Source organism: Pinus tabuliformis, chromosome 9 (assembly GCF_031772625.1).
Source record: "Pinus tabuliformis cultivar Carrire ecotype Pingquan chromosome 9, CPIR1, whole genome shotgun sequence".
Classification (NCBI taxonomy): domain Eukaryota; kingdom Viridiplantae; phylum Streptophyta; class Pinopsida; order Pinales; family Pinaceae; genus Pinus; species Pinus tabuliformis.
The window spans coordinates 736,553,457-736,697,635 of record NC_142307.1 but is presented as its reverse complement, the minus strand read 5'-3'; the positions used below and the strand labels follow the sequence as shown (position 1 = coordinate 736,697,635).

Here is a 144,179-nt window from a genome sequence, read left to right as displayed (position 1 = left end):
CTTTGAAAGTTGTCCATGTCATAGGGAGTATTAGGTTTTATAGAGCATCTTCTAGGATAAGTTTGATTAACCCATGATGAGCTAGTTGTTGATGTTTTCCCTCCCACACTTTGATGCTCATATCTATCATTGATTTAAGAATAAAGTAGGGTGTACTTAGTCTATTTTGAGGAGGTGTTTCTTCTCCAAATCTCAATTCTTGGAGAAGTCTGAAATGGTATCCATACACCACACTATATCTCCCTTCACATGATATATATTTAATGAGGTGGTAACTAACTTCATTCCAAGGGTATGGAAGGCTTTCTCTTTTGACCCCATTTTTGTCCTCCATTTCCTCCTCCCCTTCCAAAAAGAATTTCTTATTTGTAAGGGTGTTGTCACCCTCATCTTATTTTCTCCAAGGTAACCCTAAAGGGAGTGTGGTGACACTTCTTATAACTTTAGGGGTGATTTCTACTGATAGGCCTTTCACCACAGTAGTGGCATGGGTCCTAGTGAGGGGTATGAGTGAGAGAGAAAAGTCTCTGGCCACCTCATCATCGTATCCTCTCATTCTTTCAAAGAAACCCATCCAATTGTGCCTTGTGAAAATTTCTACTACAGGAGGGTGCTGATGAATTCTTACTATGTTTGTGGGTTCGCTCTTGTTAAAACCCCCTGTCATATTCCCTGGTAATTGTGGAGGCTTGTATGGATATAATTCAAGAATCTAGTCGGTTAGATATATTTAAATGATGACTCTACAATATAATTCTCCTAGAATGAAACTTCCTTTAACCAAATGGAGAAATTTTTCCTTTTTTTTTTAACTGGAAAATATGGGAAGGTATAGCTCCTACCTCACTGGTTACTGTCTGATGAGGAAAACCTTTGATATCTCCTCCCTTAGTGCCCACGGATAATCTTGTATAATATTGCTATGTATCCTGTAGGTATTCCTGTAGGATCTTGTAGGTTTTCCTGTAGGATCCTGTAGGTGCCACTGTGCTACAAAATGATCACTGTCTCTTGTAGGTGCCGCTTCAAGAAGGCCAAGGCAATCCTCTTTTTGATGAATTCCTGAGATTGTTAATTCTCTTTTAGCGTGGGAATCAGTGTTTTATTTCCTTATATGGATGATTGTGTGGGATGGTGTGATGGTTTTCTAAGTATGAGCACCTCCTTTTAGACCGTTGGTCCCACTATCAGTCCATCATTTCCCTCACCTTGTAATCATCTCCCACTTCGTTCCTCCATAAGCTAACCATTTTTGGCATTATCTCCATTTTCTTCTGATTTGACTGTTGCCATGTGTGGAGTGGTATAACTATTTTCTCCTCGTCGACTAGCCAAAGGTAGCCAAGTTAACTGGCCACCTTTGCTTATAAAACCAACTCTTACATGATCCTACATTTTTTATCATATCGTGATAACGAGAGAGCATGAGTAAGATGACATACCTGTGGGTAAGATGATTTGATGATGGTGATTGTTGGAGAATGATGTCCCTGTGTTGTGTATTTGCTGCATATTTTTTTTGTATTGGCCTCTTTTGATGCTTGTTTCCTTTGATGTGCATGTACTGGAGAGTGATGCTGATGATCCTGTTGTTGATGCTGAGCTCTAGAGGATCTTCCTTGACCTTGGAATCTCCATGTTGAAGATGGTTGCAACCCTGTGAAATTCCCTTTGTGGCATAGTCTGCTACAGGATTTCCTACAGGAAACCTACAGGATGTCCTATAGCTGCCTCTCCCCTAAACTTTCATTCTTTTTTTTACTTCTAGAGAATGAGGATTGTTGACATGGGTAGAAAAGGTGTCTAGTGATTGGTAGGTGAGAGGTATAGCCTTCACGTGTTGTCCCCTTGTCCTCTATTCTCACCCTCTTCTATTTGTTTTTTTTCTTCTTTGAAAATTGTAATCTTTTTGAATTGAATTATTGGATGGATGTAGGGGTAACATGGTGATGAGGTGGTGGAGTAAAAATTTTATTTTTTGACATAGGATAGTCATCCCCTTGCTATAGGGTTACTTTCCTTGGGATTCTCAAGCCACTGTAATTCCTACAGGAAACTCCTATAGGTTTTCAGGGAATCCTATAGGATTACAGGGAATCTTGTAGAAAACATAGAGCTTGTGTAAATTGAGTTGGAGGAGTTCATAAATGGAGGGATTGATGGAATAATGAAGAATACAGGATGGAGGCATGAAAATATGGATTGTGTAGGTCCTTATGTTCCTCTCAAGTTGCTCTGATCCTCCTCCTGTTGACCTACAAACAACATTTTCAAACTTTTTCTTTTCTCTCTTTTATTATTTTATTATTATTATTATTATTTTGAAAACAACTAGTATGCCTCCAAGAGATTTTCATCCTAGCTGCTTGCCCTGGGTGGCTAAAAAGAGGTTTTCACTCAGAGATCTTTTTATTTTTTCTTTTCTTTTAAACACCATTGGGCCGCCTCAAGAGGTTTTTGACCCAATAGTGGGACTCAGGTGCCTCATGGAGGTTTTCACCTGAGTCTCTTTATTTTTTTTCTTTTTTCTTTTTCCTTTTTTACTTTTTTTTTCAAGGTCTTGATGGGGTAGAAGATGAGACTTGCTCCACCACCATCACTATCTTGTTGATGCCATTGATGAATTCTTGCTTTGACAAGGGCTTCTTGTAGACCTTTAATCTGTACCCATTGACAAGTAAATGGATAGCCTCTGCATCAATGGTTCTTATCTATACTAAACCATTATCATGGAATTTTTCTATGACATAAGGCCCTAACCATCTAGTCCTTAATTTGACTTTAAAATCCTTGTATCTAGAATCATACAACAAAGCCCAATCACCTTCTTGAAACTGTTTGTCCTTTATGTTATTGTCATGCCAAATCTTCCTTTGAACTTGAGTCACCTCTGTGTGTAGGAGAGCATGCATTCTAAATTCATCTAACCCATTCAGCTGGAGTAATATTTCTTGTTATGCCTTGGTGAGATCTAGATCCAGTTGTGCTGCCATTCTTAAGGTGTTGTATTCAAATTCAATCGACAGCAGGGCCTTCTTCCCATAGACCAGCTCATAAGGAGTGAATCCAGTGATTGTCTTCTAGGTGGTATTGTAGGCCCAAGTGGCCTAAACTAATCTATCTGCCCAATCCTTTCTGCTGCTGCTAATCACTTTTGTCAGAGTGCCTTCTAGTGCTCTGTTGGTTACCTCCACTTGCCCATTAGCTTGTGGGTGGTAAGGAGTGGATCTTCTATGCTTGATCTTGTGTTGGATCAACAAATTTTCAATCATGTGAGATGTAAATTGACTGCCTTGATCAGTGATTAGTTCTCTAGGGTACCCAAACTTATAAAATACATTTTCCCTTAAGAACTCGACCACTTTCTCTTTTTTTGTTGCTTTGATGGCCTTGGCTTCAACCCACTTGGTTAAATAGTCAGTGCACACAATGATGTACTGCTTTTGCCTAGATGGAGGGTCAATGGGTCCAATGAAATCCATGCCCCACTTGTCAAATGGCTTGAAAGTCACTTGAGGTTGCAGAGGCATTTCATCCCTTGGGGTAGGTTTCCCCATCCTTTGGCACCGATCACACTGACTAGTATACCTCATCACATCCTGGTGAAGAGTGGGCCAGTAATAACTAGCTTGTAGCACCTTGAATGTTGTCCTTTTGGATGCAAAATGACCTCCACAAGGCCCATCATGACAGGTGAGAAGGATGTCAAAGAATTCCTCCTCCCTGATACATCTTCTCAGAATTTGATCCGGGCCTAGTTTGAAGAGGTTGTCCCCAATCCAAGTGAATGGGGCGCTCTTCCTCACAATCGTTCTCTTTTCCTTGGAGGAAAAATTTGGTGGAAACTATGCAGACACCAAGTAATTTTCTATGTCATCAAACCATAGAGAGAGAACTGAAATGTCGAATAAGTGTTCATCTGGTAACTGATCATCAACCATTCCTTCCTCCCTTGCAGGAAAAGTCAATCTGGATAAAAAAATCTACCACAACATTCTCCCTTCCAGACTTATTAATAATAGTTAAATGAAATTGTTGTAATAAAAGTAACAATCTAATAATTTGGGCATTTACATTAGGTTTATCCATCAAGTATTTAATTGCAGCATGGTGATTATGTACAAATTTTTGGTAACCTATAATGTAATGCCTAGATTTGTTCAATGAATGCACAATATCTAGGAGATCCTTTTCAGTCACTATGTAGTTCAACTCGGCTTTTGGCAAATTCTTATTGATGAAGTAAATGACATAAGGTATCTTATCATCTATCTGGCCTAGAGCTACTCCTATGTCTTTATGAGAGGCATAAACATGCATATGGAAAGGAAGGGCCCAATTTGGGCCTCAAAGAATAGGTGCAATGGTCAACTTGTCCTTTAGGATGTCCAAGGCCTCTTGATAGCTTCCTGACCATAAAAATTCAGAGTCTTTAGCAAATAACTCAAATAAAGGAGAAGTTAACTTGCTGAAGTCTTTTATAAATCTCCTATAGTATCTATCTAAACCTAGAAAACTTCTTACATCCCTCTATTTTTGAGGAGGTCGGACTATTTGGATGATGGCTGTCTTATTTGGGTCCACCTGCAGTCCTTTCTGGGATATTGAATGACCTAGAACAATCCCTGCAGTCATCAAGAAATCACATTTTATGGGACTAAGGGAGAAGTTCATTTCAATGCATTTGTTCAGCACCTTACCCAAGTTGGACGAAGCCTCCTGGAATACACACCCATAGGGTTTAAAATCATCCATATAAATTTCTACTACATCATAGACTAGCTCGACAAATATAGTCAGTACTGCCCTCTAGAAAGTGGCAGGGGCATTGCATAGGAAAAAAAGGAAGGACCCTATAGGAGAAGGTACCTCAAGGATAGGTGAAGGTGGTTTTATCCTGGTCCTCTGGGCTGATTTGGATTTGATTGTACCCACTAAACCCATCTAGGAAAGAGAAAAAAAATTTCCCTGCTAGGCCATCTAACACTTGGTCAATGAAAGATAGAGGGAAATGGTCTTCTTTGTTGCTTTGTTTAACTCTCTGTAATCGACACAAATCCTCCACTTCCCATTTTTCTTTGGAACCAACACCAAAGGAGAAACCCACTCACTGTTCGAGATAGGGTAAATGAATCCTGCATCTAGCAGCTTTTGCAGTTCTTCTTTAACTATATCCTTGAGAGCTGGATTCATTCTCCTTTGGGGTTGTTGGACTGGTTTGCAACCTTCTTTGATATAAATGTGGTGAGTACACACTGAGGGGTGCACTCCCTTCATTTCTTTGTAACTCCAAGAAAAGGCATCCAGATGCTCCCTTAGCATGTTGCACAACTCTTCTTCTTGGTGTACTGAAAGAGAGGTTGATTTTCAAATTTCCCTCAAGGTTGAATTCTATTGTTTTGACACAATTAGGGTTTGAATCAGCTAAGCATAGATCAATATGATGGTTTCTCTTGGTTTCCGTTACTACTTCCTCTAAGGACAAGGTGTTTGGAGTTAGATTTTGGAGTATGTGTTCAATCAAATCATCTTCATTCAGTTGTCCTCCTCCCATGGCAATTTCTAGGGTATAGAGTTGGGTAGAGCAGACTTCATAGTATTCCTCCTCTTCTAGCTATAAAGGTAAATAATGTTCTAAGGATGGCTAAGCAGGAGGGTACAAGACAAATTTCTTGGACAGATGCCCATTTTTTATTATCATATTTCCAACCTTGTAGCTGATGTAGGCTTCAGCAGTGGCTAAGCAGAGTCTCCCAAGTATGAGAGGATAACCTCTAAGCTTGGCCTTAGGCTGGAGAACTTGGAATTCTGCAGGGTACTCCCATGAGTTGATGGAGACCATCACATCCTTAACAATCCCCTTAGGGGCGACTGTGGAACGGTCTGCAAGCTACAAGATTGTTGTGGTCTTTCTCAATGAACCGTGTAGATTGAGCTTGAGCATGGTGTCCTTAGTTATTACATTAATGGCAGCCCCAAGATCAATCAAGGTATGCGGGACAATAGTTCCATTGATGTGCACATCTAATACAGGGCTTCCAAATACTTAGGAAAATTACCTTCCCTAGCATTAAGTCAGATAGTTGTCCAATGACATTAATGGTAGGGGTGTCTCTTTTTTTCCTCCTTGGATCTTTGAAATACTTATATTTAACCAGTTTATTGTAAATATGTACATCCTTAATGGCTTGGAGAAGTGGAATTTTGACACAGATTTTTCAATTCACCCAGAAGTTCATTCTCTTCTGGGGTAGGTTGGACTAGCTGAGTTAATCTTTTAGGAAAGGGTGGTTGATTCACTCTAGGCATACTTTCCTCTCTTTCCTCCTCACTCTCCCTAGGTGGAGATGGAGGTTGGTTTTCGGGGAGTACTCTCCCAAACCTTAGGTTGATTTCTTGAATCTACACAATAGGATGTCTCTCCATTGTATACTTATTGTGCCTATCAATTATTCAGGTTTGGATTTGGCTAGGCAGGCATCTGAGGTTGTTTAGGTGGAGCAGGGTGTAAAAGTTGTGGTTGAGTAGAAGGTGGAGGCAATAAAGCAGGAGCATTATTGTATGGGGGTCTCCACCCCTAGGGTAGTGCATTCCACTAAGGCTGTGGCAGAGTATATGGCTGAAATGACTAGTTGGTCAGTTGGGAATGGTACTGAGGTGCAAAATACCAAGGAGAAGGTATAGACCATGAGGGATGAGCAGGGGAGCCCAAAGAGGGAATGGATGTGTTCTAGTTAGGGTTGTCATATGCATAGGATGACCCTTGCATGCCCTGTTGGTATGGTTGAAGCCCATGAGGTCTCCTTTGATTTATGTAGCAGAGCTGTTCAGTCACCCCTTCAGTTCCCTGATACACAACTTTTGGTCCAGGTAGAGAAGGACACTTGTCTATGGAGTGGTTTTCTTCACAGACCGAATAGATTTCTATGGACATTCATTCCTAGGGTGCCTCCTTGTGCATCTAGGGCAGAAGATGGCTAATGCTCTCTCTACTTCCTCCTGCATCCTCTTGATGTGCATAGTTTCCATCTGTAGGGAAAGGGTTTGCAACAATACACTCTTGAAATCTTCCAGCATATTTCCAATTTCACCTTTTATGGATGTGTTGGAAGAGGATGAGCTTGCCATTGGCTGACTACCCCTACCCTTTTTCCTAGATGCCCTAAAATGGTTCTTAAATACATTCTTGATATCTTCATAGGGTAGTTGGTAGAGCTCCCCTCCTTCTAGCAGGTTTAGGGTATCCAAAAGATCTTCCCTTACCCCCCAGAGCAGGACTAGCTTCAGCGACTCAAGATCAAGTCTGCACCTAGCCCTTTTGTAGCTAAGTTGGAATCTCTCTTAATAATCCTCTAAGGATTCATCATGCCCTAAGGTCATCCTAAAAATTTCCTCTTTAGTGTCTTTGGACTTGTAGTAGTCTCAATACTTGTTTTTCAAGGCTTGTTGCATCTGAGCCTAGGTTGTGATGCTATCCCCAGGTAAACCCATGAACCAGTGCAGAGCTACATCCTTGATAGTGGATGGGAATAATTTCAACTTCTGATCATCGGTGATGTAATCATAAATTCTGCATATTACAACGAACTCAAAACAAGAAAATATATGGATCTTCTGAGGTCAGTCGATGGAAATGAGGAAGAGAAGAGGGGCTTATGCTTTTCATCTTGGTATCCACATTAGTTTCTCTGATGGGACAAAAACCCTCAATTCTTTCTCTATCTCCTTGTTGAGTCCCAAACCTGCATCTTCCCTATATACCCTTTCAGCCTTCTTTTCCATTTATTTGATCCACCAAGCTGTCAAATCATTGCATATTAGTCTAAAAAGAGCTTATGAAATGGTTTCCTAACTATGTTTATGACTGCTTTTTGATTTATATTTTTGTTCAAACAGCTGTGGAAACTTGTCACTTTCCGCAGCCAGCTCAAGTTTCTGCAGCCATTTTGTTAAAGACTATGTTACAGGTGTCCAATGGAGAATCCGACCACATGGGTAAGTTGCAAGTGACATGTACATGGAGCGTGTCCCCTTAGTTCAGCCGAATCACTCACAAATAGCCATGGTCAAAGACGGTCAAATGAGGGGTCAAACCAAGAGTTTTGCGGTGGCACGGCTCTGTTTTGCCCACGTGAAGGTTTGTGTGGCACGATTCTCAATTTCCGGAGGCATTGGCACACTTGTGGATCAACCCGTGAACTGAATCGAGCAGCCACCACTCCATTGATTTAACTGTCATAATTACCATACCGCTAGATCTCAAGCCGTGGAGATTTACGTGTCTGTTTGGCAACGTAGAATCTAGGAATTAGTTGCAGCATTTTCACTTATAAATAACGCATTGGTATACGCTGGATAGTTAGTTTTTCAGATGTAATTTTGACTGTTGTTATAAGCCCACTGTACCGTGCTTTACTTTTGTCTTATTACTGCACTTTAATATATGAGAAGACAACATTCTTGAATTCGATTTGTGACTGAGTATTGACTGGCTGAGGTTGCAGAGGGCCCCTGTACACCAAGGCTCTGTATCTATTGTATAGTTTCTTACTTGCTTTCATTTACTACTTTTATAATCATTAGCTTGTATATATTACGCTGTTCTGATAATCATGTTAACTGCTGTCCATATTTTCTTTTATGTTTTCTCATGACTGTTAGCTGATCAGTGCTTTTCTTACAAGTTTTTGTAGGCAGCCCGAGCAAATTTACATATTTTTAATGACTACTGACATGAGATCATCTTGTCCTTTCTGCTGATTCATTTACTGAGTTTTAATTCCAGCATTGTCATTTCTTTTAGTTTTGCTTTGCTTATTTACTTTTCTGCCACTTAGATATCATATTACTCATCTGTTTATGATTTCCTTCCTATAGCCAAGTGACTCAATTAGTGAGGAATCATAATATTATTTGATGTAGTATGATTTAGTTTGCTTTCCTGCAAGTTAGAGATTAAATTACTTATGTCATTTTCAAGAATTAAAATATGAATGACTAGTTAAATCTTAGTTTCCTTTTATGCAATTTCATTTCCTGCAATTTAGATATCATATTACTCAGCTTGTTTATGATTACTTCCTATAGCCGAAGCGAGTCGAAAGGTGAAGGGTCAGAATGTGGGTTGAAGTAGTGTGATTTAGTTTGCTTTGCTTTCAGTCTTTGAGTTGCTTTGAGTTCAGTTTTTATTTTCTTTTCATACAGCGGCAAGGATACTGGGCCATTGTCACTAGTTCACTGTTTTGGTACATTTATTTCCTTTTGAGAATTGATTTCATCACAATCAGTTTGAAACCTTCTTTTTGAGAACTTTAAAGTTTGGAAAATCATTGTAGAAATCACCATTACAATCCATACTTGAATCATTGTAGAAATCACCATTACCATCCATACTTGACTTTCAATTTTGCCATCTCACACTAGGGAATCCACAGAAGATAAACTCAAAAACGACAAAAGACTAAGAAATCGGTTATCTTGCACATACAGTGCACTTCACTTCAGTAGTTTACGACTCCCGGATTGACATTTTAAATAGCAATTTAGGACACACTAAATTGACCAAACATTTTGGCGTCGTTGCCGGGGAAGTGAAACTAGGTAGCCAATTTCTTAAAAAAAAAAAAAACAAGAAAATTTCAAGGAAGGAAAATTGATAACTTCTCAAAGTATGCTCTCCTCTTGCACTTAGTGTGAACTGGAGGATCAGAAAAGAGAGAGTTATTGGTTTAATAATTTCTTGAGTATGCTCTCTTCTTGCACCTAGAGTGACCTGGAAGATCAGAAAGAGAATTATTAGCCCGACTTGAAGAAAAATAAAAAAATGGCATGCATAGAGCAAGAGATTCTAGGGGAAGGTTTTTAGCTAGGGCCAAGAGTTCGATTTTTACAACTCCATCTACTTCAAGGAATAGATAAGAGACACCTCCATCATCTCCAACTCACACTCCTAGCCTTAGGATTCCTGGAATTCAAGAGGCAGTAGTTGAATTAGGAGACTCTCCCACACCATCCATCGAATCTGAATTAGGAAAAGATCCTTTCTTTCCTTCTACAGGGAGACACATTGTAATTGAAGAAGTAGAATCACCTGAGGAAGAAGAGGGAGAAATTCCTCCTCGTTCGCCATTAGTAGAGGAATCAGAGGACTCTGAAGTCTCTGAGGAAACTATCATGACAGAGGAAGTAGTAAACGGATTTGGTATAGGTAGAGGTAGAGGAGGAGGAGGAGGAAACAATGGAGGAGGTAGAGGTAACAATGGGGGAAATAGGGATGGAGATAATTCATTCGGATTTCCTATAGTTGATGAGGATTCTCGAGCAACAACGAAAAACATCTCACCATCTGTCCTCCCAAACTTTCATGGGTTAAGAAATGAGGATCCTGAAACATTTCTATTTGAGTTTGAGGTCGTGTGTCAAACTTATGATTATCTGGAAGACTCTCAAAAACTCAAATTGTTTCCTTCAACATTGAAAGGAGCTGCTTTGAAATGATTCATGGGATTACTCACTCAATCCATTAGGACTTGGAATGATATGAAACAAACATTTTTGGATAGATACCTAGACTATTGTATGCCCACCAATCACAAGGATGAAGTATTCAAAATGGTGCAAAGAGAAGATGAAAACTTGGAGGATTTACTTGAAATATTTCAATACAACCTGAAAAGAGCAAAAATGAGTAACTTAGATGAGGAAACCTTGAAAGCCCTTCTATTAAAAGCCATTAGAGATGAATGGATAGATATTTTGAACATGATGGGAAAAGGAGATATATCTCAACTTCCACTTCATGATATAGCAGAGCTATGTGTCCATCTCTCAAGGGGAATATCTAAAACTGGAAAAGGGCCTAGAGATCCTTCTCTCATTAGAGCAAACAAATCTACAACTAGATTAGTAAGTAGAGCTGAGATTGGCAACATGCTTGATGAATTCAAAACTGATATCTTAGGGAGTCTTAGTGAGAAACTAGACACCCTTAAAATACAAAACAAGCAGAAAGAAGAAGCTGAAGCTTTGGCCATCTTTTGCCCAAAATGTAGAAAGAAACATGCTCTAAGGGAATGTCCCTTGGATGAAAAATATGTAGAAACATGTGTGATTTGTTCAAAAAACCATGAGACCAAGGATTGTCCTTCAATTCCTGGGCTCAAAGCTGTCTTTCAAGAAGATCCAAATACAATTGAGTCTCTCTGTTTTGTTGCAAGGAGACCTTGGCAGGGGCAACAAAACCAAGGGTTTAATAACTCTATGAACTTTCAACCCCCACCAAATTGGAATCCTTGGCAACAACCTTGGTCCCAACCTCAAAATCCTTTTCAATCATGGGTACAAGGTATGCAAAATCCTTATGGGAGATTTGCTCAATTTTATCAATATCCTCCATCTTTTCAAAACCAACAAGCTCCACAACTTCCAAACCAAAATCCACAACTATCATTTCCATTTCCACAACAACAACAACCTTCTCAACAGAATCCAAATTCTCAACCCTTGCTTCCATTCCAACAGAAGCCAAATCAACTACCTTCCCAGCCATTGCCAAACCCCAACAATAAAAACCTCAAAATGCTTACATGGTATAAGGACAACAATTTCCTACCTATATGATTGTTCCTCTCAATTATGTACAACTCAGATCTGGTAGAGTTTTAGATAAACCTTCTATAGATTCCCAAAAGCAAAGAATTTCTGAAGAAGATTCTCTTGAAGCCAATAAAGGTTCTGAAGCATCTCTTCAAAACCCAAGCACTCAAAAAGAAAAAGAAAAAGAGTCAACCCCCACAACTCCTATATTTGAGCAACCTACATCTTTATCCACACCTCCTTTTCCTGGAATATTACAAATTAACAAAGGGGTGGAAAAACAAATCTTGTTGCCTGACTATGATTTTCTAGATGAATTGAAGAATGTCTGTATCAAGATTCCCTTGTTACAAGCCATTAGAGAGATTCCTATTCTAGCAAAAACAATAAAGGAGTTGAGTCTTAAAAGACCAGGAAGGAAACCAAGAGACACAAGATGAATCCACCTGGTAGGAAAAATTGCATATATCATGATGGGAAAAATTACTATGCAGAAATATGTAGATCCCGGTAGTCCAATTGTCAAAACACATATCAATGGGGTAGAAATTCCAAATACTTTGATTGATTTAGGGGCTGCTATCAACATTATGAGTAGACATACTATGGAACAGCTGAAACTTCCTAATCTTCTTTTTACACCTACTTTACTGCAACTTGCAGATCGATCAATTATCAAACCAGATGGTGTATTAGAAGACATTTCGGTCTCTTTAGATTCTTGGGAATATCCAGTAGATTTCATGATTTTAACTCCCAAGAGTAATTTAGGAGGACACCCTCTCATCTTAGGAAGACCTTGGCTAGCCACATCTGATGCTTTTATCAATTGTAGGTATGGGGATATGTATATTTCTAATGGTAATTCCACAAAGAAATTCAATATGTATCCTCCAGCAAAAGCAATTACAGAAATAGGAGATAATGAGTGGGTTGATGATGAGGATACGATACAACCTGTCTTTACCATTTTTGAAATCAGTGAAGATATTCAAATTTTGAACACATTAGAAAACTTTGAAACATCTTCAGAATATGACCACACACAATTTCAGTTAGATTCTTCCATTGAATATCTATCATCTAGACAACTGTCTCTTTTCTCTATGGAAGAGTTTGGTAGTTCTGCCATTGAGATATTTCCAGGTAAATCATTGAATATCAACAAAAACTTGGAAAGATCACAACAGGGAGAGCTAACCAAAATCTTGCAAAAACATTCTACTGCATTGCATGGGAGTATACCAATAGGAAAGGTATTGACCCTAAAACTTGCATTCATCACATCTACACCGAGGAAAACAGTAGACCAATCAAACAACCTCAGAGAAGGATGAATCCAAACCTTAGGGAGATAGTGAAAGAAGAGCTCCAAAAACTACTCAATGTAAACTTCATTTATCCAATTTGAGATAGCCGATGGGTTTCTCCTTTGGTTATAGTACCTAAAAAGAATGGTAAATTGAGGGTTTGCATTGATTACAGGGAATTGAACAAAGCAACTTTGAAGGATCACTTTCCTTTACCCTTTATCGATCAGGTATTAGATACTTTAGCAGGAAAAAAGTATTTTTCATTTTTTGATGGTTTTAGTGGCTATAATCAGATTCAGGTAGCACCTAAAGATCAATATAAGACCACATTTACCTGTCCATGGGGAACTTTTTCTTACCGAGTACTTCCTTTTGGATTATGTAATGCACCCGCAACATTTCAAAGGGCAGTACTAGGAATCTTTTCCGATCTAATCCATGATTGTGTAGAGGTTTATATGGATGATTTTACAGTTTATGGTAATTCATTTGAAGAGGCATTAGAGAATTTGGAAAAAGTCCTTATAAGGTGTAAAGAAACAAACCTTTCATTGAGTCATGAAAAATGCTTTATGATGTTTACTGAAGGGATTGTTTTAGGACATCATATTTCAGGGGATGGGATTAAAGTTGATAGATCAAAAGTTGAAGTCATCTCCAAGTTGCCTATTCCAAATTGTCAGAAAGATGTTAGAAGTTTTCTTGGATTTACTGGATACTATAGAAGATTTATTGAAAACTTCACCAAGATAGCATCTCCACTCTTCAAATTACTTACAAAAGACTATGAATTCAAATGGATCCTGATTGTCAATCTGCATTTGAAACTTTGAAAACAAAGATATCTGAAGCACCCATTTTGAGAGGGACAAATTGGAAACTTCCTTTCCATATTTCTACAGATGCTTCAGATACAGCTCTAAGAGTTGTGTTGGGTCAAAAGGATTTAGTTCCTTATGCCATTTACTACACCAGTAAAAATTTGACTCCCACCGAGTTAAACTATATTGTGACTGAAAAAGAGTTCTTAGCTGTTGTTCATGCAATCAATAAGTTTAGACATTATATAACAGGCTATGAAACTTTTGTCCATACTGATCATTCTGTAATTAGATATCTAATGAAAAAACCTATTACTAATGGCAGAGTTACAAGATGGCTCTTACTTTTACAAGAATTCAATATTATTGTGTTGGATAGACCAGGGAAACAAAATACAGTAGCTGATTTCTTGTCTAGAATCCAAAATACTAACGAAGATTCTCCTGTAGAGGATAAGTTTCCAGATGAATATTTATTTACAGTAACTACTAAGGCTCCTTGGTATGCAGATATTGCTAACTATTTGGTTACAGGGAAGCTACCTCCACATTTATTTCCTAGTGAAAAAAGAAGAATTATTCAGGAGAGTTCGAATTATTCATGTATTTCTAATGAACTGTTTAAAACAGGGCTAGATTGTTTGATAAGAAGATGTGTTCGGGAAGATGAAATGCCTGAAATTCTTAAGGCATGTCATGATGAACCATGCGGTGGACACTTTGCTGACAAAAGGACGGCCTATAAAATCCTTTCTTTAGGATATTATTGGCCTTACCTCTTCAAAGATGCGAAACAATATGTCAGACGGTGTGACAGCTGCCAAAGAGTTGGGAGACTGACTCTTTCAAATGAAATGCCATTAAAACCACAGGTACTCATCGAACCCTTTGAAAAATGGGCTTTAGATTTCATTGGACCCATTAATCCACCATCTAAACAAAAGAAGTATATATTGGTATGCACTGATTATGTCACTAAATGGGTAGAAGCCAAAGCATTGCCTTCTGCCACTGAAAATTCAGTTGTTCATTTTCTTTATGAGGATATTTTTACTCGTTTTGGTGTCCCAAGAGAAATTGTGACAGATCAGGGAAGTCAATTTACATCTAACTTGATGGAGAAGCTGATGGAAGAATACAAAATCAAGCACAGAAAATATACTCCTTACCATCCGCAAGCAAATGGCCAAGTGGAGTCTACAAACAAAGTTCTTGAGAGCATCATCACCAAAACTATTCATCTACACAGAAGAGATTGGGCAGAGAGGCTTCTTGAAGCCTTGTGGGCCTACAGAACTACATGGAGGAATACAACAGGACATTCTCCCTATGAACTTGTTTATGGGAAAGAAGTCCTGCTCCCCATTGAGTTTCAAGTCAAGACTTTCAAGATGGTAGTTCAATTGGGGATGAATCTATCAGAAGCCCAAAAGCACAGAATGGAGCAGCTGAATGAGCTAGATGAGATCAGATAAGAAGCAATTTTAAGGACTGATCTAGTTCAACATCAAAGAGCTAAGTGGCATGACAAATATATCAAAGAGAAAAAGTTTCAAGAGGGAGATTAGGCGCTACTGTTTGATTCCAAGTTTAAAGACTTCAAAGGTAAATTTCAGACCCATTGGCTTGGGCCATATGAGATTGACAAAGTCTTTAACAATGGAGCGGTAAGAATCAAGACCATTGATGAATTTCAAACTCCTCTTATTGTGAATGGCCACCGATTGAAAATTTATCATAAGCCACTCTCAAAAGAGGAATTTGTCAAAATGTTCCAAGAGAATTCTGCAATAAGGCTGGTGGAGAAGAATCCTTCTTCCCCACCAGCCTAGCCTTTGTTTCTTTCAGTTAAAAAAAAAATAAATAAATAAATAAAAATTGTATAAGCCTGAAAACCAATCACAGATTGGCGGTCTTATGCAGAAAATGTAGAGTGAAAATCAGGGACACCTGACACTATATTTTCCAAAAAAAAAATCTTCTCTCCTTCTTTTTCCATCTTCACTCCACCTCATTTGCCATTCCACTCCATCTCATTCTCATTTTCATTTCACTTCACTTCGCTTCACTTTCACTCCATTCCACTCATTTCATTTTCATTTCATCAATAAAAGTCCCTTTCAGGACTATTTTCACTCAGTTAGTTATTTTCTAACTATCTTTGTTCAGCTAAGTAGGTGTTGTCTCAGTTTCCACAGCTGGAAGCCATTTCCGCAACCAGAAACAGTTTCTGCATCCAGAAACGATTTTCGCTACCACCACCACTCTGTTTTTCAAATTCACAATCAAAATGTTAGCGCAATAATCATGAAAATGCAGGTGTAATTAAGCAAATGCTATGAAGACATGGAGAATCTCCGAGACATCAAGAACGAGCAGTTGGTTAAAAGCTATGAGCAAGAAATGACAAGGTTTCCAAAGGTATGAGCAAAATTTTTTAGTCAAATAGCAATTAAAGTCATGATTATGCATAGTTATCAAACCATAAAAGCTCTACTATGTGCAATGATTCGGTACGATAACTCCATTACCCACTCCCATTCCACGATATTATTCTGCACACCATGCATTCATTTCTTAACGGTCTCATGATTGATTTTCGGGTTTAAACTCAAGTCGATTGCACTTTCATTTAGCACCTGTACTCATGAGATGTGACCTATCCCATTACGGCTTCTCTCCACCGCATTTCCCGCAGCCATCCATCAAAACGTGTAATATTTCATACGCAGCCGTTAATTCAAAAATCTTGACTTCACTCCATTCACTTACCCTTCTATTAAAACCATCTTCTTCACATACATCCTTACTTCATTTTGTGAACTCATTGCGGCTGCTCATTCTCTGTTCCGCCTGTAATCTCGAAGCATTCTCGTTACCTGCTATCCATTTACCGATTGCAGCCACTGCATTTTACCATAAACCCTGCAATTGAGCCACCTTCCCTCTGCTAAACCCTCACACGCAATTGAAATTTCAGTTGAAATTAAAAACAGAGGAAGGAATGGGAAAATTACTAAGGGCAGAACCAGAAGGACCGAAATATTTAGAAGGTTACCCTCAAGCAAAAGATTTGCTGAAGAAAACCAAATGGTTACGCTTCATCCATAAGTTTAAGGGCTATAATAAAGAGGCAACCAAAGTTTTTGCACGGTCTTTCAATGGCCAAATGGTGGAGATTGGAGACTTGAAGCTCACGGTGACTGAAACAACAGTAGCAGCTGCCACAGGCTTACCCCAAGAAGGTGAGCAATGGTTCAAAAACAAAAGCGTGGATGAACAGGCATGGAGAATTATGCTAAGAAACCCAGGTATGGACACCACTGTGTTTACTAAAGGAATTCTTGTTCATGCATTAAAAGAAGAATGGGCCAGTCTGCTATTAGTTATCCAAAAATTTATCACTTGCGAAGGACGTTTTGGTTCAATGTACATGTACCATGCTAGACTGTTGATGAATTTCTTAGAGAGTCAAACTCTTAATTTGCCTTATTTCTTACTGTTGAGTTTGAAGAAGATGAGTATTACAGTCCAAAAACACATAGGCAATATAGAACCTCATCTATATCATCATGGAATTGTAAAAATTCTCATTGAGGACCAACTAAAGAAAAACAAAGATACCTGGGAACAATTCTTGATAAGAAACTACTTTCAAGAGCCATATGAGGCCTCTGAAAGTAGTACACCAAAGATACCAAGAAAGAGTAGGAGAAAAGAAAAGAGTGTCATAATCCAAGACTCTCCTACTACAGAAACTCAAGAAGTTGGTCAACAAGAAAAAGAAAACATAACTAAAGACAAGAAACAGAGAAAAGTGAAAGGCAAAAGAAACATACAAGAAGTCTACCAATCACCTGAGCCATCTATAGAGGAAGATTATCAAACACTATCGGAGAGATTAGTGCATCTTCAAGAACAGGCAGCTATAGCAAAGAAAAAGGAAAAAGGGAAACATAGCATACAAGAAGGGAGTACTAGTCCACCATACTTAAGGAGAAGCACCAGGCTAAGAGGAAAGGGGAGTAAAACACAAGTAAAACGGCCCCACTTCATTGACTTGGGTGGGGAAACACCCGAGAAACCTCCAGCTGGCCGTAGTCCACCTCGTCCTCAGCCAAGTATTGAAACTAGTCCTCCACATGATGAAAGCCCTTCTCGGCCAGAGCTAGAGAGCAGTCCTCCTCCTCCACAAGATTTTGAACTCAGTCCAAGAAAGACACCTGAAATAGATCCCAATCAACAGGAGGTATATGACTACTTGGAATCTTTAGAAAAATCAGCTGCAGGTCCGAGTACCACTCTGCCCCACATGACACCAGATGCACAAGTTCAATCCTTAAAGCAGGAGGTATTTGAATTAGAGGTTCTAAACAGGCATATCAAGCAAGAAAATGAAGCACTCAAGGAGCAGAGAAAAGTAGATAAAATTATTCATGATAACACTATGCTTCATTTGGGAGTATGGCAGAAGAAAAACAAGAAACTGAAGAAAAAGTGCAGAAAGTTGAGCAAAGAGTTGATCAATCTCAAATTCAGATGTCTAATAAGGAAACCCAGGATGGTGGTAGCACCAAAGAAGAAGAAAAGAGGGTTAGATGTCCTAGCAGAGGCCTCAGAACATATGGATTAGAAGGGAATGACTGAATTTTGTTTGCATGAGGACATGCAACACCTTCACAGTGGGGGTATGTTGAGTCCCAAACCTGCATCTTCCCTATATACCTTTTCAGCCTTCTTTTCCATTTATTTGATCCACCAAGATATCAAATCATTGCATATTAGTCTAAAAAGAGCTTATGAAATGGTTTCCTAACTATGTTTATGACTGCTGTTTGATTTAGATTTTTGTTCAAACAACTGTGGAAACTTGTCACTTTCCACAGCCAGCTCAAGTTTCCACAGCCATTTTGTTAAATACTATGTTACAGGTGTCCAATGTAGAATCTGGCCACATGGGAAAGCTACAAGTGACATGTACATGGAGCGTGTCCCCTCAGTTCAGCCGAATCACTCACAAACAGCCATGGTCAAAGACGGTCAAAGGAGGGGTCAAACCAAGAGTTTTGTGGTGGCACGGCTCTGTTTTGCCCATGTGAAGGTTTACGTGGCACGATCCTCAATTTCCGGAGGTATTGGCACACCTATGGATCAACCCGTGAAATGAATCGAGCAGCCACCACTCCATGGATTTAACTGTCATAATTACCATACCGCTAGATCTCAGGCCGTGGAGATTTACGTGTCTGTTTGGCAGCGTAGAATCTAGGAATTAGTTCCAGCATTTTCACTTATAAATAATGTGTTGGTATACGTTGGATAGCTAGTTTTTCAGATGTAATTTTGACTGTTGTTATAAGCCCACTGTACCGTGCTTTACTTTTGTCTTATTACTGCACTTTAATATATGAGAAGACAACATTCTTGAATTCGATTTGTGACTAAGTGTTGACTGGCTGAGGTTGCAGAGGGCCCCTGTACACAAAGGCTCTGTATCTATTGTATATTTTCTTACTTGCTTTCATTTACTGCTTTTATAATCATTAGCTTGTATATAATACGCTGTTTTGATAATCATGTTAACTGTTGTCCATATTTTCTTTTATGTTTTCTCATGACTGTTAGTTGATCAGTGCTTTTCTTACAGGCTTTTGTAGGTAGCCCGGGAAAATTTACATATTTTTAATGACTACTGACATGAGATCATCTTGTCCTTTCTGCTGATTCATTTACTGAGTTTTAATTCCAGCATTGTCATTTCTTTCAGTTTTGCTTTTCTTATTTACTTTTATGCCACTTAGATATCATATTACTCATTTGTTTATGATTTCCTTCGTATAGCCAAGCGACTCAATTAGTGAGGAATCAGAATATTATTTGATGTAGTATGATTTAGTTTGCTTTCCTACAAGTTAGAGATTAAATTACTTATGTCATTTTCAAGAATTAAAATATGAATGAGTAGTTAAATCTTAGTTTCCTTTTATGCAATTTCATTTCCTGCAATTTAGATATCATATTACTCAGCTTGTTTATGATTACTCCCTATAGCCGAAGCGAGTCGAAAGGTGAAGGGTCAAAATGTGGGTTGAAGTAGTGTGATTTAGTTTGCGTTGCTTTCAGTCTTTGAGTTGCTTTGAGTTCAGTTTTTATTTTCTTTTCATACAACAGCAAGGATACTGGGCCATTGTTACTAGTTCACTGTTTTGGTACATTTATTTCCTTTTGAGAATTGACTTCATCACAGTCAGTTTGAAACCTTCTTTTTGAGAACTTTAAAGTTTGGAAAATCATTGTAGAAATCGCCATTACCATCCATACTTGAATCATTGTAGAAATCACCATTACCATCCATACTCGATTTTCAATTTCGACATCTCACACTAGGGAATCCACAGAAGATAAACCCAAAAACAAACTAAAAAACTCAAAAACGACAAAAGACTAAGAAATCGGTTATCTTGCACATACAGTGCACTTCACTTCAACAGTTTACGACTCCTGGATTGACATTTTAAATAGCAATTTAGGACACACTAAATTGACCAAACACTCCTCTGTCATTTCTATTTTCAGCCATTAGGTCAGTTGGAATGGGTTCTCCTTCTTCTTCTCCCCTTGCAAGCTCTTCAAAAATCTCTGGTTGTTAGCCTAAGGGTTCCTCCAATTCACAGCCACCAAAGAAGAGGGAAGGTTGGTTGTTTGAAGTGGTGGGGGTAATTGGTAGAAATTTTTGTAAGTTATCCCTATTCCTACGAGGCATGAAATAAGTGTTTTTGTTTTGTTTTGTGTTTTTTTCAAGCTTTGAGACTAATTACATAATTGAAATAACAAACTGAATGGAAAATAACTGTTGAATGAAATCTCACTTGAAGAATGGAAAAGAAAGCAAACCAATTTACAATTACTTTTGCATAAATGAAGCTAATAGTGGATTGTCAGAGATAAGAAATGGAAGAAAGAAAGTAGAAATCACATCTTACTTAGACACCTCCCCGGTAACGGCACCAAAAAGTGATGAGCACTAGTATTGCAGCAAGAATGCTGCAACTCTTGGAGCTACCAACTTTACTTTATCAACCTAGGGTTCGTACAAACATGGAGGTAACAGTGTTGTATACACAAGCAGATGTGATGGGTCCACTCTTTGTCATTGTTGAGCTAGTGATAGACCACTATGGTTTCTCAAACCAGCCTTCTATTGATTCAGAAGAAACTTGATTACCAATGAGGAAAGGGGAATTTTTCACTAATTGGGAGAACTGAAATATTGTCTAATGCAAAAAGGAAAGACTGAAATCAAATGCTTTAAACAAACAACTAATCTAACTAATTACTAAGAGGTTTTACTTCAAAATAATTCTAAGTTAACATGTGTGTAATCCTAACTGTCCTAGGCATGCAATCTGAAATAACAAAACATTCTACTGTTGTGCTTATGAATCAACACAATAACTCTTTTTCTTTTTGTCCTTTTTTTGTGAAAATGTGAATGCTAAACCCTCCTTGTGATGTGGCAGGTGGGTTAGAGATGGTGGTGAAAGTTCAGATGGCTTGGGAGGAAAGTAGGGGTCTTTTCCTATCCCTCAGAATTCTTTTTCCACAAATCAGCCTCAAAACATGCCACTACAGGTCATCCTACAGGATGTCCTAATGCTCTTATAGGATCCCCTGTATTCCTACAGGATCTGGCCGAGAGCAATAAGAGTGATTTGGAAGGTGGTATAGGGCTTAGGGAAGGTGAATAGTGGAAGAAATAAGGCAAGGGAGTGGCTAGGACTTTTTCAGAGCTCAAAACAGAGTTTGTAAAATGGTTGGATTTTCTCAACAAACCTAGAAAGTTGTTCTTATGGAATGATGAATTGGTTGAGGGACTTAGTGTATTTTGGTGATCATGGATGGGTGAGGTTAGGCTAGGGTTGTTGGTCATGAGATCTTCTTGCACTACATCAATCATTGACATTTATCCATGAATCATGTCAAACAAGAAATATTTTCAATCAACTTAAGAAAACAAAATTTCATTATCTAGTTGCATAGTTCATGCATGGAAATTCTTGCAAAATAATGTGAAACGCTATGAGATCTATTACAAGGCTAAAGATATCATAAATGACAATTGAATCCTATCCTTGAAAACTGAAAAGATGTTGGCCTTAGTAGCAGAAAACCCTAAATTCCATAAGAAATTATAATTCTATCTTTTTGGGGCTGCATAGGAGTTCTTTCCTCTAAACATGGTCCTTGAAGGGGGGAGTGAGGCCAAATCCACCTACTATTTTGGTATTCCTTTATCTTCCTAAGATGCTGCTAAAGAAATGCACAAATGGAAGCAAACTAATCAAGTTCACAACTACTTGTAATGAAACAATGCTAAAACCAATTCAACCATTAATCTATGAAATCACCTAATCATACAATTACAAGAAGAGGAGCCTTTGCTACTAGGGTTGGACCCTAACCCAAGAGCTTCATCCCTTTGAGTCAACTCAGTGCTGGATCAAGGAACTTCTCATTCTCATTATCATATCAGAAAAATTACATAACAATGTTTTTCCACAAAACTTGAACTCGAAAATGCTTAGTGCTTTTACATAAAAAAAATCTGAATCCTAATGAGGCTCTAGGCCTCCTTATTTATACAACTGAAGTCTCCAATGAATTCCTTAAATATAGGGAGGCTTGGCTCCTAAACTCAAGATGAACTAGATCTTAACTATCACTACCTCAGTTGCCCATGATCTCCATGACTCAGCTACTTGCAACTTCGAGCTAGTGTGATTTGATTTAGGAATATTCGAATGAGTGAGGATTAACTGAGGAGGATCTATCTCCTATAATCTCTCCTCCTTGTCTCATTCAATTTTCTACCCTTAATTAGCTAAAATTGACATGATTTGCTGTCAAAAACCTACAATCAATGTACATTAGACCACTAGACATAACATCTTACTTTTACACATCTCATTAAGCAAATTAGAATTAAAATATGTAAGAAATTATGAGAGGAGTTTATTTTAATAATCTTGGAGGTGTATTAAGGTCCATATAGTTACCCAATGATGAGGCTCATCACCTTCATAGAATAAAATTGTTTGCAATCGATTTGATTGAAGCACAAAGAGATTTTGAGTGGGTATTGATCAAGATACATTTTTTTAATTGTTTCTCAAAATGTGAATTGTGAGCATAAAAAGTGAAAAAGTTATTCGTATGTCGAAATCAATTAAGATTTTTTTATTGCATTTGAGCATGCCATTATAATTGAAAGCAGGATACCCATAATAAAATCAAATGTTTTTACCTTTTTTCTAGAATTATGTTATCATAATAAGGGATTCGAAGAATAGTTTATTCCCATGGATGATGGATGATGGATGAATTTTATTTTTTATTTTTTTTAATTTTTTTTCTTTCTGAATGCTTAGTTATGGATATTGTGCCTAATTTTGACACTTGATTTTCAAGTTCACTTAGTCATCAAAACATGATCATTTTACGAGTAAGACATATCTTACACAAAAAATTGCATTATCTCATAAATCAGGTGTCTATTAAATCATTGAAATGTAAAAATTGAAGAAGGGTAAGTTATTTATTTGAGTGCCTCGATTACTAAAAGGGTAGTGTTACAAACCCTTTCAAATATCAAAGTGTATATTGTTATAAATAGTTACTTGAAATTGATTTATAAAGTCATTTTTAATCAAAATAAAAACCATTGTAATCACACTTTGGGGTGCATGATCTGACACCTTAAGGTAGTAATAAGTGTTATCACCCCAAGAAACTCACCTAGGTTGTATATCAGTGATGCTCGGGAACATTAAAAATTCAAAAAAATGTTGGATAAAATGATGGATGAATGAAGCAAATGCTGCATATTCAATCCAGATAACCACTTCTACTATGATTGACCCCAGACATGGGTGAACACCCCGAGACTACAAGGCTTTTAACCACCAATTACTCACAGTTTGAGGATAAGGTGATAATGGAGAATACTGACCACACCAGCAGATGCACAGGACCCTGTGATGGCCGGCTGCAACCAGTTTAAAGGTCTGTAATTCTATTATCTAACACACAGACAGGATGACAGCTCTCTATGCATTAAAACAACAGAAACCTGCATACATGTTCAATGATACAGCTAAATTCTAACACAGAGGTGGGATGACAGCCCCCCTGATGCTAAACATTCACAGCACATGAACAAATGTAAAGTAGGCACAGCCTGGAACAAGAAGAAGAAGTGGAAAGTGAGCAATTGACAACAAAAGAAGCTTGTATTAATTGGAAATGAAGACCAGACGCTGCAGGTTACAAAGTAGTTACAGTCTCCAGAAGTTGAACCTTACAACAGAGTCTCCCTTCATCTAACACTCATCATTCGTTACATCGTGTGTCTGGGTATATATAGAATCTGTTTACAAAATTGCTCTGCTAGGCTATGCATGGAGGGATCAATAAATGACCACCAACCACATTTACAATATGAAATGGGTCTCTGGACAAATCGGCCTGTTTAGATAATCTGATGTCCTTCTCTGGCAACTGAAATGACTTATGGATTGAACTCCATGCCTGATAAATGTTCTTCACCGCTCGAGGTCATCCTGCTCCCTTCTCGTCCATGCTGTTGATTAAATGCGGTTGTTGAAACTTTAACTGTGCAAGTACAGGCAGCTTTCCTTCTTTCTTCTCTGGCAGCAGAGAACAGTCGGGAGTAAATACAGTATGGCGGAGGCGTGTATAGGATGAGAACAAATAATGGTCTTCGGATCCACAGCTGAACGGCGGACATCACCTCGGAAGAAGCTATCGAGAGGTGGCGAGGATGGAGCAGCCAGGGTCGTCGGATCGAATGAATGAACGGTGGAGATTGGTTTGAGGGAGAGGTGATGTGCGATCAGATTGCATCACAATATCGCATCGGGGGACAACAAAAGGCGAAGAAAATATACACATGAGTGCAATTTGTGCTAACGATCATATCGCATCGCAATATCGCATTGTCGGAAGCAGAGGGCGAAACCTTAAAACACATGGATGCGATATGCGATAGTGATCAGATCGCATCGCGATATCGCCGCGGCAGAAAACATAGGGGTGCAACGGGTTAATGTGTGATAGCGATCAAATGGCATCGCAGAGGGAAGAAAATGGAAATAGCGGGGTTATGAGAGTATAATGGACATGAAAGGGAAAGGAAGAGAAGACTGATGTGATCTGTCTTTCTGAGCATAAACGCATGGCCAAGCTGATACTTGGTCCTCCCAAAAGCTGAAGTATGTAGCAGAGCTAACAATAAGAACAAGACAATTTGACATAAGCAAGCACAACTGAGTGTTACAAGTGAAAAACATGAAATGGGTAAAGAAATACACTATTTTCAAAATATCAATCTAGAAATCAAAGAAATGCAAGACTCCTTACATGAATTGGATAATTGGGTTGTTGATATTCACAAGAAAATTTATTTAAAGGATAAATTGATTGAAGAATTTCAATTAAAATTAATATTGTGAACATGGTTGATGAAACATGTGCAAAAAATGACCTAATACAAAAGGATGGTGTTACTTGTAACACAAGTGACTTAATGCAAATGATGAATGCTACTTGTGACATGGATTATCATGATGCTACTTGTGGCACCAAATGATCTAACAAAAATGGTTGATGAAATTGCGAGAAAAGAGATTGTTGATGATTACTTACCAAGTTATGAGATGGAATTATTATTTAGAAATGAATTGATGAAGGAAAGTTTAATTAAATATGAGTCATAAGAATAAATATGGATCTAAAGTTATATATATATATATATATTTCAAATATTATTCTTTAACCTTTGGAATAATTGCAATTCAAAAAGAATTGAAATGACTTCAAATGTGACAAAGGAAACAACTTTCATATTCCACATTAGTCCAAACCAATTTATTTTTTCAGTGTATGATTTCTTGATGGAAATTTGAATACTTTAGAAATTAATGAAGAAGTTGTAAGAATGTTGATGATACAATTAATGTTAAAGAATTAATCAAATTCTTGCTAAATTACAACATTGTCATTTTGTTAGTCACATAGAGAATTAGTGTTTAGATTTCCATCCTTTTATTCATGGTAGGAAGAAAAATCATCAATCACATAAATGTCAAAATAAGAATAAGACTAAAAACCCAATAATTCATTATGGTTGGATATTAATTTCTTGGAAATAAAATCAACAAGTCAAGAAATTGCATGAGATCAATGTATAGTTTAAACATGGGCAAAGACACATTTGCATAGATCAAAATATAGTTCTAACATAGGTAAGTCTTCTAGCCTAAAACTTTCCAACATCGGAAATCTCTTGACACTTCCCCGTGTCCCTATTCCTAGCTCCTTCAAGTTAGTGTAGTTGTCTAATGTCACTGACCTTAAATTTGGCAACCTCTCCAAGGGCAGAAGATCCCTAAGTTGAAAACAATAATGCAAATATAGCCTCTCCAATTGTAAAAACCCGCAAATACAATTGGGTATACTTTTGCCATGGTAATTTTGAAGCCAAAAACGTTGTAGTTTTTTCATGCTTTGCATGTCTCCAGGGAGATCCTCCACCACATCATGGTCTTCCACACCGAATACCAATGTCAGGTCCCTCATCTCCAACCAACTTCCCATTATACCTATTTTAATTCCTGAACGTACTCCCTCGACTTCAATTCCTGCCTTGACATGTATAAAAAGACTCACTAAATTTGAGCAATTTGTGAGATCCTTCAAACTGCAATTTATGATACTCTTCACTTCCTGAACCTCATTATATTGTTTTCAACTTTCTCTGATGTACCTAGTAATAATATATTCAATAATGTAAGTTGAGATATCTCTCGGGGAATCCCTGTTAAGCTACAACAATGGTTTAAATCTAAAGTCATGAGATTTTCAAGCTCTCTTAGCTTAGGAGGCAATGACTCCAAATTTTTATAGTTATTAAGATGAAAAAACTAAAGCTAAGAAAGATTACATATGTCTTTAGGTACAACCTTGATTAATGTCTCACTCAAATTGAGATACTCGAGCTATCTAAGATGCCACAGTGACATGTGCAACGATTCTATTTTGGTGGCTAACAGATCCAAAACCCCGAGAGAGGTGAGATTGACTAAAATCCATCTGGAACCTCTCTTAGACTTTCATTATACTGCAACATCAAAGTGAGGAGGTTGGGGCAGTTGAAATCTGTTGGAAAAATAGAACAATTGTTATTCTTTTGCAATTATGGATCCCTTTTTCAGTGGTTGGAAACTCTTGGAGGTTTTCACGTGTCCTGAAGAAACATTGCTCTTCATTCTCAGTAATATACATTTCCAAGTCATGGACAACATTGTGAACCTGTATCTTCCTATACCCATAATCATCATAAACACTCTGAAACAAGCATCGTTCTACTAATAAATCTGCGTACTTGAGTCCCAAGTCCATTAAATAGCTAGTCTTTCTGCTATTGACCAGCCCCTCCCCTATCCAAATTTCCACCAAGGTGTTTACAGTGATGAGCCAATATTTGGGAATGGTAGCACAATATAAAAAGAAATTCTTGGAGACAGAGTCAGGCAAACAATTGTAACTACATTTAAACCTCCAATAGCGACCTTGATCAATGTTGTTGTATCCTAGAAAACATCGATATTTTTTATCTAACACAAAGCAAGATGTCAATCATTTACACTAGTTTTACCCCTCCTGGTTGCTGCTACAACGTTTATGGCCAACGGAAGACCATTACACTCTTCAACAATTTTTGTGACCACATTCTCTATATCATTGTTTGGGAACTACTAGTTTTGAAAGCTTCTCTGTAGAAAAATTGTCACCCTTCATCCCTGGATAACGGTTGTATTTCTATGGAGAAGTCATTTTCCCCTATTCTTCTCACCACATCAAAGCTGCACGTAGAGATTACTACTATGTTACCTTTATCATTATCCACAGGGATGCCAAATTCTTCGTCTAGTTGAAGTTCCCTCCATAAATCATCTAATATGAGAAGAAATTGATTTTCCCTCAGACATGCAGAGAGCTCCATCTTTGTTATCTCAACACTAGAGCTTCTCCCAAGATTCAAATTCATTTGATTTGCAATATCAGCCTGCAAGCTTGAAATGCTACAATTTTGATAAAAAACAGTCCAAATTACAGCTTCGAACAAGTTACCTTTCTTGTAGGCATTGTGGACGGTTTTGAGGAGAGATGTTTTTCCGATGCCTCCCATCTCGAAAACACCAATTATGTGAAATTGATGATCTTCATTGTCTAGTCATCTCTGCAGTCACATCTGGTTAACTTCGATCCCCGATCCCACAAAGCCCGATCTGGTGCAGAGGAAACGGTTCATTCAACGTTGTCAAGTATTGAAAAATCCCTTTCAAGATCGACAAAGAGTCGATCGAAATTTGTATTCCATTATCTAACTTGTGTTAAGAGTGTTGGTCTACAGAGGAAACATTGTAGACATCATTTCTGTCGCTCGGCACGATCCACGAGACATTTGACATCATCAAGAGAATGGTGGAGCCTCTCCAACCAATTTTTGACAGTGTCGGGCGAATATCTCTGATCGTGTTGAAATTGATTGGCGATATCATGCAAGAGGGTCTTCATACGATTTAACTAAGCTTCGAGAAGCTGAGTATTTTGATCGAAATGAATTACATCATCTACTAGTTGATAGAGCAGAGCAAAAGTAACGCTAACAACGTCGCTAACTGTGTTGGTCGTTGCTCCTGTCAAAATGACCTTCGTGGCTTTTGCAACTTCAGACAAAAGCACAATAGAGAAAAAACGAAACAAAATGAATACTTGGAAATTGTAATTCCTACTTGTCTCAATTGTGATTCTTTCTATCTAGAGGAGTCTGTTCCTATTCCTTAGGGTTGTTATATCTAGATGTTTCTAGGTTGGTGTGTATTTGAGATATTCTCTCAACCAGGTGATTGTGTGTCCAAGAGTATATGTATTTTTATTGGGCATTTTGCCTTTATATTTTCCCATCGGATTAAGTGATTGTGCTGCTGCGGCTATGGAAGGGTCATCAACCCACCTGTTGAAGAAGTTGATTGGTTATGAAAGAGGATATGTTGTTCAGCAATTGGAATGTAGTGCAGAAGCATTATGGGTTGTTTCGATGTGGGAAGAGTTGTCTTCAATATGAGGGCGTATAAGTACGTTGAGGAGCTATGGAAGAAGAATTAGTGGGATTTAATGAGGTTCTTGCAGCGAGTGAGATGCTAGGAATATCGCCAGCTTCCTGGTATATTGAGGGTGACAAAGCCCAACAGGCCTGACAACGCTCGACCATTCTTGGTTGTTGTTAAGCTTGCGTAAGAGATGAAAAAAGAGGTACTGGATTGTTGTTCTGTTCAGGGAGTGAGTCATATGAAGTGGAGAGATAAATATGGGGAGAGCCATGGTCCCAACCCTCTCCAATATCCTGCGCACAGTTGCAACGACGGCAAAACAACCATCGTGGAATGCATTGAGGGAGGCCTATGTGAGATCCGTATCGACTAAATCACACAACGAAAAAACCACCATCTCTATATAAACCAATCTTCCATTCACAACCCACCAATGCGAGCCCCTTTCTCGCATCGTGGAAACCAACCCTGTAGAGCTCATGAAATTCTATGCGGACATGTTCATGACGAGGTAGATGGAGATCGTCACAGATTTCATCTACGAATCGAAGCTGATAAGGGGTTTATGTCATCTTTACGACGGGCAGGAGGCCATCTCCATGGGTATGGAGTTTTCCATCACAAGGAAAGATTGCATTATCATGGCCTACAGAGACCATTGCCTCTTTTATGGTTGTGGAGGGACTCTATTTGAGGTATTTGTAGAGCGGATGTGCAGAAAGGATGGGTTCTCTCACATAAAATGAGGATCCATGCATTTCTAAAAGAAGGAGAATCTATTCTATGGAGGGCATGGAATAGTGGGCGCTCAAGTCTCCCTTGGCTACGACTTGTGCCTTGCAAAAGTTGTTGGCCTTAGTTCAGATTGGTTGTAGCAAGAGCGAAAGGGAAAAATCCACAAAATTGTTGAAACTCTTGAATAAGTACATAAAAGAATGGGAATTTGCGGACACCATGGGTTTCAGTCAAATCAGGCAATCTTACTAATCAAAAGGGAGGTGTGTTGAGGCTACCACTTCTGTAGCTTCCAAGCTTGTTTCATCTCGGTGGAAAATATGCTCCAAGTGATTTAAAAAAAATGATTAATTTTAATTGAATATTGTTTTATGAATTGTTAATTTATCATGACATAGTTATTGAAGAGACATTAGTCTGGCCAACTATTGTCATAAGTCTGCGTTGGAATTGGCCATTTCAACAATATGAAGGTTTATTTGTATGACAATGATAGAAAAATAGCGAAAATGAGATTAGAGAATACAGGTTGGAGAAACCTCAAAGGATGATGGACATCTAAGTAAAAGTTTGTGTGAGTTAGTGTGATTTTGTGGGACAAACTCACTAGAATGTTGTATTATGAGTCACACATCCTAACAAGTAAGCAATTCTACACCATTTTGTAGTGGTCTTTATAATGTATGTATCTAGTAACTCCAAGAATTGGAGTGTGTAATGCAAGCCTGATAAGGCATATGTACCCCCATAAAGTTCGTGGTAATATTAAAACCACTTTGTAATTGCAGGTTTTTGGTAAGCCGAAACCATTGTGCATTGTTGGTTTGTGGTAAGCCGAAACCATTGTGCATTGTTGGTTTGTGGTAAGCCATAAATCACGTGCGAGAGTGAAGTGGACAGGGATTCCTGTAGGCATAGTTCAGGGTGAGCCGAGAAAACCCCGAGCCTAGTTAAGTTGGGTCTGTGGTGAGCCTTGGTGGCTGAATTGAGTGCCTTGGAGGCACAATTGAGCCTTCATGGTTGTGTTGAGCCTTTGTGGCCGAATTGAGTGCCTTGGTGGCAGAGTTGAGCCTTTGTGGTTGTGTTGATCATTGGTGGTTGAGTTGAGCCTTGGTCGCTGAGAGCCCTTATTGGCATGGTTGAGGGTAATTTGATAAAACATAGAGCATGGTTATGGGTAATCCGATAAAACCCATGATGATGATGATGGAGGGGGATTTGCAGGTACAGGTACATGTATGCAGTTATAATGGTTGACAGAACCATGTATGCGAAGGGCATCCTAGCAGACTGTCAGTTGCAGTGGTTGGCACCTATGCATTCCGGTGGATGGTTGCTCCTTTATATGGACGTCAACATATTCTTTTGTTATGCTTGACCACAACTAGATAGAAAAGTAGTCGTTAAGGGGGTGACTTGGAAATTGTCATTCCTACTTGTCCCAATTGTGATTATTTCTATCTGGAGGAGTATGTTCCTATTCCTTAGGGTTGTTATATCTAGATGTTCCTCGATTGGTGTGTAGTTGGGATATTCTCTCAACCAGGTGATTGTGTGTCCAAGATTAGTTTACCTATCTTGAGACAACACTAAATTTATTTATGCGCAACCTTATTTGATTTGAATATACAATATAGTGTGCATGCTCAAATTTTAAGTTATGTAGACAAAAATTTATGCAGATTAAGAAGAAGAAATTTGCAACTAACTTGTATGCATGTGGATGTAGAAACTGTAAAAAAAAATTTCAAGATGCTTTTTTTCAAGTTGATCAATGATCAATCATACACAGTTTTGCCTAAACTTATGGAGATTAAACCTTTCCACTTAATCTGATTGGATCACTAAATTTGTGGAGACTAAACCTCCCCACCCAATCTGATTGAATCACTAAGCCTGTGGAGACTAAACCTCCCCACCTAACCCTTGTAGTAGGAGTCCCCGCGTTTAAACCACAACATCCATAATATTATTGACATCTTATGCTTTGCGTGTTTCTTTTTGCGTTGGCATCTTATGCTTCGACTCTCGCAACTCTGTGTTGTAGGCAAAAAAGAGGATGTCAGAATAAGAAAAGCATAATGGGATTTACAATAAAGCATGGATAGATAAGCTCCACAAAGACTGTTTTACCTTCAAATATAGCAAATGTCCTTATAACTAGGGTAAATGTAGATACTTTTTCCAAAATGTCTAATAAAAGAGGTTATTGTTCCACGTTCAATTTTAGGAGATGGCCTTGCAGTTATGATTATATCAATATAACAAAGCCTCAAATCTTCAAAAAAGATTTAACAAGCCACAAACTTTAACTCTTCTATTATGATATACTTTAACAATTCATTTTACTAGAACCATTAAATCAATACAAAAAAAATAAAATAATAATAATAATACAATTATAAATCTTTCATATTCCTGTCAAAAAATATTTGTAAAATTGATTTAAGTTTAATTCAAACAAACAAACATTAAATATCAGATGCTTATTCATAAAAGTCACCAATCTAATTATGGTATTCTATATAATTTTAATTTTTTCATTAAATATTTCTAATTATTTTTAATTTTCCTTTATTTATATTCAACATTTTAAAATTTTAAAATTGTTTTTTTTATATTCATATAAAGAATTATCTATCTTTATATATACCAAATCCAATTGATTAACAATTTACACGATTCTTCGTATTTATATATGTTATAATTATTATTTACTCACCTTCCATGAATTAAAATTCAATTGAGAGCTGTTAATCCATACGTAGGCGATGGCATTCGCTTAGAGGTTTTAACGCGGCAATTGATTTTTAGCAAAAGGAATATATAAACATATATAAAAGCTCGCGTTCACTTTCCATCATATTGAAAGTTCCCACTGCCCACATTTACTAGAAAGTAAAAATAAGTAATTTTGAGTTGATTGTCAAGTTTTTTATATGTTATAGAAAATTAAGAAATAAGGTTCTTGAAAATAGAGTATGGTAATTTTGTATAAGTTAACATTCTTAAAAAAATATGTACTGAAAAAACATTCTTAAAAAATATACATAAATATAAATTTGGATATAAACATTTATATCTTTATATAATAAAATTGTTAAACAAGGAAATATAAACTAAATATGTATTCTATTGAAGCAATACGTGGATACAAACACATATTTTTATAAAAAAAATTATATATAATGTTAAAATACAAATTTAGATATAAATATTTATGTTTTTATATAATAAAATTGTTGAATGAGAAGGGAGACTTTAGATATAAATATTCATGCTTTCATAAAATAAAATTGTTCATAACAAATTTCATTGAAGGGTAAGAAGGAGAATTTGCATATAAACAACAATGCCATCATAGAATAAAATTATTTGTAATAGATTTCATTGAAGCACAAAAAGATTTTGAGTGGGTATTAATTAGATACATATTTTATTTTTTTTCAAAATATGAATTGTGGGCATGAAAAGTGAAAGAGATATTGGTATTTAGAAATAAATGAAGATTTCTTATTATATTTGAACATGTTATTATAATTGAAAAAATCATACACATAATAAAATCAAATGCTTTTACTTTTGTTTTAGAATTATCTTGTCAGAATAAGGGAAGGGAGTTGAAGGATAGTTTATTCTTATGGATGTATTTTTTTTGAAGGCTTCATTATGGATATTGTGCTTAATTTTCAAACTTGATTTTCAAGTTCACTCAGTGATCAAAACATGATCATTCTACGAAGAAAGACATATATTACACAAAAAAATGAAATATGAGTCAAAGAGAAAGGTAATTCTCTTTGAAGGATTTCAAATTGTTTTTCCAAATGAATATTTCAGGCATGATTGGGTCCAACTCTATATGTATTTTAAATTGAAACATGAGTCAAAGAGAAAGGTAATTCTTGCACTAAATGGGGGAGTGCATTGATGAAATCAAAATGGTTAATGGTAAAAAAAAATATCACACTAATTAATTAAGTCAAAATGGTTAGTGATCAATCAACAAATCCACTAGATAACAATGATGAACCATAAAGCAGAAAAAAATCCAAAAGGTCAAGCTTGGATCCCTACAATAATCTTATCACATTGCACATGATAGAGGGGAATATTAATGATGGCAACCAACCTTCAAGATTCAAAGTCTTATCAATCAAAATTCAATTAGAATTTGGGAATTCCAAAATTAAAACTAGTCTTCTCAACAAGATATCTACAATGAAATCAACCTCAATTAATATGTTCAAATCAACGTATTTGGGAATAACTAACATGGAATCTAGAATCCTCTAATTTATCTTCAATTATTGATAAGGATGTTATTTGACAACTAATTTCATCTAAATTCAAAGAACACTTTGGTGATCATATTTGTTCACTGCTAATAGAATGGTGTTCCTATTTGTTCACCAATTACTATGAGAATGTTTAGACATGACACTTGTTCACTTTTATAATTTATACTCTATTTCAATATTCATTTCAAATGAACCATTCAACATCCATGCTGAAATTTTTCAAAATATATATTGTAGCTTAGTTCAAATCTTTTAGATGGAAGATTGAAGTAATACCAGTTTATGCATTAGTTCATTGTGTCATGTATAATTTTTCAAACTTGTGATTGAGTTAGGGTGGGAATTTTAGACTCTGAGTACTTGGATAATATCAATGTTAGATATCCCCTTCTTTTTATTTTTTCATCCTTATCTATTGATGAAGTGTTTTCATTATCCACTAATGAGTTAGTGGGATCTAGATCTAGAAGTGGTTAAATATGCATGCTATAAATTAATATCATGAGATAAATACACATGTTCAGTGTTTCCCCTTCAAGAGTAACAACCCCAAAGCCACCTAATTAGTGAGTGTGGCATGCTCTCTCTCACATGAGACCCATTGTTCATATCCTTCAAATGCAATTGTTCTCTTTATTCCTCCTTAGTTATATAGTTTCCATCACTCTCATATGCTTCAGCCATAATGTATTAACTCTAGGAGTAACGACCCCCAAGCCACGTAATTAGTGAGTGTGGCATTTTATCTCCCACACAAGATGATCCATAAATTATCGTGGATATTCCACTGGACAGTTTTGTTGGCATTATGATTCTGGTTGGGCTCTCTGGTACAGGTGTTTTACTTGATGGCAACTCACTCAAGTGGAAAAACTTTGTTTCAGGCTCTCAAAATGATGAAAAATAAGACGTTCGCAGGTGCATCATTCAAAAGGTGCGGACCCGCAGGTTCGTCGTCCAGGAAGTGCGGACATACCCGCAGGTTATCCGTTCATAAGGTGCGGTCCCCCAGTTCACTCACTCCAATGCAGAGAAGCGCGCTCACGTGGGGTTTCTTATGTTTGGCCCTTGGTATTTAGCTCATCGTTCATGATCCTATGGTTTTGGCCCGTGGTTTAGGATCTAAATTATTTGAACCCCTGTTTGGATCCCTTGTATTGGTTTTCGATGGTTTTGTCCCATGGTTTGAATAAGGGCTTGCCTATAAAAAGGAAAAGAGATCACTTGGCTAGACACTTGTGAAATTTGAATATCTTAAGATCTGAAAAAAGCTAGATCTAAATCAAGGAGAAAATTTAAGGGGAATCTATTGATAAGTCGTGATCTCTTGGGCGCATGATCAGATCTGTGGATCTGACTGACTGTGGCACATTGGAGGACTATTAATTTGGCCCTAATCAGAGGTTCGCAGGCGATCCATGGCGTGAGTGCGGGGGTACATAGCGCAGGAGAAGGCGCAGTGCGGGGGTACACAGCGCAGCAGAAGGCGCAGTGCGAGGTACGCAGCGCAGGAGAAGGCACAGTGCAGAGGTACACAGGGAAACAGAAGAACAAGTCGCGGAGGTACGCTTTCAGGCAAGCAGTGCAGGTGCGGATCTGAGCTGAGGTACGCAAGGCAGCAGAACGAGTGGTGCGGAGATACGCAGAGCAGTAGACCAACCAGGTGCGGATCTGCACAGTTTAGACACAGAAGAGCTGCGGGTATTCGTAGGCCACTATTGGTGAAGTTGCGGACCTATCTTGAAACATTTGTTGGTTGTCTTTTATCTATTGCTGCAGAGTTCTGGGTTTAGATTTCTGGTATTACTTTTCTGTTTACAGCATTCTGAGAAGTTGGGTGATTCATTGGTTGATTGTATAAGGAGATTGGGTGATTTGCATGTACTTGATGATTATTTGATCTTCTTGGATCCAGTTTGAAAATTAATGAAACGTGGTCCTTAAAGAAGTAAAAGAGCAAAGGGGGTTGTAGCTCCCTTCCAGGAGAGACTAGAAAACGAGAGAGAGTTGTAGCTCTCTGCAGGTTGCAGCCTGCGTACTGGTAAAGGACTGCACCAGTACAAAATCCTTGTAAAAGAAGTTTCTAATTGAAAGAAGATAGAGACATATTGCAGCAGGTGGTTTTCACCCACATTGGGTTTCCACCTTATATCTGGTGTTCTTTGGTGTGCTTATCTATTTTTCTTGTTCTTGTTCATTATTTTACGGCACTAACATACAAATTAATGATCAATATCTGAAGAATAAATTAAAGTATAAATCTGGAAGGCATATTGAAAAGAATTTGATAATACTGATTCAACCCCCCTCTCAGTATTATTTCCAACAATTGGTATCGGAGCAGGTTCTTCAAAAGAAGCTTGATCGCTTGAAGAAATATCTTCATCATGAGCAACTACGAGAGGGAAGCATCAATCAGGCCACTGATTTTTGATGGGACAAACTTCGTTTATTGGAAGGTAAGAGTTATTGCCTATCTTCAATCTCTTGGTACAGAAGTCTGGGATATCATAGATACAGGGTATACTTTTCCATCAGCAACTCCTACAGATCCGGCTGAGAAGAAGAAATATGAAACAAATGCAAAGGGGGTCAATACTCTATTAGGATTCCTATCTCAATCAGAATTTGTTAAGGTAATGCAGTTTAAATCCGCAAAAGAGATATGGGACAAGATTGTTCTGAGCTATGAAGGAGATGATCAAGTAAAACGAGAAAAACTTCAAACCCTCAGAATTCAGTATGAAAATCTCAGGATGTATAATGATGAAAGTGTGGCTAACTATTTTCTTTGTGTAGATGAGATTGTTAATTGTATGAAAAATTTGGGTGAAGAAATAAAAGAGGCTGTTGTGGTTGAAAAAGTTCTAAGATCTTTGTCCCCTAGGTTTGAATCTAAAGTTTCTGCAATAGAAGAAAAAGAGAATCTGCAAAGCCTTAAAATGTCACAGCTGCACGGAATTCTAACTGCTTATGAAATGAGGAAAGGAGTTCCATTAGACAGGAGAGAAGCTTCCTTCAAGGCTTCAGGCAAAGGAGAGTACTATGAGTTAGGACACGTGTCAGAAGAAGAAGAAGAATCAAATTTTGTCAGAAATCTTCAACGGGGTACTGGTCATTTCCGAGCTAAGTTACCTTTCAAATGCTTTTCTTGTGGGAGAGTCGGTCACTATGCTGCCAAATGTCCTCACAAGGATAAGATTGACAAAGGGAAGGAACCTGTTAGATGGAACAAGAAACAGAATGCAACTAAGAAAAGTTACTACACTCATGAAGACAGTGATGGCCTATCAAATAGTGACGAAGATGAACGAGGTAATGATTATAAAATTTTAATGGCCTTTGAAGATGATGATTACATGGACACTATAGATGTAGATGGTTTTTATGAAGAGATTTCTCGACTCAAAATATGTTTAGAAGAAAAAGATATGATCATTGATACTCTGCAATTCCAACTTGATGAAAAAGAAAAATCTCTTGAGAAGTTAGAATGTGAAATTGTTGGCCTTAGAAAAGAAATTGAGAAAACAAAGGCTCTTAATCTTAAATTTGTTAAAGGATCTGAAACTCTGGATGATATTATCAATGTACAGTGTTCTCCACTAATCAAGACAGGTCTGGGTTATAATGGAGAAACATCTCAAGCATCCACCTCAAAGAGTTATCTTGATGCAGCAAGGAGGAATGAGAAAAAGCCCAATGGAGATCACCAGGTAAGGCAGGGACTAATTACATCAAGAACAAACAAAGACTACCAGGTAAACCAGGGGCAATCCATCTTAAGGGTGAACAAAAGCTACAACTAGCCACAGGTAAAAACTTCTCAATTTGCTTCAAGAATGGATGACAATAGAAATTACAATCATTTGGCTGGTAGATTTGATAATCGCAGAAGCTTCTTCAATGACCAATGTTTATCGTGCCATAACTTTGGTCACAAAGCAGCTCAATGTGTTGCTTATAAGACAATCATGACTAGAGAAGCTCAAAAACAAAGAAGTATGATTGGGATTACGAAAAGGACCTATAACAACTTTTCTGCCCTTGAAAATGAAATTGAATGTTCTATTTGTAATAATTTCGGTCATGAAGATTCTGAATGCAGGAGTAGGTTTCGGCAGACAAAGGAACAAGCCTCAAGCACCAAAACATGGAGAATAAAGGAACCACAAACAGAAATATGTGGGATAGCATTTTATGCAGAAGGACAATAAAATCTATGGTACATTGACAGTGGATGTTCGAAGCATATGACAGGTGATAAAGAAAAACTTGAATCATATACTGCTTTAGAAAAGGGAAAGAAAGTTTCTTTTGGAAATGATACCCCTGCAGCCATAAAAGGAAAAGGCACTGCTCAGTTGAAAGAAAATGTCAAAGCTGGAAATGTTTTGTATGTTGATGGCTTGAAGTATAATCTACTAAGTGTCAGTCAGATGTGCGATCAAGGAACAGAGGTAATATTTCGATCAAATGGATGTAGTGTTCGTGATCTTGATACAGGAAAAACAGTGATCAAAGGCAGAAGAACTCCAAATAATCTATACATATTTGAAGAAGGACAACAACAATGCTATTTGAGCAAAGACGATGAACATTGGTTATGGCACCGGAGGTTGGGGCATCTAAGTTTTTCACAAATAAGGAAAGCATGCAAATACCAGGCAGTTCGTGGTCTTCCAGATATCAAAATTCCAGACAACACGATATGCAAATCATGTCAATTTGGTAAGCAAACTAGAACTAACTTCCCTAAGAAGGAAGGATCAGCCAGCAGGCCTCTTGAACTAGTCCATACAGATGTATGTGGTCCATTTAGGACAAGGTCACCTCGAGGAGAAGAATACTTTATATTATTCATTGACGACTTCTCCAGGATGGTTTGGTTGGGACTTATGAAACACAAGGACGAAGCATTCGAAAAATTCAAATCTTTCAAAGCCTTGGCTGAAAACGAATCAGATCACAAAATTAAGTGCATCAGGTCCGACAGAGGTGGGGACTTTACCTCAAATGAATTTTTCGATTTCTGTGAAGAACATGGAATAAGAAGGGAATTCTCTACAGCTAGGACTCCTCAGCAAAATGGAGTGGTGGAAAGGATGAACAGAACGGTCCAACAAATGGCTCGTGCTATGCTTGATGAGTCTGGGACTCCCACAACCTTCTGGGGTGAAGCTGCTTTTGCTGCGGTTGTTATTCTCAACAAAACAAATGTCCAAGTGAACAGCACTCAAACTCCTCATGAGCTCTGGTATGGTGAGACTCCTTCGGTAAAGCATTTCAAAATTTTTGGAAGGAAATGCTATATTAAGAATAATGATGAACAGCTTGGCAAACTTGAACCTAGAGCAGATGAAGGCATTCTCCTTGGTTATTCTCCCCACAGCAAAGCATATAAATGTTACAATAAAATACTTGGAAGAATTGTTGACAGCATTGATGTAGTGGTTGATGAAAAAGGATACATTCCTAGGCAAGTAAATTATGAAAATATCGAAGAGGATGAAGACTACTCTCCAAATTAGATTGATGATGAAGAAGAACCTCAAGAGGCACCAGAGGAATAGATAAGGATAGAAGAGAAGACTCCATCCAGGGACGTTCAGAAGAATCATCCAGAATCTCAGATTTTGGGGCAGAAAGAGGCAGGTGTACAAACAAGAAGAACAATTGCAGAAGACTCAAGCTATTTGGCATTACTTTCCTCCACTGAACCACAAAATGTAAGAGAGGCATGCAAAGATGAATGTTGGGTCAAGGCAATGGATGAAGAACTTGAGCAGATCGAAAAGAACAACACTTGGGAGTTGGTTCCTAGACCAAAGGATAAGAATGTCATAGGGACAAAATGGATCTTCAAAAATAAGTTGAATGAAAATGGGGAAGTAATTAGAAACAAGGCCAGACTTGTTTTTAAAGGGTATGCTCAATAAGAAGGAATAGACTTTGAAGAAACTTTTGCTCCCGTTGCTAGACTTGAGGCCATCCGAATGTTCCTTGCTCTCTCAAGCTTTCAGAAGTTCAAAGTATTTCAAATGGACGTAAAATCAGCCTTTCTGAATGGAGACTTAAAAGAACAAGTGTACATTGAGTAACCAGATGGGTTCATCCTTGGGAATGATCCAAATCTTGTATGCAGACTAAAAAAGGCTCTCTATGGTCTTAAACAGGCTCCAAGGGCTTGGTACTACCGCTTGGACAAATATCTTCATCAACAAGGTTTTTCAAAGGGATCAGAAGATAACAATCTTTATATAAAAATTGAAAATGACAAATTGCTAATACTTGTTGTGTATGTAGATGATATTATCTTTGGCAGCAATGAAGAAGATATGAGTCAAAGCTTTGCCTTAGTGATGCAGAAATAATTTGAAATGTCTTTGCTTGGAGAACTGACATATTTTCTTGGACTGCAAATCCAACAAAATGAAGGTGGGATCTTCTTGTCTCAAACCAAGTATCTCAAGCAGATTTTGAAGAAATATGGCATGGAAGATGCAAAACCAGTATGTACCCCCATGGTCACAGGATGTAGCCTCAATGCAAATGATGAATCAGTAGCAGTGCATCAACCAACCTACAGATCTATGATTGGAAGTCTTCTTTATTTGATAGGTACCCGACCAGACATCATGCATGCAGTGGGAATAGTTCGAAGATTTCAGGCAAATCGAAAGGAAACTCATCTTCAGGCAGTGAAGAGAATTTTCAAGTACCTTCAAGGAACTCAAAACTATGGCTTATGGTATCCTGGAGATACAGATCTCACACTTCATGCTTATACAGATGCAGATTGGGCCGGAAGCGTGGATGACAAGAAGAGCACAAGTGGTGGTGCATTCTTTATGGGTTCCAGATTAGTATCTTGGTTCAGCAAGAAACAGAGTTCGATTGCTTTATCTACAGCTGAAGCGAAATATGTGGCTGCTGCATCTTGCTGCACTCAACTCCTTTGGATGATGTAGACCTTGCAGGATTTTCAGATCACTTGTACTCCACCTATCTCCATCTTATGTGATAATACAAGTGCAATCAGCATTTCAAAGAACCCAGTCATGCATTCAAAGACCAAGCACATACTGATCAAGTATCACTTTCTCAGGGAAAAATTGCTTGAACAAAAGGTCAAGTTGGAGTATGTTCCTTCTAAGGAACAAGTTGATGATATACTCACCAAACCATTGCCCAGGGAGACCTTTGAATACCTCAGGCAAAAGCTGGGGGTTGTTGATGCATCATCTTGTTGTTGAATCTCATCTGTTTCAAAAATTGTTGGTTGTACGCAAGTTCCATATGGGGTATACGCGTACATTTGCTGGGTTGCGGATTGGTCGAAGATCGAACAACACAGGTTCAGGGAGAGCATATATTCTTCTAATAATGCATTGCTAGCATTATGGTAGAAGATCTTGGAGGAAGTACAGAAGGAGAACATGGATGCTGATCTGAATATTGCTGCAATATGTCTCTATCTCTTTCACGATCATTTATGGTGTATGGTGGATTATGGTTCTTCTTGAAGAAATTTTTCTTTTGCAGATCTGATCTTTAGTCAGAGGGAGCATGATCAGCAAAGCAAAGGTCTAAGCATGTTCTCAGGGGGAGCATAACCCTTTGCCCTTGATGTCAAAGGGGGAGAATGACATTAAGGATCTTGAGGTTGCCATCAAGTCCAAAGGGGGAGATTGTTGGCATTATGATTCTGGTTTGGCTCTCTGGTACAGGTGTTGTACTTGATGGCAACTCACTCAAGTGGCAAAACTCTGTTTCAGGCTCTCAAAATGATGAAAAATAAGAGGTTCGCAGGTGCATCGTTCAAAAGGTGCGGACCCACAGGTTCGCCATCCAGGAAGTGCGGACATACCCGCAGGTTATCCGTTCATAAGGTGTGGTCCCCCAGTTCACTCACTCCAATGCAGAGAAGCGCGCTCACGTGGGGTTTCTTATGTTTGGCCCTTGGTATTTAGCCCGTCGTTCATGATCCTATGGTTTTGGCCCGTGGTTTAGATATAAATTATTTGAACCCCTGTTTGGATCCCTTGTATTGGTTTTCGATGGTTTTGTCCCATGGTTTGAATAAGGGCTTTCCTGTAAAAAGGAAAAGAGATCACTTGGCTAGACACTTGTGAAATTTGAATATCTTAAGATCTGAAATTTTGGGTGATTGGTTTTAAAAGCTAGATCTAATCCAAGGAGAAAATTTAAGGCGAATATATTGATAAGTCGTGATCTCTTGGGCGCATGATCAGATCTGTGGATTTGACTAACTGTGGCACATTGGAGGACTATTAATTTGGCCCTAATCAGAGGTTCGCAGGTGATCCGCGGCGTGAGTGCGGGGGTACGCAACGTAGGAGAAGGCGCAGTGCGGGGGTACGCAGCGCAGCAGAAGGCGCAGTGCGAGGTACGCAGCGCAGGAGAAGGCGCAGTGCGGAGGTACGCAAGGAAACAAAAGAACAAGTCGCGGAGGTACGCTTTCAGGCGGGCAGTGCAGGTGCGGATCTGAGCTGAGGTACGCAAGGCAGCAGAACAAGTGGTGCGGAGATACGTAGAGCAGTAGACCGACCAGGTGCGGATCTGCACACTTTAGACACAGAAGAGCTGCGGGTATTTGCAGGCCACTATTGGTGAAGTTGCGGACCTATCTTGAAATATTTGTTGGCTGTCTTTTATCTATTGCTGCAGAGTTCTGGGTTTAGATTTCTGGTATTACTTTTCTGTTTACAGCATTCTGAGAAGTTGGGTGATTCATTGGTTGATTGTATAAGGAGATTGGGTGATTTGCATGTACTTGATGATTATTTGATCTTCTTGGATCTAGTTTGAAAATTAATGAAACGTGGTCCCTAAAGAAGTAAAAGAGAAAAGGGGGTTGTAGCTCCCTTCCAGGAGAGACAGGAAAATGAGAGAGAGTTGTAGCTCTGTGCAGGTTGCAGCTTGCGTACTGGTAAAGGACTGCACCAGTACAAAATCCTTGTAAAAGAAGTTTCTAATTGAAATAAGATAGAGACATATTGCAGCAGGTGGTTTTCACCCATATTGGGTTTCCACCTTATATATGGTGTTCTTTGGTGTGCTTATCTATTTTTCTTGTTATTGTTCATTATTATACGGTATTGACATACAAATTAATGATCAATATCTGAAGAATAAATTAAAGTATAAATCTGGAAGGCATATTGAAAAGAATTTGATAATACTGATTCACCCCCCCTCTCAGTATTATTTCCAAGAAGTTTGTCACAATAGATCTATTAATATTATATTAGAAATATGAAATTCTACATTATTATAGTTTTATTAAACTTTAAGATCTGTAGATTTAAATGTAATTAGTGCATGCATGTGAATGGAAATTATGCAGAAAACAGAGAATGAAAAAATAATCTCACACACACACATAAGACACAAATATGCTCTATGAAACCATTTGGGGAGAAAACCCAACTAGAAGGTGAGGGTGCTTTGCTCTCTTTCTCTGTCTGGAAATATGGTTGCAAGTACAAAGAAGTAAGGCATGTGGCCTGTGGGCTACTACAGTGCACAAATCCTCCCTGTGTGCTCTACCTCCTATCCCTCTTGGTTATCTTTCCTCAACTATGGAACAAAATTCTCTTGAAATAATGGAATGCCTCGTCCTTCTAGTGGCTCGGTTATAACACAACCCGATAACCTACTAGTGGTTAAATTTGACTACATCAACTCTTAAGCAGAGTTACAATTTAGACTATTGTAGAGTCTTTTACATCAAAAACACGTGGCTAGCCCCTTTTCCATGAATAATGGGGGGATGACGCGTCATCCTCCCGAATTATAGTTGTGAAAATAGGAAGGTCAACTTCTGAGTGGCATAAATTTTACATAAAAACACTGATTGATGTGTTTCTTATTTCGTTGGAAATATCTTTGTGTGTAAAACAACATAAAGAGGTGTCGCATTAAAATGACAAATTTTTACCTCCAAAAAACATTATTTGAGCCTCAAAATGCTCCCGGAAGGTTTCAAACCTTGTTTCACCAATTGGGTCCCTTTGGTAAAAATGGTCCTGTGAGCTGACTCATGGACTTTTTCCGCTCTGAATGCATCGAGATGGATGAGAAACAATATAATGATCCAATCTAGATCACACCTTCCCATTTTAGGCGGATTTTGGTCACCAAAAGCTTCTACTGAATGAGGTGAGGAATTTTTTCCTCCACCTTCTCTCTAGTGTACCATTTAGCTTTGCCTGGAAGCTGCCCCTTCAACCCAATCTACCTTAAAAGGTCATGCTACCCCTTCTTGTAGTTTTGGATCTCTTCTGCAAAATTGTATCTTCTGTTAACTCTGCTTGAGCATCTGGTACCAAATCCTCCATAGAAGGTAGGACATGTTCCTCTTCCTGATCTAGCATGGAAGGCTCATAGAATTTCAAATTCTCTACATTCAAAACTAAGTAAATGCGCATATATGGTGGTAAACTAAGTCGATAGCAACTATCACCCACATTTTCTAGTATCTCAAAAGGACCATATCTCAGAGCCTTGATTTTTTTATTAGGCCCCTACAACCTCTCCTTGTTCAACCTTAACCATACTTTGTCTCCCACCTTGAACGATTTCTCTGTTCTGTGTTGATCATGCCTCGCCTTATACCTCTTCTATGACTTCTGCTTTGTTTCTTGTACCTGTAGATGGATTTACCTGATCTTCTCTATAATTTTTTCAACCCTCAAAGCATCTCCTATAAGATATTCCCTCAATCCTCCTTGTTTCCCATATGCAATGTCCAATGGTGAAGGTAACAAATATCCAAAACAAATTTCAAAGGGGGACTTTCCTATAGAAGTGTGGACTTATCTATTGTAAGAATGTTGTATATATACCATATTTTCATCTAGGTCTTCGGATGCTTCTGGTTGTACCCCATCAGAAGTTGCACCAAAGTCTTGTTGACTATTTCTATTTGCCCATTTGTCTGTAGATGGAATGTTGTATACCTCTTCAACTTCAAGTCCATCTTCTCCCACAATGTAGTCCAGAATGCACTAATAAATCTTGTATCCTTGTCTGAAAGGATGCTCCTTGGTATCCCAAAGTGCAACCAGACCTGTCCAAATAACTCGTTTGTTGTTTCTTTCTTGTTGATGGTCTTTTTACAGGGCATAAGAATACACATCTTGATGAACCTGTCAACTACCATGAACAGGTAGTCCTGTCCCTTCTTGGTGGTTGGTAAACCTCCCACAAAGTCCATGGAAATGCTTTCCCAAGGAACACATAGCCCATCATCTGTAATTTCTCACCTTTAGGAACACCTCCTTGAAGCCCTCATTCTCTGAATAGGCCTCTCTATATGCATCATGGGTGAATGGATCCATGCACATAAGAGTCTCCAAAGTTGTAATATTCTATGTGGGTGACCTTGAAAAAATGTCAACCAACTTGTTTGTCCTTCGCTTCTTATACTTGATCACCAAATGAAACTGTTGTAAAAACCCCATCTACTTATAATGGCTAGTCTGTTGTAGCTTACTCTGGGCCTGCAAGTATTGTAACTGCTGGTGATCTGTGTGGATTAGTGTCTCATTTTCCATCAGATATTGCTTCCACTTCTTTATAGCTTGCACCATGGCATAGAGCTCCTTGTTGTAGGTAGGGTAGTTAAGGACTTCCCCATGAAATACTTCATAATGGTAGCATATAGGACTTCCTCCCTGCATCAAGACAACTCCCATAGCATACCCACTCACACCCGTCTCCACTTAAAAGGGCCACTGCAAGTTTGGTAATGTCATAATAGGTGCTTGATTGATATTCTTCTTTAACTCCTCGAAAGCCCTCTCCTAACCTTTTCCCCACTGGGAACTCTTTCCATTTGTTGTTATGGCGTGGAGTGGTGCTGCTACCACTGAATATGAGGCTATGAATTTCCTCATGTATTGTGTTTCCCAAGAAACTCCTGACCTCATAAACATTAGTAGGCACTGACCATTTCATGATGGCCTCCATCTTGGAATGATATATATTCAACTCTCCTCCACCTGTCACATACCCCAGATACACCAAGGATTGTTGCACAAACTCGCACTTCTTTATATTTGCTAGCAGTTGATACTTCTTCAATGTTTCCATCACTTGCGTCAAATGTGAAATATTCTCCTCCCAGATAGCACTATATACCAGTATATCATCCAGATAGATAATAAAAAATGAATCTATAAAAGGGTGCAATACATAAATCATTAATATCATAAATGTAGTTGTGCATTACATAGGCCAAATGGCATGACTAACCACTCATACAAACCTTGCCTGGTTTTGAAGATGGTCTTCCATATATCTTCTTCTTTGACTTGAACCTAGTGATATCCAGACTTCAAGTCTAGCTTGGTGAAATATTTTTCTTGCTGCAACTTATCCAACAAATCATATGTCTTGGGCAAGGGGTATATTTTGTTGAGCGTGATTTTGTTCAACGCCCTATAATCTATAGACATCTGCCAAGTCCCATCCTTCTTTGGCAAAATTATGATGGGTGATCCACATGGTGATGTGTCGGTCGAATGACACCCTCTTCCAGTAGTTGCTACAAATGTTTCTTCACTTCATTTTCTTTTATAACTGATTGCATGTACAACACAATATTCGATAATGGGGAGTCTGGAAATAATTGGATCTCGTGCTCTACTTCTCTCTTAGGTGGTAACCCTTTAGGCTCTCCGAACACATCCTTGTATGTGTGTAACAACTCCTCTAATTATTATTTATGTTTCTTATTACACCCCTCTACGGATGCCTTGCCTCTTATTAACTCCTCTTTGGATTGAATTTCTCTTAAAAACAATAAAACATATTTCTTGTTGGAACTGATCAATTTCTTGGCTTGGTTGGAACTTACTAGTGAAACTTTTTACTTGCCTTTGTGCACATTGATGATAAATGATTTTCCATCCTTGACGAGCCAGTATTTGTTGGCTCTACGCACGAATATTGCATCTCGCATGTACATGTATGGAATCCCAAACATGACTCCACATACATCAACGGGAACCACATCTAGATCTACTTCATCAATAAAATCAACACTGATAGAAAATATGATTTTGCATTATTTATTTACCTTCAGCTCTACATCCTTATTTACCCATCCCAATAGATATGGGTTTGGATAATCACAAACTTCTAGCCCCAACTTCTTGACCAGCTCTTCTGCAATGAGATTCTCTTAAGGTCCCGAGCCAAACATAGCATCAATCTTTGTCTTCTTGATCTATATCTTTATATGGAAGAGTTTGGTCATTTATTTATCTTCTTGTTGATGAAGGCTACTCAGATTCACCTCCTTCTGCACTGATCTACATACGATCTTCTCATCGACGTCCATGTTGCTTTCAACATGGCTGCTCGAATCAATGGCCATGGGATTCTTCTTATTCTTTGGGTTTAGCTTTGGATTCAACTTCTAACACTTCTCCTCTATATGGCCATCAATGTTGCAATGGTTGAAGTGGTTGCTGGGATCTTTGCACTGGTATGTTGTGGTTGTCATATTTTTATCTTTTCCCCCTTTTTTCTTCTTCTTTCCCTCCTTAGAAGAATCATGTTGCTCATTCTACTTCGACCCACTTAATTCACTCTCTTCAGGCCTATGTTTTCAAGGTATTGTGCATGTATACAAGTATGGTCCACCGATTTGGGCTTAAACAACATCACTTTCTCATGCAGATGGCAGTGCAAACCCCCCAAATACTTGAGGAGAACATCTGGGTTCTTTGGAGAGATACCCAACATTATGGCCATCTTTCTGAATTATTTGGTGTACTCCTGCTCGCTTTAGCCCATATTTTTCCTCAAGTAGTGCCATTGGATCCAATGGGCCTCTACGTACTTGATGAGATAAAATTGTGACTTAATGAGGGTTTTGAAATTCTCCCACTTAGACACTGGAGGTTCTCCCTCCAACCTTAGGGTTTCCATGTGGCTCTCCCACCAAGTCAGTGCATGACCCTCTAATTTTAGCCACGCAAATGAGATATTTTTCCCTTCCTCGATGATGGACGTTAAAATAAACTTCCAGTTGCTGCAACCAGTTGTTCAACTTTAGCGCGTCGATCCCGTCATGGTATAACTTGATATCGAATTTTTCTTCCATTTTAAATAAGGATTGATTCATAGCACTTGAACCAGGTTGGTATTTCAGGGTTTTTTCTTCGGTTGGTTATTTATGTCTTCTTGATCTCCCAATCACACTTCTAATTTGTCCTCTGCATTCGAACCCCCATCTTCTCCAAATATCCCAAGCTTATTGCTCAGGGCTTCCTGATGAGGTTTACATTGCAATTTATGTCTGCAACTTGTTGTTCCAGCCACAAAAACCGCACTTCTGCGGGATCACGAGGGTCATTTACAGATTTTTTGGCCATGATTAGGGTTTTACGATTTTTTACCCCGTCGACCTAGATCCCCTACAAACTCCACAAAATACCCAAAGAAACCTGTCTCTGATACCAATATGATCTGTAAATTGTCATGCACATTCCACTTGACATTTTGTCACAATAGATCTAATATTATTATATTAGAAATATGAAATTCTACACTTACAGTTTTATTAAACTTTAAGATCTGTATATTTAACTATAATTAGTGCATGCATGTGGATGGAAATTATGCAAAAAAATAGAGAATGAAAAAATAAACTCACACACACACACACACACATAAGACACAAAATATTCTTTGGGAAACCCTTTCGGGAGAAAACCCAGCTGGAAGGTGAGGTCGCTTCGCTCTCTTTCTTTGTCTAGAAATATGGCTGCAGGTACAAAGAAGTAAGACCTGTGGCCCATGGGTTGTTACAAAAACCACTACATTTGTAAAGCATTGAATTCTTTGTTAAAAATCACTTATCAACAATGAATATGAATGTTGGATATTGCACATTGTTAACCCTAACACTCCAACTTTGGAACAATTGCAATTGCAAATATGTAAAGAAATATTTATGGGTGAAAATAATAATAAAAATGAAGTGATTGATGGCTCATTGAGGGTTTTCATCTCTTTTCCTTGTTCAACTTGCATAAACAATAAACAAAACATGAGAGCTAAAGACAAAATTAAGTAACAACCCAATGCACAAATAAAGAGAAGGAAATCATTTTGCCTCTTATGTATTTACTTGAAAACCAATTAGATGCATAGTGTGAAAATTGAAGATTAACTCTTGAATATGACAATGCATATATTCAAATCCTCTTCTCTATTCATAATTAAGTAAACTTATGAGAATTAAATCTTGCACCATCACTGAATCCCTTTAAAACAAAATGATATTCAATAGTTATGAATAAAGTGTTGGAGATTTGGAAATAAAATCTCACGCTCGAAACCAATCCAATAGCTTGAAAATAGTCCAATATCCAAGTCCAAGAACTAGCTTAATGGAATGAATGTACAATCCAACCTTCACAATGATTATGCAATTAACTTGAGTAATAATGCCATGAAATTCTCATGAATATTTAAGCCTGAAGATGCACCTTAGAGGATGAGGATCAAGTTAAAACATGGTTGGGATCTTCATTCATAATCATGATAGTCTAGGAATTTAAATGTGCATGAGTAAAAAAACAATTTTCCAAAACCTAACATGTTCAACAGAATAAGAGCCAAGGTGAAGAACGGACATCATCTTCACTTATGCAATATAAATTCATTCTTTGTGAATTGCAATGCATGTCATGTAGACATAAAGCTTGAGGGTCATGGTGCTTAAAATGCATCATTAGAGAAGCAACTTCCCTAAACCCTAATGCATCAATAAGATCACGATCTAAGATCAATCAAGGCAAATATATACAATATGCATTGTGCAGGCATGAGAAACCATAGGATTTGATGATAGCTGGGTCAATTAAGGACTTTGACAAATTCAAGACATAAGCACACCTGTTAAACCTTGAAAAGCAGAGGGAGCCCAAAATTTGGGTGTTGTTGTATCAACCACAAGAAGTTGTTAATAAGTCACTCTATTTTCTAATTCTTAATTGGTGGTCTAGCTTATTGATTGCGTTGATTATATATTTACTCCATTTTCTAATTCTACAATTTTACTTCTATTTTAACTCATTAATTTGGATTTCCTATATTGTAATTCCAACCAACAATTTTCTAGTATTATAGTGTCTATTCAATCCATTTCACCACATGTTTTTATGTTATAGACTCAAGGATTGAAAAAACAATCTGATTAAGTCAACATTTTAATTTCCTACTAGTGTGTTTATTTCAATGAAAGGTTGATTTCATTTCCTACAAAGTGTGTTTCCTTTTTGTAAAGTGTGATTTCATTTTCTACCATTGTGTTTCCTTTCAACAAGTATGTTTTATTTCCTTTCAACCAAATTTGATTCCTTTCTACAAGAGTGTTGTATTTAACATTTCAATTCTTGCAAATGTGAATATTTCAATTCCTTCAAGTGTGCAATTCATTTTTCTTGATGGATTGATAAAGAACATTAATGTCTAACTCTATAATACTTAACCAATACTGCAACTTCACCAATACTTACAAGATTGTATTAGTATATATAGTGCACAACAGTTTGCAAGTTCCAAATAAACACCATAATGACAATTAAATGTATGGTTTCTCATTTATCTACTAAGGAAATAGAAGGTAAGTGAAAAACCTATCACTTTTGGTGTCATTTCCAAGGATTAGTTAATAATACAATAGTTATTTTTTTTCTTGGCTTGATTCAACCAAGTGTATTCCTTTTATAAGCTTGGTGTGATGTGTTTTTATTCAATTTTTTCTTTAAGTTGGTTTGTTTTAGAAAGCATGTCTCTTTAAATTCCCATGTAAAAAATTATAGATCAACAAGATAGATTTGTTAGCTCTATTAAAAATGCCCACAAAAGTACCAGTGTATGACAATCACAAGAGGAAAAAGGGCACACTCGGCTTAACTATTAGAGTCCCGTAGCTAGCTCTCTTGCCAAAAATAAGTTTGAATCTTTTGTTGATGGGCCTACGATCGTGTAAGTCTCATCTTCTATATAGAGATATTTTACCCTAAAGGATAGATAGAATAATAATTCCATTCCAAAGATTCGATCCTTCCTAACTCTCCCAAAGAACCTTTAGTGGAAGAGGGAAATTTTCATTGGGTTATGAGGATCCTATTAAGGAGGGGGCATCCACTTTTGAATTTCCAATTTGAGAATCATAAGAAGGAACTATGATAAAGAATATATTGCATTCAACCTTGCCCAACTTCCATGGTTTATAAAAAGAAGATCCAATCACCTTCCTCTTTGAGCTCAATGTTATTTGTAGGTGCTACGATTATGCATAAGATGCCAAAAAGTTGAAATTTTTTCTTTCTGTTCTCAAGAATGATGCATTGCAACTTAGTTCATGTGTCTTGGTAGAGATAGTATCCACACTTGGGCATAAATGAAGGGAAGTTCCTAGAAAATATCAATATTATTATAAGGATAATGATTGGATGGAGGAAGTCTTCAGAATGACTCAAAATGAATATGAATTCATGGAATACTATATTGAATGATTCAATCACAACCTAGAGTAATAAAGACAAGGAAAATTGGCTCCAGAAACACTATGTGTCTTGTTGTTGTGCAAAATTAATAACGGTTGTATTGATCTCTTGAACGTGACAGGTGGGGATATGTATCCTAGTAGTGTTATGATGCCATTCTTGAATTGTGTCAAAAATATTCTAAAGGGACATCAAATAATAGGAAAGTACCAAGAGATATATTGGATTATTATTATTATTATTTTTCTTTTATGTCTAAAGGAATCAACAATTGTGCTAGTCTCATGCTTACATGACACGGAGTCAATTCCAACCACCACCATTATAACCCCCCAACATATGGACCATGCCACCCCCCAACATATGGCCATAGGTAAGAAACTAAGGATTTAAACATCCACCCCCCAACATATGGCCATAGGTAAGAAACTAAGGATTTAAACATGGGACCTTGTACTCACATTTCCTTTACATTTTCATAGGCTTGCTAAGTGACCTCCCTCATGAGGGGGCTTATTATTATTTTGTTTTGTTACAGTTAAACACCCACGTGGGATTTGAATCAATGATATTTTTAGAATGAGTGTCGTAAAAATGCACCCATTCACCATCAATTTAAAGACCCATGGGCAATATAATGGCATAAAATAATCGAGGTGTTGGTAATGAAATAACTAGAGCTAAGATTGGGAACATGCTATAATAATTCAAGAATATTATACTTAATGCACTAAATTCTCCATTGGACATGCTACAATTGAATAAGAATAAGGAAGGAGAAGAGTTGGATTTGGAAATATTTTTCCCAGTGTCTAGGAGAAATCACCTATTGAAGGAATTCCTGCAAGATCACATTGAGGTTTGTGTGATTTGTAGCCAGGAGCATGCCACATGCAAGTGTCTATCTTTACCTAGATTGAAATATGTGTATTAGGAAGTCGATGAACCTAAGCAACTGTATTTTGTCTCTCAAAAGCACCCATGGCAGTCCAAGCCTTAAGGAATGATCCAAAATCAATATAAATATTATAATTTGTGTTGGTTTAGTCTATAATTGATGATGATGTAGTCTATAATTGTTAGGTTACATTGTTGCTTAGTCCTTATTTCAAGGATTATTTCTACTTCTAGTATGATTTTCCCTTCTTTATTTTATCTTTGGTATACTTCCCAAGTACAAATGAATAACATGGTTATGATCTTGATTAGGTGGAAGACCCTTAGGAATTAATCCAAATACCTTGGGATGATTGTTAACAACATTATGGATATTCCTTGACATAGATGATATTGATGTTTGAACATTTAGTGAACATAATTGTGTTATTACACCCTACTTCCCCTTTTGAGTAGTTTTTTTCTTCCATTAGAGATTATAAATTTAGAGGATTTCCCTTGGATGCCTCTAAGATCAATTTCCATTCCTTTTGAGGTAAATCTTATGAAGAGATTTTGAAAAATAAAGATCATTGTTCCCAAATCAAAATCAAAATCAAAAATCAAAATCTTCTACTCTTATTGAAATCAAGTCTAAGTCATAGATCTTTTCATTTTGAATCTGGTGGCACAAACGACACCCAAATCTGTGTTCATATATCTAACTTATCGTAATCAAAAGTTCACAAGTTAAAGCATAAAAGTGAGACCCTTAAAAGCATACATAGTAGTTGACTAGCCAATTAACCAATAACACATGGAAGTCCATCATTCGCTTTTATCCCTGCAAGAAGACAAAAAAAATAATATTAAATAAATCTCATATAAAAATAAAACTATTTAAAAATGGTTATTAACCATATAAAGTCAACAACCCATTAAACATATATAATCCAACTCATATTAAACCCCCAATTCAAAAGAAAAAATATTAAAATAACTCATGGTGGGTTGCTATAATACCAACGTATATATCTATTAAAAATGTCCATGGGCGCCACTCATAATCTCGTCTATCCTTCCAAGACATCAGAGTGAAAAGGTGATGTTCCAGCTCAGGACTTGATGGTACTCGTGTAAGTGGGAGTCATGGTAATTGCGTATTAATTATAATATTCAAATTAATTAAAACATTAATTATAAAATTCAAATTTATTATTATTGTTTATATACATATCTATTAGGATGATAATAATTTCTTAATTTAATCAATGAATCATAGAAACGTAAATTTGTCCTGAATGACTGAATGACCATTCAATTTGGTAAATGATTTAATAGAAAAAAAATATTTATCTTTGTCAACGGTGATAATAATTTTTTAATTTAATCAATTTAGTAACCAATTTAATAAAAAAGAAAAGTTTTTTTTGGTCAATTAAATAGGTAAATAAATATCACTTAAGTTTGAGAGAAATGGTTAACATAAAGAAAAATGTGTAGCAAGGGATAACCACATTATCACTTCCATTGAAATGACCTAAGATAAGATGCACTTATATATATGATTTAAATTCAAGTTGCACCCATAGATGCTGGAATTGAGTTGGGCTTCAATCTCTTTCAAAAATGACATCGCTTCTTTGAAAGTTTTTGTAAGCTCCTTCTGGTACTTGCTTATTTCACAGTAAGCCTTATGGTAAAAAAGAATGCATCGTCGGAAATGTTCTTGTATCCAATAATCTTAGAAGCTAAACCCTTCCCATGAATCACTTTGGTTTTAAACACTCAGACCATAGTGGCTATATGACCATTAACAAACTTTGACGAGTCAAAAGTTGTATTGATCTGATGATTAGAGTGCATCTGAAGAGGAGGAAGCTAAATTTTGATTATGTTTAAATTTTTTATAAATTAATTTTTTAAAAGAGACAAAAGGAAAGGAAAAAAAGTTTCAAAACATAATGTTCTATTCAACATTCCCTTCTCTCAATTTACGAGTATGCTAGTATATTAGTGAGCTTGAGAGAAATACATAAAATTGTTTGAGTGATTATAATATATGTAATGAAAGATATAAAATTAATAGATAAAGTTCTATTCAACATTAGAACATTCCCTTATCTCACTTTACGGGTATGCTAGTATATTAGTGAACTTGAGAGAAATACATAAAACTGTTTGAGTGATTATAATATATGTAATGAAACATAGAAAATTAATAGATCAATTCTTAGAGAAGAAATTGTGTCTCTCCCTAATCGCTATCACCTTGTGTCTGTTGCCTCTCTCTTATGGCCTTCTTCTCCCTTGTCATACGAGTTTTTCCTACCACTTTTGTCTTCGGCGGATTGAGGTGAGTTGAACATTGAAGGATACAACATTGCCCAACTATGTTTTCTACTGCACTATAAACTTTGGGGTAGGCCTTATCATAGAAGTTCGGTGCAACTCCGCATCCTGCAAATACATAGACAAATACCCAGAAACTCACAACTACAATAAACAAATTTCTAACAGATTTGTTTGTTGCATTTCTTAATACCGACAAGAAGGCTCTATGGGAGCTATTACAATTGCAGTTAGTAAATAAGACAAAGTATTGTCGCTGGTATTCTCACCAATAATTTGGCATACCATACTGCAAAATAATTTTTTATATAAAATAGTAACATGTTTCGAAGCCCAATTATAATTAAATGACATTTTATCGCCATACATTGTCTAGATCATGGAGGCATCCTTGTGATTTCCAATTTTCATTCGTTGGCACTTTCACACCTAGCTCATCGATGACTCTTCCATGTTTTTATATAAGTTGTACTATAGTAAACTAAAATGTATGCACATGGTCATGGTCATAGCATATTCTTTCAATATATTTGTCTCTAAAACACCATCATCATCATTTACAATATTACGATAATGTGTTATCAATAAAATTCTTGATTATTTAATATTAAATTTATTGAAAGTTATTAGTTAACACTAATTATTCATCACTAAGTAAGTTTAAAATATCGAATGATACTCGTTAATGAGACAAACTTATTTTGAAGAGAATTAAGTTCAATAGTCAATGTATTATAAACAATCATTCTATTACATACAAAACAAATCTTGTAATTAGTTTAACTACCAATTAAGTTATCACATACAACTTTGGGTGTTAGATACCCAATTCATTATTTACTTCATTATTACTAATTTTTTTATTATCATTATTACGATAATTACATCGTAAATATTGACACATTGTAAATGCAAATTTCCATTTAAAATGTCAAAATATTCCTAACATTAATTATTTTCATTCCGATGAGACTTGTTGGCAAGGGGAGCCAAAGTTTTCCAAAGATGAACCCATACAATCATTATTTCTGGTAGGCTAAAGAGCCTTACAACAAAATAAGGAAACAAAATATCCCACATACAGACAACAACATATCAAGGAGGAGGATGGGGAAGAACTACATGAGGTGCAACAAGAAATCCAACCCATTCATGCATGTGGCAGTCGATGTGTTCAAATTGGGCTTCTAGATCATGAAGACATTCATTGGTTCGATGTTAGCTCCGACGAAGATTGTTCAGCTACTATAGAATCTCATTTTGGCTAAAATGAATGTCATTCATGTAACCTACCCGTTTGTTACGATTCTCATACATATGTCTATGAGAATGTCCATGTTTTCTTGAATTCTTATAAGATGCTCCGTGATGGACTCCAAGGAAGCCGTAGCATCCACTCATCCTCAGGAACGATATGGAGCATGAGCCACAACACCTTCACGATCATCCCCTGCTGAATTACCTGAAGATGGAATTTGAATATTGGCCTGATGACCTGCAGATACCTGATGACCACCCCCATGATGTGGCCACCCTCGTTGGTGCGACATTTCTACCAAACAAGAGAATTTTATGAACTTGAGCTGAGATGGATCCCCAAGCAACCAAACTTAACAGAGGAAAGAACGCCAACCTGAGGCACTGTGGGGCCAACCTTGCCTTAGAGCACTAGACCCTCAAAAGGATGAAACCCTAAATAAAGATGCAAAGGTCACACACCACACTAACCCACTGACAACGACACCTCCGAAAATAAAATGACAAAATTCCAATCGTGACTATCACACACCCTACCAGAGAGTCTACCCATGAGGAATTGACCTGGGTTAGCGATAACCCATAGTGAATAGGGAGTGAGAGATAGAATTAAGCACATACAAACCCAAAACAATGAAAGAGGTGGCCACGAGAGCTTGACCAAGATAGAGAATATAAAAATGCTAAGTTAAAGATAGAACCAAATAGAAACCAAGACATTATCCAGGGCATGAGAAATTGTAACCCCTGACCTAGACCCCTGAAAACCCCTTTGGGTGAACTACCAATGTCGCCCACATTGGCCCAATTCCACACTTCATATCAAAAATTGAAAATATCTAAGAATTCAACTACTTCACAAATTAAGAACCAATCGGGGACCCAAAAACAAGATAGAGGGGTTACCTTGAGTCGACAGAGGTCAAGGCCATCTTGCAATCCATATTCAAGATTAACTATGGTGCTCCTAAATTCCCAACCAGGATCGTTGCAATGGAGGAGCTCGCCTCTCAAATTTGTGCCAGAGTCCCAAGTGTTGATTTGAAAGGCAATGTTGAGCCACATTAATGCAAGACGTTTGGCCATTATGCTTCTCTAGTTGAGCCAACACCCAAGCGAGAATGCATGGTTCCTGTCAATGGCCTTACTTATCTCCCTACTCCCAACACTCATCGGCCAAGTTCTAACAATTAATTCCTTGCCTAGAGTAGCATTTAACATCTGGTAACTTGCTTCTAGAGAAGTCGAACAGTAATGGTATCGTTGCCTTAACCCATACTTTACTACCCACATGTCAACCGCGTGTGATACGGGGACAACCCTGAATCACGATTTCCCTCCATTTTCCCACCCCCATCAGGGGAGGAGTAATCTTCGTCTATTAGTCGGGACAATGTTTTCAATTCCCATGGTTCCAAGTTAGTCGAGTTCAAAACTTCATGCCAACAAGTGGAAAAACATTTATGGTGTGCCATCGATCCCTAATTCGCCAACCAATCAACAACCTTATTGCTAGATCGCAGAAAGTGGGTGATGGTGATACACAGAAAATTTTCTAAGATAGCCTTTATCTGCCCTACCTAAGATTCTAGACACCAACTTCAGACTAGTTTGGAAGGGGGGAGCCATCTATAAGCTTTTGAATCATATGGATGATAATTTTCGAATCTCCGACAACTTGAATCTTTGAGCGTCCCAGTTTGTGCATAAGATTAAGGCCTTTCTCCATGACGGTTAACTTTGTGACATTATTTGAAGTGATACCACAATAACCTATCGCTATATACCCACTAGTGAACCCAAGGAGTCTCGTAACACACCTCCATATCCATCTTGTCCTGGCTTTCCTTTGGAAGCCCCATCGAAGTTAATCTGCACAAAGCCCATTAGACGCGTTATGAAAACTAATGGAGAGGAAACTGGAGCTTCATGCTTATTAGTTTCTTGGTGGAATATAATTTCACAGGACAAAATTATCTATGCTTCAAGAGGACTGGCCTTCGAGTCCTCATCCCCCCATTTCTCAACCAAAATGGTTTCTTGCAAGCTTTCCTTCACTAATTTCTAGATGGTGGGATTGAAGGATTGTTGATCTTGGAAGATTGTGCGGTTTCGTTCCTTCCATATTTTCTAGAGGAGGAATCCCAATACCAGGTTCCAAGCTCTATTAAAAATTGGGTTCTTATAGTGAAATCTATGCAATTTTCGATAGTATCTCGTAGATCTTCTCGATTTTGATCAAAAGGTCCAAACAGAGTGGCAACCTCTGCCCACACCTCTTCTGCTCTCGAGAATGTATTTAGCAGGTGGTGCATCGTTTCCACATGGTATTTAAATAGGATGGCATTAGGATGGGCTAATAAAACCTTTTTTGAGAAGCCTGTCCCATGTTAGGATCCGCTTATGCCCAACAAGTCATAGGAAATGAGATAATTTCGACCATAGTTTACAGTTCCATACTTTGTCCCAAATAATTTGGCACGACATGTTATGGATGTTGACATGGATAAGATATTCCTCTCTAATGGAGAATGAGCCTGTGGGTGAGTATCCCCATCAAAGTTTGCCTCGGTCCTAATAAATTGGGATGTGTATCTCGTGCAACTGTTGATTCAAGGCTTGCAAGCGTTACAGGGATACCTCCACCTGCCAATCACGATATGTTTTCTGGGACCTCCATTTAGTATGATTGGTGTCCACTTTCTAATAATATGCCACTTTTCCATTGCTTCTCTTATACAAAAGCACCTTGATATCTAGTAGGAATTGTCCATGTCTAAGTGAGGTAGTTTCTGCCAGGATTCCTCCCAGAAGAGGGTGGACAAACCATCCTTGATTTCCTAGAAGAAGTGACCTTGAATACAATGGTTGTTGTGATAGGCCAGATTCTAAATGACAGACCCAAACTAATTGGAGGGATACTGCATGAGCATTTTTTGAGACCTTCCCTAGCCATACTTTTGAATCCATATTTGCTTCCACTTCTCTGTGCCTCCCTGTACCCATGTTTGGAAATTCATGGTAATGTTTAAGTAAACGTGACATTCTCCTTTATCTTTCATTTTCATCCTTTTACTTAAATTTTTGTCATTACCATGAAATGACTCAGGATGTTTGAGAGTGGTTCCAACTTCATTAGATTTCATATGGAGAAAGTATAATTTTAGATTTCACTCAAAATCCAGCAAACTTAATAGTTTTCGGGATTTCAAGATTGGGGGGATTGCAACGTTTCTATTGGATTTTGTCATGTACGAGGGTATGGAACTAGTATTTAATAAACAGCGCCAAGCCCTCTATGTACTTTGATGTTAGTGGCATTAGTTATCGAACTCCTCTATCATGACCACTAAAAATTTACCCATCACTCAAACAAAATCTTGACATGACATGCTTTTTTTTTCTATCTTATTTTAATTCCTAAATGGTTAAATTAATGATGAAGACCCCAACATAGGAAAGATGAAATAAAATATTGATACTTATCCTTCAATCGATCCTTTCTTATGCCTTTGTTCTTTCCGTACACACACCAGAATAGTTTCCATACCTGACAAGAACCCAATGCTTTCGCTTCTCTTCAATCATGTACACATACACACAATGAACATCATAACATATACATCCACTCATGGCATACGACACCACGCAATACATACACCTACACCCGGTATACATCACAACACAAACACCTACACTTGATGTACAACACAACACAATACATACTCCTACATCCGAGGTACAACACAATGCATACACCTACACCCAACATACAACACAAAACATACACCTACACCCGGTGTACAACACAACACATACACCTACACCTACACCCAGTGTACACCACAACACAATACATATACCTGGACTCGGTGTACAACACAACACATACACTTACACCCGGTGTACACAAAAACATAATACATACACCTACACCCGATGTACCACACAATACACGTATGTACATAGAGTACAACACACGAATACACATGTCATGATACAACAACTACGTAATGCACATAACATAGTACCATAGGTACATAACACAACATGTATGACGTACACAATACCACATGTACAACATGTACACAACACCACTTGTACAATCATGTACATGACAACACATGTACACAACACCACACGTGCAACATGTGCATAACACGACATGTACACAAAGCCACCTACACAATGTGCACAAAGTACCAAATGTACACAACACCACCTGCACAATGTGTACATAGCACCACATGTACATAATGCCACCTACAAAATTTGTGCACAACCCCACATGTACACAATGCCACATGCACAACGTGTACACAACACCACATGTACAAAACACCACTTGCACGACATGTACATAGTTCCACCTACACACAATGCCCCATGTACAACATGTACACAACACCATACACACACAACACCACATGTACATAGCACCATATGTACATCGTGCACACCAAGCCATATGTACACATCACTGCATATGCAACATGCACAAATCACCATATGTACACAGTATCGCATATCCAACATGCGCACAACACCATATGCACACAACACTGCATATACAACATGCGTACAACACCATATATACATAGTATCACATATCCAACATCTGTACAACACCGCATACCCAATATGCACAAAACACCATCTGTACACAACACTGCATAAACAACATATACACAACACCATCTGGAACCAACACAACATAAACAACATGTACACAACATCATATATACACAACGTTGCATGTACGCAACATCATAGGCACAACATGTACAATATATACACAACAATAGTATTGTACATCCGTAGACCACACACTGAATCTACCAAGAAACCTTGCTTCTAGTGTCTTCCCAATGTCCATGCTTATCCCAGCATGTCGTAGATCACACTGCTTTCATTCAGCTGATGTATCCCTTAGCGTAGCCTGTCCATAACATAAACATAGACATAGTATAAACACATAATATTGAATCATATCCACATGATACAGACCTCATAGATCTGTCAGGTTTCTCTTCCCACTTTATTCCTTCTAACCAAGAACCTCTTCATGCCATTCACCTGCATAAGCAATCATTCCTCTACGAGCAAGGCCCCTGATGATCTTGTCGGAAAATAACATACATACAGATGTACATACATGTGAACAGTAGTATAAATCACCCATGATCCCTGATGGCCCTGTCAGACAATGACATATATACATATAAACATTAGCATAAAACAATCATGATCCCTAACGACTTATCAATCAACGATGGACATACATACATATATACATATGAACATTAACATAAAACAATCACGATCACTAACAACCATGTTAGAAAACAACACACACACACACACAGACACACATAATCATAATCACAACATAATTACTATATATCATAAGGTCAAGGTTAAGAGAACTCCCTTTATCCATGTACAACATGCTCAACATTGAGAACAATAGTTCCCAACATATCCAAGGCATCTGATGTCTGAGATCCATTCATCTCTTCCCAAGCTCCATTAAATTTTCGCCTTCCCCAACCAATTCCAAAGACCCTCAAAACATAAAAGGCAAGACCAAGAAGCAAACAAAAGAAAACCATGAAAAACCAATAACAATACAACACTGCAAACAAAGTGGCATGGCCATGCACCAAACTTAAACGAAACTGCAAATCAAGCACAAACAAGTCACAAGGGACCAAAAGCATAAAAATCTCGACAGACACCATGACTCAATCCCCATGAGCTCCGAAATCCTCCAAGGGAAAGAAAAAGCTGAACCTTCTTCAAGATTTCATGGCAGTCTCTTTACCATGCAATCCCCTTCATCATATTGCCATAAACACATAATTGTCAGTGTATAAATAAACATGACAATATATTGGTTACCTTACGTTGTTGTGCAAATCATAATGCTTCGTAACTGAACACATCCATGCCAACTCTCAAGGGACTCCAATCTCCTTAACAAATCTAGCTATAACTAGAAACTAGTTAACATGCTTGTCAAGTATGTGTTCATGAATATACCACATATTCACATAATGTCAGATGAAATCAAGGTTAAGAAGACTTCATGTACTTATGCAAAACACTCATTCATTGGGAATAGTGGTTTCCAAACCTAGCCAAAGGAATTCTCACCCAATTCCTTTTTTTCCCTTTTACCTTGCTGCAATTGATTCTTACTATATTCTATCACATCAACCAACTATTAGTTATATACACAAATCAATTGTTACCTTGTCATACTAATACCAAGCATGTGGCCCTGAAACTGTTCACACATGTCAGTCACATGTTCCAAATATCAAGACATCATATATATTAATTTGAAATAAACCTTTACCAAGACTAATAACCATGCCATAATCAACTCGCAACCATTAATCATAATACTACAACTAGCACCCACTTACACTCAAGTACATATCAATTGTCTCAACACATATCTTGTTAGTAAAATCATCCTAAAACAAGATCATTTCTTCGTGCAATCTTATAGACTGTTACATGTCAATTTTTCGCCATGACACTTGATCAGTTTACGGATATTTTTACCATCCGTGAACATGTTGAAACCAGCTCCCTTATAAGTCAAACAACTCAAAATATGTTGAAGAACATGAGAAACTTGGGCCAAATAGCTCTCACACATTGTTAAGTTCCACCTACACCAATTTCTCTAGCGTTTCCCGCACATGCATTGAAATTGACTCTGAGAACATCGCAGATTTATCTGTCTGTAACTATAAACCCACGCAGGTGAATTCTAGAAAGTAAAAACAAAAAGTACATTCTAGAAACATAGTTGGTCAAATATTTCCAAATTGAATGCTTTCGGGTGATGACTACTCGAACTATAACCCTCATAAGATGCATCTCCATCACTTTTCTCATGGTAACCTAATCCCTCATTAAAGGAGGTTCATATTCTTCTTAGGGATCTGAAACTTCCCCCTCTTTGATCTATAAAAGGACTAGAAGGTTGAGGGATGAAGGAGGTCAAAATTCAGAGAATACAAACTTATTTTGTTAGTTTGAGTTTGGAGATCTTGTTATCTAAGGAGGTGTTGTGTTATACAACAACACCCCATTTCTAAAAACTTTTACACAAAATTTTTAATAAGAAATGGGTCCCTTTTTAAATAAACTTAGTGAGATTTGTGATTTGATAAATAAAACTGGTATTGACCTCATTATAAGAAAAACCTTTATCGAAAGTTCTGATGTAAATAATTCATTTTGTAAAGTCTTTTGAATAAAGTATGAAGTGTTCCTTTAAAAAACATCATAAATAATTCTACATTGTGATAAAGCGATCGGAGATAGCGTATCGCAATGATAAAGGGATACACATAAAAAGGTCCTCATCAGATTCTCCGATCCGATAAAGGTAATTGTAATCGGCAATCTGAGGTATCATATGGCAAAGAACTAAAGCACAAGCCGAACCCCTGATTGTGATTAATAAATAAGGCGCGCATCTCAAGAATAAATCATTCGCAAAAAAGGTTTGCATGCATTAGTCTTTTAAAATTAATGAATCAAACCAATTCAATGAAAACATACCCCACCTTATTATAGTTTCACTTTATCGCAATCGGAGATATTTGTCTCAAGTGATGAAGCCTTACCCTTTTGAAACTCCTGATTGTGATTTGCGATTTTTCGCCGATAGCCGATCGGGGAAATCCAAAGGCACGCTTGAGATAATAATTCATATATGATCGATGCGATGGGTATTTATGGTATTTATTCATTACGATTGGCGGCTTGAACGGTTATTAATTTCACATTTATGAGTAAATCCTTCAAGGATTTCACTCGTGGTGGTGCTTAATTGCATCTGACTTATCATATGTTAATTGCCTTAATTCTGTTCATTTTTGTATTGGCTTTCAGCGGAAGTATCCCTGTGTTAAGGTTTGTAATTGTCTGTACAGAGTTTCTTTGAACTCATGAATCCAGAAAAGATGGGGAAGAAATCTAAGAAGCCCAAGGCACCTCCTGTAGTTAAAGAACCAGATACGAGCAAGAAGGGATTAATATTAGATACAGCATGCCTCGGTCTAGGAAATGCGAGCTAGGAAAGTATCTACAATTTGATAGAAGCAAAAGAGCCCGAAGAACTGGAAGAGGAAGCCACAGCCGATTCCACCAGCAAATCAGAAGGAACTCTCAAAGAACTGGCTTGTTCATACCTTCACAAGATAGCAGCGCGGGCCAAAATTTTGCCATACACTGATGTGGTTAGATGGGTCGTCGAGAAAATCCCAACTGCAGACCAAACATTTTCCACGGTTGATGGAAGAATATTCGAGTCATTTAAACCTGAAGATCTCAGGAAAATGTACCATCTACCTCCGCCCGAGAATCGCTATAACAAGACATTCCTAGAAGCATTTGCAAAAGAAAATGACTTGGAATCGGACCCAATCAGACACTGGAGGCATTTCCGAATAAGCACAAGCACGAGTCATCGGGTAAGTATTATGTTGACTCATTAGCCTCTCCTTATTGCTATGCTGGCGCTATGATGTGTAGACTATGGGGACAACATGATTCTGCAAGATTTACTATAGATATGGTCCCGTTAATGGAAGTTGTGATTCATGGTTATGTTATGGATTGGGAAAATATTCTATCTGATAGAATAGCCACTGAGATACTAGAATTCAGAAGGAAAACGTATGCAACTTCCCGGACCATTCCTCCTTTTTACTACAATGCATATATTCTTGACATCATTTGTTTTAATTCTGAATACCCCATACTCGGATGGAAGTGGACTTCCCAAGATCCTAATCCTATTCATATCTATCACAAATAGTTGTGGAAGGCCCACTATAAGAATCACTTGTACAAAATTTGCAATGGTTTTTTCCTACCTGTATACTATTCTATCTTCAATAAGCCTGCCCCTAGGATATATCAGGAACCAGAAATTGACCTAAAAGCAGTGGGTAGCTGGTTTGGAGAGGAGAAATTCACTTATGTAAGGATTTTTGGCAGTCTTACTAAACCTCATGTTCTTCCTCTATATGTTCCTGATAAATTGTTAGCCCGAGAGTTAGCATATCAGATAAAAGTTGAAGGAACGTCAAAAACCTTGAGGGATTCCAAGAAACATATGTGGCCTGCATTCCCCATTCGGTGTGGAATTTTTACCTTACATGATTATAAACATGCAGAGAAAGAGGCAGAGAAGATTCAGATGCTAAATCTTGCAACCATCCCAAATAGGCAATATGACCCAAGGAAGGTTGCCTATAATGTTACTTCTCAAGCTAAACTTACCAGATTTGATCATGAAGAAGATGACTTTGATGATTTGTTTGCTTCAGCTGAAATATTTTATCGGGTTAAAGGATTGGCTAGTATCAAATATGGAGAAGAGGGACTAGAAAAATTCAATAGGCTCAGAGCCCAGAGATTGCAAACTCTGCCTTTGGATTTATTAGCTACAACCCCAACAGTTCAGCCACAGAGTCAAAGTAAACAACAAGCTGCCAATAATACTCCTATAGTGGAGAAAGTTCCCGAAAAGGAAAAGTTGCCAGAGTAGGAGCAGAGACAAGAAATAAGTAGCGGACCCCTTGATTCAAGCATTTATGTTGATCCTAAACTAATCAAGGAATGGCAACAATTTGATTCCATCATTAGTAATACTGAGAACATTCAAGGATTCAGTACACCTGAGGTGACCACTACTCAGAAATCAGTAATCAACACAGTTCCGACTGAAGGAACAAGCATCCCATCCATGATCCATAAGGATGTAGAAATAATCCTTGAAAATCCCTCCGATGAGATTGTTTTACACATAGAAGAGATACCACCATTAGATGTCTTCTACAGCCCTAATAATAGGGCTGTAATCAAAAGACAAAGGAAAAGGAGGAAAATTGATCACTCTTCTCTTTTGACTTCATAAATGGAGATGATGAATGTGGTATGGAGAGAGGAAGTTAATCCTTTTGAAGATCTCACTAAACTTTCTCAGTATGCTGGAGCATACACAGCGTCCATAATGGATAAAGCATCGGAGGTCAGTAATTTACTAGAAGAAAAAGACCAAGCAATAATTTTGCTAGAAGCACTGAGAAACAACAGAAGATAGAACAACTGGAACAACAATTAGCAGTCCAGAAGCAGCTAAATGACCAGTTGAATGAGCAATTGCTCAAACAAAACCAAAGGATTGATGAGCAAGCAATTCATAAACAACAAGAGTTATCCCAAGCATTGAGTAAGTTGCAGTTATTAAATGAACAGCTGAGTAAATCAAAGGAAGAACAAATCACTCAACTGACAGTTCAAATAGAACGATTCAAATAATATCCCCAAGTGGGAGAATTCAGATCTGAGGCTCTACAAATTACCAGGGCATTGTCTAGGTAGTTGAGCCTACTATGTCATAATATCTCACTGATTCTTCCTCTATGTGAAATTTCATCATCCATGGTTGACAAATCAGTAGATGCGAGACTGGACTTGGAAAAAGCAGATGAAAGATTAACAAATTTTCTCTCTTGGCAAGAATCTAAAGAGGGAAAAGCTGCTAATCTACCACAAATCCAGGAATCGCATAAAGAAATTCTATTTACTGAATGGCAATCTCAGCTAATGAAGGTTGAAAGAGCAACATCAAGATGCAGATCAGCAACAAACAACCTGGTTGAGTTAATTAATAACAATCTTTATTTATCAAATTTAATAACAGAGTGTTCTCCAGGAAAACTTCCACCAGTAAAAGCATTAGAACAGATGTGGAAACAGGAGCTGGAGCAGAGGGAAAAATTGATCGCAGGTATTCAAATTTTAACATGGGAAACCTTTTGGTTTTTCCTTGTCAAACCATATGGTCAGCAGACAGTAATGAAATGCCTCACTGATGCGATTGGCCACATGATTCCCGAACTTAATGATGCCACATACACAGCTCAGTTACACTCACGCATGATTCATCCATCAGAACTTCAGCTGATGCTTGCCATTTGTCAGCTCCAATCACAAGATGATCAGCTAATACAGTGAACCATTTTTGACCGACCACGACATGCCTATTTCTAGATGATTTTCACATTTTTTGTGATTTGGTTATACCAGTGCATAGCATATTTCTTTTATAGTTTGTTATTTTAAGTAGTATTTAAAGACCCTTTCATGTTTTTAGAAAGGGTCCTCAAATTTTTGTATTAAGACTTGGATCGGAGGTTGCACTACCCTGCTTCCGATATATTTATTTTTATAAAAACTGGACCTGAATTCTGAGTTTTGATAAAGAATGTTTTTATGTGATATGCGCTGTTGCTTCTTGTAAAAGTATTCCCACGTTAAAAGGCAGGATTTGAATGTGATTCATATCAGAGGAGACTCAAATGCATATGGTACTACTATCTGTGTTTTTGCTTCATGCTTTTATGTGAATTAGCATTTACTTATTTTGCTATTATTGATATATGTATATGTTCTTACAGCAATTCTTTGACTTATCACTATTGAATGTTTAAGAGTTGTTATCTTTCATATATATGTGTGTCAGTAATATATAATGATTAGTGTGATAACATTTTAATTATTACTTTGTTCAACTACTTGAACAAAGTAATTATCATATGAATGAATATTTTTATTTATGAGTAAGTCATCTATATGTTTACTTGTCAATAAGAACCATCAAAAATTGCACTAGGAGAAAGACTTCCCGGGATAGATTAGTTACTTTTATATTGTTGCATTTTAGAATAGATCATTCATCATTCCCATTAGATACTAAAAATCGATCACTTATCCATCCCACTTATAAATCATTGGGAAACTGGTCCCATTATATCCAGTCGGAGCCACCACACCAAACGGAAAAGGAGTTGCTTTAAGGTCCGGACCGGGTGGTTTTCCCCGATGTTGATGCAGTGATTTTCGAGGCATCAACATTTTTGGCACTAGAAGGAGGGCATGAACTGTGAATGGCGAGCAAATCTAAATCTATAATCCATTCTGAGAGTAAATCTCCCTCCACCTCACCTCTGACTTCTCCCTCGCATTCTAAATCTCCAGTTTCTAAGTGAGAAGTTGAGAAAACAACAACTACTGCTGAAGCCCAAAAAATCTCAGATAAATCAACTCTAGAATCTCCTAAAGTACATTCCCTAATTCGTAAACTTCAAGGATTCTCAATATCACCACAGAAATTTGAGTTATCTCAAGGTAGTGTGACTTCGCAATTCATTCCTTCTCATCCCCTCACCAGACTTTAGAGTGAAAATCTTGGTATTGAACCTAATGAATTCCCTTTGCCTAAAAGAAAAAGAGTAAGGAAGACGACTGAAGGGTCTGATAGTGAAACTCTCTCATCATCATCATCCATTTCATCTTCTCTATTGCAAAGTCAACCGTCCACTCCCCCACTCTAGATTGTCATTCAACAGGGTACCGGAACTTCAACATCTACTTCTTAACCATCTGGAACTTCAATATCCTCTCCTTCTCAACCCCATGGAACTTCATCTGCGTTATCATCCATTAGTAGCTCAACAATGGCACAGAACCCATGGAACCATCTTGGCGCAGTCACAATGCCTACACCTTTGAACTAATTTCTAGCTCATCCCAAGAAATTGTTGCCAAAATTCAACCCAGATGCAGGCATACAGGCAGATGAACACATAAACAAATTTATGTTGTCAGTCAATTTAAAAGGAGTTACTAAAGAAGACGTGGTTGTCAGGCTTTTCCCGTATACCCTACAAGGATCAGCCGGGTCTTGGTACTTTTTGTTACCATCAGGATCTATTACTAGTTGGAATATTTTCCAAGAGCAGTTCTTAACTAAATTTGGTGATGACAGGTCCACAACAACGTTAATCAATGATCTCTCAAATCTTAAAATGGAATCTAGAGAGCCTATAAAAGAGTTCAATTCACGATTTAATAAACTCTTAAATAAGATTCCTACTACATCAAAACCTAGTGAAGAGGTTAGAAGTGAATGGTACATATTAGCCTTACCTTCAAACATAGCTATCTTTGTGGATAGAGTTGCAAAGCCTACTTTAGCAGAGAATATGAAAGAGGCAATTGCTGTGGAAAAATGTATCATCGCCTTAGAAAAGAAAGCTGCTCTTGAAGAACGAAAATCTAAAAAAGTTACCTTCAAAGATGATTCAAAGAAGAAAATGGCTAAAGATCCATACGATATGGAAGGTCTCCAAAAGGTTCTAAAAACTATGTCAAATGAAATGATAGAAATTAAGAAACAAGTAGCTGAGACCTCAACTAAGAATCCATTTAGAAACTTTAAGAAACTAGAATCAAAACCCCCTAATGCTATATCCAACGCAGAGTCAGACCTCGAGAACGATGAAGAAGAAGATATAGTCTTATCATCTGACGAAATTGAAGAAGAAGAAGCTGTGAAATGTCATGGGATGTGGGACTTCATTTTACGGGCCAATTCTGATACTAAAAATGAACATAAATCTTTTCCATTGAGTACCAAGAGTAAAGGAACTCCTTAACCTCTTCAAGTGACTCAAAAGAAAAAGAAAATCGGTACGACTACTAAAGAAACGGTTCCCACAAAGAAGTCTACAGCGATGCCTACTCAAAATCAGTCATCAGCTTCCAATCCACCTTCATCATCTAAAACATTAATAGTTGCAGACTCTATGGATTACAACATCATTGAAGACATGAAGAAAACGAAAGAAAATATCACTATGTTTGAGCTTAGTAAGCTCAAACATCAACAAAAATTGTTGCTCAATGAATTAAATGTAGTACCTTCTTCTCCTCTTCTGAATGTTGTATTGTCCAAAGCTGCTAATGAGACAGGTAAGCCACCAGCTGGTAGAGTAGAAGCTACTGATGTTGTTCTAATTGGAGATAGATCAAATTCCCATACTCCTCCTTTTCTCTTGACCTACGAGATTTATAATAGAAATTTGCACAATTGCTTGATAGACTCAGGGGCTTCATCAAATATAATTCTAGCTTTGGTTTGTTCTAAACTGAATATTGAACCCCAAAAGTTTGCAGTACATATTGTCCAGTTGGATAGAACTAAGGTCCAAGTATTGGGAGAAATCAATTCAGTTACCATTAGGTTATCAGCTAATCCAAGAGTGGTTCAGAGAATTGATATATTAATTGCTGATATTCCTGAGTTTTATGGTTTGATTTTAAGCAGAGACTGGTCTGAGAAACTTCATGGTTACATTTCTACCGATTGGTCTCACATGTGGCTTCCCTTTATAGGGAAGCCAAATCAGATCAAGATTGATCGAGAGAAACATATGACTCATACTGTAATATAGTTTGAACAAGAAAACCAGCCCATAGCATTCAACAATAATATTCTTGGTAACTACTCATCTGAATCATTCTTTGGTAATTTTAGTGCTCAATCATCACCTTTCTCAGTTAATAGTTTCACATATCAAATTGAATTTTTTTTCCAAACAGATACATCAAAATGTGTTAAAATTGCTGAGGAAATTGTAAATAAAACTGTAGACAAACCTTTATTTTGGTCATTATATTTTGATGGGTCTAAATCTAATGACGGTGCAGGAGCAGGATGTGTTAGAAAATTATATATTGTGGAGCAATGGAACACATAAAATATTGCAGAAATATAAACACAGAAAACACATAAAACAAGAGAGACATAGATATACGTGGTTCACCCAGTTTGGGCTACGTCCACGGAGAAACAACCAGTCCTTCCTTTTATATTATCCAGCAAACTGAAGAGATACAACCTACAGTAGATTCGCTGTAACACCCTCTTCGCTCTCAATCCCCTATCTCTTTCTCACTCAGAATACAGATCTACACAAACGCAATACAATTCCCTCATATATAGTGACAGGTGTCCTTCGAGGGAAAAAATCCTAAATTAAACATGACTTCTACCGTCAAATCTCCGCCTAATGAACATCCCAGATTGACTAGAAATTACTATACTTTTACAAGGCAATTTTACATATATTCTTAGCTTCGGGGGGGCTCCCCAAAGGTCGCAACCGCACCCCCCTGGACCCCCCCCTGCAGCGAATATTTTTCGGGGCGGCAAATTCGAACTGGGGACCAATGTGGCGATACCTTTGAATACAGAAGATAATCAGGCTCCACACCCAACAAGATGTATTTTAGTTAGTCCTGAAGGAGAAAAGACTATGCTATCATGTAGATTAGAATTCGAGTGCACAAATAATACTGCTGAATATGAAGCCTTGATTCAAGGACTTTACAAAGCAATAGATCTTAAGGTGCAATATTTGAAAGTGTTCAGTGACTCTAAAATTGTTATAAAGCAAGTCAGAAATACTATACATTGTCTTTCTAGTCACCTTAAACATTATCAATCCTTGGTACAAGACCTTGTATCTCATTTTCTAGCATTTAATATTTCTCCCATTCCTAGATCTCAGAATGTAGCAGCAGATTTACTAGCCAATGTTGCTTCTAAGCTCCTTCCATCTGAAGATTACAGTCCTGATAGATTTTCAGTAGAGTTAATTTTTAGACCATCGGTTCCCGATAATGTCACCAACTGGCGAGTATTCAATCATGATGACGACATTTTAAATTTCTTAACTTCTGATAAGTCCTATGATGATCAAATTATTGATGAAAGTGAGCATGATCTTCAAATGAAGCAAAAACTTGAAGAGAATTCAATACCTAAACCAGTAGTCAAACTTGAAGACCTTTACGACATCAAAGATAGGTTTAAACAGGTTACTAATTCAAAGCTTCAAAGTTCTAATTTAAGATTTGAATTAATAAATCTTGGCACAGAGGCCAAACCAAAAAATATCAATCTGGGATTAGGACTTACTTTAGAAGAAAGATTTGCATTTATCAGATTATTGAATAAATATAAAAATGTCTTCGCCTGGAATTATGATGACTTGAATCGTCAATTGTTGTGCTGTACAACAACCCCCCATTTCTAAAAACTTTTACACAATTTTTAATAAGAAATGGGTCCCTTTTTAAATAAACATAGTGAGATTTGTGATTTGATAAATAAAATTGGTATTGACCTCATTATAAGAGAAACCTTTATCAAAAGGCCCAATTTAAGTAATTCATTTTGTAAAGTCTTTTGAATAAAGTATGAAGTGTTCCTTTAAAAAACATCATAAATAATTCTACATTGTGATAAAGCGATCGGAGATCGCGTATCGCAATGATAAAGGGATACACATAAAAAGGTCCTCATCAAATCCTCTGATCCGATAAAGGTAATCGCAATTGGCAATCAGAGGTATCATATGGCAAGAACTAAAGCACAAGTCGAACCCCCGATTGCAATTAATAAATAAGGCACACATCTCAAGAATAAATCATTCCCAAAAAAGGTTTGCATGCATTAGTCTTTTAAAATTAATGAATCAAACCAATTTAATGAAAACATACCCCGCCTTATTATAGTTTCACTTTATCGCAATTGAAGATATTTGTCTCAAGTGATGAAGCCTTACCCTTTTGAAGCTCCCAATTACGATTTGCGATTTTTTGTTGATCGCCGATTGGGGAAATCCAAAGACAAGCTTGAGATAATTATTCATATATGATCGATGCGACGGGTATTTATGGTATTTATTCATTATGATTGGCAGCTTGAACGGTTATTAATTTCACAGTTACGAGTAAATCCTTTAAGTATTTCACTCGTGGTGGTTCTTAATTACATCTGACTTATCATATGTTAATTGCCTTAATTCTATTCATTTTCGTATTGGATTTCAGCGGCAATATCCCTGTGTTACAGTTTGTAATTGTCTGTGCAGAGTTTCTTTGAACTCATGAATCCAAAAAAGATGGGGAAGAAATCTAAGAATCCCAAGGCACCTCCTATAGTTAAAGAATCAGAGCTGAACAAGAAGGTATTAAAATTAGATACAACATGCCTCGGTCTGGGAAATGCAAGCTGGGAAAGTATCTACAATTTGATAAGAAATAGAAGAGCCCGAAGAACTGGAAGAGGAAGCCACAACCAATTCCACCAGCAAATCAGAAGGAACTCTCAAAGAACTGGCCTGCTCATACCTTCACAAGATAGCAGCGCAGGCCAAAACTTTGCCATACACTGATGTGGTTAGATGGGTCGTCGAGAAAATCCTAACTGCAGACCGAACATTTTCCACGGTTGATGGAAGAATATTCAAGTCATTTAAACTTGAAGATCTCAGGCAAATGTACCATCTACCTCCGCCCGAGAAATGTTATAACAAGACATTCCTGGAAGCATTTGCAAAAGAAAATGACTTGGAATCGGACCCAATCAGACACTGGAGGCATTTCCCGAATAAACATAAGCACGAGTTAGCGGGTAAGTATTATGTTGACTCATTAGCCTCTCCTTATTGCTATGATGGTGCTATGGAAGTTGTGATTCATGGTGATGTTATGGATTGGGCAAATATTCTATCTGATAGAATAGCCACTGAGATACTATAATTTAGAAGGAAAACGTATGCAACTTCCTGGACCATTCCTCCTTTTTACTACAATGCATATATTCTTGACATCATTTGTTTTAATTCTGAATACCCCGTACTCGGATGGAAGTGGACTTCCCAAGATCCTAATCCTATTCATATTTATCACAAACAGTTGTGGAAGGCCCACTATAAGAATCACTTGTACAAAATTTGCAATGGTTTTGTCCTACCTGTATACTATTCTATCTTCAATAAGCCTACCCCTAGGATATCTCAAGAAGCAGCAATTGACCTAACAACAGTGGGTAGTTGGTTCAAAGAGGAGAAATTCACTTATGTAAGGCTTTTTGGCAGTCTTACCAAACCTCATGTTCTTCCTCTATATGTTCCTGATAAACTGTTAGCCCGAGAGTTAGCATATCAGATAACAATTGAAGGAACGTCAAAAACCCTGAGGGATTACAAGAAACATATGTGGTCTGAATTCCCCCTTCAGTGTGGCGTTTTTACCTTACAAGATTATAAACATGCAATGAAAGAGGCAGAGAATATTTAGATTCTAAATCTTGCAACCATCCAAAATAGGCAATACGACCCAGGGAAGGTTGCCTATAATGTTACTTCTCAAGCTAAACTTACCAGATTTGATCATGAGGAAGATGACTTTGATGATTTGTTTGCTTCAGCTGAAATATTTATTAGGTTAAAGGATTGACTAGTATCAAATATGGAGAAGAGGGACTAGAAAAATTCAATAGGCTCACAGCCCAGAGATTGCAAACTCTGCCTTTGGATTTATTAGCTACAACCCCAACAGTTCAGCCACAGAGTCAAAGTAAACAGCAAGCTGTCGATAATACTCCTGTAGTGGAGAAGGTTCCCGAAAAGGAAAAGTTGCCAGAGCAGGAGCAGAGACAAGAAACAAGTAGCGGACCCCTTGATTCAAGCATTTATGTTGATCCTAAACTAATCAAGGAATGGCAGCAATTTGATTCCATCATTAGTAATATTGAGAAAATTCAAGGATTCAGTACACCTGAGGTGACCACTACTCAGAAATTAGTAATCAACACAGTTCCGACTGAAGGAACAAGCGGCCCACCCATGATCCATAAGGACTTAGAAATAATCCTTGAAAATCCCTCCGATGAGATTGTTTTACACATAGAAGAGATACCACCATTAGATGTCTTCTACAGCCCTAAGCATAGGGTTGTAATCAAAAGACAAAGGAAAAAGAGGAAAATTGATCACTCTCCTCTTTTGACTTCACAAATGGAGATGATGAATGTGGTATGGAGAGAGGAAGTTAATCCTTCTGAAGATCTCACCAAACTTTCTCAGTATGCTGGAGCATACACAACGGCCACAATGGATAAAGCATCGGAGGTCAGTAATTTACTAAAAGAAAAAGACCAAGCAATTAGTTTGCTAGAAGCACAGGCACAGGAGAAACAACAGAAGATAGAACAAATAGAACAATAATTAGCAGTCCAAAAGTAGCTAAATGACCAGTTGAATGAGCAATTGCTCAAAGAAAAGCAAAGGATTGATGAGCAAGCAATTCATAAGCAGCAAGAGTTATCCCAAGCATTGAGTAAGTTACAGTTATTAAATGAATAGCTAAGTAAATCAAAGGAAGAACAAATCACTTAACTGACAGTTCAGATAAAATGATTCAAAGAATATCCCCAAGTAGGAGAATTCAGATCTGAGGCTCTACAAATTACCAGGGCATTGTCTAGGCAGTTGAGCCTACTATGTCATAATATCTCACTAATTCTTCCTCTGTGTGAAATTTCATCATCCATGGTTGACAAATCAGTAGATGCGAGACTGGACTTGGAAAAAGTAGATGAAAGATTAACAAATTTTCTCTCTTGGCAAGAATCTAAAGAGGGAAAAGCTGCTAATCTACCACAAATCCAGGAATCACATAAATAAATTCTATTTACTGAATGGAAATCTTAGCTAATGAAGGCTAAAAGAGCAACATCAAGATGCAGATCGGAAACAAACAACCTCATTGAGTTAATTAATAACAGTGTTTATTTATCAAATTTAATAACAGAGTGTTCTCCAGGAAAACTTCCACTAGTAAAAGCATTAGAACAGATGTGGAAACAGGAGCTGGAGCAGAGAGAAAAATTGATCACAGGTATTCAAAGTTTAACATGGGAAACCTTTTGGTTTTTCCTTGTCAAACCATATAGTCAACGGACAACAATGAAATGCCTCACCGATGCGATTGGCCACATGATTCTCGAACTTAATGATGCCACATACATAGTTCAGTTACACTCACACATGAGTCATCCACCAGAACTTCAGTCGATGCTTGCCATTTGTCAGCTCCATTCACAAGATGATCAGCCAATACAGTGAACCATTCTTGACCGACGGCGGCATGCCTATTTCCAGATGATTTTCACATTTTTTGTGATTTGGTTATACCAACGCATAGCATATTTCTTTCATAGTTTGTTATTTTAAGTAGTATTTAGAGACCCTTTCATATTTTTATAAAGGGTCCTCAAATTTTTGTATTAAGACTTGGATCGGAGGTTGCACTATTGTGCTTTCGATATATTTATTTTTATAAAAAATGGACCTGAATTCTGAGTTTTGATAAAGAATGCTTTTATGTGATATGCACTATTGCTTCTTGTGAAAGTATTCCCACGTTAAAAGGTAGGATCTGAATGCGATTCATATTAGAGGAGACTCAAATGCATATGGTACTACTATCTGTGTTTTTGCTTCATGCTTTTATGTGAATCAACATTTACTTATTTTGCTATTATTGATATATGTATATGTTCTTACAACAATTCTTTGACTTATCACTATTGAATGTTTAAGAGTTGTTATCTTTCATATATATGTGTGTCAGTAATATATAACGATTAGTGTGATAACGTTTTAATTATTACTTTGTTCAACTACTTGAACAAAGTAATTATCATATGAATGAATATTTTTATTTATGAGTAAGTCATCTATATGTTTACTTGTCAATAAGAACCATAAAAAATTGCACTAGGAGAAAGACTTCCTAGGATAGATTAGTTACTTTTATATTGTTGCATTTGAGAAGAGATCATTCATCATTCCCATTAGATATCAGAAATCGATCACTTATCCATCCCACTTATATATCATTGGGCAACTGGTCCCATTATATACAGTTAGAGCCACCACACCAAACGGAAAAGGAGCTGCTTTAAGGTCCAGACCGAGTGGTTTTCCCCGATGTTGATGCAGTAATTTTCGAGGCATCAACAAGAGGATATTGAAGGAATTTGGGAGGGACCTCATGGCATCAAGGCGAAGGCTATAAGGCTCCTCTTATCTTCTGATTAATATAAATGAGCACTTTCTCCCATTGTTCTTGTCTTTTGTGAATGATAAATAATTTTCAATTGTTTATTATGTTCCTTAAGGCAAGTTCAATCCCTAATTTACTTGATCATTAGACTAAGTTGTTTGAATTATTATATCACATGTGCTTTTGATCCTTTTATGGTTTATGTTTGCAGGTCTTATTAAGCATTGAAGAGCTGCGTCAATTCACAACCAGGGATCTTTATCAGGCATTTCATGAAATTGGTAAGAGGTTTATCCATTAGCTAGACTGCTTATAATTTGAACGAGTTCAACTTAGAGAAAGATTTTGTTCATTTGTCATGATTGTTTCTAGTTTCCATTTAGGATCTAGGGAGGTCGCTCTTTTCCGCAAGAGGGATTGTCCGGTGTAACAAACTGGTGACTCCACTGGGGAATGTCTTTATTCTCGTCTTTTTCCTTAGCCTTGATTTATGATTTTTCTGATTTATCCAGACTCGAGTCTTCATAAATTAATGGCGTTTTAGATCTGATTGGTTGATTCTTGATTTTTTTTCTTTAGGTTTTCCTCCCTGCGTTGTTTTTGTTTGTACACAGAGCGTAGTTCTACACCCTTTTTCTGTAGCAATTGAGCTCATGCGCTCTATTTTCTACTGGAAACTTGTGCAGGCCTTGAAAATTTTTGAAACTTTCGTGCTAGCTTCAACCCAAACTTGAATTTGCCTTTCTGAAAGTGTCATTCTATTTATTTGGACTGTGTGTTCTCTTTTCTAAACTGAGTTGATTGCTTTGTTGATGATTTTTTGAATATTAGGTCTTCTTGAAAGAATACCTTAGAGTTTTTCCTGGTTGATTTTCTGATTGATCAAAACAAGTTTGAATGTATTTTTGTAAGTGATATTCTTATTTTGTTATGTCAAATAAACTGGTTAAGCCTTAAATATTGCTTGTTAGTCAAAATCACTTTGAATTGCAAATTAGGGTTTCTGAAGACCTTGTGCTTTTTTGAAAGAATCATGGTTATTTTTTCTTGATAAAAGGATTTCTTGCTTTCATCTTGGGAAAATTTTCACAATTGCATTGCTATTTTCATTAAATCAAAGCATTTATAGGAGAATATGTCTTTTCTCCAACCTTCTTGATTAATTTATGTATGCTTGAAAGTTTTGAGTGATTAGAAGAAAGGAGTGTTTTAGTTTATTTTGATAATTAGGGAAATCTAGAAATTAGTTTGTTGACAACGTTTTTCATTACAAAATAGTAAAATTGGTTGCTTTGAGAAAATTGGGAAAGTCATGAGTTGTTCCACTTTATTCCTCAAAATCAAAGAAAACTCTCTCTTTTCTCTAAATAGAATTTCATCGAAATTGAAAGTTGTTTTTGCATTTTAGAGTGCATTAAGATTTCTAGTCGTGTCACAACATCATAAGTTTCACCTTCATTGCCCATTGAGTAAAATAAGAGCTTAATAATACATCATTAATTAAAATTCACCTAGAATTTTATATTTTTTAGGGCTCTTTTAACCTATAGTAGCTTAAGTGTAGGGCCTTGGAATAGGGAAGGAGGTGAACTTTCCAAAGCTACAAACAAACAATATAATATTGAGTTAGGGAGAGAAAATTCAATTATTTCCATTTTGCTCTGGGAATCTCTTCTTAGACATGAGTTAAGCACGAGGTCGTCTCGTATCTGGTGAAGTGATCCGACCCACTTCATTGGCCTAGATACAATGATTACACGCATTACAATGGTACCAAAAGGTACTTGGGGTCACTTGAAAGTAAACCTCCAATTGATCATGTGGAGGAGCCTTCGAGGGGATTGAACTTGTTACTCTGCCTTTGCGTGTATGTCTGATCTATGACTGTCCCCCCAGGTAAAATTGTTGTATTTGGTGAACATAGTGACTATAATCTTAGGGATCTACCTAAGGTGATGACAGAGAGAAGGTATTGTTGTACCTGGAACATATGTTGGCTAGACTCACTTGGACTCTCTAGAGGGTAATCTTTGCTCGAGATGGTTTATAATAGAGTTACTTGCACCAGATTGTTTCATTAAGTAGGTTGTCAAGGTAACTAGTTCCAAACACTCATTTTCTATAAAACTTTTCACCTTGATATTTTCAATGTTGGACTTCATCACGAACTAGTAAATATTGATCTCTATGAAGAGTAAGTTTGTATGGTTTGAACTCCTAGATTTTTTACCGTGTGTTATTTTCTGTGTTTTTTTTTTTTTTTTTTACTTTTTAGAGACTTTAGGTGTAATTTAGATATTATGTGATTAATAAATTGAAAAAATTTCATTGTAGCGGAACTACCAAGACAATCACGTAGGGTACTCGGGGATCCCCCTGAGTGTACATTGAGTCAGTTAAAAAATATTAAAGTAGAAAAATCTAAATCATCCGAAACTGAAACTGCAGCATGAACTGAAACTTCTACTATTATTGATTCTGATGTAAGAGGAATTGAAGTTGATAAACCTATAACATCTACTATTTTAGGCCTTGAGGAAATAGAAACTGAATTTGATCAAACTCAGAATTTAACATCACACTTAGCAGCAACTGATTTACAAATTATTGGACTCATTCAAATTGAATCAGATAATGGAGAATCTTCTGATAGAAACCTCGTTTCCAAACCAAATATTGACGAACCTGAGTCTGATATTTCTGAGCCTGAAATTCATACACCTTCTACAACACATATTCTGGATCCTCCACTTTCACCACGTGTGAAACTTATCATTACTGATAGTCTCCTTCCTAGTCTTACTGCTATTGAAGAACTTGTTTCAGACGAAGAGGAAGAACCTATAGTTTCTACTAGTGAGCTTGTGGATATCTCCGAACTTTTGTTTCAATCTCTTCACCCTAACGCTTGGTATTTTACACCCTTGAACATTTTAGGACAAGGGATTCTGTGTTACACAGCTCCTTATTCTACCATACACAGTTTTGACTCATCCACAATGATTCCTAGAAGTGTCGTGTCAGATACATCCATGTATTCCACTTCTCTTGTGTCCACATTGTATGGTGGTTTTTTACCACCTGGATATCACTCACTCGCAGGAGCTTATTCAGGAGATTCTTCCTCGAATTCATATTCAAACATGTCAACTGGTGTAATTAACCCTACCAATTAAGGTTTGGCATCTGAACAAGTCCTTAATATGATTTCTAGTAATTTTGGTGATCCACGAGCTAACCCAACTGATGGTTATTATCCGCCTGGGTAGCAACCATCATATCCTCTGTCCGGAGGACAACCTTTTGGTGGACCTTACCCTACAGCTGGGGGGAAACCCCTTGCCAGAAACTACTTTAATTATGTTCAAATGCCTCAAACCGGTTTTGGTTAGCCTGTTATGCCTCAACTCGCCATTGGAATGCCTTACCCTGGATTGAATACAATCTGGAACCCTTCTCAGGTGCCTTTGTATCAACTTGGCCAACCTCTTGGACAACCTATGCAACAATTTCTTTTAAAGGTATGTCTTCTCAAGTCAAACCAACCGTCCAGGCTAACCCATCGACACTTATCCAGCTATCGCTTCAGCAACCTGCCCCGAGCACTCATCAAACCGTGGGACAGTCTCCTATGTCAACGGATGTTCAGAACCTAGGTTCAAGTTCTCCTAAAACTCCCATTCCGGGAGTATCACAAATAACTGTCCCGCTTACATCACAGATTACTATGCAACCACTTGTTTAGTATTTACCTCAGGCATCTCGTGTTCAATCCATTCCTACGATTCCTTCAACACATCAAATACCTGCTATTCAGCCTAGCGTTATATATATGCAAGTACCTTTTCAAGGTTTACCCCAAAGTCAGTTTATTCAAGGTATATGTTTTCAAAGTCAATTTCTCCAAGGTCAACCCTTGCAAAGTCAACCCTTTCAAGGATAATTTGTTCAAGGTCAAATGGGTCAAAATCTCCCCTTCTATTATCAACTGTATCCAGGTCATACGTTTCAGCAACCTATTCAACCACAATACGGTATGGATCATCCTGGATACCGAGGAGGTATGCAGATTCCAACTGCTCAGTCTATCCTAGGATATCTTGGATATCCTCCTCCCGGTATGGGACTCGCCCCTCAGGGTTATCAATATCCATCGCAGGACCCTAATCACCAGTTTCCCTTCATTGCAACTTTGGATTTGCTTGACCTCTCTCGGTTAACTAATGATCCACTTCTTTATTTACCCTATTGGCTGACTATTCCTACTAAGTTTCCCAGTGATATTCCTAAGTTCGAAGGTAAGTCAGGTGAAGATCCGTCCAACCATGTCATGACCTACCATCTTTGGTGCGCATCCAACTCATTAAACGACGATTCTATTATATTACGACTTTTTCAACGAACCTTAATCAGTTCGGTAGCCAAATGGTATGTAGAATTTCCGCACGTTTCCTTCAACACGTTTAATGTCGTTACTACAACCTTTTTGACCCATTTTTAGTTACCCATTCATTATGACAATAGAACTGAACTTTTGACTTCTTTAAAGCAGTCACCGTCAACCCATATCTCAGATCACATTCACGAATGGAGACGAAGACATTGCCTAGTTAAAGTTTACATTCCATACCAGATTTTAGCCAAATGGTTCATAAAGTCGCTTTTACCAGTAATAACTAAAGATGTGGCCAAAGGGGGTGTTGTAACTAAAGAGAAGGTAATTTCCCACGCTCAATATCTCGATCTTTTTTATATTCAATCTGGTATTTTGTATGAAAAGATCCTAAATTTACCCCGATCTACTCCAAGTAATCCACCTCTTCTAGGATCACATGCTGCAGATGGCATGATTGGTTTTGTGAGCCAGAAATTTAAGAACACAAAGAAAAATTCTAAGAATGTTTAGGTTACGGCTCTATCTAATTCACTTAACAAAGATCCTTCTCCCATAATTACTTCCAAAATCAACTTTGTAGATTCATATAATGGCAAGGGTAAGTCACCCAGAAATAAGAAAAAGGGAAAAGGAAAAACTAAACAAGACAACCTCTCTAAGGAGAAATCAACCAAGAACGAATCATTTGACGAAAAAAGGAAACCTCGTTACCCTTGCTTGATTTGTGAGGAAGATCATTACAGTAAGGAGTGCCCTCATCGGGCCGAAGTTTCCAAATTCGTCAAAATTTCAACCACACCCGCTGTTTTGAAGGATCCTTTTCCTCAAGAAAGTAAAATGGTCTCTCACGAAAAAACCTCCTCATCCCCATCGGCAGATATCATGATGATGTCTTCAAGAGTTATGGTAGCAACGAGATCCAAATATTACGCGTCAAAGAGTCCTGTTGAAAATGGAGATGACTCCAGTTCACCTGGTCAAACTTACGTGTCTACTCCTCCTTCTTCTGAACCATTACATATTGAAAAACCAAATCATGATATGGTAATTAGTCTGCCTCCTAAGGGTATGCTTCGTAAGTCAAACTTTAATCCTCATGTGAGCGCTGCCAAAAATTATAACATCGTCAAAGATTTGGATATGTCACCTTCGACCATGCCTACCCTTGAAGTGCTGCAAGCTTGTCCATCACAAAGGAAGTTATTATTATAGCCATAGAAGTTTTATATCCTCAAGAGTCCCATTTGATTGTTTTCGATCTCAAAAATCATGTCCCACTTCTCCCACACCAACTAACTTTTCATATACTTGTTCACGTCAAAACTCAACGAGTTTTTTGAACAGTGATTGACGAAGGAGCGTTGACATGTATTATGTCCATTTCCTGTTGGAAAGACTTGGGTTCTCCAACAATAAATCAATCTCCCATGACTTTGAAAGCCTTCTATGGAAGAGGTTTTCGTTCGTATGGACTTTTAAATGATTTTCCAATCGAGTTAGAGGGTAAAACAGTTGCAATAGACATTGAGGTTGTTGATTCTCAACTTGACTATAACATTTTTCTTGGTCGGAGCTAGACTTATGCCATGGCGGCAGTAGTCTCGTCATATTTTAGGATGATTATGTTTCTTCACAAAGGAAGAATTGTGAAAATAGATCAATTTTCCTACTATACCTCTAACCCTAATTCTACCAACAGTATCCCATTTGTTGAAAAATCCACCACTGCATATGAGGAAGTTGGTGTTGGTCTACTCAAAGACTCATCTTTGATGGGAACTTTTGTGTTCCCTCCACTTTTTCTTCTTCATAATGAAGCACAGATTAACATGATTACATTAAGTACTTTTGAAATGGGAGATCCATGGAAAGTACCGTCAGAATCAGAAATGATCTTATATGGCGATGAAATGCCTCATAGTCCTTTTGAGTTAGCTTATGAGGCCATTTAGTCTTTTTCCAACCCATCAACATTTGATGATGATCAAATGAATATGATCATTTATGAATATTCTCATTTGTCACGCTTGGAACCAATCTCTATTCCTGATCCTTTTAATAAATATTTTTTAACTGATGAAGGGATCATGGAAGTTATGACCTTGGATGAAATTTCGTGGAACAATACTCATCATTGTTCAACTTTCTTACCATCCTTTGATCAAATTGAGAATAATATTTCATCATTATTTTAATCTGAGACCCTTAGCGATCCTCAAAATCCAATATCTACCCTTTCTTCTAGTTATGAATAGAATTTAGGGAACATATCGGCAATGATACCTATCAATATCTTAGTGAAACCCATAATAATTGAAAATATTCATATAGGAGCCTCTTGTTTGTTAGAAGAGATTTCAACTTACAAAGCCTTATTTCAGGAATTTCATGACATTTTTGCATGGTCCTAGGAAGAGATTCCAGAAATCGGCCCTAGCATTGTTGTACATGAAATAAAAACTTATCCGGATGTTAAGCTAGCTAGACAATGATTACATTCTATGCATCCGCGAAAAGCTACTGCTATCAAAATTGAGGTTGAGAAATTACTGAAAGCATGATTCATTTACCCTATTCCCTTAACCGATTGGGTATCAAATATTTTGACAGTTAATAAAAAGAAAGGAACTATTTGAGTGTGTGTTGATTATCGAGACATCAATAAAGCTTGTCCCAAGGACAATTATCCAACTCATTATCTCAACCAAATTTTTGACGACTATGCAGGAAATGATTTTTTTTTCCTTTATGGATGGATTTTCTGGCTACAATCAGATAAACATACTCCCTGCCAATCAATATAAAACCACATTTATATGCCCATGGGGAACTTTTGCTTATCGCAAACACCCATTTGACCTAAAAAATGTTGGCACAACTTTTCAACTAGCAATGTCTTATGCATTCCATGATATCAAGCATATTGTTCAGCCTTATTTAGATGACCTCCTGACTCATTCCATGAAACAATAGGATCACCCATTTCACTTAAATGTGATTTTCATTAGGTGTAGGCATTACAATATTCGCTTGAATCCATACAAATGTGTTTTTTGTGTACAATCTGGTCGCCTTCCAGGTTTCATCATTTCAAAGGAAGGAATTCACGTCGATCCCCTCAAGGTAGAGGAAATTTTGAATTTGCCTGCTCCTTCTAGCCTTACTCAACTCCAAAGTTTACAAGGGAAGGAAAACTTTTTCCATAGATTCAACCACAATTATGTTGAACTAATACATGGTTTTACTCGACTGTTGAAAAAGGGTATTCCATTTTTTTGGGATGAGCTTGCTGATAAAGCTTTTGATGCATTAAAGAATGCACTAACTAATGCACCCTTACTGCATCCACCCGATTATCATTGAGACTACTTTATGTACTTAGCTACATCTGATGCCACTATTGGCATGGTGTTAGTCCAAGAATATGATTCTAGCAGCGAACATGTGATTTACTATTTGAGTAGGAGTCTCACTAAAATTGAGATTAAATATGCACATGTCGAGAAGCTAGCCTTAGAAGCTGTACAAGTTATTCAACGATTCCATCACTATATACTTCTCTGAAAAACCACTGTTATTTCAGATTGCAACACCATGATGTACATTCTCACGAAACAACTACTAGGGGGAAAATACTCGAACTGGATAGTCATTCTACAAGAGTTTGATCTGGAATTTGAAAAATCCAAATCAAAGAAATCATTGGTTTTCGTCGAACTATTGTGTGACTTCCCCAATACTGATATAGAAATTGTAGAAGAAGATTCTTTTGCTGACGAATCTCTCTTTCTTATTAGTACATTAGATCCGTGGTGTGGAGACATAATTATATATATCCAAACACAAAATTTTAGGCCTGAGTTATCCAAAAATGATCGTTGGCGAATCCAATACCAATCCCAACAATACAATATTATTGGCGATACTCTTTATCATCGTGGTGCCGATTCTGTATTTCGACGTTGTTTAACTTTTGAAGAAGCTGAAAAAAATTTAAATGACTGTCACTCTAGAGCATGTGGCGGTCACATGTCTAAGTATGCTACTTCCCAAAATATATTACTTGCTGGCTATTTTTGGTTGTCAATGTTTAAAGACTACATCACTACAATCCAAAAATGCCATAATTGTCAAATTTATGATCGCAAAATGCGAGCACCTCCCGCTCCTCTTCACCCGTCGATCCTTTTGCCAAATGGGGCATCAACTTTGTCACTTGTAACCCTCACTCGGTCGGGGGGGCATGGATATATCATCCCTACAGTTGATTACTTTACAAAATGGATCGAGGTGATGCCTAAATATAGAGACGACAACAAAAATGCAACTATTTTCATTTTTAATCATGTGATTTCTCAGTTTGGCATCCCACAAGCTATTTTTATAGACCACGGTAGTCATTTTCGTAACTTTATGATGGTTGAACTATCCGTGCAACTAAACCTCCACCATGATAACTCTACTTTGTATAATCCGCAAGCTAATGGTTAGGTTGAAGTTGTCAATAAAGTTTTAACCAATATGATTAAACAGATAGTTGGTATGCATAAAGGAAACTGGCACTCTATGCTCTTTTTAGCACTGTGGGCTTACCGCATTACTGTAAAAACATCGACCAGTTTTACCCCTTTCCAACTTGTTTATGGTTTGGAAGCCGTACTACCTATTGAATGTGAAATTCCATCTCTTAAATTAGCTATCGAATTATTACATGCTACCTCTGCAGATGAAGAATGCTTTGTACATTTAGCCCATCTAAATGAAAATCGTTGTAATGTCATATTAGCTAGCGAAGCTCACTAGAAATGTGTCAAATCCCAATACGATCAAAACATTAATCCTCATACATATTTAGAAGGTGACCTAGTCTTGGTATATGATCAAGCTCATGACAAGCTAGGTGCAGGGAAATTCGAGCCCATGTGGCATGGCCCTTACATCATAAAATGCATATTAGCTAAAGGTGCCTATGAGCTGGTTGATTACGATGGTGTTCCTTTGGGAAAGCCCAGAAATGGTCTTTACCTAAAGAAATATTTTGCATAAAATTTTGGTGAAGATTTGTACATTATTTACCATTTTTAGGTATGTGTGATAAATTAGTTTTTTATCACTACTTCTCCTGCTTATCTTATTTTTACACTTGATTTGCAGATGTCGACATTTTCTCTGACTTATATTAGCTTTGATGATGGCGCTAGTCGTAGTACTCAAAATTTATCTTCTGCAGCCTGGGTTATCTATTCACCCAGTGACAAGCTAGTCTCTATTCACAGAATATGTGTCAGTCAAACAACGAACAATATAGCAGAATATAGCGCAGTCATTGAGCTATTAGTTGATGCCATTACATTTGGTATCTGGTAGTTGATCATTAGGTTAGATTCACAGCATGTAGTATTACATTTAAACAACATCTATTCAGTAAGGAGTCCAACTACATTAAGGATGTTTTTATGAGTCTGTTTCCTGGAAAGGAAATTTGATTATATCGAATATCAACACATTCTGAGATATTTAAAAACATTGACAGATGCATTGGTGAATCATGTGTTAAATATACATTTGCAACATTTGTAAATTAGAAACAGTATTCATTCATACATTGATCGAGATAAACATAGATAAAAGTAGCAGATTTTTCATTAAACTAGAGTTTGGGTATGTCTACAAAATATGTCATCTGAGGACATAAGGCCCTGTGGCCTTTTATTTTCCGAATATTTTGACACCAAAAAGTAAAAATGGTCCCATAAACTAGAACAACTAGGCATGGTGATGCTCATGATAACACATGATAGCACGAGCAACTCGATGCAGAAAATGTCTGAGAGGCCCTGGAACCCCAACTACGTGCCTCTGATAGGTGCGTGGAATGTCATCAACTCTAGTCTCTGGGATGTTGGCAATCAACCTCTCAAGGTTGTGCTCCAACTCTGTTAGGATGTCATCTACCTCTAGGTTCGCTGCCGCAACTACCATAGGCTTCTCGCCTCGTCTATCGTAACGTCTCATCCCGACTGGTTGGGTTGGACCCACATCTACACATGCATTTCAGATAATTAGCCTCTCAAGAAAAAAACACTTAAAAATTTAAAAATTTTGAAAACATGTCAAAATGAGAAAATTCTTACCTAGATCACCCCACTGAGCTTCGGCTGGAAGTGGGATATCAGGATCACCTCTTGTTGTAGTGGCTACAACCACCCTCCAAAATTTTGCCTTAGCTTCGTTTTGGAGCCTCCCTGCCAACCTTTCACAGTAGCATGTCTTGCCTTGTCAAATACACAAGCTTCAGTGATTTTCTTGCAGAATGAAACCCTGTCCATCAAAACTTGTTGCATCCTCCTCATAGGGTGTTTTATTGAACTTGGTCTAGCTACAAGTTGAGCAGCTCCCTCAAGAAATTGGGCAATTCTGGAGGGGAACCAACCTTCCCTCCATAAATTGGGCAATTCTGTCTGGCAGCCTGCTGGGCTCTAGAATTGCGCAAATCTGCCTGTCACTGTTCACTAGAAAAATTGTGCAATTCCTCCCAACAGGACTGCTCAGCCCAGAAATTGTGCAATTATGGGTTGCAGTCAACTGCTCTGCCCAGAAATTACACAATCCATCTAGGCAGCAGTCAATTGCTCTGCCCAGAAATTGTGCAATCCCTTTGGGCAGCCAACCCATCTCCCTCCAAGAAATGCGCATTTTTTCCTCCTAGCTGAGCAGACCGTTGCATGTGTAGTTTAGTTGATTGATTTCCTCCAAGAATGAGCAAAATTGATTTGCATGCATGGAATGCGCCTCCCAAGGCAACATGCAAAGGTATCCCTTGATTTAGGGATCCATTTTTAGCAGCTAAAGGTTACATGCAAAGATCATTTCAGAAACCTCCCACCAAGCGTCGCTTTTCCTAGATTTGTGGCATGCACTTCACAACCTCAATATTATCAAAAATCATCAACTGGACGATGCAAATCTCATTCCTCATGTCGACCTTGTAGCTCTGGCATCCCACATTGCATCTAGGAGTCGTCGGCATATTCAACTCTGTTATCTTTGGGTAAGCCCGCTACTCATGACTTGTGATGCGTTTCTGACACTTTTTGTGTTTCGCTTCATATGAATACTGTCTGCTTGATTTCAGTGAGCGCTTGCTGTCGTTTGCATGCATACTAGCTTGTACTAGCACCGTTTCAGTTTTCGTTTGCATCTCACTGTTGTCGCATACATGACGTTGTTTTGCACGGAGGGTCACTGTTGCAGCAACTTGCTTCACACACATGCATGCTTTCCCATTTTCTAAATCATATACTTGCTATTTTCATGAATTATCATTCACTCTCGTTTGCACTCATCTCACCATGCGTTCAGACTTCTCATGTTTTTAGTCACCCGTCGGCCGGATTGGGCTGCCTTGGTTCAGACCGTGCCTTGCCCGGATAGCACTACACATTTCCAAAAGTGAAGACTCTACCTTCCCTCTATAAATTGTGCAATTCTATCCAGGCACTGAACTCTAAGCTTGCATTGCGCAATTCTTGGAGGCAGAGTCCAGTTGGCCCCATAAACTGTGCAATGTAGTTAGCTAGTTGCATGTCACTGTTGACTGAAATTGCGCATTGCATAGTTTCAGTCCTCAGAAGGCCAGGCTGGACTGTGCATTACGCAGTTCCAGTAGTTAGTTAGCCTCCGACAGCCCAGACTGTGCCTTGTGCAGTTTTGGCAGTCAGTCTCCTTAGCTCCTGACGAAAATTGTGCGACCTTCATGGTCAGTCACACAGGTGTGTTGCAAGTCAATTCTCAAGTTTTCTTTGGTTTTCAACTAACAGATTGCTTGCCATGAGTGTTGCCATGTCTCCAAGTATCGCAGGTGCTCATCTGCCTCTCAGTAGTACAGGTACAATGGTTTCCAGGAGAGCAGAGTCAAAGACACTGTTCAGAGCACACTTGGGGATGCAGTCGATCAAGTGTCTATGAACTTGCCTACCCACGAAGACATCAAGTTGTTCGTAGATAAGGACATCAAGATATGATGGCAGCAACATCACAACAAGTAGAACCATGAACAACAGTTGAAGGCAACATACCGGATGTAACGAACGCAAGAGGAAGGTTGTTGACAACATAGAGGCGGAACAAAGTTGCAAGCTCAAGCAGATCCACTTTTGATGAAAGCAACTTTGGAGATTCAGGCTATGAGGTGACGACACGACATGAAGATCGCATGAAGGTAGAGAACGAAACAGAGAAGGAGTTGCATGTGCTGAAGTAGCAACTCAAGGAAGAACAAGAGCTACGTAGACGAGAGAATGAGTTTCAACAAGAACAGGTACATTAGGGGGCGCAACATGCACTCACGAATGAAACTGTGCCCGTACAAGTTATAGATCCATCCTAGCAGCTGGCATGGAGCAGACATGGTGAGCAGCATTGTTGATCGCATGCAATGGAATTTAGCAGCATGCATGTCATTATGCGCGCTCATGCGATCCCACCCATTCATCACACTCACCAAGGAAAAGACAAGAAGCAAGTCCAATTGGAGCTGAACATGCAGTTGACAGTTGATGCGCATGACCACCAGCACACATTGGAAGATCAACATGGACATTATGCATCAACGTGTTTTCGGTTCAGCCACACCCAAGAAGACCATGCGCATGCTAGCATACGAGTTAGATGTAGGAGTCATACTAATGCACCTGGATGCAAAGGAGGCAAGAGTTTGCTTCAGCAATATGTCACCATGGAGCACATGCACACCATCGTGGATGACCAATCTTGGCATCAGCTCACCACCTTCACCATCACAAGCATGTCAAAGAGTTAGTCTCACCACAATGGACCGAGTGTCATTGATGTCTTGCATGGCTTGCTCAAGCCATTTTGTCTCACATGGGCACATGTGCATTGTAATTTAATGTCTTGTCAAGTGCCAGTTCAAGTGTCGATAGTTGGATGTAACAGTCATAGATTAGATGAAGAGTCATGAGGGTAGATGAACTGTCACAAAGGGGAATGTCAAGGGTCAACCCACCCTTTTCTATAAATATAACCTCATAACTCATTGTAAAGGCTTTTGGTCCACCAAGTTTCTGATAAGACTATCCTGGAGAGAGCTTGGACAATATTGTAATGAGCCTTGGCTTCTCCACTGCGTTTGGAGGAGCAGGCAGTTGTGGCTATAACGTTCCGCTGTCGGAACTAGTGGTTAGACATGGATGTATTGTATGACTGGAACTTACACTTCTTAATATAACATATCCAACACGTTTCATTCATATGTTGTACTGTATTCTATGTTATCTGGTTTACTCTAAATGATATATGTATTTGTTTTCTCACACATTCATGTATGGACTATTCTGTATAAGTATGTATGAATCTTTCTGAAATGTGCTGCTGGTTTAACCATCACTTTGTATTTCTCGCTAACTTTCTTTCCATCTTGTGATGCATCTTCGCTCGTGTGTTCCCTTCCCAGCCGCGTACTATTACAGATTTCCAAGGGGCGCACTCACCTCACCCTCGGTGTGTTAGAACCTCTCATGCACCTTCCTTGACTTACTGTAGCTGTCACACCCTTGGTACCAACAGGGACATCTTACTTGCATATGTGCGAAATCGCAATCAAGGCATTACCATACGACCCACTGCTAGGACTCCTACACCAAACGGTCTAAGGTCTAATTGGGAATTCTTATTGGGGAGATCACCTTACATTTTGGCGGGTCTAGCACCGTCAACATTTTGGCAATAGAAGGAGGGCCAGATGACAAGTTGAGTCCTCACATCTATTTTGAATCTCTACATATCTATCATGACTAACTACATAATTTCTCTTTCGGAGTGTATGTCTTATGGAAACAACTCCATAATCTCAGAATAACTCTAGAATAACTTGTCACATAAAACATATGATGGTGGAGGCTACGTAGCCTTGGTTAGGCACGCGGTCGGTGTTGTAGGCTCATGTGAAAGACATGGAATCTTTGAAGAATACATGACTTGTGCGTTGTTCATCTACATGCCTTGAGGGCACCCAATGCACTAGTGTGCCACGCTACCAAAAAAATATATTCATTCTCTTACTCATCTGGTCATAGAGATAAACCGTGCTTTCAATCACTTTAACCATAAAGCACTCAACCAAGAAATTCTGAAATTACGAAAAGCACCCGATGAATCCGTTGATCAGTTTTACACACAATCTTGTAATCTTGCATACTGATTTACCGAAGATGAAATTGATTGGGAATTTCTTTATGGGAGATTTGAGTATCTTCTTCGCATATTCGAACCCCACTCAACACACTTCAGTGATGGAACTACGCAATCATAGGCAGGCATAGTTGCTACCACAAGTGACTGTCCGCCTTCACCTCATCAAATAGATCCACCACCGTGGAGTGATGTGAGAGATCATGCACACACATCTCTTGAACTGTCACATCCTCCCACCCCACCTGCTCTTGAGATCTGCGCAGATTTGGCTTGCAAGCCTGTTGGTTGTCACGTGGATTCATTCCCTCAACCTCTGTCCCCACGTTCTATTGATCCTCTGGATTGTACTATCTTGTGTTCTTCCATTCTGTACTCCTCACCTGCTGTGAACGAGGATCAAGTTGTTGATGGAGTTGGTGTTATGAAGCCAACCTATGCCATCATTCATGATGAGTGTGTGTAGGAATCTAAAGAAGAACCCACGGTGAAGGATGACTCCCTTCCAACCGCACCTCATCCGATTTATCCTGACATCCCTTGTGATTCTTCCACTGCTGATTTCCCTTGTGAAAACTCATTTCTGAATGTTTCTACTTCCGATCATTCAAGACACGTCGGATGTCAGTCTATCATTAGAGTGTGGAGATGACACATCTTCCTCCGGAAATTCGTCCAATCTATCATATATCATTTTTGAAAACACAGAGGGTAAACATATTTGCTTCCCATCTACCCCTCTGCCCGATTCATCAAATCATGAGGATGCCGACAAACATCCTGAATTTTCTAATCTTAGTTGTCGTGATCTCTCTACTTCTTCATTTGATTGTGATGTTGATTCAATCGTTGTTAATCTATCTAAGACATTGGTCTACGATGATCTACCTGTCAACAAAGTCGAAACCCCGCAGACTATCGAGTCACTTCAACCCGAGATAATGGTTATGTGAGGCCCTCGTTATCCTGAGGTTGGTTTCACTTCTATTCAGGAAATTGTTGGAACACTCAAGTCTCCTCATCATTCTTTGTTTTTCATTGAAGATCAACCAAACACTCAGGTTTTGCTTCCTCCATTTGAACTACATGATCCCATCGCTCATGCATTGGAGGATTCTTACACAGCAAGCATACATGCACGACATAAGTGGTCTACCTTTCTCACATTTGATTGCATGTCACAGTCAAGAGAATGCATACACTTGACATCTGTACACAGTGTAGCACAACACCATGGCAACTCCACAAAGTGCATGTCATGCGCTTTCACTCATCTTTATTCTGTGGTCACTTGTAAGCTCGGAGTTTGTCTATCTTCATTGTTATATCTTTAATGCTTGCTAGTTTACGCAACTATGATGTTCGCAAACCATGCCTTCACCAACATGGGTCAACCAATGCGCCATTGGCTGCCTTGGAAGTATCACTTCATGTGAGATGACCCATGCACTGTTAGCTTAGGAGTAGGAGTAGTGTTCACTTTTTGAGTTGTTTTCTTGCATGCATGTTTCCTTCTTTCCTCGTGTGTTTGCTCTCTTGCTTGTTTCTTTTCTTACTCACTTTTCTTTCGCATTTTCTTCTGCTCCTTTCTTTGCTCTTAGTTTTTTTTCTTGTTATTGTCCGTAGGTTAGTTTCACATGGACCATACATGAATCTTGAAACAAGTTGGGTAAAGTACAAGATGTTGGAAATAATACTGAGAGGGGGGGGTGAATCAGTATTATCAGATCAATAATTTTATTTTCAAAACTTATTTGTATATGCTACTTCAGCTAAGTGAACTAGCGTGTATACGCAATTGTACTTAAGGAAACCAGTGTATATGCAGAGATCTTTTGATTTACCCAAATTATCATGCATTTAACTTTAACCAGTATATCAGAAATTCATTAGATCGTGCAGTAAAAGCAGAATAAAACATCACACATAAGCAACACACATGAACACCAAGATATAAGGTGGAAACCCAATGTGGGTGAAAACCACCTACTGCTGTCGTCTTTGTCTTCTTTTAATAATAGAAAATCTGTTTACAATTTTTGTATTGGTGCGGTCTTATACCAGTACGCAGGCTTCTACCTGCAGAAGGCTACAACCTTCTCTTATTCTCCATATTCTACTAGAATGGAGCTACAACCCCCTAGCTCTTGTACTAGCCAATATGTTTACTAGTACGTAGGTGCTGACCTACAGAAGGCTAAGACCTTCTTTCTTCCTCCAGGGACCACGTTTCATAAATTTTCATATTGGGTCCATCAACAACATTATAACTACAATTCAATCATTAAATACATCTGCATCAACCAATCACTGAAAACCCAAACATCACTTTCTGAATCAATCCCTTTAATAATCAATCTGAAACTGTTACCAGACTACAGTCACCAGAACCCAGAACTCTACAAGACTACAACAGACAGAGACAAATTATTACATCAGCAACTATCAGCACCAATCTAAACAAGACCATTATAGTCATCAGCAACTATCATACACCATGTATGATCTGCTCCATAAGCATCTGTGAACAGCATCCAGACCATCAACCTGTATATGTCCATCAAAAAGAATCACCTGAATCAAAACAACTATGCGGATCTGTACCAAGATCTTCTAAGATAATGCCAACAATGCATTATTAGAAGCATATGCTCCCCCTGAACTTGTGCCAGATGTTTACTGTCAGATTTGATCATTGCATATATCAGAAGAATTATCAAGGCATCATCATCAATCAGATATACATCAAGTTATCAACAACTTATGAGAACCAACATATTTCCACATGTCATCAGCAGATTGTAACCATCATCAAACAGAGCAGATAATTCACTGAACCATATCAGACCCCTTTCTCCTGAGTCTAGCCCACTGCTTTTCCTCAAACCAACATATACGCGATTGTGCCCACAGAAACCAGCGTATGTACGCGACTACACTTCATGAAACTCGCGTATAACAACCTTTCTCAAAAAAATGGATTTTAACAGTAGGATGATGCAACAACTACTCCCAACTTCTGTCTGAGATATTCAAATGTCTCTCTGGGCAGTGGTTTAGTGAATATATCAACAACCTATTCTTTGGAGGGAACATACTCCAATTTGACCTTTTTTTCAAGCACTTGTTCACGTAGAAAATGATATTTGATGGGTATGTGCTTGGTCTTGGAGTGCATGACTGGATTCTTTGAAATACTGATGGCACTTATATTATCACATAGAATGGAGATGGGTGGAGTACATGTGATCTGAATGTCTTGCAATGTTTGCATCATCCAAAGTAGTTGTGTGCAGCAAGATGCAACAGCCACATATTTTGCTTCAGCTATAGATAATGCAATTGAACTTTGTTTCTTATTGAACCAAGACACTAACCTGGAACCCATATAGAAAGCACCACCACTTGTGCTTTTTCTGTCATCAACACTTCCTGCCCAATTTGCATTTGTATATGCATGAAGAGTAAGATCTGTATCGCTAGGATACCATAAACCAAAGTTCTTTGTTCCTTGAAGATAATTGAAAATCCTTTTGACTACCTAAAGTTGTGATTCCTTTGGATTTGATTGGAATCTTCCAACTATTCCTACTGCATGCATGATGTCGAGTCGGGTACCTGTTAGATAAAGCAGACTGCCAATCATGGATCTGTAAGTTGGTTGATGTACTGCTGCTGATTCATCATTTGAGCTGAGACTGCATCCTGTTACCATTGCGGTACATACTAGTTTACAATCTTCCATGTCGTACTTTTTCAAGATCTGTTTGAGAAATTTGGTTTGTGAGAGAAAAATACCATCTTTATTTTGTTGAACTTGTAGACCAAGAAAATAGGTAAGCTCACTAAGCAAGGACATTTCAAATTCTTGCTGCATTATTGAAGCAAAATTCTGACTCATGGATTCTTCATTGCTACCAAAAATGATATCATCAACATAAACAACAATTATTAGCAGTTTATCAATGTCAATATTTGTATATAGATTGCTATCTGCTGACCCCTTTGAAAAACCCTGTTGGTGGAGATATTTGTCGAGATAGTAATGCCAGGCCCTTGGAGCCTGTTTTATACCATAGAGAGTCTTTATGAGTCTGCGTACAAGTTTTGCATCATTTCCAAGAATAAATCCTCATGGTTGTTCAATATAGACTTCTTCTTCTAAGTCTCCATTAAGAAAGGCATATTTTACATCCATTTGGTATACTTTGAATTTCTGAAAACTAGAAAGAGCAAGAAACATTCTTATGGCTTCAAGTCTAGCAACATGTGCAAAAGTTTCTTCAAAATCTATACCTTCTTGTTGAGCATATCCTTTACAAACAAGTCTCGCCTTGTTTCTAATAACTTCTCCATTTTCATTCAACTTGTTTTTGAATATCCATTTAGTTCCTATGATATTCTTATCATGAGGTCTAGAAACTAATTCCCAAGTATTATTCTGTTCAATTTGCTCAAGTTCTTCATTCATGGCCTTGACCCAACATTCATATTTTCATGCTTCATTTACATTTTGAGTTTCGGTGGAAGATAGTAATGCTAGATAGCTTGAAGCTTCTGTAATAGTTCTTCTTGTTTGCACACCTACCTCTTTTTGCGCTAAAATTTGAGTTTCTGGATGATTTTTCTGAACGTACCTAGACGGAGTCTTTTCTTTTACCGTTATCTCTTCTTCTGGTGCTTCATTGGTTTCTTCTTCAAAATTAGTGTTAGTTGATGTGGGAAGATAATCCTCATCTTCTTCATTGTCATACTCTTTGGTTTTTATCTGTTTTGGATTTTTTCATGCTTCATCAACCACAACATCAATACTTTCAATAATTTTCCCAAGTCTTTTACTATAACGTTTATATCCTTTACTTCGGGAAGAGTAACCAAGAAGAATACCTTCATCTGCTCTGGGTTCAAACTTACCAAGTTTTTCATCAATCCTTTTGATGTAACATTTTCTTCCAAAAAAATTGAAGTATTTTACAGTAGGAGTCTTACCATACCAAAGTTCATGCGGAGTTTGAGTGTTGTTTATCCGAACATTTTCTTGGTTGAGAATAGTGATGGCAGTGAATGCAGCTTCACCCCAGAAGGTTGCAGGAGTTCCAGATTCATCTAGCATAGCTCGAGCCATTTGTTGAACAGTTTTGTTCATCCTTTCTACCACTCCATTTTGCTGAGGAGTCCTTGCGGTGGAGAATTTCCTTTTTATTCCATGGTGTTCACAAAAGTCAAAGAATTCATCCGAGGTAAATTCCCCTCCTTGATCAGATCTGAGACATTTGATTTTGCAATCTGATTCATTTTCAACCAAAGCTTTGAAGGCTTTGAACTTTTCAAATGCTTCATCTTTATGCTTTAGAAGACCAATCCAGGACATTCTTGAAAAATCATCAATGAATAATATAAAGTACTCTTCTCCACGAGGTGACTTTTTCCTTGATGGTCCACATAAATTAGTATGAACAAGTTCAAGAGGCTTACTAGCTGACCCTTCATTTTCAATGAAGTGAGCTCTGGTTTTCTTACCGAATTGACATGATTTGGATATTGTATTTTCAGGAATTCTAATACCAAGAAGATCACGAACAACTTGGAATATGCATGATTTTATTATTTGAGAAAAGCTTACATGCCCCAATCTTCTGTGCCATAGCCAGTGTTCATCATTTTTTCTTAGATAGCACTGTTGTTGTCCTCCCTTGAGTATGTATAAGTTTTTTGTATTTCTTGTACCTTTGATCACGGTTTCTCCTATATCAAGCTCATGAACAACACATCCGTTTGATCGAAATACCACTTCATTTCCTTGATCACACATTTGATTGACACTCAACAGGCTATGCTTTAGACCATCAACATACATAACATTCTCAGATTTAACCTTTTCTTTCAAGAAAATAGAGCCTTTACCTTTTATGACAGAAGGAGTGTCGTTTCCAAATGAGACATTCTTTTCCTTTCCTAAGGCATTATATGAGTGAAGTTTTTTTTTGTCACCTGTCATATGTTTTGAGCGTCCACTGTCGATATACCATTGATTTTCTTGTCCTTCTGCATACAAGGCTATACCACATCTTTCTGTTTGTGGTTCTTTCTTTCTCCATATTTTGGTTTTAATGGAGTTTTCTCATTTTGTCGAAATTTACTCCTGCATTCAGATTCTTCATGGCCGAAGTTGTTACAGATTGAGAATTCTATTTCATTTTCAAGAAGAGAAAAGTTATTGTAGGAACTTTTCTTGATCCTTGTCACATTCCTTTGATTTCGTGCTTTTCTAGTCATGATGGTCTTGTAAGAAACACATTGAGCAGCTTTGTGTCCAAATTTATGACATGAAAAACATTGGCCATTAAAGAAGTTCCTGCAATTATCGAATCTACTAACCTAGTGATTGTAGTTTCTATTGATATTCATATTTGAAGCAAATTGAGTATGATTTACCTGAGGTTGGTTGTGGCTTCTTTTCATCCTTGAAGTAAATTGAGCATGATTTACCTGGTGATCTGCTTTATGCCTTTGCTAACGATTGTCAAATTGTTCACTACTCTTTGCTGCATCAAGATAGCTTTTAGTGGAGGTTGACGGCTTCTATGGTTGAGATGCTTCTTCAATATATCCAAGAACTGTCTTTATTAGAGGAGAACGCTGCACTTTGATAATTTCATTTAAGGTTTATGATCCTTTAGCAAATCTAAGATTGAGAGCTTTTTTTTCTCAATATCCTTTCTTAGACCCACAATTTCACATTCTAGTTTTTCATTGTGTTTTTCTCTTTCAGCAAGTTGGTATGTCAAGGTATCTATAATCATATTCTTTTCTTCTAAACAGATTTTGAGTTTAGAGATTTCTTCATAAAGGTCATCTTCATCTAAAGCATCCCAAAAATTATCATCTTCATAAGCCATCAGAAGTCTATAGTCATTACTATTTTCATCTTCATCACTATTTGATAAACCATCGCTATCTTCATGAGTATAGTAGCTCTTTTTACTTAAACTTTGTTTTCTATTCCATTTTGAAGATTCCTTCCCTTTATCATATTTATCTTTATGAGGACATTTGGCAGCATAATGACCGACTCTACCACAGGCAAAACATTTGAAAGGTAGTTTACCTCTGAATCTTCCGGAACCCCGTTGAAGCTTCTTAACAAAGTTTACTTCATCTTCTTCTTCTAAAATATGTCCTGATTCATTGATTTCTTCTTTTCCTTTTGCTGAAGCTTTAAATGTGGCTTCTCTCATATCTGATGGGCCTCCTTTTCTCATCTCAAAGGCAGTTAATATTCCGTGAAGTTGTGTCATAGTAATAGTCTGTAGATCCTGTTTTTCTTCTATGGCAGATACTTTTGATTCAAATTTAGCAGACAAGGATCTTAAAACTTTCTCAACTAAGGTAACTTCCTTTATCTCTTCACCCAGATTCTTCATGCAATTAACAACCTCATCTATACGTAAGAAGTAACTAGCTATACTTTCATCATTGTGCATCTTAAGAGTTTCATATTGAATTCTGAGAGTTTGCAATTTAGCACGTTTTACCTTAGAGTCTCCTTCGTAGCTTAGAACGATTTTGTCCCATATTTCTTTGGTTGATTTGAGTTGCATAACTTTGACAAACTCTGATTGTGACAGACTTCCCAATAATGTATTGACAGCCTTGGCATTGGTTTCATATTTCTTTTTACCTGCCGTATCTATAGGAATTGCTTATGGAAATTTATATCCTCCTTCCACGACTTCCCATACATATATTCCAAGTGATTGAAGATAGGTTGTTGTTCTTATCTTCCAATAAACAAAGTTTCTCCCATTAAAGATTGGCAGTCTGATGGATCCCCCGCTTTCTTGATTACTCATGATGATGGATCTTCCTTCAAGCGATCAAGCTACTTCTGAAGGACCTACTATGATTCCAATTTTTGGAAATAATACTGGGGGGGTGAATCAGTATTATCAGATCAATAATTTAATTTTAAAAACTGATTTGTATATGCTACTTCAGCTAAGTGAACTAGAGTGTATACGCAACTGTACTTAAGGCAACCAGCGTATATGCAGAGATCTTTTGATTTACCCGAATTATCATGCATTTAACTTTAACCAGTATATCAAGAATTCATTAGACAGTGTAGTAAAAGCAGAATAAAACATCACACATAAGCAACATACATGAACACTAAGATATAAGGTGGAAACCCAATGTGGGTGAAAACCACCTGCTGTTGTCGTCTTTGTCGTCTTTTAATAATAGAAAATATGTTTACAATTTTTGTACTGGTGCAGTGTTATACCCGTACGCAGGCTTCTACCTGCAGAAGGCTACAACCTTCTCTCATTCTCAAGCTTCTACTGGAAGGGATTTACAACCCCCTAGCTCTTGTACTAGCCGATATGTTTACTAGTACGTAGGTGCCGACCTACAGAAGGCTACGACCTTCTTTCTTTCTCTAGGGACCACGTTTTATAAATTTTCAGACTGGATCCATCAACAACATTATAACTACAATTCAATCATTAAATCTGCATCAACCGATCACTGAAAACCCAAACATCACTTTCTGAATCAATCCCTTTGATAGTCAATCTGAAACTGTTACCAGAATATAGTCACCAGAACCCAGAACTCTGCAACAGCAAATAGAAGCAATTGAAACATACTTTATAAGGTATACGCTACTTCCATGTGTCGAACCTGCATGTGTACGCGCTTTTATCAAAGTGTACCAGCGTACAGATTTGCAAATCAAACTTATGGTGTATACGCTGCTTTGATATGCAGAACCAGTGTGTATATGCTTCTTTTCTAAAGTGAACCTGCGTACAGATCTGTAAATGATGATTTAATCATTACAACTATTCTAGACTTCAGCCATACCCAGATCATCACATTTACAGACTATAACATGCGCCAGTTATTCAGATACATGATCAAACCACATAAGGATAATTCATTTCAAGCCTTAAGATCCTGATACATCATTAGGTTTTATCCTTCATCAAACGCTAAGGTTCATCCTTCGTTCAGATCAAGCACAACACCATAAGCCAATAACCTGCATATTAGATCTCACACTTCATCAAATATTCGATACTTGCACACTTTGGCCTAATGATCTTCTCCTCCTTTTATAGTTTTAGGCCTTACTCAATACCCTAGACCAAAACCACTTAGGACCAATACCTTGGACCAAATACCTAGGGTCAATACCTCAGACCAGATACCTTAGACCAATACCACGGATAAAAATACCATGGACCAAATACTTCAAACCAAAAACTTAGTTTTCCAAGGTATACGGGCTTTTCCTTTTGTGAAAGTGCATATGTACGTATACGCGACTTGTATATAGTGAACCTGCGTGTATACGTAGCTTGGTCAATGGTGAACCTACGTATACCTCTCTTTCTTCATTCTGAGAAGACTGATTTGTAATTCTCTGTTGTTTACCTACTATACTGTGATCTTTAATCTGAGTGAGTTTCCATCAAGGACAATACTTGTATCATAATGCCAACACAAGAGGCCTTGTGCAGCTATCACTACTTGGTTATTTGTCATCCTACCACTGTATGAAGAACTTGTTACTTTTATTCCATGATACATCAATGGAAAATATGTACTATTTGAAGTGAACCTTGGCAAAAACACAACGCTTGCATGCTAACTAGTGTCACCTACTCTAGCCGATTGTTTTTGGGTTAACCCTTGGCAGCTCAATCAAGTAGAGTAAGGTGAGGGGGAAAACCTTAACAAGTGCGTCAAAGGTACACATAAACTAATTCTCTGAAGGAGCAACCTCTTCTGCTCTCAATAAGTTAGGATCCCTCTTTCGCCTCTGAAATGAATAAGTGTTATGCACAGTTATGAAAAAAATAAAAAATAAAAAATGAAAAGTGAAAAATGTAAAAATGAAAAATGAATAAGGCAAAAGAAGAGAAAGGCTTCCTACGTAGAGAGGTCATGCAAGTAACTCCACCAAGGTACTGAGCAGGCTCGCTGGAAACAGAGAGATGCTTGTGTTCCTGCATCACTCCTTCAGGGTACTGTCCAAGCCTGCTAGCAGTGGAGCAACACCAGCGATGAAACTAATACTATGGCGACTATACTGCTTGTGCACCAATATACCCCTCAACCCCAATCGAAACAACTGTGTTGACTTGGCTTGGAATGTGTGTCAATTGACCAAGAGATTGGCAGATGCTACATTTTACAATCAAGCTAGTGTGGAAACCAAGACGAACTGAGAACTGAAAAATAGTTCTGGAGGTGTTAGACTTGCTTTTCACAAACAAGGTCCATTCAGAGAACTGGAGTTCTAACAATGTGTCGCCAAATGTTGTAGCGGCTACAACCACCCTCCAAAATTTTTCCTTAGCTTCATTTTGGAGCCTCCCTACCAAACTTTCATAGCAGCATGTCTTGCCTTGTCAAGTACACAAGATTTAGTGATTTTCTTGCAGAATGACAGCCTATCCATCAAAACTTGTTGCATCCCCCTCATAGGTTGTTTCACTGTACTTGATCTAGCCACAGGCTGAGTAGCTCCCTCAAGAAATTGCATAATTCTAGAGGGGAACCAGCCTTCCCTCCATAAATTGTGCAATTCTGTCTGGCAGCTTGCTGGGCTCCAGAATTGTGCAAATATGCCTATCACTCTTTAATGGAAATATTGCACAATTCCTCCCAGTAGGAATGCTCAGCCCAGAAATTGCGAAATTCTAGGCAGCAGTCAGCTACTCTACCCAGAAATTGTGCAATCCCTCTGGGAAGCTAGCCTAGCTCCCTCCCAGAAATACACATTTTTTCCTCCTAACTGAGCAAATTGTTGCATGTGCAGTTGAGTTGACCGGTTCCCTCCGGGACCGAGAAAAATTGATTTGCATGCATGGGTTGCTCCTCCCAAGGCAACATGCAAAGGCATCCCTTGATTTAGGGATCTATTTTTAGCAGTTGGAGGTTACATGCAAGGATCATCTCAGAAACCTCCCGCCAAGTGTCGCTTTTCCTAGATTTGTGGCATGCACGTCACAACCTTGATCTTATCAAAACTCATCAACTGGATGCTGCAGAGCTCATTCCTCACATCGAATTGGAAGCTTTGTTATCCCACATTGCATTTAGGAGTCGTCGGCACATTCAGCTCAGGTGTCTTGGGGTAAGCCTGCTGCTCATGACTTGCGCTGCATTTCTGGCTCTTTTAGTGTTTCCCTTCATATGAATGATGTCTACTTGATTTCAATGAGCACTTACTGTTGTTTTCATGCATACTAGCTTGTACTAGCACCGTTTCATTTTTCGTTTGCATTTCATTGTTATCGCATGCATGACACTGTTTTTAATGGATGGTTGTCATTGAGGTGACTCGCTTCAAACACATGCATGGTTTCCCATTTTCTGAATCCTGTACTTGTTGTTTGCATGAATGATCATTCACTCTCATTTGCACTCATCTCACCATGCATTCAGACTTCTCATGTTTTCAGTCACCCGTCGGCCGGACTAGGTTGCCTTGGCCTGGACCGTGCCTTGCCTGGATAGCACTACACATTTCCAGAAGCGAAGACTCTACCTTCCCTCCAGAAATTACACAAATATAGCCAGGAACTGACCTCGAGGCTTGCATTGCGTAATTCTTGGAGGAAGTGTCCTGTTGGCCCCAAAAATTGCGCAATGTAGTTTGCAGGTTGCATGCCACTACTGACTAAAATTGCGCATTGCACAATTTTAGCCTCAACGGGCTAGATTGGACTGTGCATTGTGTAGTTCTAGAAATCAGTCAGATTCCTGATAGCCCGGACTGTGCCTTGCATAGTTTTGGCAGTTAATCTCCTAAACTCCCGGCGGAAATTACGCGACCTTCATGATCAGTCACACAGGTATGTTGCAAGTCAGTTCTCAAGTCGCTTTGGTTTTTGACTGATTATTTTCCATGAGTGTTTCCATGTCTCCAAGTATCGTAGGTGTTCATCTGCCTCTCAACAATACATGTACAATGGTTTCCAGGAGAGTAGAGTCGAAGACACTGTTCAGAGCACACTTGGGGATGCAGTCGATCAACTGTCTATGAACTTGCCTACCCATGAATACATCAAGTTGTTCGTAGACAAGGACATCAAGATATGATGACAAAAACATCACATCAAGCATCACCATGAACAACAACTGAAGGCAGCATACCGGATGCAATGAATGAAAGAGGAAGGTAGTTGACAACACAGAGGCGGAACAAAGTTACAAGCTCAAGCAGATCCCCTTGTGATGAAAGAAACTTTGGAGACTCCAGCTATGAGGTGACGACACGACATGAAGATCACGCAAAGGCAGAGAACGGAATAGAGAAGGAGTTGCATGTATTGAAGCAGCAACTCAAGGAAGAACAAGAGCTGCATAGACAAGAGAATGAGTTGTAGCAGGAACAGGTACAACAGGGGGCGCAACATGCACTCACGGATGAAACTGCATGCATACAAGTTATAGATCCATCCCAGTAGCTGGCATGGAGCAGACATGGTGAGCAGTGTTGTTGATCGCATGCAAGGGAATTCAGCAGCATGCATGTCATTGTGCGCACTCATGCGATCCCACCCATTCAGCACACTCACCAAGGAAAATACAAGAAGCAAGTCCGACTGGAGCTGAACATGTAGTTGACAGGTTATGCGCATGACCACTAGCACACACTGGAAGATCAACACAGACACTATGCATCAGTGTGTTTCAAGTTCAACCACACCTAAGAAGACCATGTGCATGCTAGTAGACGAGTTGGATGGAGGAGTCATACCAATGCACCTGGATGCAACGGTGGTAAGAGTTCGCTTCAGCAAGATGTCGCCATGGAGCGGATGCACACCATCGTGGACGACCAAACTTGTCATCAACTCACCACCTTCACCATCACAAGCATGTCAAAGAGTTGGTCTCACCACAATGGACCGAGTGTCAGTGATGTCTTGCATGGCTTTCTCAAGCCATTTTGTCTCACATGGGCACATGTGCATTGTAATGTAATGTCTTGTCAAGTGCAATTTCAAGTGTCGATAGTTGGATGTAACAGTCATAGAGTAGATGAAGATTTATGGGGGTAGATGAACTGTCACAAAGGGGAATGTTAAGGTTCACCCCACCCTTTTTCTATAAATAGAACCTCATAACTCATTGTAAAGGCTCTTGGTCAGCCAAGCTTCTGATAAGACTATCTTGGAGAGAGCTTGGAAAATATTGTAACGAGCCTTGGCTTCTCCACTGTGCAGAGCTAGTATATCTCTTTGGAGGAGTAGGCGATTGTGGCTGTAACGTTCCGTTGTCAGAACTAGTGGTTAGACATTGATGTATTGTATGACTGGAACTTACACTTCTTAATATAATAGATCCAAAAAGTTTCATGCATATATTGTATTATATTCTATGCTATCTAGTTTACTCTAAATGATATATGTATTTGTTTTCTCACACATGCATGTATGGACTATTCTTTATAAGTATGTATGAATCTTTCTGAAATGTGTTGTTGGTTTAACCATCACTTTGGCTTTCTCGCTAACTTGCTTTCTAGCTTGTGATGCATCTTCGCTCGTGTGTTCCCTTCCAAGCCGCATACTATTACAGGTTTCCAAGGTGTGCACTCACCTCACCCTTAGTATGTTAGAACCTCTCATGCACCTTCCTTGACTTACTACAACTGTCACACCCTTGCTACCAACAGGGACATCTTACTTTCCTTTGTGTGAAATCGCGATTAAGGCATTACCATATGACCCACTGCTGAGACTCCTACACCAAATGATCTGAGGTATAATTGGGACTTCTTACCATGGATATCCCTGTTAGAAAATTATATATTATAGAGCAATGGAACACATAAAATATTGCAAAAATATAAACATAGAAAACGCATAAAACAAGAGAGAAATAGATATACGTGGTTGACCCAGTTTGGGCTACATCCACGGAGAAACAACCAGTCCTTCCTTTTATATTATCCAACAAACTGAAGAGATACAACCTATAGCAAATCCGCTGTAACTCCCTCTTCACTCTCAATCTCCTCTCTCTTCCTCACTCAGAATACAGATATACATAGACGCAATACAGTTCCCTCATATATAACGAGGGGTTGCCTTTTAGGGAAAAAAACCCTAAATTAAACATAACTTCTACCATCAAATCTCCGCCTAATGAATGGCCCAGAATGAATATGAAATTACAACATTTTACAAGGCAATTTTACATATATTCTTAGCTTCGGGGGCGCTACCCCCAATCCCCCCACCAGGGGGGGCTCCCAAAGGTCACAGCCCCCCCCCCTTGGACCTCCCCTACAGTGAATATTTCGACACCCCCCCATTACGAACTGGGGTCCAATGCGGCGATACCTTTGAATACAGAAGATAATCAGGCTCCACACCCAACAATCTCCCACTTGGAGACTGATTATAGGAACTCGACATCTGCTTCATTTGTTGGACAATGACTCCACTTTGGACCTGATTGTTTCTCATCTTCTTCATCATACTTGAAGACCAATTGAAACTGAGCAAATTCTCAGTTTCTCCCTGGTTACAAATTTTGTTAACATATCTACAGGATTCTGGCTAATGTGTATTTTTTCCAGCTTCAACTGTCCATCTTCCAATGCTACCCGTATGAAATGGTACTTGAGTTGTATATGTTTACTCTTGAAATGAAATGCAGAGTTCTTTGCAAGATGTATGGCACTTTGGCTGTCACTATATGACTTGCACAACTCCTGCTTCTTACTCAATTCATCCAGAAACCTTTGTAACCAAATCATTTCTTTACTAGCCTCTGTAACAGCAACATACTCTACTTCTATTGTTGAGAGTGCAACAACACTTTGTAGTTTTTAGACCCAACTGACAGCTGTTCCACCTATAGTAAACACATACCCTGTTGTGCTCCTCCTGCTATCTCTATCACCCGCCATATCTGCATCAACATATCCTATAGAGCAATGTTTAAACCACCAAAACATAATGCTTGATTTGTGGTACCTCTCAAATACCTGAGAATCCACTTCACTGCCATCCAATGTTCTTTTCCTGGATTGTTCATGTACTTGCTTACAACTCCCACTACATGTGCAATATCAAGCCTTGTGTAGACTATTGCATACATTAAGCTTCCAACTGCTGATGCATATGGAACTTTAAACATATGAGCCATTTCTTCCTGAGTCTTGGGACACTCCTCCTTAATTTGAAATGGCTAGCCAAAGGTATAATAACTGGTTTTTCATTCTGCATATTAAACCTTTTCAACACCTTTTCTATGTACTCACTTTGAGACAATGTTAATTTTCCTTCCTGTCTCTAGTTATTCTCACACCAAGGATTTGTTTTGCAGCACCCAAATCCTTCATTGCAAGTGATTTTGCCAATTTTATTTTGAGCACATTTATTTCTTGCATGTTAGAACCTGCAACAATCATGTCATCTACATACAATAACAATATAATATAGCTGTCATCATTTTTCCTTTTGAGATAAACACAATGATCAGAGTGACATCTAGTATAACCTTGTTCAGACATAAATCTGTCAAATTTTAGATACCACTGCCTTGGAGCCTGTTTTAAGCCATACACACTCTTCTTCAACTTGCACACTAGTTTCTCCTTCCCTTTTACCTCATATCCTTGTGGTTGCTGCATATATATCTCTTCCTCCAAATCCCCATGGAGAAAGGTTGTCTTTACATCTAACTGCTCAAGATGCAAATATTCAGCTGCTACTAGACTCAAAATAGTTTTGATTGAAGTCATTTTAACAACAGGAGAAAATATTTCATCAAATTCTATACCCTTCTTCTGTGCAAACCCTTTCACCACAAGTCTATCTTTATACCTTTTTCTACCTCCATCTTCTTCCTTCAACTTGTAAACCCATTTATTCTGCAATGTTGTTTTACCTACAAGAAACTTGACTAAGTCCCAAGTCTGGTTATGTGCTAAGGAGTCCATCTCTTCTTTCATGGCTTGCTCCCACTTCTTCCTGGTTTCTACCTGTACTGCTTCTTCATAACATTCCGGTTCACCAGAATCAGTCAACAATACATAATATAATGAAGGAGAGTATCGTTCAAGGGGTCTACTTATCCTGGTAGACCTTCTAACACCACTTTCAGGGGTTTGGGGTGTTTGTTGCTATTGTGGTTGTCCTGATTGTTGATCATTATGATTTTCAGACACCATCACTTTTTCTGTGATCTCGTCAAGCACTGTGTATTCTCTGTTTTCTTTTTCATGTTTCTTTTCCTACAACTGATCCTTATACAAAACCTTTTCATTGAATATGACATCTCTGCTCCTAATGATTTTGTGTTTTTCATAATCATAAAAGTGATAACCAATATCATTAACACCATATCCAATAAAGGTACATTTCTTTGATTTTGCCTCAAGCTTTGTTCTATTTTCTTTATTAATGTAGACAAAGGCTTCACAACCAAAAGTCTTTAAAAAAGAGTAGTTTACCTTTTTACCTATCCATGCCTCCTCTGGAATACCACCATCCAAGGAACTTGAAGGCCCTATGTTTATTAGATAAACAACAATATCTATAGCATTTGTCCAAAATTGTAAAGGCAATCCTGCATGCAATCTCATGCACCTTGCACGCCCCATGATTGTCATGTTCATCCTTTCTGACACACCATTTTCTTGTGGTGTTCCTGGAACTGTCTTCTCTCTGTGAATTCCATTCTCTGAACAGTACCTATCAAACTCTTTCCTGCAATATTCACCTCCATTGTCTGATCTGAGGCACTTCAACCTTTTTCCTGTCTCATTTTCAACCAAAGCTTTCCATTTCTTGAAAATATCAAATACATCAAATTTATTTCGAATACAATAAATCCATGATTTTCTGGCTGCATCATCAATAAAAGTAACATAATAACAATATCCACCAAGATATGATACCTGAGCAGGTCCCCATACATCTGTATGCACAAGCTCTATTTTTTTGCTCTTCTTTTCTTTCCCAACTCTAAGGAATCTGACTCTCTTTTGTTTTCCATAAACACAATTCTCATAGAATTTTAAATCAACATGCTTCAAACCTGGCAACAAATTTCTTGAGTGAAGAATCTGCATCCCCTTCTCACTCATATGCCCGAGCCTATGATGCCACAATGTCGTATCTTCTCCTGTAGAGGTTAAAGCATTAATAGAATTAGAAATACCATTGCATAGATACAATGTACCAACCTTTCCTCATTTTGCTATTACCAGGGATCCTTTAGTGACCTTCCAGGTTTTATCTGTGAAAGTAGTTACGCAACCTTCACTTCCCAATTGCCCTGTTGAAATCAGATTTTTCTTCAGATCTATAACATGCCTTACCTCTTTCAATAGCCACTGATTTCCATTTTGTTGTTTTATGAAAACTGTACCCATTCCAATGATTTTACAAGTTTTATCATCACCTAATCGAATCTGTCCAAAATCTCCTTGAACATAATCATAAAAATGTTTCCTATCATATGTGGCATGGAATGAGGCCCTTGAATATACCACCCAGGCATCAATAATATTTTCTAATGAAAGAATCAAAGCATCTTGCAACACATCACCTGTTACATTCGCTTCATGATTATTTTCTTGCTGCGCGTCTCCTTCTTTTCCCTTTCGAGACTTGCAGTCTTTCTTCAAGTGTCATTTTCCCACATTTCTAGCATACTATCCCCGATCTGGACTTGGATCTGCCTTTTCTTGACTTACTGCGATATCCAGGGCTCTTTCCTCTTTCCATTTTTCTTCCCCTAGTCTCTGCAGTCAAAGCATTACCTGATGTATCACCGGAGCTTTTCCGTTGCATTTCCTCACTAAATATTGCACCGACAACATCATCAAACTTTAAAGTGCTAGATCCAGAGACAGAGTTACTAATGGCCATAACTAAACCATTCCAACTTTTTGGCAATGAGCACAAAAATAACAGAGCCCTAACTTCATCATAAAAAATTACCCCTACAGAACTTAACTGACTGGTAACTGTATTAAACTCATTTAAATGATCAACAACAAATCCACCTTTTGACATCTTCATATTAAATAAACGCTTCATAAGAAATACCTTATTTGAGGCCGAGGGTTTTTCATATAGTTTGGCCAATGTCGACATTAAACCCTTTGTTGTCGTTTCCTTTGAAATATTAAACGCTACCGACACCGCTAGGCACAGCCATATTGTTCCAAGTGCCTTTCTGTCGAGAATATCCCATTCTGTGTCTGTCATACTTGTCGGCTTCTTTGTCTTTCCGCTCAATGGTTGGTATAGATCTCTCTGATACTGATAATCTTCCATCTGAATCTTCCATAGCTGGTAGTTTTGTCCATTGAATTTTTCAACCCTAAACCTACCATCTTCCGCCATTGCTCCCACTCGAACCGGGAACCCTTCTCTCTTGCGAGTTTATCAGCCAAATAGACCTTCGGCTCTGATACCAGTTGTTAGAAAATTATATATTACAGAGCAATGGAAAGCATAAAATATTGCATAAATATAAACACAGAAAACGCATAAAACAAGAGAAACACATATATACGTGGTTCACCTAGTTTGGGCTACGTCCACGAAGAAACAACCAATCCTTCCTTTTATATTATCCAGCAAACTGAAGAGATACAACCTACAGCAGATCCATTGTAACTCCCTCTTCGCTCTCAATCTCCTCTCTCTTCCTCACTCAGAATATAGATATACATAGATGCAATACAATTCCCTCATATATTGTGAGGGGTTGCCTTTTAAGGAAAAAAACCCTAAATTAAACATAACTTCTACCGTCAAATATCCGCCTAATGAACGGCCCAAATTGACTAAGAAATTACAACATTTTACAAGGCAATTTTACATATATTCTTAGCTACGGGGGCGTTGCCCCCAATCCCCCCGCCAGGGGGGGGGGCGCTCCCAAAGGTCGCAGCCACCCCCCCCTGCAATGAATATTTTACGGGCAGCTTTGCTACCCCATTATGAACTGGGGTCCAATGCGGCGATACCTTTGAGTACATAAGATAATCAGGCTCCACACCTAACAATCCCCTTACATGTTGGTGGGTCCAGCACCGTCAACACCTTTGTAATCCATCCTGGCATATGAAAAGTCCTCGATGGGAACAATCTGTTGGCTCAACTAGTCAAAAAAATATGTAGTATACCTCACTACAGGACCGTCACCGTCATGGCGTGCCATCAGTGCAACCCACCTCATCAAGCATAGATCCCTCGAACCCCCCTTGTCTGCCCGAATCTATTGTGGCCGAAGAATAGGAACCCTCTCTAGGGAAAAAGCAACTAGAATGGCACCATAACCAAAAATTTTCAGTTTACCATTCTTGCACCTATTCAGCTGGCCCTTCATATTTACCACTATTGCCTCACACCAGTTGTATACTGTGGACTCCCAACATTCCACGACTGTCTGCATTTGTACTCATGTGGCCAAATGAAGGGGAACACTGCCATATAGTTTGCAAACAATGAAAGCAATGGTCCTCAAGGGTAAAAGTTCAATGGACTATATGTCAATCCATCCATCTTTGGGTGGTGCACCCCTACAAAAGCGTTGTAGGTATCCATCAATAGTATCTCCCCCTGCACTCAATCCAAATAGTGAAAGAACAACTCCCCGCTTAGACAACCCAGTCAGGAAATGGATGTCATCGGCATCAATGGTGAGGCGATGATCAACAATCACAAAACACTGTTCCTAGACATTCCAGGTCCTCACCAACCATGTCATCAGATCTACCTGGGCTTTCATCCCAAGGATTAGTCATTATTTCAGGAGGCAACAAGTCTTGAAAGCCTGCAAAGTGGCCAAATCCGCTAAAGCAGCCACATCATTGGCTTCATGCTCTCTTTCCCTCCATTCCATTTTTGAGCAAACAAATGATCTGAAATGACCATTTTGAAGCAGTTAAAAGATTTTTCGAAATTCATTTCATGTTTTTTGGGCTGCAATTTTTTTTTTAAAAATAGTCCACGACGCTTGCACGACTATCCTTTTCTGGAAAGTGTGCAACTACGCGGAAATTTCCTGCAGAATTCTGCGCAAGCTGAGAATTTTCGTATGGAAAATTTTATCGGCCTGCGCAGGCCCGATTGAATGAAATCCGCACAAGTCCAAGGGCACATTTTTGGAAAAATATTTGTCCCAAAATACCAAATTAAAGCTTAAAATGAAAAAATAAACGGATAAAAAGCTAAGTTATGGACAGATATTCTACCTGGAGGAAACGGTGCGTGATTTCGTCCACTGGTTGGATCGGAATCAATCTTGGAAGTTTCACAATAAAAACCCCTCTCTCTGCTCTGAACTAGTGAAAATGCAAATGGTAAAAATAAATCACTTTTTCCCACTTTTATAAGTTTTTTAGCTTAAAAAAAATATATTATTTTTTATATTTTGAATCTTTTTAAGAAGGAAAACAACTTTTTGAGCAACTATGATGGGTTATTGAGTTTAAATGTGCAGGATCATTTACGGAGTCAAGATAAATCATTTTTGACATTTTAGCAGACTTTTATCGCTTTTTATGCTCTTTAAAAAATTACAAAAAGCAAAAATTATGGAGTCTTCTTTTAAGCCCTTTTCAGACTTTTTCAAAACGAAAAGACTGTCGAGTACTTTCTTGTTCAAACTCGTAAAAGTAAATGAACAACCGTCCACTGAGTATAAGTTTACCCCTTTTACGGACTGAGCCAAGACTGTTTACGAAAAAGGTATACGTTGATCAAACATGGTCAACAGAGTTATCTCTTGTATTATTTTATCCTTTTCGGACCTGAGAGACTAAACTGACGAAAAAGAACCTGATGGAGTCTACTTATGTTTTTCTTCTGACTCTCTAAAAATGAAAAATGTCGAGCTTTACTTTCTCCGGGCTCGTTAAAATTTTACGGTTAAAGAGTTGAATGAGTTTTCTTTTTGTGTCTTTTTCAAACTCTTAAAATAAAATGACATCAAGTTACCCCTTTACTGGACTTGTAAAAAATTAAACAGTATAGGACTCGTTAAGCATGACAAGACTGAACCATTCCTTCTTAGGGCTCATTAAAAATACTTCGATGGACTCATCTGAAGGATGAGCTTACAATCCAAGCATATGTTATCCTCCTCAATCTTGTAAAAAATAAAGAGGTACTTGCCAGTAATGGTGGGAGAAAATTGGGGAAAGTGTCCATTCTACATCATCAGTTAAAAGGTATCATGTCGCTCTTGAACACAACGCTTTGTCACATTCATGTCCGGGTTGGGAAATCCATTTTCCTTACAGTTAATCAACCTCATTGAAATTCTTCATGGTTTTGGGTATCGTTAAGTCAAATGCTGCCAAATCGCTATAGTGTCATTATGTATTCAAGAGAAGTTCAACCTTGGTTCAAATCCCTTTACAAAATCTTTACCCTCATTCGCATTAGACATCCTTGAGTCAGTCCTTGCAATTATTTTCAAAAAATGATATCATGTTTCATGTCATAGGCTTTCTTACGACGAATCACTTCCTATCGACTTCAGCTCATTATCTAGGAAGCTGATTTAGAAACCTTCAGTACCTTGAAGCCTGCATGCCTTAATGGCAAGTTTTTCGCTTTCGACAACAGGTTCTCATCATTGGCCTTTGATCAAAAATTATATGAGGGTTCGACTTAAGATCACATATTCACACTTCATAGATTGTACTGGGAGTACCTTGATAACCATTGCCATTATTGCTTGTTTCTCTCGCACTTGTTAACGGTTCACATCATTGATCGGTAATCAAGTGGTTTATGCCATTTTCGACTTTGGGACATTCACTCGCATGGTTTGAATTGTATTGTGGATCGAGAGATGGAGATCAAGACCCTGGATCTAGTTTCATCAATCCAGGTTGCGAGGAGATTTTATATTCATGATTAGGTAGACAAATGGTTGTGTCCTTGTTGTGTCTACCATCTATATGATATTAGTTTTTCCACGCTTGTTCATCAAGTTCGGTTTATTATGAATACGGGAATGCCTACCTCAAAGATGATTTTTGATATATATTTTGCATTGTGTTCACTTGAATGTCCCCTGCAGGTTTCCGACCATTGCCTCTGATCTGATCCTTAGAATGATAAAGCGCTTCAATCTTTTAAACTTACTTTTTAGACTTCACACTTTAGGGGGTAATATGTTACACATCAATTTGTCGCCATGCCACTTGATCAGTTTATGGATATTTTTACCATCTGTGAACATGTTGAAACCAACTCCCTTAGAAGTCAAACAACTCAAAATATTTATTGATTTTTTTTCTTTGGATATATATGTGTGTGTGTGTGTGTGTTTCTTATATATATATATATATATATATATATATATATATATATATATATATATATATATATATATATATATATATATATACTTTGACTTGTGTATATTTTGTTTTATTTTATTTATTTTTCATTAATTATTTTTAATTTAATTTATTTTATTTTCATGAGTTATTTTATTTATCAAATGATCTTGTCTCGATTAGGGTCTTCACTCGTTTTTATAAGTTTTGACTCCCCTCCTTTAAAGTTTGACTTTGATTATTTATTTATTTATTTTAAAAACTAGTTGTTTAATATAGTGGTTACTTATTAATATTTGTTTTTAAAAAATTAATAAATTAATATCACAGTTTAAATATTATTTTCCAAAAACTAGTAATATTTGGTTTTAATAAATTAATTTAAGTATTATTTTTCAAAAACTAGCCGTTACATATTATTATTTTAATAAATTAATAAACTAATATCATTATTTAAATATTATTTTTCAAGAACTAGTAATATTTGGTTTTAATAAATTAATTTAAATATTATTTTTCAAAAACTAGCCATTTAATATAGCCGTTACCTATTAATATTTTTAATAAATTAATGAAATCATATCATTATTTAAATATTTTTTCAAAAAATCGTTGTTAATATAGCGGTTACATATTAATATTTTAATAAATTAATAAACTAATACCATTATTTAAATATTATTTTTCAAGAACTAGTAATATTTGGTTTTAATAAATTAGTTTAAATATTATTTTTCAAAAACTAGTCGTTTAATATAGCTGTTACCTATTAATATTTTTAATAAATTAATGACATAATATCATTATTTAATTTTTTTTTCAAAAACTAGCCGTTTAATATAACCGTTACTTAAGAATATTTGTTTTAATATATTAATAAATTAATATTATAATTTAAACATTATTGTTCAAATATAGTTGTTACTTGAAATTATGTCTCTACATTGCTCTCTATTTAAGCCTTTTCCATGGTCTGCCTTTTCATCTGGTTCTGATGATGAACCACACTTGTTGGTTCGAAACGCGTCGGGCAAAAAAAAAAATTCTCTCATGTGATTTCTACCGTAAGACTTTGTTTAATTCATTATGGATCACAGAAGCTTGAATACAGAAACTCAAAATATGTTGAAGAACATGAGAAATTTGGGTCAAATAGCTCTCACACCTTGGTAAGTTCCACTTGCGCCTATTTCTCCAGCATTTCTCGTGCATGCGCTAAAATTGACATTGAGAATAGCGCAAAGCTACGCTCTGTATGTAACTATAAATCCGCATAGGTGAGTTCTAGAAAATAAAAATAAAAAGTACACCTAGAAACATAGTTGGTCAAATATTTCCCAACTGAATGCTTCTAGGTGATGACTATTCGAACTATAACCCTCATAAGATTCATCTCCATCCCTTTTCTCATGGTAAAGTAATCCCTTATTAAAGGAGGTTCATCTTCTTCTTAGGGATCTGAAACTTCCTCCTCTTCGATCTATAAAAGGACTAGAGCGTTGAGGGATGAAGGAGGTTAGAATTCAGAGAATACAAACTTATGTTGTTAGTTTGAGATTGGAGAGCTTGTTATCTAAGGAGGAGATTGAAGGCATTTGGGAGGGACCTCATGGCATCAAGGCGAAGGTTGTAAGGCTCCTCTTATCTTTTGATTAATACAAATGAGCACTTTCTCCCATTGATTTTGTCTTTTGTGAATGATGAATAGTTTTCAATTGTTTATTATGTTCATTAAGGCAAGTTCAATCCCTAATTTCCTTGATTATTAGGCTAAGTTGTTTGAATTATTATATCACATGTGATTTTAGATCATTTTATTGTTTATGTTTGTAGGTCTTATCAAGCATTGAAGAGTTGCATCAAGTCACAACCAGGGATCTTCATCAAGCATTTCACGAAACCGGTAAGAGGTCTATCCATTAGCTAGACTGCTTATAATTCGAAGAAGTTCAACTTAGGGAAAGAGCTAGTTCATTTGTCATGATTGTTTCTAGTTTCCATTTAGGATCTAGGGAGATCGCTCTTTTCCGCAAGAGGGATTGTTTGGTGTAACATAGAGACATACTCATATCATGCAATTAATTAAACATTCAAACAATCTATAAACAGACCATATTAGATAAACCAAAAAGACAACATAATCAACTCATACCTCAATGTATCTTAGGGGAGGGTATCACATCTACACAAGTCAATCCAAATTAGTACGACATAATATCAAAAATATATCGACTCATACATGGATATCATAACCATAACCATCTACACAGGAAAATCTAGATTATCACCATACATATAACATTAATATCTTAGTTGCAATGACCATAATCATCATGCATATGACCACAATGCATATAAGAACAAATTACTATCCTCATGACTATCTGACGCATGTGCATATGACCACACTGATCAACTAGCATCTATCATACATGTAACCACATGATATGGATTGGATCATTGTATTTTTTTTCATCCATCTTGATGCATTTGGAGTGGAAAAAGTGGAGGAATCAGCTCACAGGACCGTTTTTACTGGTGAGACCTAGTTTGGCAAAACAGGGTCTGAAACCTTTCGGGAGCGTTTTGAGGCATCAAATGACATTTTTTGGGGGTAAATATTTTCTATTTTAGCATGCAACTTTTCATGTTATTCTACACACAAAGATATTTCCAATGGTGCAAGAAGCACATTGATCGCAATCTGCATGCAAAGTTATGCCACTCAGAAGTTGACCTTCCTGTTTTCACACCTATAGTTCAGGAGGATGTCATGTCAGCCCCCATTGTTCGTGGAAATGGGGCTAGCTATGTGTTTTTGATGTAAAATACTCTAGAAGAGACTATAATGTAGCTCTAGTTAAGATTTGATTTTTTCAAACCTTAACCACTAGTAGGTTATCGGGGTGTGTTATAAACAGGCCACTAGGAGAAAGAGGTATTACATTCTTTTGAGAGCATTTTGTTCCATAGTTGAGCAAATATAGTCATGAGAGATAGGAGGTAGAACACATAGAGAGGATTTGTGCATTGTAGCATCCTGCGGGCCACAAACATTACTTCTTTGTACTTACAACCATATTTCCAGACAAAGCAAGGGAGCAAAGCGACCTCACATTTCAGCTGGGTTTTCTTCCGAAAGGGTTTCCCAGAGTATATCTTATGTCTTATGTGTGTGTGTGAGCTTATTTTTTCATAATTTCAATTTGCATGCATGCACTAATTACATTTAAATTTACAGATCTAGAAGTTTAATAAAATTGTAATAGTGTAAAAATTCAAAATTTTAATATATTATTATCGCATCTGTTGTGACCAACTGTCCAGTGGAATATCCATGCCAGTTTACAGATCATCAAAACAATAATATAATGGCAGACATTATATAACCATAACTCTTATAACAATGATTAACCAACATACTTGCATGCCAAACACACAGTACCTATATGAGGATCTACTCTTACCCCAAAGTCTAGTGTTGCAACCTTGTTCTGTTGATTTACATCTCCTGCTCTATCTCAGGGAACATGTTAGCATCAAGATGCCACAAACTGCAATAATGACTATAACAGTGCATGCATAACAATCACATAGACAACTGACTTGCATGCATGAAAACCACATTTCACCCATCGAGTCCAAATGTTGAACCTGGGAGCTCTAATACCACCCTGTAACATCCTCTTCCCACTTTTACCCAAGTTAACCAGCCCATTGGGGTAAACATGTGACAATGAGTTACTATGATATGCTTCAACCTCTTATATCACCTTAAGGAAGTGGAATTGACGAACCAAAACCTTACTGACTTCCCTTAGGTGTTACAGTACCCCTAAAGGCTAAACCACCCTTCTAGGTGCCCAAACCCTGAGCTAACTTTGTTTGTCACAAATTTAAAATCCCACTCACATGCACAAGCCAACATCCATGAGACTGAAAGCCTATAGTCACATTCATAAGCCTACAAGGGAGCGATTGCAGTCTTAATTCCATAGTTTTGTGCCTGGTATCGTGAAATATGTGCCACCTTTTCAAGGATAGACTCCATGTCAATACCCAGAACTTGATGAAACTTTCCAAAACAATGAATGACACAAAGACAAATCCGTCCATACAAAACTTAGGCAATAAATTTACCAAACAAGGCCTAACCATGACAGACATTTTGTCAAACACATGTTGACCATGAAATCTACAGGTCATGAATGCATATATGAACATAGAGATTTGAAAATTATCTAAGAATCATCAAGAAGGTCTAAATCCCTCTCACAGTAGTTGCAATAACATCTATTAGGTCATGCATTTCACAATCATTCTATTGTTGCTGCTACAAAACCCTCCGAATTTTGGCCTACACCCAAATTTTCAAAGCCTAGTTTGATTTTACGTATTGTCATCGCAATCATTAAGAGTTATTGCATGTGTTTTCTTTAAGAGTCTTTATCCCACTTGCAAGGAAATCAAAGTGTCATCTTTTATCATGTGGAGTGTCACACATTGCACAAAAGCTAGTTTTGGTGGTTTAAAGGGGAAATGTTTGCGTAAATGAGTTGGTCTTGCCATGTAAAGATGTGTTGCACTCATTTCCAAAGTTTCAAGCACTGTCGCACAAGTGTTGTCACGGTCGTTGAAAAGTGTATCTTTGGTGTCACACTTGGCGTAAGTCATTGCAAAGTTGTCGCATTGAGTAGAGGATGGTGTTCATGCGGTTTGAGTGTTCCTTATTATTTCATCAAATAATCTAAGGGTGTGCTCATGTTCAGAGTCATGCCTTTGCCCATATTTCTTTCACTGATATGACACTTAGTCAAATTGGGAAAAATCCCTGACCGATCCACTCAGCCTCTTTCAGCTAACCTGAGCTTTGCATTGAGTAATCTCATCCATGAAGAAACAGCCTTGCCTCTTGGCACTATGCAATGCGTAGTTTTTGCCTCACAAAACTGCGCACTGCACAATCTTAGTGCTCAAACCCAACCCCTAAGCTCCAAAACTACACAATCCTTCCCTCCAGTTAGGGATGAACTGCACATTCCATAGTCTCGATCCTCAAGTCTCAACCTTAAGGTCCTAAAATACTTAATTTCACAATCACTAGGCCTCCATGTCCTTCTAGCACTGAGTAGTGGGAAAACTCGGTGCTTAAGCCCTCAGCCTAGCTCCTTGAACTCCCCAACTACGCAATCCTAAACCTAGTATAACTTGAACTACACATTGCACAGTCTTAAGGCTCAAACTTGACCCTTGACTGCCTGAGCTGCGTAATTGCACAGTCACTGAGCGTCCCCCTTAGCCTTCCACCCAGTTCCAACTTAGCCAGTGGATCATCATGCAACATCTTAGACTAGGGGTTTTATTGGACTGATGTTGTGTTGTCATGAGTGAATTGCATATGCAAGTACTCTATCATGCTATGACAGGATGATGAAGAGGGAGATGGATAAGGAAATCATTCTCGAAGACACCTCTGTATTTGAAGATACAAGTTGATCAATCAAGAGAAAACAAAGGGACATCATTTTGCAACCACATACCAAGACCTGATAACACTAAAGACTCCTCATCTCTAAGCCACATGGAGGTGGAAAACAGATCATTCTCAAGAAGACACAAAACAAGCAGAAATAAAGAATGGCTTGGCATTGTCATGTCATCATGCAATCCATGACATCAGTGTCATCATTAGGGGAATTTTGAGGTCTCCGGGGTTCTGATATCCTCCAACCTCCAATACAGCCTGCTTCGATTTACCAAACCTCCAATATTCCGATATGCTGACCTCTTGCATTCCGATCCACGATATGTCGATACGCTGACCTCTGACATCTTGTTCTCTGATATGTCGATGCACTGATATGCTGACCTCCAACATCTTGTTCTCTGATATGCCGATGTGCCGATATTCTGATGCGTTGATATGCTAGACCTCTGACCATCCGATCTCCGATATGACAATACTTCGATATCCTAATTGCCAATATGCCGAACTCTGATATTCCAATATTTCATTCTCCTCAAGGCATCACAACTCCGAACTTCAACATACCATATCTTTTGATCCAGGAATCCATTTATGAACTTTCGCATATTTTTGGAAAGCTTATTCAAAGAAATTTCCAATGGAGAGGGTCTGATATAGGCTTTCAGCCCATTTGCTGCCTACAAAATTGATGTAAAATCTTCGCACCTCGTTTCTCTGGACAGCTGAACTCACAACCACCAAGGTGATCATTTTATGGCTTCTTTAGTAAGCTTTCTAATGTGATGATTCTCTACATGAAGCCAACAACTACCATGAGATTCCTCTTGGGCCATCACTACCAACATCTATTGCGACAAGCATTTAAGCTAGTCTAGTTAACATCAATGTCAACACTCCTTCAAGCGTTAGGCAATGCCAACTACCCAACACATCTTCCCGACATGACTATTGACATTAATGGCAACACACTTGCAGATATTTTCACTTGGCCACTAGCCATCTAGACAATGCCAATTGTCCAACAATATTATGCTTATGTTTACAACTAGCCAATATCCATCTTAAAATTTAATCATTGTAATCCAAAGCTAAAATGAATCTAAGTTAGTTTATAATTTTTTGAGTAACCAATAATCTCTTACATCATGGTTATTAAATAATCTCTTAAATTATGCTCATTGTTGGGCCTGTGGGGCATCTCATGTCTTTTTTATGGTTCTTTTAGGTAGGGTTTGTATATAATTACTACAGGGTGCAAAAATATATAGGGGATTTATAATATATGGTTATTACAAAGTACATATTTTATAATTTATATTTCTTTTTAGAATTAATTAACTTTTACTATTTATAATTAATTTATTTATCTTATGACATTGTAATGTATCACAATATGATATTTTAATGCTAGTGAAGGGTAATATAATATGACACATGTATGATTATATGTGATAGCAAAAAAAAAAAAAAAATATATATATATATATATATATATATATATATATATATATATATATATAATTCTTGAGATCTTATTTAGTAAATTTAGATCTATTTTCATCTTAAAGTTTTTACATAAGTATATATACAATGCATGTTAAATTGTTCTTGGAACATTGATTTTGCAACATTTTTAACAATATCTATTATATATTCAAAGAATGGTGTGAAGTGGAATAGATGACGAAAATACGACAACATTTTTAGACACTCATTATTAAAGTTAAATAAAGTTTAACCAAATCACATATCTTTATAGTGCCAAGTTTGAATATATATATGAGGCTATGGGAATCATGTCACATTCTAATTTTGAAATAATTTGTTTTAAATTTTTATCATTAGTTAAACATGTTTTAAATGTCAAGTTGCTTCATTATTCTATATGTTTCTTTCTTCAAGTTGCTTCATCATTTTATATGTTTCTTTCATTAAGTAAGTTGCTTCATCATTCTATATGTTTCTTTCCTTATGTCCTTTACTAAAAGTTTCTTGTAGTCTAGTGCTTACACATGAATTTAGTCATTGATTTGAATCTTCACTGTTTATAAAAGACAAATGTGAAATTAATTTTATTTATAGATATCCCTAGGTTATTATTTATTTTTTCAAAAATTTCAAAATCCTAATTATTAAGAAAACTTGAGGCATTGTAATTTGCACATAGACAAATAAAGTAATTTCTCATTTTAAATCAAAACCTAAATTTCATCCCTTAATATATAATTCATTGGTTTCCGTAAACCATATTTTACTATAAAATATTATATTTCAATCATATTTAAATGAAAAATGAAAAACAAAAAAGAGAAAAACAAACACACTTTTTGTACAAAGTTAAATCTGAATTCCAAATTGATTTTCAACAAGTTTAATTCAAAATATTTAACACAACTAAGGAAACAAAAGATTCTTTTGGTTTTTCTTTTATTTATTTTTATAATTATTTTTAAAGAATATACCCAATAAATATATTTTCAAACCAACATCTACTTTTATCATTTCATTTTCATTAAACACTTGAAATCACTTATAATAAGACACTGAAATTATAAATTTTACATGTAAAAATTGATATGAAACCAACTTTATATTTGAAATTTTAGTTGATATATATTTCACTAACCATTTAACATTTAAAAAATTAAATGAGATTAGAAGTATTTAATTTTATAAAATAATGAAATTATCATAATATTAATTGTGTCAACTTCTTTGTTTTTTAAATAGAATAAAAATCTTATTATTTTAATTAAAAATAAAAATATCAAATAAAATAAAAATCTTATTATTTTAATTAAAAATAAAAATATCAAATAACGACTTTAAACTTTTAATTCATAAAATTCATGTATATCTGCTCAATAAATTTAGGTGAAAAACCAATAAATCACTTTTGCCCTGAATTTTAAAAACCAATCTGTACAATATTCTCTGTCAACGTTTGTCTGCAATGCCTCAAACGGTATTCCGCTGCTGGTATACAAATATTTGTAAAATAATGAATTCTAACCAACTGAGGTTAACTAATTTATATTTGTAAAATAATGAATTTTGAAACCAATTGAGGTTAACTAATTTAGACCAAGTCAGTTGGCATGGCGCTCTATCCTGTTAATGACGTCACGAGAGGAGGACTACTCTCACAACTCCTCCCTGGAAAATTAATGACACACAAATCGTCTTAATGACACACAAATCGTCAATTAAGTTTGAGTATTATTTATTAATGGTTTGTGTATTACGAATTTTTTATTTTTTATTTTGTTTTTTAAATATATTTTTTTCCTTATAATTCAATTTTAAAGTTAACAAATTTAATTTCTTTTAAATGAATTAATTAAAAAATAATAATTTAAATTTCTAAAATCTCAAAATTAATTTTTTATTTTTAAAATATTCAACTTAATATCTATTTTTTTACCATTTTAACAAACTTCAATAAATATGTGCAAAAAATAATATAAATTAAAAATGATAAAATCAGTATTACTGATAATTTATTTGTTGACGGAATAATACTTTTTTTTAATGAAATACATCATGGAAAAGACAAATATGATTAATTTCTTTGTTTCAATATTTACAATATTTTATTCAATGAATACAATTGAATGATATAATTTTTCTTTAAAAAAAAAATTACCATCATTCTTTTCCCACCAATTTTGTTGAACTTTTATGGTTTCCAGATTTGGTAACTTGTCTATCCCTGGGGGCAATCCCTTCAATGAGAGGCAACATTTTATGGTCAACATTTGAAGTTTAGGCAGACTTTGTTCATTCCACACAATATCTAATGATGAACTTCCCAGACTCTCTAACATAGGTAAGTGTTTCAGCGTCAAACTTTCTAACATCGGAAATCCCCTCACACTTCCCCATGCCCCTATTCCCAGCTCCTTCAACTTAATGCAGCTGTCTAATGACAATGACCTTAAATTTGGCAACCTCTCCAAGGGAGGAACATCCCTGAGGTGAAAACATCTGTACAAATTTAACCTCTCCAATTGTGGAAACTCGCAAATACAATTAGGTAGACTTCTGCCATGGTAATTTTGAAGGAAAAAACACTGTAGCTTCTTCATCCTCTGCATGTCTCGGGGGAGATCCTCCACCACATCATGGTCTTCCATATCGAATGTCAATTTCAGGTCCCTCATCTCTAACCAACTTCCCATAATACCCACTTTAATTCCTTCGCGTAATCCCTCGACTTCCATTCCTGCCTTTACATGTACATCAAGCTGCACTAAATTTGAGCAATTGGTGAGATCCTTCAAACTGCAAACACTACTCTTCACTTCCTCCACCTCCATTATACTGTTTTCCAGTGTGCCTGATGTCCACAATAATAGTCTATTCAATGATGTAAGTTGAGAGATCTCTGAGGGAATCCCTGTTAAGCTACAACAACAGGTTAAAACTAAAGTCTTGAGATTTTCAAGCTCTCTTATCTTAGGAGACAATGACTCCAGATTTTTACAGCCATAGAGATGCAAAAACTGAAGCTGAGAAAGACTGCATATGTCTTCAGGTACATCCTTGATTAAGGTCTCAGACAAATTGAGATACTGGAGCTGTGTAAGATGCCACAGTGACATGGGCAACGATTCTATTTTGGTGCCAGACAGATCCAAAACCCTGAGAGAGGTGAGATTGACTAAAAAGCCATCTGGAACCTCTCTTAAACTTTCATTATACTGCAAATTCAAATAGAGGAGGTTGGGGAGGTTGGGGCAGCTGAAACCTGTTGGCAAATCAGAAATATCGTTATACCCAATTGCTATTCTTTTGCAATTATGGATCCCTTTTTCAGCGGCCGGAAACTCTTGGAGGTTTTGACGTGTCCTGAAGAAACATTGCTCTTCATTCTCAGCAATATACATTGCCAAGTCATGGACAAGGTCGTGAACCTGTATCCCCACTATCATTATAAACACTCTCAAACAAGCAGCGTTCTACTAATAAATCTACATAACTGAGTCCCAAGTCCATTAAATAGCTGGTCTCTCTGCTTTTGACCAGCCCCTCCCCTATCCACATTTCCACTAAGTTGTTTACATCGATCCACCAATCTTTAAAAAAGTTAGCACAATATAAAAAGCAGCTCTTCAAGACGGAGTCACGCAAATAATCGTAACTCAATTTAAGCCGCCAATAGAGAACTCGATCAATGCCGCTGTATCTTAGAAAAGTAGGATCCATATTTTTGATCTGACACAAAGAAAGATGCCAGTCATTTACACTAGTCTTACCCTTCATGGCTGCCGCTACAACATTTATGGCGAACGACAGACCGTCACACTCTCCCGCAACGCAATTTGTGTGGCCACATTCTCTATATCTTCTGTCGGTGCATGGCCGGTTTTGAAAGCTTCTCTGTAGAACAATTGGCACCCTTCATCCCTGAATAGCAATTGTATTTGTATGGAGAAGTCATCTGCCCCCATTCTTCTAAGCACATCAAAGCTGCGCGTAGAGATCAGGACTCTGTTACCTTTATCATTATCCATAGGGATGCCCAATTCTTCGTCCACTTGAAGTTCCGTCCACAAATCATCTAATATGAGAAGAAATTTCTTTTCCCTCAGACATGCAGAGAGCTCCATCTTTGCTAACTCAACACTAGAGCTGCTCCCAAGATCTAAATTGACTTGCTTTGCAATATCAGCTAGCAACCCTGAAATGCTAAAATTTTGAGAGACAACTGTCCAAATTACGGCTTCGAACAAGTTACCTTTCTTGTAGGCGTTGTGGACGGTTTTGAGGAGAGATGTTTTGCCGATGCCTCCCATGCCGTAGACACCAATTATGCACAATTGGTGATCTTCATTGTCCAGCCATCTCTGCAGTTGCATCTGGTCAGCTTCGATCCCCGATCCCACAAAGCCCGACTTCGGTACTGGCTGAAGCAACGCCTACGGTACTGGCTGAAGCAGTGGTGCAGAAGAAACAGCCCGTTCAGTGTTGCCAAGTATTGAAAGATCGACAAAGAGTCGATGGAAATTTGCATTCCATTCTCTAATTTGTGTTGAGAGTGTTGGTCTGCAGAGGAAACAGTGTAGGAAACAGTATATCCACCGTTTCTGTGGTTGGGCGCGATCCACGACACCTTTGGCATCATCAAGAGAATTGTGAAGCCTCTCCAACCAATTGTGAACGGTGTCGGGCAGAGATCTCTGATTGGCGATATGAAGCAAAAGGGTCTTCATACGATTTAACTCAGCGATATCCAGAAGCTGAGTATTTCGATCCAAATGAATTACATCATCTATTAGTTGGTTGGACGGAGCAATAGCAACAGTAACAATGCTGCTCATGTTGATGGTGTTGGCTGCTGCTCCAGTCAAACCTGCTGGATATTTAGCTGGTTTCTTCACCTTTTTTAAAACCCCTTCAACCACATTATCTAGCAGCTCTCCCTCATCGCTGGTTATTCACAAGAAAAAAAGAAAATAAAGCCAAGTAACGAGAATAGAAAGTCTGTGCATATATCACCTAACATAAAATAAAGCCTCCGCAGCGTACACAATGAAATAACCAGAGAAGAAGTGTTTTAAGTTCTTGCCTGTTACACGCTTCCAGCTCAAAACCGCTTATTCCTGCAGCTTGAGAAAGCGCATTTCTCCATTTTTTAATTAGGCTGGCCTCAAACCGCAACTTCTTTTCACGAGTGTCAGGATCAGCTGTAGTTTTCTTTTCCAGTTCCTCGAGGGCTTTAGCATACCCCCTTCTTTGCCCCGCGTCCACCGGAGCTCCTCAGGCTTCACCTTGTAAAACACTGGAATTACTGGAGAATTTGACTCCAACATTAAGACGAGTTCTCGAAGACACCAGGTTGATTCGGCATATCCGCTAGAAAAAATAGCCACGTGGACTGAGGCAGATCCAATAGCCCGTTCAATCTGAGGAGTTAAATACTCTCCCCGTTGCAACTCAGGCTGATCTAGAAACACTCGCAACCCATGTGATTTCAGGCGGCGGTAGAGAAGGCTGGCGAAAGTTTTCTTGACATCCAGACCACGATGGTTAATAAACACATCGTATTCGGAATCAGGAACGGTGGAGCTGGAGGCAGAGGTGGAGGAAGATTGAGCCATTGCTGATTCCAAAATACAAATAGAGGTGATGGGCCGAAGGATGTTCGATAATACCGAAGCAGCTTGCGAGGGATGAGATTAGCGAAGAGTTTGAGAATAGCAGAAATTCTCAGAAAAAAATGTAATGAAAAAGGTTGATGTTGTGCAGAGAAATTTAGATTGAGCTAGGGCCCTGAGATGAAAAGAAATTATGACAAAAATTGCAATGAAAAAAGTTGTTGATGGTGTGCAGAGAAATTTAGAAACATGGCTTTTGCAACTTCAAACAAAAAGCACAGCGGAGCACAGAATGAATATGCAGACAAAAGTTTGTAGGAACTGAGAGGAAATTAGCATAAACTGCGGTGCTAACTTGTATGTAGGAACCGAGAGGAAATTAGGAGAAACTGCTGTTTTTTTTTCAAGATGCTTTTTTTTCACCTTGAGCAGCTGTCAAGCATCTTCTGATTTTTTTAATTTTTGATTAGGAGTGGAGACTAAACTTCCTTACGTAATCAGATTAGAAATCTGTGTTAAATCTGACTGGATTATTAAATTTATGGAATTAGATTAGATCACTAAACCTGTGCAGGCTGTTGAAGTACAAGTCCCCAGTACTCTTCTTGTCATCTTATGCTTTGCGTGTTGCGTTGGCATCTTATGCTTCGCGTCTCTGTGGTGTAGGCAAAAATAGGATGTCAGAGTCAGAAAAGCAGGGAGGAAATGGTTGTGTGGTCACGTCTTGTGCATGTAACGACCAACTTTAAATCGAAATAGAAAAAGCAGCTCTGCGGTGTGGAAAAAGAGGATGTCGGAGTAAAAAGATATATATTCTCCATTAATTCAAAAGGAAGAATTTGAACATAAACACTTATATAATATTTATAACAAAAATTATATATTTTATCCAAATATAAATTTAGATATAAATTGTTGAACAATAAAGAGATATAAATTACTGATATGTATCATTATTGAAGTACAAACTTGGATATAAAGGGAGACATAAACTAATGATATGTATTTTATTAAATCACAAACATGGATACAAACACATATTTTTTTATAGAAAAAAATTGTTGAACGACAACGGAGACTTTGGGGACTTTAGATATAAACATTCATGCTTTCCTAGAATAAAATTGTTCAGAATCAAATTTGGGAACTCTGGATGTAAACTCCATAAACAGGTTTTGGATATAAACTTGAATAGAATAGAATAAAATTGTTCATATCAAATTTCATTCAAGGATAGAAAGGAGAATTTGGATATAAACCACCATGCCTTCATAGAATAAAATTGTTACCAATAAATTTCATTGAAGCACAAAGAGATTTTGAGTGGGTATTGATCAAGATACATTTTTTATTTTTTCTCAAAATATGAATTGTGAGCATGAAAACTGAAAAAGATATTGGTATGTAGAAATCAAAGAAGTAATTTTATTGCATTTGAGCATGCCATTATAATTGAAAGAAAGATACCCATAGTAAAATCAAATGCTTTTATCTTTTTTCTAGAATTATCTTGTCATAATAAGGGATTCGAAGGATAATTTATTCCCATGGATGATGGATGTTTTTCTTTTTTGAATGCTTAGTTATGGATATTGTGCCTAATTTTAACACTTGATTTTCAAGTTCACTTAGTCATCAAAACATGATCATTTTACAAGTAAGACATATCCTACAAAAAAATTTGCACTATCTTATAAATCAAGTTTGGATTGAATCATTGAAATGTAAAAAATGAAGAAGGGTAAGTTATTTATTTGAGTGCCTCGATTATTAAAAGGGTGGTGTTACAAACCCTTTCAAAAATCAATATGTCGATTGTTATAAATAGTTACTTGAAATTGATTTATGAAGTCATTTTTAATAATAATAAAAACCATTGTAATCACGCTTTGGGGTGCATGATCAATAGTACTTGACACCTTAAGGTAGTAATAAGAACAATACAATTTGACATAAGCAAGCACAACTGAGTTTGGCAAGTCAAAAACATGCAATGGGTAAAGAAAGAAACTATTTGCAAAATTCCAATCTAGAAATCAAAGAAATGCAAGACTCCTTACATGAATTGCATAATTGAGTTGTTGATATTCACAAGAAAAATTATTTAAAGGATAAATTGATTGAATCATTTCAATTAAAATCAATATTGTGAACATGGTTGATGCAACATGTGCAACAAATGACCTAATACAGAAAGATGTTGTTACTTGTAACACACATGACTTAATGAAAATGATGAATGTTACTTGTGGCATCGATTATCTAATGCAAATGCATCATGCTACTTGTGGCACCAAACGATCTAACAAAAATGGTTGATGAAATTGCAAAAAAAGAGATTCTTGATGATTACTTACCAAGTTATGAGATGGAATTATTATTTAGCAATGAATGTATGAAGGAAAGTTTAATTAAATATGAGTCACAAAAACGAACATAGAATCAAAGTAATAACAATAAATATGAATCTAAATTTATATATATATATATATATATATATATATATATATATATATATATATCAAAATGATATTTCAAACATGATTCTTTAACCTTTGGAATAATTTCAATTCAAAAAGAATTGAAATGACTTCAAATGTGACAAAGAAAACAACTTTCATATTCCACATTAGTCCAAACCAATTTATTTTTTGAGTGTATGAGTATATATACATCAAAATGATATTTCAAACATGATTATTTAACCTTTGAAATAATTGCAATTCAAAAAGCATTGAAATGAATTCAAATGTGACAAAGAAAACAACTTTCATATTCCACATTAATCCAAACCAATTTATTTTTTGAGTGTATGATTTCTTGATGGAAATTTGAATACTTTATAAGTTAATGAAGAAGTTGTAAGAATGTTGATGACACAATTGATGATAAAAATTTAATCAAATTCTTGCTAAATTACAACAGTGTCATTTTGTTAGTTACATAGAGAATTAGTGTTTAGATTTCCATCCTTTTATTCATTGTAGGAAGAAAATTCATCAATCACATAAATGTCAAAAGAAGAATAAGACTAAAAACCCAATAATTCATTATGGTTGGATATTAAGTTCTTGGTAATAAAATCAAAAAGTCAAGAAGTTGCATGAGATCAATATATAGTTTAAACATGGGTAGAGACACATTTGCATAGAGAAATCCAAAATGTAGAAGGATTTCAGATAGTTTTTCAAAATAATATTTCAAGCATGATTGGGCCCAATTCTATATGTCTTTTAAATTCAAACATGAGTCAAAAAGAAAGGTAATTCTGGCACTAAATGGGGGAGTGCATTGATGAAATCAAAATGGTTAGTGGTAAAAAAAATATCACATTAATTAATCAAGTCAAAATGGTTATTGATCAATCAACAAATCCACTAGATAACAATGATGAACTCTAAAGGAACAAAAGATCCAAAAGGTCAAGCGTGGATCCCTTCAACAATCTTATCACATTGCATGTGATAGAGGGGAATATTAATGATGGCAACCAATCTTCAAGATTAAATTTCCTATCAATCAAAAATTCAATTTGAATTTGGGAATTCCATAATTGAAACTAGTCTTCTCAACAAGATATCTACTATGCAATCAACCTCAATTAATATGTTCAATTGAACATATTTGGGAATATCGAGCATGGAATCTAGAATCATTTAATTGCTCTTAAATTATTGATAGGATTTTATTTGACAACTAGTTACATCTAAATTCAAAGATCACTTTGGTGATCATATTTGTTCACTGATAATATAATGGTGTTCCTATTTGTTCACAAATTACTATGAGAATGTTTAGACATGGCGGTTGTTCACTCTTGTAATTTCTACTATATTTCAACATTCATTTCATATGAATTATTCAACATCCATATTGACATTTTTCAAAATATATATTGAAGCTTAGTTCAAATTTTTTAGATGGAAGATTGAAGATAATACTAGTTTATGCATTGGTTCATGTTGTTGTATACAATTATTCAGACTTGTGATTGAGGTGGGGTGAGGAGGCGGGGGGGGGGGGGGAGAGGGGGGCGGGGGGGTGTGGTTGCGGGGAGGATGTTAGACTCTGAGTACTTGGATTTATTCTTCCTTATTTATAGATTTTCCATCACTCTCAGAAGTTTCAGCCATAATGTATTAACTTCAGGAGTAACAACCCCCAAGCCACCTAATTAGTGAGTGTGGCATGTTCTCTCTCAGACAAGATCCATTTCTCATTTCATCCAAATGCAATTTTTATCTTTATTCTTCCTTTGTTATAAAGTTTCCATCACTCTTAGACACTTCAGCCATAGTGTATTAACTTTTTCCAGCCACATGCCTTAGGTGAAAAATGCATAAATACTTTCATTATTCATGTTCAAGATCTCATGGTGTGGGTTTGATACTTTATTGTGGTGTCATAAGTATTTCAAATCTTGAGCTAAGACTTCCAGGTCTATATAGGTTTGGTATTTTCATTTGCAAATCATTTGAATTATTCATTTTTTTTTAGTCTTTACAAACATTTCTTTACTATATCTAATAATTTATGGATGAAATATATATGAGACTCGTTAAAATCTACTAGAGATCAAGTGAATATTGGATTTTATGCTAAGTTTCTCGGATGACTTCCATTCACAATGATTTAAAAATGTTCAAATTAAATACAAATTGATATTCATTGTGAACTTAAAGTTTCAATTTCTAATAAAGGGATCGGGAACACACCTTCTCTCATACAATGATAAAGATACCTAATGGTTTAGTCTAAACATATTTTTCATTGCAACATTTTGTATCTTAATCATTCTTTACACACTCAAGAAGCAAATTGATGCCTCTTTGGGATGGACAACTTGTTGCATGGCCTTGAAATCTTCCCTCAAAGTTGCTTAAGTTTGTTAAAGTTTGTTAAGTATTTCTCTTGGAACACATATCTAAAATTTATACTTCCTAAATAGTCCAATACCTTTTTTACTAGTAATATTTTTTAAGTGTTGGGTCAAGATTCAGTGAGCTTAAACTCATTTCCTTGCAAGGTTTCCAACCCTTAACTAAATACCTAAACACTTTGAATTATTTTCTCTTAAAGAGTATATACTCATAATTTTTCATGGACACTTGAATATAATAATATTAAACTTTCTTTACATGGACTAGATTTATTTGTTTGAATATTCATGGTATATGATGCCTTGTAGAAGCACTCCATGATTTATAAAAACCATAATGTCTGCACCAATGATGGATTAACCCTATGGTTGATTTGGTACTAATACTACTATCTAAAATAATACTATAGACATTAGTGATATCATAAATTGCTAGCAAAGACTTATTTCATGTTTTATGTGAATCTAGATTGTGATACTGTTCATGAGAATACTAAATATGGGCATTACACACAACACTCACATATCCAAGTATCACTTGGCGAAATATATTTAGATCTCATAAAACTTAAGTAAGTGGCATGCCTTCTTGAAATATGGGTTATGAATGGTTGTGCAACAACATGTTAGTATGCATTAATTTTAAGTACAGTATCCAAGCAAAAATATCTACTTTGAATGGTTCATGATTCATTACTAAGTTTGGATGCAATTGTTCTTAAAATTCACATTCTTTTAAGCCTCATATTAGAGAAGGTGACATTCTACAAAAATGGCTTATGGATAGCTCGTTAAGCATATCCACATGGCACTATTGAGAAGTGCTCTTTGATTTACACCAACAGTATTGAAACCTAAAATGAACGGTGGAACTATTTCCTTTAAAAGCTAAGTTAATTATATTTTGTTGTACTTTTATGAGCTTAACATCAGATAAAAAATGCACTTTAACAAATATATGGTGGCATATTTCATTGTGTACATTCAAATAAATTTAAGTTAATCATGATTTTCAACTTATCTATGAAGGATTTGTCACTAATTTAATCATCATCACAATAATTTTTTAGCATTTGATTTTGATTTTGGGTTAAAATTTTGGCATTTAGCATTAATAGGAGAATAAATCAAGCTTCATCTATCTTTGAATGTTTGATGAGAAATTTCTCATAATTCTAGAAAAGTAAGCATAGTTGAAATTTACAAAATTTTGAAGTACTTGTTTAATACCTTTATGGTTTGGTGAAGTTCTCTTACTTTATTTATTCTTAAATAACCACAAATTCCTTGAAAATACAATATTTCAACATTCTTAATCTACATCTATCATACCTATATTGACCTGTTGTAGCGGCTACAAACACCCTCCAAAATTTTTCCTTAGCTTTGTTTGGGAGCCTCCCTACCAAAATCCTAAGCAGCTTGTCTTGCATTGCCCAGGTACTTGTGTTTTTAGTTGAGTTTATCTTTGGCTTTACAGCTTGTCTTTGCTAACTTGTCTTGTTTTCTAACCACAAGCTAACCTCCTGTGACTTGGTCTGAACCCGGTTCTTGCACTGTCTTGGAAAACTAGGTAGTCCCAGAGGGTAGCCTACTCTGCTCTCAGGAATTGCGCAGAGCAGCCCAACAGTCAGCCTAGGCTTTGAAACTGTGCAGAGCAAGTAGTTAGCCTTGCTCTCAGAAACTACACAGTAGTCAGTCAGCCTTGCTCTCCAAAATTGCGTAGAGCAGCAGTCAACCTTTTTCTCCAGAATTACGCAGAGCGGTCCAACTGTGAGCTAAGGCTCAAAATTTCGTAGATCCAGTTGGCAGCTTGTTTTGAGCTAGGAAACTGCGTAGAGCATAAGGGGAAGCTAGAGACACTCAGCCTAGGAATTGCACAAAATCATTCCTCAGTTATTGTCTGCAGCATGTGCCGATAGGTTGTCCCGTTCCCTCCTGAAATAAGAAATTCTTCCTTGCATGCATGACAACCTTTCCTGAAAAAGAAAAAAAGCAAAAAGTGAAAAATCATCCCTGGAAAACAAGCATCTGCTTTTAGCACTCGGAGTTACACTCAAGTTGATTTTAAAAGCTTCCCACCAAGTGTCGATTTTTCCTAGATTTGTGGCATGTGCGTCAATAAACCCTAAATCTATCAAATATATTTAAACAACACCTAAGAGCTCATTCTACACATTTGATCTTGGGGCTCTAGAATTCCTGAGGCATCTAGAAACCTTCGGTACATTCAGCACAACTTTTCCAGGTAAGTTTTGTTTTTAAAGTCTTTTACTACTTTTTCTGTCTCTTTTCTTTTAATTGCCTATGCCAGTGTTGTTTTTAATGTTTTGTTGAATGACCAATAGCATTTTAGTTTATTTTAACTTGTAGAAGTGTAGTTTCAATTTTTGCATTGCATTTCCTTAGTGTCCCATGCATGACCTTGTTTTTGCATGAATGATCATCTTTGCAGCAACCCTCTTCATGAGCTGCATTATTCTTTTGTTTGATTGATTCCTTCACTTGCTTTGATTACATGCATCACCATTCACTCAAATCTGCACCATCATTTCTCATGCATTCATATCTACTCATTTCCATGTCGTCCTTGGGCAGATCTGGGTTGCCTTGGCCCGAATCTTGCTTTGCTCGAAATGCACTATACATTCATGGAACTCAAGGCTCTGTCTTGGCTCTAGGAGTTGTGCATAAGCTACCTATCATTGGCCTCTAGCTGCGTTCTTCGCAGTTCTGGGAGATCGTGCCCAGTATTACCCACTGGGACTATGCAATGTGCATTTCTAGCTAGCAACCCAGCTAGACTGAACTACACATTGCGTAGTTCCAATCCACAGTCAGCCTCATTGGACTGTGTTTTGCGCAGCTCAATCAGCGAAACATATCACAGGCAGTTGAGACTGCGCAATGTGCAATTCCATTTGACAGTCCCTAGCCCCTAAGATTCACTAATACACAATCTTTCTCAGTAGTCACCCAACTTGTTGCATGATCAATCCTTGAAATGTTATTTGTTTTTAAACTAACAATTAATTTCTATGAGTGTCCGCTTTGTCTCCAGGTACATCAGTTGTTGAGCAGTCTCTCAGTAGTATAGGAATCATGGTTTCCAAGAGAGTTGGATCAAAGGACACTATAGAGAGAAGCACTGGAGATGTAGTCGAACAGGTTCCTATGAATTTTCCTATCTATGCAGACACACAACTGTTCGTGGAAAAGTACATGAAGATCACATGGCCAAAAATAAAGGATATATTTGCAGGCAGTTTCAAGGAAGATCTATAAGATCGACAAGTCTATGTAAGCATCCACAAGTCAGGCTTGTACAAGGTTACATGCAGGTACCCTGTCTTCCTGTGCGCAGATGTCATTCATTGGGTTGTCTCACATATTGATCATGAGACGATGAAATTGAGAAATACCAGCGGAACATAGCTTGCCACCTTCATGACGGAAAAATACCATCAAATATATCACCTACCATAAGTGGTGAATTGCATGGATGCATTATTCTTCACTCCCAACAACGATGTGAATACTAGAGATATCATGAAATGTTTGGTAAAGGAGCCAATGAATTTCAGGTTGATACCCAACCAGGTGTTGGGATAGGGTCCCCTAGGGTCAATGTTGGGGAGAAAGCCCAAGTTTTGGGGAAAAAATCCCTGGGGGCCTGTCGGGACAGGGTCCCCTAGGGTCAATGTTAGGGCAAAAGCCCAAGTTTTGTTGTATATGATGTAAAGTCTTCGCAAGTTGTGGTCACAAAGCGCGTAGATAGTAAAGTGTAATAAAGGGTTTTACCCTTATTTTATGTAAGTTGTGTCAGCTTTTGTAGATCTACCCATGGTCCGCGAACCATGGAATTGTATAAGTAGGAGAGTCTTAGAGACTCTAAGGTAGGTAATGAAGGATGAAGATGAATGTAATGGGTCATTAGGAGAAAGAGCGAAGAAGTCTTAGAGTAGAAGAGAGGCTCTGCAACTGTGTGCACAGAGGCCTAGAGTAGAGTCCCCAGCTTAGTGTGCGAACCCCTACAGCCGAGTGCCCGAACCCCTACAACTGAGTGCACAAGGAAGTCTTGAGTCTATAAATAGAACCGAAGTATTAATAAAGAAATTATTCCAGCAATTCTTATGTTTTGTCTATTTATTCCTGTTATGAATGAATGTGCTTTTATGCTGTGATGAATGATGGGTTTATGAATTAATGTTATATTGATGCGTGACTTTACATTATCTATATACTTATATGAACGCAAGTAATAATATTTGTTTATGCGAAGAATATCTTGTTGCTTATTAAAGTTATCGAACACTTAAGCCAATCTGGGTAAATACGGAATTAGGAGTAATCACAGAGGTGCATAAGTGGTTGATTCACCTGTTTAGGGTTCGCGAAAGATAGTCGTAGACCTTTGTGAAGGTCTAGAGGTTGGTTAAAGGAAGTTATATCGATAAGCCTTAAAGTCTTATCGATCTGCACGAAGGTAGTTTTAGGGCATAAAACGACATTACACTAATCTCTGGGTGCAGAAACTTGGTTCCAGAATCCCCCCATACTGCTTCGGGTGAGACTTCAGTCTACACTCTAAGCCAACACCAGGTATATAGGACGAAGTGACTCAGGAAGGCTTACCAACTCTTGGTCATCTTCGCATGTCACTTGTATGGTCAAGAGAGCACGAAGACCTTCCCGTAGATTTGGGTAATTATATTATATCAGTTGGAAAATGAAGGAAGGTCGTTCAACTAGTCGAACATGTTGGCTCTTTAGTTGAAAGTGCATGTGTCTAATAGGGAAGGAGCCTACCAATTTGGAGGAAGGGTTGCCTGATGTGCAACTCTTTCCGATGCACGTAGCAAACAATCACTTTGCAGATATTATCCACTTCCTGACTACAGGAACGGCTCTAGAGGGATACATTAGTCAATAGAAGAAGGAATTAGTAGTGCGCGCGGCAGACTTTTCTGTGATTACAGACCACTTGTATAAGATGGGATCAGACGAAATGCTGCAACGTTATTTGCATGATTTTGAATGAAATAGTATCCATGTTGAAGCTCATGGAGGAGCTACAGGAGGCCGCTATGTGGGGAAAGCAACAACACATAAGATTTTACGCGCTGGGTTGTGGTGGACAACATTGCATAAGGATTCCAAAGCATATTGTAGGACGTGCGATGCATGTCAGAGAATGGGCAGGCCATCACGAAGGGATGAGCTGCCTTTGAATCCGTAGGAATCATTGTAGCCATTTGAGAAGTGGGCAATTGATTTTGTAGGTCCAATTTAGCCTCCAGGAAAGAAGATGGGTGCACAATATATCATCACCGCGACTGAGTATTTGACCAGATGAGTGGAGGCTCAACCCGTGAAGGGCTATACAGGTGCAACATCAGCGAAGTTCTTATTCGAATATGTGTTGACCAGGTTTGGTTGCCTGAAGATTTTGATGAGTGAACGCAATACGCATTTCCTTAATGAAACAATCAACGCGCTGACTGAAGAATTCCAAGTTTATCACCAAAAGTGTACACCATATCATCCTCAAGCCAATGGAGCGGTTGAGGCGTTTAATAAGATATTGGAGAATGCGCTGACAAATGTTTGCAATGCGCAGAGGAATGATTGGATGTGCGCATACCAGAAGTGTTATGGGCTTATAGAACTACCTGTAAAAAGCTTATTGGTCAAACACCTTTTAGGTTGGTCTATGGCATAGAGGCTGTGATGCCTATGGAATACATTGTGCCTAGTCTACGCATAGCGACATTCAAAGGAATGGAAGACTGCGAAGCCTTAGAAGAGTGGCTCGCGCAGCTGATAGAGCTCGAGGAAGATAGATTTTTGGCTGGATTCCATCAGCAGGTTCAGAAGGAACGCGAAAAAGCTTGGCACGATCAGCACATCAAACTGTGCACCTTCAAGGTAAATGATTTAGTTTTATTATATGATGGTAAGTTTGATAATTTTACAGGAAAATTTCAGATGCACTGGCTGGGGCCATACATTATCAAAGAGATTACCGATGGTGGATCAGGTCAGCTCGTGAAATTGAATGGAGATCCATTTCCGGGAAAGGAAAGTGGAAGCTTATTAAAGCCATACACCGAAGATCCAGCCCAATGACTACATGACGGTATCACAGTCTTAGCACTCCATGCAGCTACAAGGAGGCGCAGGAATCCCCGTGTTTGATCAATATCCCGAGTCAGACAGAAATCTTATTCATGATAACATGTTAGGACCAGGTCCCACAGAAACTGCCAGCACGGGAGGGACTATTGCTTCTGAGGGCGCTGTCCCTAAGGTTGTGAGTATGGAGGTTCGAGCAGTAGTGCCTACAGCATCGAGGTCACCTAGGCCGAAGCCTGCACCGACGAGAGAGGTCCCCATGCAAAAGAAGGATAAACAAAAGAAGCCGATGCTGGTGCGTGAGTCACTGCAGAAGCATGCAGCTACACAGTCTCAGAGAAAAGAAAAATCGAGCGCAAAGGAGAAGGGGAAAGTGGTAGATCTAGAGGCAGAGGAGGGCGCAGAAGATATCGACGTTGAGGGGGTGGACACTATTTCTAGGTTGCCGGAGTATATCCCTCTATGCAAGGGCAAAGTAAAGGTCACGAAGGACCCAGATGAGGGACACTTCCTCCTTAACACACCCCTGCTGCTAGAGAATATAACCTTTGAAGGACCATGCTTGGTGCGGATCCCGCACTTGAAACAAGAAGATTGGGATTTGGCGGACCATGAGTGGTTCCACCACCTTGCCACAGAGACCTTCATGAGGAGAGTTTTCTACAAGGAGTCTAGTGTCATCACGTTAGAGCTGGTAGAATGGATTCGCGAAGTCAACAAGTCAGGGTTGCTAAACCTGCTATGGGTGCCTCATTACCACCGCGCCTCGATAAACTTAAGTGTCATTAAGAAGTTGTTGTGCCTAGTGCATGATGGGTGCTTGTGGATGAATGAGCCAATCCCCATCACTGATATGCTGATCTATCAGATCACATTATTTCCACATTCAGGGCTAAATATGACCAAGGCGTTTGGCAGAAAGACAAGCGAGCGCGACCTTGCTGAGAAGATGAAGGACAAGTTTAAACTTGTCAAAAAGTCACGCGGTATTCGATTACTAGCATTAATGACCCCGTAGTGAAGGTTTCCGTACAAATTTTGGCTGGTAAGGTGATGAGAAAGTGTCACACGGACGAGGTGTCATCACCATTAGTTTCGTTAGCAGCTCAGTGCGCAGAGGGCATACAATTCAACTAGGCGCGCTACCTATGTAGTGAGTTCTTCGCGAACTGCAAAGAGGCACAAGATGATAGTAAGACCTTTCACTATTCGTGGTTGTTGCTCTCAATTGTGCTCATTGCATGGGATTTGCCGAAGGACAACTAGTTTCCTCCTGTGGAGAAGGATTTACCAGAAGTGGCAAAGTTTGCATCTCTCTGGGCCACAAAAGATGTTGCGCGGGTCACAGAGAGAAAAGTCTTTTGGGTGCTAATGGAGGTGAGTATTCGCATGGCCATCAACCAAAAGCCACGATTGTCACCAACCATGTTCAAGCAACTTTCAGGGTATGCAGAGTTCAAAGTAGACTTCCACCATGTTTACATCTGGGCGTGAAAGGACCCCGAGCAGAAATGGTTCGACTTACCCTACCTGGCTACGGATGACGCTATTACAGAGGTCATCAAGCACTGGCCAACAAACTGGCATTCCGCATTCGATGTGACCATCGGGACTAGCAAGTCCGCGGAGAAGAAGAAAAAGGAAGTGGCTAGACAAAAGGTTTAGCACTTGGCTAAGAAGAGGAAGAAAGAGGTCGAGGAGAAGGGCCGGGTAGAAGCGGAGCGGGCTGCGAAGGAATAGGCAAAGTAGGAAGAGAGCAACTCCGAAAGGAGTCAGAAGTCTCCTTCACCCCAAATGGAGGAGGAAGAGCGGTCAGAGTAGGGTCGTAGAGATCAGAAGGAGAGAACTCCCTTCCAAGTTAAGCGGTACAGGGACCAGGAAAAGGAAGGACCACGCAAGAAGACAAAAGCCACTAAGTAATCGCTAGATCCAATTACCTTGACAAAGGGCGACTTGGATGATATTGGAGATAAGGTGCAGGATACAACAACAGAACTGTTGTAGCAGTTTGAGCAACAGCAAAAGCAGGCACTGATCGCCATATAGAAGGATCTGCGTGAGATGCAGATCTAGACGACGAGAATTCAGGTAGGTGTAGGATAGAGGAGCGCTGCACCAACAAGTTTGGCGCCTAGGACCACTCAAGCAGTAGAGATGGTTCGGTAAATGGATCTTTGGGAAGTCGAACTACTTGATGGAGCTTTGAGCTTGGACGTGGCCACTGACAAGGCTATTTTCGACACTTTGAAGAATATTGGCCTCAACTTGGCCGCGCTCCCTAGTGAGTTTTTTCACACACTGCAAGCAAGCGTGATCACAGAGATTAAGGCTTGGGAGTAGCGTGCGCTAAGCATGATCAGCGAGTAAAAAGTTAACTACGAATAGATGTTCGTGGAGAAAACAACAGTGTTGGAAGCATGGAAGAAAGTTCAGGTGCAAAATAAACAAACTGCAGCTGTGGTGGTTGAGGCATGCAAAACAGTCCCTAAACTAGATATCCTGAAGGAAGCACCGGTGGATGCGAAGATCAAGAAGTTGGATGCAGGTGTGCGCGGTGTGAAGACAAAAGTGGCCAAGGTTCAGTTTGAACTAAACCTGAAAATTATAGAGATAGATTTGAGTTACAGCCTTCAACTCCGCCAGAGGTCAGAGAACATCGCAAAGCAGATGAAAAGGATGGAGTCACAACAGTGGATGTCGCGGTGGTGGATTGCACTACGCTCTTCAAGCAATCCATGGAGTTAATCACAGTGTGGCAGGAAGATCCTAACCTAAAAAGATTAAACACAAAAGGTCGTGAATTGCAGCAACGATATCATGAAGCAAGAGCAACAACGGGCACTTTCGCTATAGCATAGCAATTGGCCAAGTTTCATGTGGCAAAACAGTTGCTTGAATAGGTGGAAGCAACTTAGAGGAAAGAGGCAGTCCTCAAGGCCAGATTGGGGCCTTGGCTGGATGAGGCCTATGTTATCTCCGCCAACATTAAGGAGAAGTTGGAAAGCCTACAGAGAACGAAGCAGAAGATCAAGGAAAATAGTGCAGGACTAGCAAGAGAGCGGCTGGTGGAGAAGATCAAACAGGCAGCCACGTAGAGCGCAACTGAGGTAGCAATGGCACAAGTGAAGTTGGGAGGTCTCCGCAGTAATATCTCCGCACCAACAGAGTGACTCGAGGGTGAGTCACGATATTTGTGTTGGGGCCTGTTGGGACAGGGTCCCCTAGGGTCAATTTTGGGGCAAAAGCCCAAGTTTTGGGGCAAAAAGCCCAAGTTTTGTTGTATAAAATGTAAAGTCTCCGCAAGTTGTGGTCGCGGAGCGCGTAGATAGTAAAGTGTCATAAAGGGTTTTACCCTTCTTTTATGTAAGTTGTGTTAGCTTTTATAGATCTACCCATGGTCCGCGGACCATGGGATTGTATAAGTAGGAGAGTCTTAGAGAGTCTAAGGCAGGTAATGAAGGATGAAGATGAATGTAATGGGCCATTAGGAGAAAGAACGAAGAATTCTTAGAGTAGAAGAGAGGTTCTGCAGCTGTGGGTGTGGAGGCCTAGAGTAGAGTTCACAGCTAAGTGCGCGGACCCCTGTAGCTGAGTGCGTGGGGAAGTCTTGAGTTTGTAAGCATAACCGAATTATTAATAAAGATATTATTCCAACAATTCCTGCGTTTTGTCTATTTATTCTTGTTATGAATGAATGCGCTTTCATGTTGTGATGAATGATGGGTTTATGAATTAATGTTGTATTGATGTGTGTTACATGATCTATATTGTTATATGAACGCAAGTAATAATAGTTGTTTACGTGAAGAATATCTTGTTGCATATTAAAGTTATCGAACACTTAAGTCAATCTGGGTAAATACGGAATTAGGAGTAATTGCAGAGGCGCGTAAGTGGTTGATTCACCTGTTTAGGGTCCACGAAAGACAGTCGTAGACCTTCGCAAAGGTCTAGAGGTTGGTTAAAGGAAGCTATATCGGTAAGCCTTAAAGGCTTATCGATCTGCATGAGGGTAGGTTTAGGGAATAAAACGACATTACACTAATCTCTTGGTGTAGAAACTTGATTCCAACATCCCCCCATACTGCTTCGAGTGAGACTTCAGTCTGCGCTCCATGGGTTGATATTGAAAGGGCAAGTAGTGTAGCGATTTGTTTGGCAAACTTAACTCTGAACCTAGGTCAAGACCCACTATGCCAACACTAGGTATACATGATGAAGTGACTCAGGAAGGCTTACCAACTCTTGGTCATCTTCGCATGTTGCTTGTATGGTCAAGAGAGCACGAAGACCTTCCCGCAGATTTGGGTAATTATATAATATCATTTGGAAAATGAAGGAAGCCCTTCAACTGGTCAGACATGTTGGCTCTTCAGCTGAAAGTGCATGTGTCTAATGCTCGAAGTTTTCATAAGGATGGAGAAGCAAGATTATTTATGTCTTCATACCTACTTCAAGATGTAATCTATGCCCAACAAAAGTTCCTTTGCATGGGTTGGACATGGGCATAGTCAGAAGATGTTGTGAACGTTTATTGCAAGTTGCTCTCTGAGTGCAGCTACCGAGGAGTCATGACAAGACTGTCTGACCACTTCATCACCCCGTTGTACAAGATGATCTTCGAACAGGATCTTCCTTGCATGTCCCAAGAAGCAATGTAGGCATTGCCCAACATTGCATATTGGTATGCATCACCCGATGACACCTCCATCAGGATGCTCGGCGTGGAGAAGCCTCCGCATGATATACCAAGGTTTTCCACAAACAAGTTGGTCATGCAATAGGTTGCATGCCACATCTCCACAGGGTTATTAGTAGGACTACACGGGAGGAAGAAGGCACAGTGGCCCACTCTTCCTTTGTGGATTGGATTGTACGAGATCCATACTTTGAAAGATGTAGATGTTGAGGCCGTGGACTTGAAGAAGTTCGGATTTGGCACGAAGAGTTTTAATCTGTATAACCCTCACTACATATGAAAAGAACAATCTATAAAGGTGTACTAACCATGGATCCACGAGGCATGTCATTGGCCAGAGAAAGATCCTTGGAGGTATTACTACAACTCCTCTAGACTCAATGAACCAGTCAACATAGCAGTAGAATCGAAAGCAGCACCACAGGAAGCAACAACCACAGCAGCAGTGAACAACAAATTGACACAAGACAAAGGAAAGAGGAAGATTGTTGAGAAAGTATCTTTGGAGATATAGGCAAAGAGGTGACAATGTGAAAGGAGAGTAGCATAGAGAAAGAGGGAGAAGCAGAGACTGGAAGAAGTAGAGAGAAAGTTGCAGGAGGCAAAGCAAAGCTCAAAGAAGAATAGCAGTTGCACAGAAGAGAGAGGGGAGTGCAGTAGGAACAGGAACAAGAACAAGAGGAAGTGCAAGGTGCACAGTCAAAGAAAACTGTGCTGATACAGGTTGAAGACTCAGATCCACTAACAACAGATGAAGAACATGGTGAGCAGCCGCAGGAACATGAACTTGCTCAACGAGATGAATAGATGATTGAAAAAATGGAAACAGAGATGGTACAAGAGCAACAGGATCAAGATACTGACCTCATGCCAAGAGCATTCGAGGTCACCCAATAGGCTTCACCACCTCCGAAAGCAGAGTAAGTCCCAAGTGAACAAGGAGAGACTCTTCTCCTTGATGATGACCCAGAGATGTATGTGTGAAATCTGGAGTTTGACTAGACACAGAAAAGGATTGTACAAGCATGAAGAAGGAAACTTCTGGATGATCATACATCACCTCAACACATAGAAGAAAGGGTGAATGTTCCAGATGTGAGAAGACATCTAGTTGCCACGGAAAAGGCTTCTAAGGCTTATGAAGAAGCCACGATTTCAACAGTCAAGTTCTTGATAGTAGAGAATGATCGAATGGCAAAGGACTTGCAAGAGGCCAAGTAGAAAATACATCAGTTTGTGGGATCCACTATGACAAATATGAAGAAAGTAATAATGGCAGAGATATCGACTTTGGAGGCCACCATGTGGACAATGTATAACAGATTTTTCATTGTGCACAAAGCAACTGTCCATTTATATGTCTTTCAGCAGAAGTGCGCACAAACAACCCAAACTCTCAAGGACATTCATGTTTGTATCGCGCACATGCAAGAGTGGACAATGAGGTACATGGGAGCCCTGCTTTAATTGCACAAGAATATGAAGCCAAAGGTTGAGCTAGACAAAGCACAGATTCAAATGTCAATCCAGAACTATGAGCAGCTCCCTCTGCTCATCACTAGCATCGAGGCTTCCTATGCAGGGTTGTTCAGGAATCTAGATTTCATAGTGTGAATGAAAAATATCCCTTCCATCGGAACCCTCACAGAGGATAGGAGGAAGAACAAAGTCATGCTAGATGTCGATGAGTACATAGATCAGTTGATACACGAAACCACCAATGATGACTTGCAACTTAGCGCAAAGAACTTATAGAAGTACATCGGTGGTCCAACCACACTCAAGACAATGTTGCGCATGATTCAAGATGAGATGGAGAGAAGTTTCAGAACCATATACCTAGAAGCCACGAAGGCAAGAATTAGCTTCGACAGAGACATCATCAAATGGTATAGGGAAACTATAGCGTAGTACCAAGCTTGGTATCAATTCATCATCTAAGATCACCATGAGGAGGTTACCGAGTTGGTCTTTTCACAAGACCTTGAGTGATGTTGTTTATCTTGTCAAGCTACTCAAGCCTATTTTGTCCCACATGGGTATATGTGGAAATTGTATTATTGTAAATATGTTGTAAGTGAAATTCCAAGTGTCATTAGTGGAATGTAAATA

At 37.8% G+C, this 144,179-nt stretch overlaps 1 protein-coding gene and 1 pseudogene across 1 annotated transcript; both read right to left on the bottom strand.

The window, feature by feature from the left end:
• Positions 1 to 25,999: 25,999 nt before the first annotated feature.
• Positions 26,000 to 119,708, bottom strand: LOC149150800 (putative disease resistance protein At4g10780; annotated as a pseudogene).
• A 3,105-nt stretch (positions 119,709 to 122,813) lies between these two features.
• LOC149150799 (disease resistance protein RPS2-like) lies at positions 122,814 to 126,670 on the bottom strand. The gene is made up of 5 exons (XM_089442955.1): positions 125,906 to 126,670; positions 125,365 to 125,686; positions 124,544 to 125,175; positions 124,319 to 124,442; positions 122,814 to 124,215 (listed from the first exon to the last, which is right to left on the bottom strand). Exons 1-5 carry the CDS (start codon positions 126,355 to 126,357, stop codon positions 122,848 to 122,850), a joined length of 2,898 nt encoding a protein of 965 aa, XP_089299081.1. The 5' UTR covers positions 126,358 to 126,670; the 3' UTR covers positions 122,814 to 122,847.
• Between the last annotated feature and the right edge of the window lie 17,509 nt (positions 126,671 to 144,179).

What these genes read in the sequence shown, in the direction of transcription:
- LOC149150799 (XM_089442955.1), bottom strand. Translation starts at nt 126,357, where the DNA reads ATGGCTCAATCTTCCTCCACCTCTGCCTCCAGCTCCACCGTTCCTGAT. An exon ending in AAAAGAAGTTGCGGTTTGAG is followed by an intron (nt 125,687 to 125,905) that starts GCCAGCCTAATT and finishes GTGAATAACCAG; the next exon opens with CGATGAGGGAGAGCTGCTAG. An exon ending in TTGATGATGCCAAAGGTGTC is followed by an intron (nt 125,176 to 125,364) that starts GTGGATCGCGCC and finishes CCAGTACCGTAG; the next exon opens with GCGTTGCTTCAGCCAGTACC.